Raw genomic sequence first — 144,179 nt, 5'->3', positions numbered from 1 at the left:
TCCTGTAGCATACTAGATGCCAACTTTAATGCATTAAGCTCTCGTACAGAAGAGCTAGAGATGAGGCAAAAAAGGCAAAGAAGTTCTATGAATCTGTTGCAGAAAACCGCAGGGAAATTGGAGACATTAAGTTTGGAGAAAGGGCGCAAGAAGACAGAGTGGAGAGGCTTGAGAACATGCAAAGGTAATAGGATTAACGGGTAAAATAATTATGGTAGGGGATTTTAATACAGTATTGGATTATGAACTAAATCGGTCAGTAAAATCACAAGGGTTGATCAATCGTAGAATGTCTAATAGAGTTAGGTTGTTGATGACCCAGTTCGGGTTGTGTGATATTTGGAGTCTAAAGCACGGTCAACAGCTAGGGTATACGTTTTTTAATCTATACTACTATTATAAAGGAAGAACTTTGAGGCTTTGAGGCGGGTAAACTCGGGAACCACAGCGCCAATCCACACACCCGATACATCGTTGGAATCCTCAGGGTGTGCAGATGGACATAGGCGATATAAATTTAAAAAATACGTTATATTAAAAAAATTTACATTTAAAAAAAAGTAGTCCCCTCGAAGTAGCGCCGGCCGTGACCTGCGTGCTGATGTCGTCCAGGAGCGCGAGGAGGAGCGGCAGACATGGCGCGGGGGAGGAGCACTGATGAGCGGCACACAGGCGGTGAGCAGCAGCAGACCGGCGGAGTGGCGAGGAGCACTGAACTGAGGAGCGGCGGCTGAGCGGCGGACATGGCACGGGGGAGGAGCACTGATGAGCGGCACACAGGCGGTGAGCTGCAGCGGAGCGGCGAGGAGCACTGAACTGAGGAGCGGCAGCTGAGGTAAGGCTCTGGGGGACAATGTTGGGGCAGGCGGGGGTCAGACACGCGGGGGATGGGGAGTTACAACAAAAGGCTCCAGGGGGCAATTTCAGGGCAGGCGGGGGTCAGGACAGGCGGGGGACCCTCTGGCATAATTGTGCTCAAGCTCCCGACTCCCGCCGGCCGCTCCATACTCTGTGAACTCCTACTCTTATCCCTGCGACCTCTGCTCATCATTGCCTCCCTGCAAACAGAGCGCCAGAGCCCCACTTACCCAGAAAGCTCCCCAGTGCCTCAGGCGCTGCTGCTGGCCACCACTGCAACACTGGGCCTCTGGCATAATTGTGTGAGGTAAACCTCCAGAGGACAATGTCAAGGCAGGTGGAGGTCAGGGCAGCCGGGGGACGGGGCGGACGGGGGCCCGGGATGATGGCTAATGTCGGGGCAGGCGGGGGTCGGGGAAGCCTGATTGCTCACGGACAAGGTCGGGACGGGCTGCTATAAACAAAATAAGCATAGATCCCGAATTGACTACTTTTTGTTGGACTCTAGATTAAAGGATTTCGTGTAGGCGCTCATTTTTTAGACAATTCAGCAATTACTCTGAGTATGAAGTTAAAAGCGAGCGGATCGGATTCGATTTGAAGGATAGATCGAACAGTCCTCTTAGATCAAGTAAGCCTAAAAATAGTCAGTGAAGAGTTAGAGGTCTTTCTGGAAAAAAAATATTGGTACGGCAAAGATTGAAACGGTGTGGGAGACCTGCAAGGCATTTCTAAGAGGTAGATTGGGAGCCCTGGGAGCGAAAAAGCGCAGATCTTACTATAGTAAAGTTTCTGAGTTGGAGGGAAAGATTCGCCTGTGTGAGGCTAGGATTATTAATACCGGGGACTCTGGAATTGAGGAGCAAGTCTTACATGACTTGGAAGAGCTGAAATTGGATCTAATGGCAATGTTTACTCATAGAATTAAGGAAAAATGGGAGGCGAGTCAACTGGCTCACTTTAGCTACGGTGAGGGTTGTGGTAAATTACTAGCATGGAAGTCGAAGAAAGATCAGGTTCGTAAATTCATTAAAGAAGTAAAGCCGGCAGAGATGAATACCACTATCACAGATAGTAAAGGGATAACAGATGCCTTTTTTGATTATTTTTCGAAAGTCTATAGGGAAGACTTAAAGTCGAAGCTTCCAGCAATAAGGGGATGGTTACAGCTGGTGGATCCACTTCCGACTGAGTTCAAGCAGGGTTTGAATGGCGAAATATCTATTACTGAAGTGGAAAACACTATTAAGTCGGGAAAGAGAGGCAAAGCTCCGGGGCCAGACGGTCTACCAATTTGAGGTGTATAAAGTTCTTAGTGGGACTATTGCTCCTATAATTTGCCAATTATTTAATAGTATTTTTCACGGAGAGGCGGCACTGCCGGACTCATGGAATGAGGCGACCATCGTCTTAATCCCAAAACCAGGGAAATCACCTAAATATTTAGACTCCTACAGACCTATCTCGCTATTAAATTGCGATTATAAACTCTATGCAAAAATATTGGCAGATAGGTTAAGCTTAGTCATTCCAAAACTGGTACATGAAGACCAAAAAGGGTTTTTTAAAGGTAGATTCCTAAAGGAGCTCACTTTCTCTCTGATATGCGCAATGGATATGGCGACGGCCCACAAACTTCCCTTGGCGGTAATAGCACTTGATGCCGCCAAGGCTTTTGATCGGGTTAATTGGTCCTTTTTAAAAGCTCTTTTGGGGCATCTTGAATTCGGGAACTGTTTCACCAATTCACTGTTAGCTCTATACGACCTTTCCACCTCCAAGGTATTGATTAATGGGATTTTTAATCAGTCCATTAAGGTGATGCTTGGTACTCAACAGGAATGTCCACTGTTCCCTTTATTGTTTAACTTGTATATAGAGTCCCTTGGCTGTAGTATCAGGAATGCTGAAAATATTTCTCCTTTTGTGGTAGAAGGGTGGTCCAAGAAAATAGGAATATATGCGGACGACATAATTATTTATACCGCTAATTTGCAACAATCACTGCAAGGTCGATTAGAATTAACCAAAGAGTTTGGCTGTGTCTCAGGTTATGAGATTAATGAAGACAAGACCGAGATTATGTCGTGGAATATGCATACAGTAGGGGTAAATTGTAAAGCTGAGATGAGATATCTGGGGGTGAGAATTACACATATTGTTGGAAATCTAACAAAAACAAATTTTTTAAAGATAAAAAGAGAAATAGGTGCCATGTTGCGAGGGTGGGGACACTTAACACTTAATTTGTATGGCCGAACAAACTTACGTTAAAATGGTGATCCTGCCCAAACTGACCTTTTTGTTTGAAACAATTCCCCTAGCATTTAAAAAGGTTTCGTTCAAGAACCTGCAAAGTGAGATCTGTTCATTTATATGGGCCTCGAAAGGGTCTCGTTTATCCTGGATGAAGATAAGACGAAGGCTGGTTTAAGGGGGATTGGCCGCCCCTGATCTTCAGTTATATTTTTGGGCTTTTCAGTTAAAAAACTTTAGAATGCTGTTGAACACCCCGACAGTTTCAGCTATTGTATTAATGTTTGCTGCAATGCTAAGGATTTGTAAATACAACGAGTATGACTTTATGTGCTAATTTTCTGATCCAAGGTTTTTCAAGAAAGTAAGGCTCAAAACGCTGCATGATGCGGCGGAACTTTGGTATAGGATAAGGAGAGCACTTGTGATTCCTTATCATGGATGTATGGCCCCAATATGGGATGGCCCAGGGTCACCGCTTTGGTCTAGAGATGCACTGGCAGTTCCTTTGAGAGCGTCGGGTCTAGAGCGATGGGGCGACCTATTTCCAGATGGAAAGTTGATTGAATGGGGTCAATGTCAGGCTAGGTGGGGCCGGGGCGTCTCAAAATTTAAGTATCTGGAAATCCACAGTTGGGCAAGTGAAGCAGAAAATATTGTCGGACTCCAGAATGAGCTAGAAGAAAAACTGTTTTCAACCCAATCCTACAAAAAGGAAGTGGTGCTGTGGTATTGGTCGATACTGGAGATGGAGGACTGCGCTTTCTCACTTCCTGGTGTTCTATGGGCGATTGCTTGCCGGGCTTCGCAACAGAAACACAATGGCAAGTAACTATGGATATGCTATATAAAATAGTCAAACCTGCAAACTTAAAGCGAAACCATTTGTTTACAATTCACAGGGCATACTGGTCTCCTCGTAGACTTTCAAAATTTAAAGCTGGCGGACTGGTGGAATGCCCTAAATGTAGGAGCCCCAATGAGGATGATCTGCATATGTTTGTGGACTGCCCAAACATCAGGGAGTTTTGGGAGGCCGTAAGTAACTGTCTATCACAAGCTGCAGAGCAGAAGATTGAGGTAAGCCCCGAACTAATTATAACAGGAAGACACACATTGCAGAGTAAGGATATGGATGATAAAGTGAAATTGGTCTTCTATTGGATTCTGTTGGCTCGGAGGGAGGTTTGTAAATTATGGGTGTCTCCCCTATCCCCCACAATTTTGGATTGGCTATGAGCTATGAGATATACTGCTAAATTAGACATTTTGGATCAGACAAATAAAAAGCGTAAATTTTGGCTACCATTTTTGACACATTTTGGGTGAGGGAGGGTAATTGTGGTTTGGAGTAGGCAACTTAAATAATGACAATCCGATGATTAAGGTCTTGGCCTATCTCGCTAGCGGCTTCTTTTTCCTCACTGTTAGGAAACAGAACTTGACAAGGTAGCAGTGTTTTAAGAGATGGATACTTAAAACTTGGGCCGGTTAGCAAAAGAGCTTCCATACTCGAAGTAGCATTGCAGGAACCCTTGTCTGTAAAGCTGGTATATGAGATAAAAAGCCCATGGATGGTAACGTTTTTGGGTAGCGAAAAGGCTAATGAGGATTACAAAAAAAAAAAAATACTACTTTACGCATATCTGTCAGAGTAACTCTAGGTGGTGATGTACAGAGACAGCTCTGCCACAGTCTAGTTTGGTGATATAGTTAGCCGGATGATAGAGGGAAATCCCTGTGAAACCCCAGGTAATCAACAACAAACCAAAATGTTGGCGTGCCATAGAAGATTAAACAATTCTTCGAAGCAGAGTTTGTCAGCGATTAACTACTACAGTGGACTTTTTCACCCTGTAATTGGTGCTGCAATAATTCTTCAGTTGCTGCAAGTCAATCAAATGTCTAATATATCTTCCAATCAGTTTGGTAATTTTTTTAAATGTATCGTTCTCAGAGAATTTGTGGATCCACATCTGTCAAGAATCGATGAGTTTATTGTCTAAATCTACCTATGTATCGACAAGATTGAGTGAGAAGAAGGCTGGCTACAGCTAGCCCTGCAGCCAAGCCCAATAGGCATGACTAAAAGTTAAGGTTGGGCTTATGAAAAGTTCTGTGGAGGGACTTGCCATTAACTAGGCCCTGTGGGCAACCTGTGCTACACACAGCCAAATGCCGTCTGCTGTGGAGTCAGCCTTATATGAGGGTGGGCACTGGACTTGGCTCTGGTTTATTCTGCTAAAAGCCCATTAACATATGTTAACCCCACTCTGATATGAAACTATATTTGTTGAATGGAATATTGGATGCATGCATTTTAAAGTGAAACATAGGGCTAAATTTGTTGAAGGCTTTCAGTTGCCCTGCACCAGGCAAGCGGGCACAGGGTAATGCAAAACCTAAAATTAAATTTACTAAGGCACGTAAGGCCACCTTTTGTGGCCGTGCAAGTCTTGGTAAATCTATAGTAACACAAGGCAGCACAAATCACTACTTAGCATTGCTCTGCATCGTGGGGGCATTAGATGGGTGGAGCATGGGTGTTCCCATGCATCCACACATGGATTCTGACACATTTCCAGATTTACCAACACTGGCAGACCTGGCAATGTGTCAGAATTGTATGCCCCTCCATCAGAGGTGAAACGAGGAGAAACAGCTTTATTTCTTCTTGTTGTTTACTCTTTCTACATGCTCTGCATCGAGCAGCGCATGTAGAAAGAGGAGCATTCTTCTGAAGAAAGGTGTCACTTGCTGTACAAAAACAATCCTGACTACAATGCAGTCACCTTTGCATTATAGTGCATTATATTTGCATTATAGTGCAATATAATATAAGGGTGCCTGTGTTGGTGCTAGACAGCACTTTATGGGCCAGCATAGTCAGAGACCAGGAATGCAGCATATAATATAAATAGGGTGCACTCCTGCCATTTCCCTTTCATGCAGCACAGCAAGGTGGCTTGCTGTGCTGCGTGAATGTTAGATAAATCTGCCCCTAAGTGTGGCTGAATGGGTGCCCTTGGTGTTATAGTGTGTGTGTGCGTGTGTGTGTGTGTGTGCGTGTGTGTGTGATGAAAGTGAGTGTGTGGGATTTTATTGCGTTTCAATGAAACGTACAAATTAGGTACGGTATTCAACCCAATGCTGTGTGAAGAGTACCTATATTCCTGTGGGGAAAGGATAGTGCTTGGTAGAGTTGAGTGCATGAGAAATTAAGTGAAATCGTACTGTGTGTTAAGAAACTGAATTTGCTTTTATGTACTAAACAGTTATAGTTTCAAGAGGGCATGGGATCAGTGGAGCTTTGAGCAGTCTTTTTACAGGAAATATTCTAAGACTCACCTCTACGGCCCTGTCATTTAAAAGGATTTGCTGGCCAATAGTTTGCAACCAGGTCTGAATTTGACCATGAAGAGAGGGATTCTATGGTTACACATTTTAGTTGTACTTAAAACTCACTTGTTCGTCATTGACATTTTTCAGAACCCTAGTTCTGCATCCTGCCACCCACTAGTGCTCCCTCTGTTACAATCTTACCATAGCAGAGATGTTAGAGTGTTAGTGAAAGGACTTGGAAAGGTCTGGGCTTTAACTCCTATCAGAACACGTCACCACAAAAATGTCTCCTATATTGACATGAGGGTCCTGACTGTAAAGAAAATGTAAAACACCATCAGCAACGAAAAACTTAAAGAACAAAGGGGCATATTACCAAGCAATAGCGATAATTATCGCTATTGCTTGGTTAGAGACACAAATTTACTGCAGAGCTGCGGCAATTTGTACCGCAAATAAACCTTGGTATTACCAAGGTTTATCGCGAATGCGATAAAAATCGCCGCAATGCATGAATATCGCTGAAAAGTCAGCGATATTCATGCAATAGCGAGCTAATGCTCTTAGCCATGTTATCCACCTACCATTGGATAACATGGCTAAGAACTGCTCAGGGCAGGTGTTAGCTTTTGGAGATATTCGCGCTTAGCGCGAATATCTCCAAAAGTTGGTAATAGGAGATAGCGATGTTAGGGACTGTTTTCAGTCGCTAACATCTTGGCACGTCCACTTTGCATGTCATTAGTGATAAATATCACTGACATGCAAAGTGGGGCCTAAGATGGTCGCTATCTCCTACTAGCTGTCGCTAACTGGTGTTAGCGACAGCTAGGTAATAGGGAGATAATTTTATCTCCGCTTTCTTGGCTTTTAAAGCCAAAAAAGCGGAGATAAACCCCCTTGATAATATGCCCCAAAGTTTTAGATTATTGTAAATAAGGTTGAAGTGCAGATTTTAAGATAGACACTTTTGTTTACAATTTTTGGCCACATAAAATGGAACTATAGAATCAACTTCTAAAGGTCTCTGCTTTCTCAGCAGTGGAACAAAAGCTCCATCCTAGGGAATACGCATTCCAGGTCCAAATGTCTTGCACTCCTTCATGTTCTTTGGAAGCCACGTTTATCACCAGCTGAGCCTGTGGATGGGCAACACCCTTTTGTTTAACCTTAAAAGTGGTTCTTGTCAGTTCTTCCCCCTTAACTGAGATTGGCTTCAACCTGGCGATCATTAGAGAGGATTTTAAATTACAATTCAAATGAGTGGACGTATTTCTCAGCACCTACCAATCCGAATGTTTCATTTAATAAGATCTATTGAGTAGGGGTGAATGTTTGATCTGCTCTGCATTCCATCCATCATTTGTGTGTCTTTTTCCAATATGTGGTAGAGCATGTAGGTCTAGAGACCCAGTAGGTTTAATGCACTTAAGTGTGCACTGCTGTGTCGCCTGCTGTCATTTGAAAGGCAGCTACGGTTTGCAGGCTGCTTTAAAAATAAAATTGTATAGCAAATTAAAGAATGGAACTAAAGGTAAATCCAAAGTTTTATATGACCTTATTTTTACATATATCCCTCCTAAGGTCTTCCCTAGGTGCCCTAGGGGTAGAGTACCTTGTAATTATATGCAGAAACATATAAAATATGTTTATATTCTCTCATCAGGGAAAAACTGCCAATATAGTTTTTTTGCATTGTGCTATGTTTGCTCCATAGTCTAACATGGGATGGCTTTACTATACTTTAATAGAGTCTAACTATTGACAGGAGTGAGTTAAAATGATACTTCAAACTGTCTAAATAATAGTTAGAATAAATCCAACAACTTACCAGAGTTAGATTTATCATAACTATGACTGAAAAGCAGTTATACAACGTGCTCTTCTGATGTGCCTAAATCCACCTCTAGAGTAGTCTTTCCTGATTGGTCAGCATTTGACAGGCTGAGACAAGCTGCTCCGAAGAAGTGTGAACTGGTCTGAAAGAAAAAAAGAGACATCTGGGGGAAGTAGATCTGCCAACTACAGAACAAAAGGCAGGTCAGCGGTTCCTACCGCACAATTTGGATGTGACCCCCCCATGGTCAGTCAGAAACATCAATTTTTCAATGGCAGCTTGTGCGGCGGGCAGAAAAGACCCGTAGCAAAAGCTGCCCTTGAAAAACTGATGTTTTTGTCTTATGTTTAGGGGCGGGCAAGCCCCATAGCAGACGGTGTAGCTGAGGCAGGCTACGCCATCAATATGGGATTATGATTCGTTCCGATGCTCTGACAGTCTCAAGAAGCCCAGCGGAACAGCAGCAGATGGTCCCTCCACCTGATGCCTCCTCCCACTGGATCATAATGCAGTGGACGACAGAATGCAACCGATTATTGGTTGGTTGTGGTATGCCCGACATCCTAATCGGGCACTTAATTCTTAATCACAAAATCCACTTGATAACAATCCAAAAAACATCACTATTTATAAAGAACAAGAAAGTGAAAAAACACGATTGGGCAGTGAAGCAAAAGATAACTTAAATAAAATAGAGGTGGATTAATGTCCAATACCAAAATATAGTTAGTGAAAAAGCTGATTCCCTATGGAAAACAGTTTTCTTATAGTTATCATATTGAACAAGATAATTGTTTCAATCTCACTTCCACAGTTTAGTGGTAGGGCATACGCCCAGAACGCATAAATCAAATAAATACACTAGTCTCTAAATAAGGAAAAAACATTTGAGACAAATAAGAGCAAAGGGCACAGTGTCAAGAGTGTTAAGAATATCACACATAAACAACAACAATGTGAATGCTCAATAAATGACTTACCATATGACAATTTTTATAGGTCTGGATTTTCTGCCATAAAGTTTCCAAAAGTAGGGAAAACCATAGCAAGCAGTCCAATCACAAGTCCCTGAGAAATTGAAAACAACAGAGCAAAATGGAATAACCACTCTGTATATATCCATAATAAATAAATCATCATTGTGTAACTTAATTTCAGTTATGTGATTGGGCTAATACATCCATACTTTGCACTGTATTCAACCAGCATCAGGGCTCTGCGTTAAGTTCAATAATGCTAACGTGATAATTGTGCCTTCACTCTTAAAGGACTTATCAGACTGACAAGTATGGCTCGATGCGTGTGTTTCCTTAAATGCGCCACATGGTCAGTCATATGTCAGGACAGGCATAGAGAATTTGTGGGCTCAAGCAGTTCCTCACTAACAAATTTGGTTATTTGCAGTCAGTCAGTAATTGGATGTGGCTGGGACCCATATTCAACAGTGCACTTTTGGCTTATACAGCAGTGATTGATTTACTATGGATGCATAGAGAGTGCCTGACAATTTGACTTTGTTCCGGTCTAGAGGGAGCAGATGTCCCAATTTCGCACTAATGGATTTCAAGCACTAGAAAGTGTTTATTCATAAAACAAAATCATATCTCTGGTTAGCTACAATGGAGTTTTGTTAGTCTGGTGTCATTTTAATCATAAAATTGTTACTATTTTTAAAATGGGTGTTGGATTTTTATTGTGGGTTGTGTCTTATTTATTTTTTATATTGCATTTTTAAAATGTTTTACACATCTTTCCCCTAAATTAAGCCTTCTCTGCTCACAGCCAGCTAACAAGGGTTGAGCAAGGGAATCATTTATTGATACCTTGACTGGACCTAATATTGTGATTGTGGCCTTATTTTTAGTGGTAGGTATCTTCTACACCTTCTAATGAACCAGCTTCCAACACAGACTCATGTTCAGCAAGACTCAGCGGGATGAGGGGGAATTAGGGGAGCTGTCTTTGCTATGCCTTCAAATGATCACTCATCCAGCAGTAAGATCAGCCACTGAGGAAAAATAAATATTAAAATGAAAACTTTCAAGCAACTCTGCCTCCAAACATGCCTTCAGTCAGAAACAGGAGTCATTGTTGGGGGGTATTCGTAGGCTTTTGGCCTTCCTATGTGGAGCTAAATAAATTGCATTATTCTTAAAGGTAAGTGTTTTTAAACTGTCTATAAAATTTGATATGTATGTTATTAGGTGGGCACATTTTATTAAAATGTTACTAATGTCAACGTAAATTCTAAACTTGCAAAAGCGTGCAAATTTGGGTCAAAAATTTGTTTTTAGCCTGTAAATGTACACATATACTAAAATATCTTTTTCCATGAACTGGATTAAAAGTAATCTCCACTACATCATTTGAGGCAGTTACACTAGAGACAATGTCAAGGTCATGACTAGCTGATTACGATCTCAGACTTGGTCTTGGGACTTTGAAATATTACTGCTTTAATTGGATCTTCACAGCATATATTTCAGCAACTAACTATAAAGAATGCCTTCAGAAAGAAGTGCTGGAGTTATGGAACCTTCTGTACAAGGTTTTGTGTAATGACTCCAATGCTTTATTCTTTAAGTCAGTCAAATACATAGTTGCACCTGATAACAATTCTTGGCACTGCCTGAAACATTAGGGTTTTTGAAAATTGTCTTTGTGACAATCTACTAAGAAATGGCACTATCCTGCTCTCTCCCTAGTGCTGGCACACAGTCAGGCTGCCTAGTGCCAAGCACATACCTTTCCATCTTAGTGCAAAGGTTTCTGCGCAAGTGTAGTATAGGTTTGAGTACATTTCAGTACAAAAAAAGAGAAATAAAAGCATTTTTCTCTTTTCATATGTGCTTCAAAGTGGAATTATGTTCTGCTGTAAAACCCAGTTTACTATAAATAGGGATCATTGCATGGGAACGCTCATGTCTCACCCATGCAACTCCCGCTTGGCTGAGAGTAACAAAAAAAGGTGCTTCACATAATGTTCAGGAAATGCACTTTAATAAAGCAAACCCAGCACAAAATGTTTTGGCGAAAGGCCTTATTTATGGTATTTTGGCATAGGGCAGCACAGCGAGTCACCTTGCTAAGCTACCCTACGTCAAAGTTTATGTAATATGGTTCATACTTGTCCCTTACCCCAGTACTGGAACAGCTTCGGCAGCCTAAAGCAAATGCAAGCACCATTGCACACTGGGGTTAGCTTCTGTTTTAGGCAGGATTGTTTTCGTACTGGAATTTACACTTTCTTGCACAAAAACTGTCCTGTGAGGCATTTTTCTCCTTATATGTGTGCTGTTGAATGCAGCACACATAGAAAGAGAAAAATATGATAAGCTAGTGGTTCAATGTATGGACACAGCTCAATGTTGGATATGTCAACATTTTAGAGACAGTCCTTTAGTTACTTTAGCTGGTTGCTCCTCTCTGTTGCTAAAGGAGACCTCTTTTGCTTAGAACTGGGTGGCAGGCAATATTTGAAGATGTCCCCATAAAACATTTATCTGTGTAATAGATTATTATGGTTTTTAACTTGAGTAATGAAGGCAATGCTCTTAGCAGGGTCATTGAAGCAGAATGGGACAGGTTGTAATTAGTATGTACAATTTTGGATATGGCAGAGCAGATGATGAGAAAGTTAGACAAAATTGACCTGTCACGACCTGAACGCAAAGTGGTCATCAGAACACTTCCTATGATTTTTACATGATGTCATCCATATTTTTCCATTAGACCCCACCACCAAATAAGGTACTCGCCAGTATTGTCTTAGCACAATATGCCTAGTGTTTTCTTGGGAGTCCCTGAGTGCTTTTGACACTAGGGGGCTTATTAGGATAGCAGATTTTCCGCATCCTCTGGGCCAGCGGAAGCCACCGCCGGCCCGGAGGATGCACCAAAGACCCACCGGAACATTAGGATGGCTGGTGGGTCCTGGTTTCAGTCCGCTGCTTTTCCGCCGCGGTTGGCTTACAACCGTGGCGGAAAAGCTCTAATATGGTGGCCATATTAGGATGGATTTCAAAACATGGTTTTCCGCGGCGGTCACATCCTAATTGCACAGGAGCGAACTCCGCAGGCCATGTGGAGGATCCCTCCTACTCTTGGGTCGCGGACGGACGAAAGTCCGTCCGCGATACTAATGGGCCCCAAAGTCTTGAGGAAATGGCTTTCTTCTCACCGAAACTCAGCTAGTCTGTAGGCTGCTGTGCCTGTCTTCCTTCTCATATTGAGAAGGTAGGGCACCACGCCTACCAAGCAGTAATTATTGGAACTTATCCCCACTTTGCTTTCAACCACAGTGATGTGCACCCTGAAAACATGGATGAATGATGGATTGTATACAGTTACGTATGGAGTGTCTCAGCGTTAATATCAACTGCAGAAACAAATATGGAAAATAAAATATCAACAGATAAGTATGTCTAGATTTTATATACCTAACTGCACATATATGTACCTTGGTGTTATATATCTTCAAGATACGTAGATGCCTATATGAAATTACCTTTAAATGCTTTGTCTATCCCTATTTTGTCCTTTGTTCTACAACCAACATCAGCAGCCTGATTCATTATTGGGAAGTTTTGCGGGTCTGAAATAGCGATTCATAAGGAATCGCTATTCCAGACTCGCAAAACAAGATTCATGTAGGAATAGCAATATTTTTTGCGATTCCTACAGATTCCTTATTTGTGATTAGCTAATTGCTAATCGCAAATAAGGAATAACTCCCCATAAGGAATAACTCCCCATAGGAATGAATGGGGAGTAATCCTTATTTGCGATTAGCAATTAGCTAATCGCAAATAAGATAGCGATTTAAAGGGTGCCAGGGGTGTCCAAAGGACACCCTGTAGCACCCCTTAAATGCAAATTGAAACAGGTGTTGCGCACACACATGTCCAAAGGACATGTGTGTGTGCAACATGCAACTTAGAAAAATGCTTTTAAAAGCATTTTTCTAAGTTTCCGCTATTTACCACGAGGTTTGACCTCGCGGTCAATAGCGGGCCGAAATTGCGAATTCGCAATTTTTAAATGGATGATGAATTGCATTTAAGGAATCTCAAATAGAGATTCCTTAAATGTAATTCCTCGCAAAATAGCGAAATCGCTATTACCAATTTTTGCATTTGGGATGATGAATACCAAATGCAAAATTAGCGCTCGCAAAGGGCCAGATTCTCAGAATCTGGCCCTTTGCGAGCCGATTTCGGCTTGATGAATCAGGTTCCAGGTCTCTTCCATTATGTGACAATGAGGCAAACTAGCCCCACTATAGTTGGTGATTTGTCAGGGAACTAAAAGAAGTCTCATGAAAGAAAACATCAACCCGCACTTCAGGGTTTATTTAAGCCTTCTCAGAATATTCCGTGGGGAAATTTACTAAAAATTCACGTTACGTGGCACAGCAACCAAAATTGCTGTATTGCTTTGTGACAAAGGGAGAGAGGAGAACAGAGGCCTATTTACTAAGATATGACACTGTTGCTCACTCCCTTAGTGCTGGTGGACTTTTTGCTGTATTGCGCCAATGAACAAAGCCTTGCACCATAGTGCAATGGTCTGTGCATGACGTCCAGCATAGGTTTTGTACTGGAAGGGTACCCTATAGGTGCAAAACAAAATGCATAAACATAGTTGAAAAGTTTTTTAACTTTGTATATATGCTATGCATTACAGCACACATGCAAAGGTACAAAAGCGTTGCGAAAATAAAACTTTTCTGACATTACACCTGCCTTGAGGAGTTGTAATGTTTTTTATATAAATCCTTGCCTTTTCTGTACATGGGGATTTGTGACAAATCCCATGGGTAGTAGCACAGGAACATCCATTCACCACCTATGGAAACCCCTTTTAAAAGTAGAATTGAGCATAGAGCGACTTTGTATTACTTTACACTATTTTCCATTGCAAATGTGGATTTGTGCTTTTAAGCAAATCCAAAAATGAATACATTTGTGAGACAAACCATGTGCAAGGTGATAGTAAATCTCCCCTTTATGACTGGTAAAAGCTCCAGAATCTCAATCAATATAAGCTAGGGAGTCAATGACTTTCTTGTACTGTGCGTAAATGTTAATATCCAGATTTAAACGTGTACTTTCTATTTGAAATGCATATTTAAAACTCATTTGCCTATTACTGAGTGAGGAGGAGGCTGTCTATGTTTTCCAGCAGAATAATGGCATGGGGAATGATGGGTCTCGAGCCTTGGATTCGGAGCAGCAGGCTTGTGGGTACACCCTTGTGCCTTACAGCCTTGATTGAGCCTTACAGCCTTGCTCTGCCTTCACTGTTAAACCATTTGACTAGTGACTAGGGCCATGGGCGCTTTTTCTGACTTAACTGGAAGGATACATTAAAATATTGTAAAGCTAACGTTTGAATAGGCTCTACCCCAACAAGGTGTCACGGAAAGGGATGAAAGACAAGAACAAGAGTACCAGTTTATCCAGGGAGCTGGAAAACAACTTAGAGATATTGACTACAAGACAATTGCGGATTTCTATTTTAAAAATGTGAACACGCTTCTTCCTTTTCCTTTAGGCGATGATTTTTAACTTTAAAAAAATCCGTGGTTGTTAGTCCTGTTCTTGCTGTTTTTGCAGCCACCACCACCTAATAATGCAGTGGAGATTACATTTGACATCAGCAGTTTGAATGATTCAAATCGCTTAATGATCACAGAGGTTCAGAATAATAATAAGCTAAAAAATCACAATCTAATGTAACATATAATGTTGATATTAATTATCATGGGCAAGAGCCACCAGCATCTGATCCTGCCAACCTCACCGACTAGATTGAGCAGTGACTTGCAGAGCTCACAGGCTGTATTTTAACCCTTCTTGCCTCAGCAGCTGAAACAATGTACTTGTTGGAGAACACATTCCACAAAATTCATCACGTAGGTGACCTTTTTAGAAAAAATAGCCTGCCACAAAGCAATGCTGGAAGGCTTTTGACACAGAAATATTATGTTAAAAAATATACAGCAAATATATTGAATTTGCACGTATATCATTATAGGTAATTTATTTAATATATGAACACTGCAAATAATATTATAATTTGAAATAAATAAGACTGCATGATATATTCAAAAATAAAAATAACAACAAAATATGTAACAAAATTAAAAAAATATATATTACATTTTATAAGATTTGCAAAATGAATGCAAAACAACATAATTCATATCTTAATAAAAAAGTACAATATTTTTTGTTAAAAAACTAATTAAAAAAGATATAAAGTCAATATTCAGAATCCAAGCAATACAATAGCAGGAAAAGAATTAGAATTTGAAGGAGTTAGATTTATAAATCTAACTCTAACATAAGCAACAGCAGGGAAAATGTGGGACATTGGAGGGGTCACATTTCCTTTTCCCACTCTATCGTTAAAAAAAAGTAGAGAAACTGTTAAAATTTTGAGGCGTCAGATGTAATATCCCTGAACCAATATAAATGAAAGCGCAGAAAGTATTGGACTTTTGAGTGGTAGTTTTCCCAATCCAAAACATTATATCCCGTTCATGTTAGGCTACCACACACATACATATTCTGTTGAGGTCTTTACTATTCGTCCTTGCCATATGAATCCCATCAATCTAATCTAGATTTTCTTTTGTTTTGCAAACTGTACATTGATGAAAGAAAAATAATAATTGCCCCGCTTATGAGCTGGATGAAGTCTACACAGTGCCGCCCAGCTCTCTATTTTTTGCAGATGTTACCTGATCATTTTACTTGTTATACCCTAGCATAATTTGTATGGTCTGTCATAAAAAGAAGGAGGCAGCATCTTTAGCATTGATTGCCAGAAAGTTAAACACCTCGGGGTTAAAAATGTTTTCTATCTCAAATAGAATTTAATCTATTTATTTATATACAACCATAAACATTGTTTACTTAGAATAATTTGTAAGCAAGGCTATTATTTTTTAACATATGTTCTATGAAGTGTAAATAGCCATGGATTTTATTAACTGAGTATTTTAGCTTCTTTTTATATTGTGCTCCTGGCTGTGTGTTATACTTTTAATGCCATATATGAAATAACAAAATTAAGACTATTGATAGATTGATTTATTGATTGAGTAACAGTAGGTAAAATGTTATACTTCGGTTGGTTTAGATTTACTATTCCCATTCTGATCTGAGCAACAGTAGTTGGACTTTAGGAGGGTTAGATTTACCATTCTCACTCTATCGTAAGCAAATGCAGGTAAAATGTTGGACTTTGAAGGGTTTGATTTGGTATTTCCACTGTAATCTTAGAAGCAGTTGAGAAAATGTTGGACTTTGAAGTGGTAAGATTCACAGTTCCCACTCCAACATAGACAAAAACACATAACTTGTTGACTTTTAAAGGGGTCACATCTAAAATCCCTACTCCAATATAAGCAAAAAACAGGGATATTGTTGGACGTTGAGGGAGTTAGATTTATTATTGCCACTCCAATATGAGTATTAATAGGAAAAGTGTTGGACTTTCGAGGATTTAGATTTACTATTCCTATGCGAATATAAGCAAAAGTACGGGCAAAGTTGGGCTTTAAAGGATTGGATTTACTATTCCCACTCCAACATTAAAAAGATGGGAAATGTTGTACTTTGGAGTGGTTAAATTTAAAATTCGAACTCCTAAAGTAGAAATAAAATGCAAATATGAAAAAACAGAAAACTGTTTAAACATATTTAAAAAATATATATATATTCACCAATAATAAATTAATTTAACAAATGCAACATTTATGTTATAAAACTAAAATAAATACACTTCTTCCTTCAGAAATATCAACTGTTGAAATATATTCTAAGAAACTACAAATTAAGCGGTGATATATTATATTATTTATTAAATAAACAATTACAATTGAACCAAATAATACATATAAAATGAATTTTCAAAATGTTATAGTTGAATAAAAAATCCAGCCTAATAATAATTAATTTAAAAAACAATAATCACATTACTGGTCCTTCAGTGAACTAATTTAGATAATTAACAATCAATAATTGTAGTAAAATGAAAGATTAGTTTTCATTTTTTTAAAGTTATATTTTGAACAGCTTCCCAATATAAACCCCTCCAAACCTACCAACCCACTATTAAATAAAACACTGAAATTAAATTAAAAAGAAAACAATGTCACACTAAAATTGCAAACCATATTAAAACTAAAAAAAATATCAAATGTTATTGTAACGGTAGTGCCTTGCAAGAATACAGTACACAATATTATTAAACTATTTAAAATATGATATTTCCAGCAGCTACATTAAAGAAAGCAATTTATCTACAGTACTGAAAAAAATATATTTCCCTAAATATATTTTTATTACCTTCAATATTCTGTCCCATGATATTTTGATACGATATATATGTATCAAAATATCAATTTTAATATATTTGAGCAGAATATCCACAACACCTTGCAGGTTGGGTGCATACATTATGGCAGCTCCTGCGGAACTCTTCGGAAAGCACCGAGATCCCCCATCTGCCTGGCTGGATCACCAAAGATAGGGAGCAGTCCTACTGCTAGGAGATCATAGCCTCTGCTTTCCAGGTTTATGGGCTGCACTCCATTCTCAATCGTGAAGTCCTATGTCTCTGTGCAGCTCTCATTTGCAAAATGACCTCGGACTAATTACCTTTAAAGAAAAGTTTCAACTACTTGTGAAATTGAGGGGCAGCATTCAGCAATAGAATAATTTCCCTTTATTTATTTATTTATAAATGGAATGGGGAGCAAAACAACAATGGATTTAGGCCCAGGTCTCTGTGCTGGGGTAAAACGTTGACAATGTTCAGCATTCTGTCCATCAATTGTTCTTTTTGGATTTGTCACCCTCAGTGGTGTGGGCATGGTATGACGTGGGGACTGTGCTCTCCATGCCACTGGAGTTAATCTAGCCTGGCTGATGAAGGGTGATACCCCAAAAGCGGTACTAGGATTCTTGTTTCCATTCCAGGTAGGACTTGGCCTGGCAGTTCGGGCTGGACTGTACCCATGGGGAAATTGATTACGATTGATTTGCATATGACTAGGTTTGAACAGGAATGGCATGAGGAGCAAAAAAATGGTTTTATTTAGGCCCAGATATCTGTACTGGGTGAATGTTTGACAATGTTCAACATTCTGTTTATTAATTGTTCTTTTTTCACTCTTTCGAAGGAATGTAATATGTGTAAGGTTGGTGCACCTGTGCAATAATCCTTTTTGTTTGCCACAAATAAAACCTGTATTACCCTAGTAACATTTTCTGGAAATTCAATGGAAAATAAAGTGCAGCTGAAAAAATTCCCATTTCCAAAAATATGTTGTTTATAGGTAGATAATTATTATTTTAAGAACAGCAAAATGGACTATCACCTTACCGATATTTGATGATGTTCTTGGCTCAGATAGTGATTGATGAGTTTTATATTTTGCACAAAACGCTCCCTACTTGGAACCTTCTTTCACATTTTCATGTGTTAAGTCCCTATAAAACGATCCTTATTATAAGGTTAGTGGCGCTGGAGCTAATAATTTGCAACTGTTATTATACATTCTGTTCATGATTTAATATTAATTTGTATGTAATTTTGTAAAAAAAGCTTTAATTTTATAATGGTTGGATATCTTATCATTTAAATTGAGATATTCACAAAAGAATAAAAATAGTTGTATTACTAGTATACCTTGGATGTTATATTAATATGTCAGAGTCGATTGTTTCTGTTTGAGATCCACCTAATTACCTCTGTCACTCCCTGTGCTTAGATTGAGGCTCCTACTGTTCCCACTGGGTGCTCTGCATTGAGTGTAGCTCTTGGAATTAAAAAAACCCTAAACCAAACGAATTCCTCCTGGAATCTCTCGTTCAAGTATTGTCTTCCATTTTTTTGTGGTAGAAATGAGTTAGGCCTTATGTACAAAAAATTGTGATTCCTAAAACAGTTAGGGGCAGATTTACCAGCCCCTTACGACACTTAATGTCGCTGTTGCATCACTTTTGTGACGCAGCGGCGGAGTAAACCATGCACCATGTTGCGCCTTATTTACAAGGTGACACATCTAAGGAGATGCGTCACGTTGTAAAGCCCTGAGCCACATGAAACCTGCGTCAGGTTTCATGTGGGCCTTCCGGCACAGGGTGGGTGTTCCGTCGTCGGAACGCCACGTAAAAGTGACGCCGTGAAATCTACAAGATTTCACTGAGTCACTTTTACGGCCATGTTGTGTCAAACCCCTGCGCCTGCTTGAAGCATGCATAAGGAGTGAAGCACCATGTTGTGGATGGGCCAGGTATGAACAGTGCTGGAGTAGCGTCAAGCCTGCGACACAACTCCAGCACTGCGCCAAACTTATGCCGGTAGATAAGATATGCATCTGTTTATCAATGGGTCATGATGCGCCGCATTGTAAATGAGGCGCATCTGTGGTGGCGCAAGGGTGAACCTGCATCACGCATCTTTCCTGCTGCATCCCTGCTTATTTGCAGGGATGCGGTACAAAAGGGGGTGGTGATGGACGGAGCATCTGAATCAATCAGACACTCACACCCAGTCAAAAGATCTGGGTTTAATCCATCACCGTTCTTTAGCCCACTCTGCCACCCCAGTTCAGACATGGCTATATGCAAATCAGTCTGACCCTGTGCCTCATGGGAACAGTCCAGCCCGAACTGCCAAGCCATGTCTTCCCTGGACCGGAAACAAGCTTCCGACGACCGGTGTCTGGCATTCCAGCCGTCTTCAGCCCGGCTTGCTTGAATCCAGTGGCAAAGTGAGCAAGGGACTCACGTCTGAGCATACCCTGCCACACTTATGGCGGCCAAAAGCTGTACAAAAGGGGGTGATGATGGACGGAGCATCTGAATCAGTCAAACACTCACACCCAGTCAAAAGATCTAGGTTTAATCCATCACCGTTCTTTAGCCCACTCGGCAACCCCAGTTCAGACATGGCTATATGCAAATCAGTCTGACCTTGTGCCTCATGGGAACAGTACAGCCCGAACTGCCAAGCTATATCTTCCCTGGACCGGAGACAAGCTTTCGAGGACCGGTTACTGGCATTCCAGCCGTCTTCAGCCCGGCTTGCTTAAATCCAGTGGCTAAGTGAGCAAGGGACTCAAGTTTGAGCATACCCTGCCACACTTATGGCGGCCAAAAGCGGTACAAAAGGGGGTAGTGATGGACGGAGCATCTGAATCAATCAAACACTCACACCCAGTCAAAAGATCTGGGTTTAATCCATCACCGTTCTTTAGCCCACTCTGCCACCCCAGTACAGACATGGCTATATGCAAATCAGTCTGACCCTGTGCCTCATGGGAACAGTCCAGCCCGAACTGCCAAGCCATATCTTCCTTGGACCGGAAACAAGCTTCAGAGGACCGGTTTCTGGCATTCCAGCCATCTTCAGCCTGGCTTGCTTGAATCCAGTGGCAAGTGAGCAAGGGACTCACGTTTGAGCATACCCTGCCACACTTATGGCGGCCAAAAGCGGTACAAAAGGGGGTGGTGATGGACGGAGCATCTGAATCATTCAAACACTCACACCCAGTCAAAAGATCTGGGTTTAATTCATCAGCGTTCTTTAGCCCACTCTGCCACCCCAGTTCAGGTAAGGCTATATGCAAATCAATCTGACCCTGTGCCTCATGGGAACAGTCCAGCCCGAACTGCCAAGCCATGTCTTCCCTGGACTGGAAACAAGCTTCAGAGGATCGGTTTCTGGCATTCCAGCCGTCTTCAGCCCGGTTTGCTTGAATCCTGTGGCAAAGTGAGCAAGGGACTCACGTCTGAGCAAACCCTGCCACATTTATGGTGGCCAAAAGTGGTACAAAAGGGTGTGGTGATGGACGGAGCATCTGAATCAATTAAAAACACTCAGGGATGCGTCGGGAAATGTAATTCTGCCCCTTAGAGACCACGAAAAAGAAGTCTTACTATGTGTAAAGGCACACATTTTAAGGATTCAGAAAAATAATATAATTAATACAATATTCGCCATTTGGTATTTAGTGACAATAACTAATTGTGAATCACAAAATAGGATTCACAAATTGCTATTAGTTATTCACTAATCTTTTGTGCAACACTTTGGCTAATATCAAGTGATCATAGATTTTTGCTTTAAGCCCACACAAATTACCATCAAGTCGCTTCAAGTGGTAACCAGGTGCAACCTGTAAAAAGGAGACCACAATGCTTCACTTTCATGCAAAATGTCTATGTTCTATGCAATAGTGAGGAAAAGGTGTGTTTGGCTGCACCACAGAGCAGAAGAAACAGACAGGAGAACAGGTTTAGGATCACTCCTAGACCAGACAGAGATTTATAGCAAATACAGTCTCAGCAGTCCTGCCATTTTAGACCTCATACATGGACTACACTCTTTATTAATAGACACACATAGATGCCAAGTCACTCCAACTCATATTCAGGTCTTGTGCTCAGTAAATTTTTTGCTGTCAGGGAGCCATCAGGATACTGGTAGAGGATGAGGCAGGAAAGCATTTCAGCGCTCACTCTCCAAGATATGTAATAGTTTTCTTTAAACTACGTTAATTATGATCATTTCTAAAATAGAGTATGTTCTAATACACTAGGGGAGTTTTCAGCAAGGTGATATTTCTTCGTACTGCACAATTCCCATGAGTAAATATTTCCATTGACAAAACCCACAACGTATTACATCCTCCATCTTCAAATGAATGATCACTGTTAGACCTGTCAGCCTTATGGTGGGCTTCCCCCAAACGTTTTGCCTTACTCCTCCATATTTTTCTGAGGTTTTGTTGGCATTAGCAATCTGTGCACTTTACCTTCTAATCTGTGCTGAAGTGCATATACTCACTCCTTAGAACAGGGTAAAATTAATTTCTCAATTGAAATATTTAATTTAATGTGCCCAGAGCCTGTAAATTGCTACTAGTGGGCATGCAGCTCTGATTGTGCACATACTTATGTAGCCATTTAACCAGTTGACCCCAGCATGAATTTTGCCATATGGTTGGCCCTCAATAACCGACAGGGTAGGGTGAAATGTATGGGAAAAGTAGGACCTGTATTTTAAAGTTTTACAAATCCTGGTAGTGACAAACTCTCAAATTCATTTTCCCTTATTGCAAGGCCTTACATTTAATAAGGATGGCTTCCTAATGAGAGCAGGTAGGCAATGTATGTTTGGTGTTTTTGGAACTGAAATGAGAAATCCTACTGAATGGTAAAGTCGGATTTCCAATTACAATTTTGAAAATGGCACTCTTAAAAAGTTGGCATTTTCCTATCTAAGCCATTTAATGCCTGAAGCCTGTCTTTGGGTCACATGACTAGGTGTAGTTGGCAGTGGGTCTTTTGTATTCCTCCCAGACAGCAGTAGAGAGCATAGGTGCACCTGGATATACCATCAAAGGCAGGAAGGGGGCAGAGCTGGGCACAACCATTCTTATAAATGAATATGCTCTGCCATGCCTTTCATTGGGCTGCAAACCCCCAGTAGTTATCTTGGAGCCAAGGCAAGCTAGGCAGGAGAAATGTGCATTTCGAATAGAATCCTCTAGAAGCTTCTCCAATGTCAAATAAGGCACTTTGTATACATTTTGGACCTTAGAAACCAACTCATCAGTATACTTCTGGATCTGTGGTAGATACTGTCACAAAGAAGGACTGCTGGGCTGCTAAAAGGACTGCTACTCTTCTGGACTGCTGACTTGAAGTACTACTTCCCTGCTGTGCTGACTTGCTGCCTTCCTGTCTGGTCGAGAAAGACTGGACCTGCAACCTGTACCAAGGACTCCAAGGCCTAGTGTCTTGTACACAGCACCTTGACTCTGCAACTGTAAGTCCTAACCTGCCACGTGATGCCACCCCAGTGGACATTTGAAACAGGGGCATAGCTTCAGGGGGGTGTTACACCCCTCTTATAAATGTATTTTGTGCTACATAGTTAGGTACAGGTGTTTTCAGTCAGGTACAGTGAAGCGTCAATTGGATTTCACCAGGAAATTTTACTCACACAAGTTAAAAACGCACACACTCTGTTTTGAAAGAGAAATAAAGACATTTTGGTTATTTCACATAATAATTTGTTTTCTCACTTGGGACCCCAACCAATATGCATTTCTCTTCTTTTCCACTGCCCCTTAAGCCCCTCTTGTTCTCCCTGAATGTCATATTATGTATTTCAACATTATAGGTTTAATTTACTAAGATTTTGTACCTTCTTTGCCTCACAGAAGTGATGCAAATTAATATAAAATCTTTTTTCTGAGTTTACCATAGCACTGAAAATGTACTTGAAGATAATGTAAAAAAGCGTTGCTTTGCATTACTCAGGGGTCCATCATGATGTTGGGCGGATCGCCACCGCCCGACCGGTGGTGGCGATCCACCCGACATTTATCCCGGCACGCCCTCCAATTACCCCACCATATTACAATCGTAGGGGTCGCAGCAGCTGATGGAAAGACCGTCCACCGCATCTCTGCCAGCAGGTAATCCCTCCGATTGCCTACCGGGCGGATCTCGGGCCTAATATGCATCCATATCAGGATAACTGGCGGAGAGGGCCTTTCCAAGGCTGCGATGCCACCATGGAAAGGCATGCAGTTTTTTTATTTGGGGCCTGTTGCGGTCCCCCGGTATGTTGGGGTGGTGGAGGGTGCACTTGGAGGGTATCCATGGTACCCCCTACATTTGCATGCACAAGGTGGCAGGCACCATACAGTGCCTGTCACGATGTGCATGCAAATGCACAACATGCATTTTTTACATTGCTTCGGGGGCTGCTTACAGCACCAGCTGCCACAATCTAAAAAATGCGGGATGCGACCGCCATGGTGGTGGAAGCATCTTGATTGGCATGGCGGGACCGCTGCACCTATGGTGGGCAGTCTCTTTTGTCGCTGCGGTCAGACAAAGTAATGATGGCGTCAGTGCCAAGCAGGTGGTGCCTGAGTGTTCCCATGTAACCACTCATGGTTTTAAATGCTAGACCCGATTTGCTTAAAAAAGTAGACAGACTTTTGCATCAAAAAATAACGCCCTTTTTCAGTAGGTGCTATCAATGAGAAATGCTCCTATTTTTCCTTTCTATTCCGACTTTGCATGTGTGCTGCACTGTACAGCACACATAAAAAGTGGGAAACGTTTTAAAGTTAATCTCACCATAGTATTTTGTAGTGAAAGGGTGCCTTCCATTACAAATCCTATGATAGACTCATGCAGACACCCTTGCAATGTGGTGCAAAGGTGTGTGCGTGGTGCACGGTACCTCATTGTGCACCGGCTCAAGGGAGAGGGGAAGAGAGTGCCATATATCTGCAAAAGGGAGCTCTCTGCTCTCTTCTCACGTAGTGCAGAAAAGCATTTTTGGGTGCTGCACTTTGTAATAATTTGGTAGCTAGACCCCTATGTGCTAGCATGATTGTTGGGAAATCTGTTCATCCCCCCAATCTTACTGACCACGCTATGCCCCTGCTTTGGAAGAAGGCCTGTGGACCAAGCATAGTGCTGCTTGAGTTGGCAATTACCCTCCCCAAGCAGTAACTCAGTTTCTTACAAGTATTCTATAACTATACACCTGGTATGTGATATTGAATGATGTTATTGCAGTGTGTGTTGCATGGTATCCAAGCAGCACCAATGATTCTTCTATGTTCCAGGGCTGGGATTTTTTCACCGGAAAGCACCAGGATACCTTGGAGATTGGTATCTATAACATATGTTGATTTTCTTCTGCTTTCTCCTCTGGCATGCCCCCTGCGATGTTAATTTCTTAATTTGCATATATGTACTGGAAAATAATGACACACATTTATTTTCAAATTATGAAGTGTCCTGCAACATGGTGCATAATAGGGCGACCATTTGTGTGATTAGGCCCTCAACAATAAGTCACCAGAGCTCCGGGTTCAACAGGAGCTCCCCTACGCCAGGGAATCCACCCGAGCCACGCTCCCGCCCGGTAGATTTAGCCAGTTGCTTCCTTGAACCTAGGGGCTTATTTACAAACTAAAATCTCTTGATTGACATAAAAAATGTGTTGATCAAAAAAAGAAGAAATAATGATAACCAAGCATCAGCCAAGTAAGTACTTACCAGTTATTGACAAGTAGCTTAGTATCACAAGTATTCTTCTCCATACTGTATTGAATACACAATTTCTTGATCCACCTAAGGTGGCAAGGAATAGGGGGAATTCACATGACATTTAAATTCAGTGCCCACTGGTAAGTACTCAGCCGGCAAACGCTTGGTAGTTATCATTAAGTCTTCTGTTTTGATCAACGAATAACATTTTTTGTCAATCAAGTGATTTTAGTTTGGACCAATATTTATGTTTATTGTTTACTTACTCTCTTCTAGATACGGTGAATAAAATTGGTGATCAAATGTCCCCCTAGCCCTGAATATTTTGTTTTCTTTAAAATGGCAAGGAAACACGTTTGCTTCCCATGATTACTGGTTTGAGCATGTGACTCTGATTTAACCGTGCACCCGGGTCTGGATCATAAAACAAAACAATTGAGAACAGTTTCCTGTACACATTTTTACTCTAGAGTGTAGTTGAGGTACTTATTTTGAGGGCCTGACACAAAGGTAAAGGTGTTTTCATGTTCTACTCACGGTCATTTCCCCTGCTATATTAAGAGCTTCACTGATGATGATGATGATGATGATGATGATGATGATGATGATGATGATGATGATGATGATGATGATGATGATGATGATAAGCAGTAGCCAGTTGGGATTGACACACCTTGGACTCAAGGTGGTAGCATTAGTGAGGCAGCTCCAAGTTTTATGCCATTATGGTTAAGCACCTAGTAGATACATATATATGTGCATCTCCTCTTTTTTATTCAGAATATTTCATTGGTAGTTCCCTTATACAGAGTGTTCTGAAAGTAGATTGATTATACATTAATTTTTTCATGGGGTGCAGGAAATAGAAGTTTTGTTGTTGTTTTCACATATTATAGAAGTAGGTTCTGCTATTTCCTTTATGCCCTTGTTTTTGTGATGAAAGACTGATCTTGGGCCAGACAGCTCTGGGGGAAACTTGATTGCTAGATAGCACTATGGTGATAGAATGCTTTTGACTTCAATATGAAGTCAGTTTGGGACTCCTGATACTCAGAATGCTAGTGCTAGTGGAGCTGAACCTGAATGTCCCCTATAGTGAATGGGGAATAGTCACTAATTCTAGCTTGGGGGGACTGGACTCAGGGACCTACCTATGAATTACTAGTGCTCTGACATCTGAGGACTGTAATTTTTTTGTGTATGTCGTATTTTACTTTGTGGTCATATAAAAATACTCCTTTTTTCATAAAAGCAAGTATTTGACTGGACATTCATTTATTGCTGCTGCACCTGTTTTGAGTTGTGAGCCTGTGTTCTCCCCCATGTGTCTACCTATCCTGAGAAGTCTTTCAATACTCGACCCACGCTACCACTAAGAGTCAAGAGCTGAAGATAGTAGATCGAAACTTTGGACATCAGGAGTACAATACATCAGCCTCCATTACTGTACCTAATTACGCCCATGTGCCCAGTGTCCGCTGAACGAGGTACTGATGGTTCACTGACAAAATATTGATGTATAAAATATAGATGTTAAAAATATTAAAATAAAATATAGAATGCAAAAATATGGATTCCCTCATCCTATACTTAAACAGGTAAGTACAAATATTGAATCAAAAGCATCGAAATTAAAAATGTAGATGTAAAAAATATTGATTTAAATATATAAATACAATAAAATAAAATAAACTATTAATATTATCTTTGACACAATAAATACAATTTAATATACATTTCAACTAAATATAAAAATAAACTTAATTAAAAAATATAAACACACAAACATAATCATTTAAAAATATTCATATATTTTCTTCAAATAATTTATTAACTTTATCTTTATTTAATTTTCAAGCTTTTTAAATTGCATGCAACTAAAATATATACATATATCAATAATTTAAAATGAAAAAAACCATTCTATAAATAATTAAAACTATTAAACAAAATAAAAACATACTTTTCGCATCAAAATAAATACAACAGTAGGGGAAATATTGGATATTCCAACTCCAGCGAATACAACAGTAGGTAACGTGATGGATAGCTGAGGGGTAGAAATTACTATTCCCGTTCCAAAGAGTGCAACAGTAGTGAAGATGTTGGATAGCGGAGAGGTAAAATTTGCTATACCCACTCTAGAGAGTGCAGAAGTAGGGTAAATGTTTGATAGAGGAAGAAATAAATCTACTATTCCATCTTAGGGGAAGAGTTGGCTAGAGGATGGGTAAAAATTACTATACACCGTTCAGTGATTGCAACAGTAGGGAAAGTGCTGGATAGCAAAGGAGTAAAAATTACTATTCCCAATCCTGTGAGTGCAACAGTAGGGAAGGTGCTGGATAGCGGAAGGATAAAAATTACTATTCCCACTCCAAAGTGTGCAACAGTAGGGAAAGTGTTTTATACCGGAGGTGTAAAAATGACTATTCCCACTCAAATGACTGCAATAGTAGGCATAGTGTTGGATAGGGAATGGGTAAATATTACTATTCCCACTTCAGTGACTGCAACAGTATGAAAAGTGCTGGATAGCGGAGGGGTAAAAATTAATCAATTAAAAAATATTAATACAAATAGAAACATTAATTGAATACACACGCTTTAACACTCTAATATCCACAACACTCACCTAAAATGTATTACACAATTACCATGAATAATTGCCAAATAATTAATTAAAATTAATTAACAACACATGATTAAATATTGCAGAATAAATTTCTTTACACATTTAACACTTGAACATCTCAATTAAACAAATATTAATAAATACAAAATATTCAATAAATGTAATATAATTAAATTACTTCATCTATAAACCCAAAACCGGCTAAGAAACTAAAAACGCAAAATTCCTATAAAAACATTCAATAACCACTAAAAATAATCAATACATTTTATATAACTAAATTGCTTCCTACCTTGTTCCCTTATAAACCCACAACCCGCTACGCAGCTAAAAACACAAAATTCAAATAAAAAATATTAATAACTACTAACATTTTAACACATATAATTAAAATACAACAAATTCTTATACAAAAAACCATACATCACATACATATAAAATATATACTCATATTTATAACATTAATAAAAAATGAAATTTTTAAAAACCTAATTTTTGCAAATGATATTAAACACTTTAATATTTTAATATTCTATATTAATTACCTAAAATCAATATTCTTGACCACGACATTTTCTCTGTCTATATTTCTGAACCACAATATTTTTACCTCGAAATTTGTGCAAGTTGACATTTTTGCATCGATATCCTGTCTCTGCACCTTACTGACAACTACCATTAGTGAATCAGGTCCAATGACACTGGGGAATGGCATGAAGGACCACTGCACTTCAATTATAACTGTGTTCTTAGTAGAAAGTGGAGAGGGGAACAATTTTTTAATGCTGACATTAGGACCCAGGGCACCCTTGCTGGGCGGGGATCAGGTTCTGAGTAACAGGAGAGTGAGATGTTGAACATTTTTCCATTTTTTTCATATAGAGCCAGACAGTCTACTTTGTGCCTCAGATCTAGGATTAATGGCCCAGTAGAGTGAGCAGAGGAGTAGGTATGCTTTGTGCTGCAGATGCTGTGGCACTAAGTCCCAGGACTTGGAAGGGCCAAATACTACCCAGTGTTGCTTTGGTTTCTGACCAATTGGCCACGAGGGTGGAAAATTGAAGCAGAAGAGACACCTTAACTTAGGCTTCGGAGAGATGGCAGAGCGGGAGATTGGGCAAGATGAAGGCTTGTGTTTTTAACAAGGGGCAGAGGAGACTATCCGCTTTTAAAGGTAGTCACTCTTTAGTGAAGCAGGTGCACAGACACAGGGTTTCAGGAGTGTAAGAGACATACTGTATCAAACTTATGACTGTTTACTCTCAAAAGAGGCATGGAGGCTCATTTTCTTTACTAGCATTAGGTATGAGGGCACCCTTGCTTCAAAGAAGCAGGCAACATATTTTAGCAACTTTTATCTGCAAGGGACAGAGAGTCTGTTTCAAATTTGAAGTGAATGCCAGGCATGGCGGGGAAATAGATAAAGGGATTGAGTATAGGGTAACAGGCTTCTACTCAGGGTCGCAGCTATCATTAGTGAAGCAGGTGCAGTTGCCCTGAGTTTCAGGAGAATGATAGGCTCCTTAATTATGGAAAGTAGTGTTTTTGATCAATTTGTGTTTTTTTTATTATATTTACTTTTATATATGTCTCACACTGCGAACTATGAGTTACAGAAAAGGTACCTCTGAATGATCTCATAAACCCTGCCCCTTGAACTCATTAAGTTTTGGAGGGGGCCAGACTTCAAAGGTTTTTGCTTAAGGGCCTTAGTGCAAAAAAGTACAAAGTTCTGTGCTCTACAGATTGCACTTTTCAGATTGGTGAATAATAAGACCGGGCCTTCCTAACAGCAACCTGTGAGGGCCTGAATCCACCCCAGACAGCCCACTTTTGTCACCCGAACAAACTCCTCATGGTCGGTGCAAAGCTCAAGATGTCCACCTGTTGACATTTCCTTCTGCTGGTAGCCGTAATAGCATACCCAGTTGGAAAGACCAAGCGAGGAAGGTAAGGAATGAAACAGCTGGGACGGAGATCTGGAAGAGAAAGAAACTACTTTAGAATGTCTCACAGGGTACCTATAATGTCACAATCATGTGATGGCACCCCACCATATCTGAAAGGGAATAAATGACTTCTTATTCTGTAAACTGCAATAATACATGCACTGTGCTAAAACCTTAAAAGGTGAACACATAGTTCATTAAACAGACTGTTACAAAAGCAGAAATATGAGTCTCAAATCTTCTGCTGTAATGGCAAATGCCTAGCACATGACTCTTCCACTTCTCATCACAGAGGTATTCTCTATGCATGCTGCTTTACTCCTGCGAAGCAGTAAACAAAGTACTTTAACTAAATAGGCTAATGGCAGATTGCACCCAATAAGCTCTCAAACATCAATGTCAAGAACTACAGTCAATAGAGAGCAGAAGTTCAGGGTATTGATACACTTTTTTCTTTAACAAGAATTGAAATATCACAAAGTTGACTTGACTCCGATGTATGGAATTATGTTTCCTTTTGGAAATATGTTGTAAATAAATGTTTCCTGGGTCTGAGAGGCAAAGACAGCACAAGCATCTGCGAAGGAGCAGGTCCTCCCTCAGCTCGCCCGAAGAGGCAATAACTGTTCTCCTGAAAGGTACTTAAAGGCCTTTCTCTACTCTGGAATAATTATTCTATGAATCAGACCTGACCCTCAAGGTCAATACACTTTTTTCTTTTTCTCTCTATTCTTCAAATAGAGACATTAGGTCTTGAAGAAAGCAAACTTGACTCCTCTGGGCAACCTGTGGCTGAAACATGTCGACCTTTTTATGGACATAACTCATTGCGGAAGCCCCATGCACGCCAAAACTTTAAACCAGGCTTTCTTTTCCAAATACCGATTAAACTTACCGAAATGGTTAAGAAGACTGGAAGCCTCTTTCCCTACTAAAGGCCTGACAATCCCCTAACTCAGAAGCATGGTGAAATTGAATCCTTGGAAAATCCTGGGTAAGGAAACTCCACAGAACATGCTCCCTGACTATTTTCTATACTCCACTCCAGGCTGTACTTCCAGTGACTCAGCACCTTGAATATAGTACACACCAAAAGCATTCTTGAGAAAGCATGCCCCTCATCAAACTCACTCTTCAGTCTTGAGATGTTAAAGAAAAGAATACTGAAAAAAGCACACCCACAGCAGCTTCCAGTGGGCCTCCCACTTAATGATAGCACTCCTAAGACTTAGTAGCCTGAAAAGAATGCCTCTCAAAGACTGCATATTCCTGAGATCCCAAACATATACAAAAGGAGTTTACCATACACAGAAACACATTCACACAGAACCCCTAGACCCTAATCCCCCAGACTGGCAACTCTCTTTTCAACTCTATCCCACATGTGCACAGAAAGCTAATCGAGAACACCTCTTATTAGAGAGTTTGTGATCTTTTACGGATAATCTCACAACAGATACAATATCCTTACATCACAAAGTACTCCTTCCCACAAATGAGCCCCCATCCTCTTGATTCAGTTAAAGGATTACTGTGAGGTCCTTGCCCAATATCTGGGTGAGATAAATGTATGCACTCCAACAAAATTATTAAGGCACTGCCTTCTTAGATAAAGACAGTTTCAATGCAAAAATATTGAATTATCACAGGTGACAATGGCAAAAGCAACAGGTCTTTGGTCAGAGAAATACCAGCACCGCATCAACATAAAACAAAGAAGTAAATCAAAAAAATTGCTACACCAATTTAGTAAAAAGAAAACATTAATGAACATAACAAATCTAAACCTTACATAAATTGAATCAGAGGAGGCAACTAAGTGTAAAAAAAAGTATTAATAAATATAAAAATGTCAGGGCTGTACGTGCCTTTTCAGGCTTATCACTACAACAGACAGATTAACGCAGTTCAATAATTCACTGGGGAATGGCCTGATTCTGTCTTTGGCTAGAGCTCTATGAGACTGGAAACAGCAAAGTTGAAGTATGACAGAAGTTCTAGGTTTTAATACTAAAAGGTACAATCTGGTACACTTGATAACAGTAGTCATTGATGTTACTTCGCCACAGGGATCACTTTGCCACCTTTTCCTACTCTCCTAATTTACCCTCAAAGATGGTATGGAGCTCAAACTTCTCTAGTAGAATGTAGTTGAGAGTTATAGGTAGAAGGGTTTCCACAAGACTTCATACTACCTGCTTTTTGCAACAAGTCTCCCTGAGCAAGGTCTCCCTTGTCTTCATCAATGCTTGATGCAGCTTCCCTACCAATGTGATTGTTGCTTGGCTGGCTAATAGAACAACAGAGAGGGCAGGTCCAGGTGTGAGCTAGATCTGCCTGTGAAAGGACATACACATTCTAACATGATTACGCTCCTGGGCAGCTCCAGGAACTTAATTATCAGAGGAACAATCAGCCTCTGCCAGAGGAACAATAAGCCTTACCACATCAACACCTTTTATTTCACCACTGAGGGGCACTTCATCCCAAATAAGGAGTTACTCACCTCCTGGGTGATAGTAGGAAGCTCAGGAAAATGGGCTTCTAGATGTTTTAGGCAGGCCAAAGGTAACATTTTGAAAATCCCTTTTGTAAATATTTCTCACAAATCCTGCTTTTCTAATGAACTGGATTTATAATAAATATTTTTAAAAGTCCACAAAGTAACTTATTATCTGGTTTCTAGGTGGGGACGATGCTATATAATTTTAACATTAAATCACAGTGCTTTCCTATTGAACAGTGAACACCCTGCTATATTTCAAATAGCTTTTTAGACCTTCTCACTGTACGGACATGTTTTACTTTTAACTTTTAAATGCCCTGTACTTAACTATAATCCACCCTGCCATACGGGCACTTAGGTCTACATGAGGGGTGATCGATATGTATTTAAAAGGAGTTTAAACATCTATTGCCAGGCTACTGGTGCCAGATCAGCATTTATGTTTTGCATTATTGTCAATTTAATGCTGCTACAATCTGTGCTGAAGTCCACTAGTGATTTTTAACTTACACTTCCTGGGAAAACGTTGTATCTATTTTAGGAACTTATGGGAAAGTTAAATATGGCAGTTACGAATGTAGCCAAATTCAACATGTTTAGGGGTCAGAGCACATGCATTGGGGCCTGGTTAACAGAGTCTCTGAGCACAAAGTCAAAAGGCCAACAGTATCAGTCCAAGCAAAATGATGGTAATTATGCAAAAAAAGAGGGATTTTCTTACATTTCCACAAATATTTCTCCAACAAGCACAAGTGCATGCAGTCTCTCATACCTAAAAAACATCATCACAGCAAGTTGGAAACTGGCCTGATTTCGAAATGTGTCCTACTCTTGTTTTGGAACCCAGCCTTCTTCAGTCATAGTCCGACGCTGTTAATAACATCATTTGCTATGCATTCCCCCATTCCTGGATACCACATTTTGTTTCTAGAAAAATAGATTTCACAGGGCAGATATTATACTTTTAATCAAAATCATTGATTCGCCCACTTAAAGTTCTTGTATAGGATCCACGTGTAGCCCCTCGAAAGTTGGTATAAAATAATTCTATGGATCAAAACCCTTTATAATTCAAGGGATGAGCACTGCATTTTGCAGTCTTACTATTTGCATGCTTAACACATGCTGAAACTGTCATCATTGCTGATATGCAATTATTTATATATTCAGCAACGTCTTGCTGCCTCTGATATGGGTTGAGAGCTATTTACAGTTTCAAATAAATAATGTGTCCCGTATCTCGTTTACAGTTAGGTGCCTACATAACATTAAACCATGGAACAGAAATTTGCAATTTTATGTGAATGATTCATGCAGTTAATCAAATGTTAACGCATCAAATACCTGAATGTAATTATGTGTCATCTGCAGGTGGAGGCTTTCTGAAGGGAAACACTATTCTTGTAACTTGCACATATTATCTAAACTTTTGCTTCTTTTCAGCCCTCAAAAACTGATGGAAACTGGAAGTAATGCATTATTTTAAATAAGTATCATTGACAGTGGCAGCTGGTAGGGGCGGTGGCAGGAGGGCAGGTTAGGAAATTTAAAAAAATAAAAGTAAACATACGTGCTCATCACCTTTGCCATCACCAGCTGCCACCTCTCCTTCCATGAACAGAAGTACCCAGGCTCCAGACTCCCCTGGCCAATCACAACACCGTTGAATGTTGATGCAGCATTGTGATTGGTTTGAGGGCCGTGGTTCAGCACACAGAAAGGGAAAAGGAGCCTGGACATGTTCTCCACCCAGTCAGTAATGCAGCTTGGGTGGAGGACATGCAAAGTGAGCATTACTGTTTGGCCGGCCCGAGACAGATGGCCAAACGGTCATGTGCACTTTAGGTGCAGCAGCAAGCAGCTCTCTGACGTCAAGGGACCCCAGCACTGCCCCACCCTAACCTGGTGACAGCTGAAATACAAAAAATAAAATGATAATAACTCTCATTATTATCATTTTATTTTTTCCATTAAACTGCTTTAAAGCAGTAGGGCAACGCTCCTCCGCCTTAGCCGAAGAGCCGCCAACCTGAGATTAGCATCCCCTGCAGACTTATGCAAGAGGTTTAAGCGTACAACAAACTCGGAGAAAAGGGAAAAAGGCTTAACCTAGTATTTGTAAAATGGTATCAAGGCCAAGGCTCAGGAGACCATAACAACTACAACTTAATAATGTGTTCCTCATTGTTAAATATTACCACCGAGAAAATCTATAGTCTACAAATGACACTGGCCACACGCTGATGAGCAAAGTTAAAAGTCACAAGAACCACTATCCATTTTCAACTTCCTTTGGGAAGGTGTTCTGACTACCTAGAACCTCAAACACTGCTTGCACTCACCCAGGATCTTAGAATGTCAGCTATTCATCAAGAAAAGTAGGCAACACCCAGGGCTACATTATGATAGCTCCACACAGAGCCAAAGGCCCTTTTTGTGCTTGAGTGCTTAACGTTCTAGAATATAACTCTAAACAAAAAGAGGCAATCTCTGCTCATTGTTTCTGATTTGTTTCTTTTAACAATCAAGGATTAACTTTGAGAAATTATGAGTTATATGCCTCCATTTTAGCTACTCATCTGGAGAAAACATTCACTCACCCCTGCAGATAACCATCAGAGTGAGGCACTAGTCCAAACATTGCTCAACAACACGAACATGTACAGATTTGAATGCCGATTTCCACCAAAAGCCAAGTTACATGACTTCCCCATAGAGAGAGGTTTGACCCTCTTGATACACACCACAAAGAAAACCAAAACGACCTAGTACCAACTAGATCTAGTAAATAAAAAGAAACAAATCCTCCTAGAAAATGACTTCAGACAGCAGTTCAGACCCTTACACTGTTATATCTGGATGTTGTCAAAGTCCTGCTCCATGACCTCCCATTCTCCACATTGGTACCCCAACAAATACATCCTACATGCTGCAGCTCATATGATGAATGACCTGTATAAATATCACCATATGTCTTCCACACCATCCTCAATATCATATGCATTATCTGTAAAGCAATCATGCCTGGAACCTCTGCCTATCTGGCAAGATCACTATGTGTGGCGGCCTTCTGCACACCCGCAGCCAGAAAAGAAGGCAAAGAAATTCAAAACAGAGAAAAAGCAACAGTTTTTTTGCATGTGACCAGTGCTTTAAATGGGCCGACACTCACTGGTACCAAGTGCCAGCACTTCTACATTTTCTGCCCTTGAGTAACGGAACTTCTCCGTGTCCAAAGAGAGTACCGGTACTCATGGGGTAGCTTGCCAAGCTCAGTGAAATGTGGCATACACAAAAAGAGGCGCGACAGACCTGACTATTCAGTCTGTTTTCGTGAAGCACTCTGTTAATCGAGGGCTAATCTGCCCTCTTTGTGCCAACTGCGGGCGGCCCGTATGCATTTATTTAAAGCAGGCAGGACGTTTGGGAGGTTACCGAGTCACTCTGTGATATTTGACACGCAGGCTCTGTGGCGTCAATAGCACTGTAGGTGTGCAAGCAGGGCCTGCTGATAGACAGACATATTGTCACTAAGGGAAATCTAAGAAAGGATTCCTGCTGGCATAGCAGAGTACGGCTGCACTTGTTTGAAGTCAAGATTGAAGAGGAAGGTGATGATAGAGAAATTGTAGCACAGTCACTGGGAATCAAGGTTAGCAATGGGGGCAGCATCCCGGGAGGGATTGACAAAGAACATGGGCCCTTCCTGAGTGTCACCTGTGGGCAGGTTTCATGGAGGACAACCAACCACAATATCCTACTGGCCTCCCAGCCCCCAGTATGGCCACCTGACTAGGCCTCTATGGAATGTGTAGGTGGGTCGCATCGCAATATGCTGTGCTTAGAGGTGGGGACTCGAGACGAGCAAAAGGCCAGTTTTGTGGCTGTAGTTCTGGGCCATCTTCACCATAGCCCGGACCCCACAAGCACAGATGTGGTTGGGGTGGGGCAGGTGTTCTTCTGGTCATTAGGCCATTCACAGCTCGGTCCCTGCGGGACACTGGACTCAGTAGGTGGAACGGCTAAACACAAAAGCAGTGTCTTTGTGGTACTCCTCTGCCAAGCACTCGCACTAAGGCCGTGGTAGGCAGGGGAGAAGAAAGTGTGAGGAAGCTGGGAAGCCACACAGGGAGGGCAGGCCGGTTGTTGCGGCCCTAGGGCCACTTAGCAGGTTAAAGGTTGTGTTTTTCCAATGCTCCCTCCTTGGCAGGAGCTTCACAGTCATCCTGTGGCAGGTGGGGAGTGCAGGCACTATTATTCCTGAGAGGCCAGGTTTGGCTCTACCTTTAGGGCCATTCCAACGTCAGCCCGAAGGGGCCAGGCCAGTGCAGAAGCAATTTCGTTAAGCTGACCTCTCTGCCAGGCCATAGCATTCGGGCTATGGTAGGTGCGGGAGTGTGCAAATGCTCAGAGGCCTCATTGGTAGGCTAGGTGAGGTGTTGGTGTCATTGGGACATTTTAATCTCAATCCCAGTTTCAATAATTAGGTTACCTGCACATGTTCCGTTTTTCAAACACCAACAAAAGTACTTGCCAAAAGGATTTGTGCTTTTTCTGATAACAGTTTTGACTCATCATAAGTTAGCACAGAGGGTTCATGTGCTTGCAGCAAAACACAACATGCTGATCCCAGATTTGTATTTTATGTACATAGGCATGTGGGTTACTAGTTTTGCACACCAATTAAATCTCAATCAAATTAAATTGGTGCCCCTTGGCTGGGTACCTTGGCACTCACTGTAGCCCCGTCCCCAAAGCCTCACTCCGCCCAAGCCCCATCCCCTAATCCACATCTCAATATGATCAGTACCTGCACTTATTTTTTTCCATTTAAAGCATTGTCTGTAACAGTTCATTTTGGTTCTCAGAAACCAACCACCCCTCCAATATCAGGATCACTGGATACTTGCCTTTAACCATGTCCCGAACTACACTTCCTTTTGGCTAATTCTCACTGGTCAAATACCACATACATGGATACATTAAATTAGAATTTCCACTTAAAGGCACAAAACCGCGCTGAAGGATGAATGGAAATGGGTACTTTACTACATAATAAAGTAAATCATCCACCAATTGTGCATTTCAGATATATTTCTTTGTGAAGAGTCCACACCATATTACTACCTTTCTTCGAAGATGAATCAGTGGCGTTGCAGGTAAGGTTCTATTAGAAGCATAGAGCTGCATACACTGACAATCTCAAGGTATGCAGCAAAAGCAAGCGTTTATGAGATCAGAGAAAAGCTGCCTCGCTGGCGAAAAAAGTGATACATTGGTCCGAACAATTAAATGTAGCCAGAAAAGTAAACGTAAAAGAGTCTCTTCTTATATGGTCTTGAGTGGTTGACTTAAAAGTCGTATATGTAATCCAATAATGCCAAATTAACGGCTAAATATTTGTTGCCGGAAAACTAATGGTCAGATTATAGGTAGTGGATGGTAAATTAATAAGTCAATTCATGTAATATACTTAGGATGGCAGAGACAAGAGGGTCATACCAAGACAGCGTGCCCACTAAAAACAAAACGTTGGTACTTATTTCGAGATCATAACAAATGCAGTAATACCACAAATTAATAACTGCCTTAGCTGACATAATAATGCTAATTTAGCCACTAATGTATAGCAAATGTGCAAAATTGCGGGGAAATGTGGTCCATCTTTTTTCTGCAATTAAAATAGCAAATTGGAAATACACTTCGGTAATAATACGACCTTTGTAATGTGGTAATACCTCACTCCTTTAAATAGCAAACACATGTAATAACTGTATACTCCACATTTAATATAATATTTTTAATCTTTCCAGTCACCTCTAGATTACAACATTAGCGGAAGATTTACAAGCCACTTGCGCCTCCTGCCGCCATTGCATCACGTTTTTTGACGCAACAGCGGCACAAACAATGCGGCCAATTTACAACGGGGCGCATCTAGAGAGATGAGTCACGTTGTAAAGACCTGTGTCACATTTTACCTGTGCCAGGTATAATGTGTGCAGGCTAGTCGTTCCCGTGCAAAAAGTCATGTAAAACTGACAAAGTAAAATTTACAACATTTCACTTCTTCACTTTTATGCCTTCACTGCGTCAAAATCCCTACACCTGCTCAGACCAGGAGTAAGGAATGGCGCAGGGCTTTTTGTATGGGACTCACCTATCTGTTGCGGCACATTGCTGGAGTTCTGTCACTTTCATGAGCAACTCCAGCAATGCGTCAGTTTTGTGACAACAGATGCGTCAGTATTTCTGATGCATCTGTTAATCCTTGCTCCATGGAGCACTGTATTGTAAATACAGTGTACCCATGGTGGCACAAGGACATTTGGCACTGGCGCAAGGAAGCTGACGCATTTATGCAAATGTGTCAGTTCCTTGGACATCTGCTGCTTAGTTTTACCATGTTGATGGTATTGAGGGTCTATTAAAAATGGGAACAAAGTTACTAAAGTCATTCGAAATTTGCGTGTATGTGTAATATGTAAGAACTGATGTACTAAGTTCTTTCGCAGTTGAAAAGTTTGTGATTCGCAACATCACAGGATTTTGGGCGGCAAAAGCAGAATATACAATATATTAAAAAGAACATTGGGCATCAGAAAAGTCCTTCAAACTCGCAGAGTACCTTTTATGACTGATTACAAATTGCTAGGAGGACGGGGCCGGAATGGACTATCCGCATATTAACTGTGATTTCAAATGTGATATATCAAAGCTTGGACAGCAATTGTGGACCCAAACTATTAAAGAGATATTAGCACCCAACATATTAGTCCCAGATGCATCAAGGTAAAATCTGCTCACAAAAATCTGCCCCTTTGCGACTGGTATTTTTGCATTTGGGATGCATCCACAGCCTCGCATTGCGCTTTCTCACCCCCGCATTGCCGTCACTGCCTGCTTTGTGCCATTTAAATATTCAGTGCTGCTCATTGATAGTCGCGCATAATCCTACTACCATTATTATACTTTAAAAGCATTTCTGCTCGATTGTGCCTTTAATTGTGCCCCAGTCTCGCCCAGTTTCGCTTTTGAACTGGTGCAGCCATTTTGTTGTTGTTGTGCTTCGCAACCCGTAGCTCCACCCCGCTCCCGCCTCCCAGCTGACCCCCCCTCCCACAGATACTCGTGGAATAGCACCTCCATCCCCGTGCTGTGACACTCCAGAATCTATCAGAGGAGGTCGCTCCCCCACGCTCACAAGGACTGGTGACCAGCTGAGTGCCTCGAAGCTGACTAGCGGTATCGTAGCGCCTGCCAGCCGCCTCTCACTACCGCGTCTGCGCTCCGCTCGCTCCACAGCCTCGCATTGCGCTTTCTCACCCCCGCATTGCCGTCACTGCCTGCTTTGTGCCATTTAAATATTCAGTGCTGCTCATTGATAGTCGCGCATAATCCTACTACCATTATTATACTTTAAAAGCATTTCTGCTCGATTGTGCCTTTAATTGTGCCCCAGTCTCGCCCAGTTTCACTTTTGAACTGGTGCAGTCATTTTGTTGTTGTTGTGCGTCGCAACCCATAGCTCCACCCCGCTCCCGCCTCCCAGCTGACCCCCCCTCGCCCCTCCCCCCTCCACTTTCCACTTATGACAGATGCTTTTGCGCGCAGCGTTCACGCGCAGCGGTTGCGCCCCATGCTCGCCGAAGGTGCGCCAAAGGTACGCCCTCCGCACCTGGACCGCGCCCAGCACCAGACACCCTGGCCCCCTCAAAAGCCATTCCAGCCGCATTACTTATGCCGCCGCTACTCTCCATGCCTTCAACCCCGGCCGCAAGCCACAATGTTGCGTCGCTACCCCAGGATACACCCACGGTCCTTTCTCCTGCCACTCATGCAAGTCCGCCAGCATCAGGACCCATGCCGAACCCTCCCCCCCAACACAGCTCCGATTCTAACCACCTGAAATGCATCCTGCTGAACACCCGCTCTGTCCACAGACATGCCACCGAACTCTGGGACCTACTCGACACTGCTTCTCCGGACGTCGCCTTCCTTACAGAAACCTGGATGAAAGCCTCATCAGCACCCGACATCGCCATAGCCATCCCAGACACCTTCAAGATCATCCGAAAGGACCGCATCAACCAAACAGGAGGAGGCATCGCCATTGTTCATAAGAACACCATCCGAATCACTACCAGTTCCGACGACAACCTCGCTACCGCCGAACACCTTCACTTCCAGATCCACACCGACCCCAAGACCACACTTAGAGGCACCCTCATCTACATACCACCAGGATCCCGCACCCAATTCAACGAAGACATCACCGACTTCATCAGCCCACATGCCCTCACCTCCGAGAATTACATTCTACCTGGAAATCAAAAACGACAACAATACCACCACCCTTCTGGACAACCTGGCCAACCTCGGACTCAATCAACTTGTTGACACCCCCACCCACTTAGCCGGACACACGCTCAATCCTATTTTCACCTCGAGAAAACACATCTCTTTCGATCGCACCACAACTCTCCATTGGACGGACCACAGCTGCGTCCATTTCAGCTTCCAAAAGACAACGACCCGCATCCCGCCTCATCCTATTCCTCGAACAAAATCACCACTGACAAACTCTTTACATCACTTAACCAAAACCCCCCCGCCATACCATTGGACCCAAACCAAGCTGCCACTAATCTCACACAATGGATCACCCATAGCGCTGACGAATTAGCACCCTTTAAACACCGTCTGATTAAACAAGGAAACAAAAAGGCCCCTTGGTTCAGCGATGACCTTAAGAAATCCAAGAAGTTATGCCGTACCCTCGAGAAAACTTGGAGAAAAAACCCAACCACTGACAACCTGATCACCTTCAAGGACTCGATCCGCATACACCACCAATTGATCCGCTCCTCCAAGAAATCAGCATTTAAGGATCGACTCGACAACAATGCCCACAACAGCAAGGAACTATTCAAAATCGTCAAAGAATTTACCAACCCCACCGCCGGCAACAACGACATCACGCCTTCCCAGAACCTCTGCGACTCCCTATCATCTTTCTTCCACAACAAAATAGCCGACATTCATAACAGCTTTGTAAACCTGTCCGAAGAACAACCCACCCCACCCAACTGCGAACTGAACAACGCTCTCCCAACCTTTGCGACTGGAACCCAATCACGACTGAAGACACCATCCGCCTGATGAACTCCATCCACTCGGGATCGCCAACTGACCCTTGCCCCCACCACATTTTCAACAAAGCAGACTCCATCATCGCACCCCATCTCCGCGATGTCATCAACTGTTCCTTCAATTCCGCCACCTTCCCGGAAAGCTGGAAACACGCCGAACTCAGCGCCCTTCTGAAGAAACCCACAGCGGACCCTTCCGAACTTAAGAACTACCGCCCCATCTCACTCCTCCCCTTCCCGGCCAAAGTCATCGAGAAAGCCGTCAACATTCAACTTGCTACCTTCCTTGAATTCAACAACTCCCTCGACCCTTCACAGTCCGGATTCCAAGCCAAACACAGCACCGAAACCGCCCTCATCGCAGCTACAGACGACATCAGAAAACTACTGGACAACAGAGAAACAGTTGCCCTCATCTTACTTGACCTCTCCGCCACCTTCGACACAGTATGCCATAGCACACTCATACAACGCCTTAACTAAATCGGAATAAAAGGAAAAGCTTTGGATTAGATCATCTCATGCCTCGCTGGAAGAACTCAAAGAGTCCGCCTACCCCCTTTCAAATCAGAGGCCACCAAAGTCATCTGTGGTGTACCGCAAGGATCTTCACTCAGCCCCCCCCTCTTCAATGTATACATGAGTCCCCTCGCATCCATCGCGCGACAACACAACCTCAACATCATTTCCTACGCTGACGACACCCAGCTAATCCTTTCCCTCACCAAAGACCCAAATACCACTAAAACCAGTCTACACGAAGGAATGAAAGAAGTTGCCGAATGGATGAAAAACAGCTGTCTTAAACTCAACTCGGACAAAATGGAAGTCCTCATCTTAAGATCTTCCCCCTCTGCCTGGGACGACTCGTGGTGGCCACCTGCCCTAGGTACAGCACCCATACCTACCGATCACGCATGTAACCTAGGCTTCATCCTAGACTCCTCCCTCTCAATGACCAGACAAGTCAACGCCGTTACATCATTATGCTTCAACATCCTACGCATGCTCAAAAAAATCTTCCGCTGGATCCCGACTGACAGTCACCCACGCACTGGTCACCAGCCGACTGGACTATGGAAATACCCTGTACGCCGGGACCACAGCCAAACTACAGAGAAAACTACAAGGCATCCAAAACGCCTCAGCCAGACTCATACTGGACATTACCCGTCATGCTCACATTTCCGCCCACTTGAAGGATCTCCACTGGCTCCCTGTCAACAAGAGAATAACGTTCCGCCTCCGCACCCACGCACACAAGGTCATCTACGACCTAGGACCCGAATGCCTCAACACAAGACTATCCCTCTACACGCCCACCCGCCAACTGAGATCATCCAATCAAGCCCTCGCCACAATTCCCCGCATCCATAGATCCACTATGGGAGGAAGATCCTTCTCATACTTAGCGGCCAAAACCTGGAATTCTCTCCCCACTCACCTCCGACTTACACAGAACCACCTCTCCTTCAGAAATCAATCAATCCAAGCATTTATATAGCGCACTACTCACCCGGAGGGTCTCAAGGCGCTGGGGGAGGGGGAGCAACTCAAAACCTGGTTATTCGATAAGTAAAGCAACCCCCTCCCTCAAGCGCCTTGAGACCCTCTGGGTGAGTAGTGCGCTATACAAATTACTGAACTTGAACTTGAACTTAATCATCCCAAATGCAAAAATCGCAAATTAAGAATTCGCTAAATTGCGATTACTTGAATATAAGGAATCTCAAATTGAGATGCCTTAAATGCAATGCATTAAAGTTTAAAAAATAGCGATTTCGCTAATAGGGGTCGCAAATTACCATGAAGTTGAACTTCATGGTAATTTGCAAAACCTTTGAAAAATGCACTTCATGTTGCGCACACACATGCCCTAACGGCATGTGTGTGCACAACATATGTACACAGATCGATTGCAGGGGTGCAACAGGGTGTCCTTTGGACACCCATGCACCCTTGAAATCGCATTCTCAATTTGCGATTCGCAAATTGAGCATGTCTTCCCAGGTATTCCTTAATTGCGAGTCGCAATTTGCGAGTCGCAATTAAGGAATTTTAAGAAATCGCTATTTTTTTTGTGATTTCTTCATGCATTGCATTTTGCTATTCCTTAATAGCGAATCGTTATTTTTCGCTATTAAGGAATAGCAAAATGGGTTCTTGATGCTTCTGGGGGATAGGGTGGTATCCAATTTGCTAAGTGAAATCTATTCCAAAGGCGACAGTTTTTTACCTGTGCGTGGTGATTGGCAGACTCAGTGAATGAAACATGGAAAGCAGCTAACAATGAAAAGCCATCAGCATGATTTTGGCCCCAGCTCCAAACTTTTGAAGAGAAGATTGCTCCTGTTTTGAAGTCTATTTATAGACTTACAAAGCAAGCCTACCATTTCTTGTTATCAATAATGAGACAGCTAACATAGAAATGCGTTGAATGATACCAGATGGAGTTTAAAAAACTAACAAAACCTGATCTGGTTTCCAAGAGGACAATTCTTTTCAGTAAATCAGGAGCTCTGGCTCCTGGCGTTAACTGATTAAGTGGGCGGGACTCATATTTTGTTGCTGGGCCACTGCAGAACCCTCTAACATCCCGGGGTTCAGGGGACCACTATATGCTCCCTGATGTCATTTCAAGCATGCTGACTTCTAATTTTGGAGGTAGCAGTCCCTTTAAGGCACATTTTTGTTGACAAACGGGGATTGCAATCGATGCAAACTGCCTTCTGTCTCGTACATATTGAGGCAGATATGTCTGCGATTTCCGACAAACAGTAAGTTTGCTATACTATTGAGTAGTATATTAGCGGTATTGCAAAATGAAAATCAGGAGGTTCACTGATACAACGTGTAAAATATATTGATGTTAAATATATCGAGTAAAAAATATAAACAAAAATAGTGATTCCTATCATTAAACTGGTGAGTACAAAATATCTACTAAAAAAATATGTAAAAAATATAGATGTATAAAATATTGAGTTTTGTATAAATATAAAATAAAATAATATACATTAAATATATTAAATATAATTTTAACTTAATACAAATAATGTTAATATGCATTGTAATAAAATATAACAAATAAATGTAATTAAAGAAAATACACACTCAAACATAATAATGTATACATATATATATTCACTTTAAAACGATTAATAAACTATCATCTTTAATTTATAGTAAACACTTACAATAATATAACAATTAAAATATTTATTAATGATCTATAATAAATAAAACCATTAAACTAATAAAATATATTGAAACCTAAATTTCACAATGCAATCAGCGCAACAGTCGGGATAGTGTTGGATAGCAAAGGGATACAAATAAATTCCCACTCCAGTGGCTGTAACAGTAGGGTAAGTGTTGGATAGCGGAGGGGCAAAAATTACTATTCCCACTACATAGAGTACAACAGTAGGGAGAGTGTTGGATTGCGGAGGGGGAAGAATTATTATTCTCACTCCACTGAGTGCAACAGTAGGATAAATATTGGAGAGCGGAGGTGTAAAATGGACTATTTCCATTCTACTGACTGAAAAAGTAGGGAAAGTGCTGGATAGATAACGGGTAAAAATGACTATTCCCACTCCAGTGAGTTCAACAGTGGGGAAAGTGTTGGATAGCGGAGGGGTAAAAATTACTATTCTAACTACAGTGAATGCAACAGTAGGGAAAGTGATAGATAGCAGGGGGGTAAAATATAATATTCCCACTCCAGTGAGAGCAACAGTAGGGAAAGTGTTGGATAGCGGAGAGGTAAACATTACTATTCCCACTCCAGTGAGTGCAACATTAGGGAAAGTGTTGGATAGCGGAAATATATATTGAACATTTAAAAAATAATAAAAATAAAAAAACGATATTTTAAAAATGGACAATTAAACATGTTAAATATATAAAAAGAAAACATATTATACTATTAATTACATGTAATATAAAACTACAAATATTATATAAAATAAAATAATGAATACATTTAAAAAGATAGTTTTTTTCAACTAGAAAATATTGACAAACAAAACATTTATTATTACATACATGTATTTATCTTATTTCCTACCCTATAACACCACATAAAAAAAACACTTCAACATTTTTAACTAAATGTACTTCCATAACATGATTAATAATCAATTACAAATATTATTAATACAAAACGAATAAACATTAATTGACTACACACACTTTAACACTGTAATATCCACAAAACACACCTAAATTTAACAATAAAAAATTAAAACACAATTAAAACGTTTCTTTAAATTAAAAACTATTACCTTTATCAACTAAGGGGCCTAATATTATGGCAGGAGGTGGCACCACTGCGTAGCATGCAGTGGTGGAAAATGCTTTTTACTGCATGCAAGCAGCAGTCCTCACTTCCGCCATATTAGTATGGCCAAACATAGCCCAATTCCCTTCTGCCGTTGTGCGATGCAAACCGCCATCAAAGTGCACCCGCCACCGCGGCAGTGTGAGTCAATGGAGACTTACTGCCGTGCGCAATGACGTCCGCTCCGCAAATCAGAATGCCGCAAACAACTAGTTGCACCGCAGTGGAGAAACCTCCCAACCAGAGACGGCAGAAGCTCGAGAGCGGAACGCAAAACCGGAGTCCCGGTCCCGTCCACCCGGTCACGACTGCAATGGATCCAACCCTAAATATCTTTTCAGTGATGTACCTGATACATCTACAGCAACTCATGGACCGTCGCGGTCGGCCCCTCAGGTAGGCAACAACACAATTCCGCACACAACCACAACACACAACTCCTGGGCTGATACAGGGTCCCTATCCTCATCCGACACCCTGGTGGGGAAAGGAATACATCCACAAGTGTACCCACACATGTTTTACCTACCACCAAGTCACCCCTCTGCATCCAGGTCACACATTTTCCGCAATCATGCAATTATGTCCTGGTCACGTCACAGCAGCGGTGAAGACAAGGGAATACATGCGCACAATGCAGAAGGCAAGGCCAGCCCCAGGCATGGGCAGGGCACAAAGACCACAGGGCCACACCTCCACCCTCCACACACTAGCCCACCCATGAAGGAACATGCCATGTTCCCCTCCTGTGCACACCCATGCACAACAACAAGCCAGGTGAATCTACGCCCTGCACCACACACTAAACAACTAGGGAGACAGCCACAGCAGGAGTGGCTGCAGAGGAACACACAGCACAGAAGGAAAGGGCCAGGGCAACCAACACACCACAATAACACCACACTCATGGCAAGGAAACTGAGTACAAGCACAACATTAACACACACACATACAAGGAAAAAACATCCGACTGGACATACAGGCTACCAAGTCACACAGACATACCCCACACTGACACACAAACACATACACAGACCACATGCCACCAGCAATGGAGCACAACAAATAGGAAAACCAAAGTGAGGTGCACAGAAAATGGAAGGCCAAGGAGAAAACCAGCAAGCATGTGTACCTCACATGCAAGTTAAGGAACATAGAACAACACTCTCAGCCCATCAAAGCACAAATGGCTGGCACAGTGAGTGAAGTCAAACCCCAGTCCTCTCAGTGCAACAACCCAGGGAGACAGCAAAGCAACCCATATATAGGCACAGTGATCAAAGGAAGGCCCTGAAGTTCACTGTGAACAGCCACACATATGTATACAACTATTTCACAGGAGTATGCCAGCAGCACAACACACAGGGTCCATTGACACACTCCATGACTGTCAAACACAAGTAGGAATCTACACACATACCCCCTCACACCTGCAGCATACAACACCAGTGTCAAACACACAGAAGGGTGTCAATAATGTCCAGTCAATACACAGACAAACAATCACACTCCATGGGCGCAGTCACAAACATTACACACACACAGGGATGCCAGAACCAATATCTGCACAAAAACAACAGGCAACCACATAACTCAACAGAAACACACACAGAACCACAACAAGAACAGACATGCCCTGTGCAGCAAAACTGTGGTAAGGCAATGCGAGCAAAGACACAATAGGAGTGCACAACCTCATCAGTCAGGAACAATGCACAGACAACATATTCACAACACAAAGAAGAAATGCACCATCACAGAAAAACACAGCCACAACAGATGCACAGGCAAATACATCATATAGCAAACACAGCAGGACATCAGGGGATGCACACCAGGCAATGATAAGGCAACATACACTCACAGCACCGCATGCACAACAAGCAGTGTGTGCACACCAAACGTACCAGTCCCACACAGATATGAGTGACACAACATGAACCCACAGAACAATAATCATCAGAGCACAAAGACACCATCGCACTCAGGGAGTGAAGCAGTAGCACAGCAAAAACACATACACCCAACACAAAATCCACAGATACACCAATCTGGAACGGAAAAGTGGAAAGAACTTGACCAGAGGACTGGGCAGCACAAACAGTTGAAGTGCATATGAGCAACCATGACTGCTAAACAGCACAAGAACATCACTTAGGGAAATCTCCTGAGTGGCAAATTGCTGCTGGGCAAAGAACTGCACCACAAAGCACAGTGCCACAAATGAAGTAATGGGAAGGCACACACACATGCAAACCAAGGGGACAGCTGACATCAAAGTGAAGTGTTGTGCATGTCAGTAGTGGACATGGCAGGAGTGTACCATACACAAATAGAGGGAGTGCTGACTCACAATGGGTAGGCATCTGAAGCACAGGTAGGGGATGGTATGACGCCACCCACAACACGCCATACTGAAGGCAATAAAGCACCATGTGACAGCAATACATGAGAAAACACAACCACAATGGCAGCGTGGATCAGCAGATATGCACAGTCTCCACAAAAAGTATCAAGACACATGGATGATCAACATAAACACAACACTGACTTGCCAGACACACACTCTGCATACTCACAATTGACAAAAACAACACGTGGGAGTCAGCCAGAACTGCAAGGACACACCAACATACTGCACAGTTCACAACATACAACTCACACATGTGCATATAACCACATTCATAGGGATGAATAAACCAAACAACAGGCACTCAACTGGGTGAAACATGTGTGTAGTTGGCAATGCAGGGGCACACACACATCACCTCTCCTGACAGACCGGGTAGGTTGACAGATGCAACTGAAGGCGATCTTAGGCCATTTACCTTATACGACGGGAGGAGACTGTTGAAGCAACACATCCCTTACACTAGGATTGCACTATGACCAGCCCACCCCATGTGGAGTAGGTAAAGTTGCGCCATCCACAGTGTGTAGATAGTGTACTTTTTTACGTCCTGATGAATTGCACTGTATCCCTTGGAACGATTGCAAGAAACATGTTGACCACACACCAATTAATCACATGGTAGAGTACACTACCCTGGATCTTAGCACCAGAAGTCTACCTCAGTTTTTACTGAGGTAGTTAACCACGCCAATAAAAATCCCTGTGGATTACCTAACTTTTTTAACTTTGCACCACCTTCACTTACACACATCTACACCTTTTCACACCAGGCCCCCATACCCGCATGCACCAACTGGCAGGGGCAAAAGATCTCCGATAAAGAGCCCCATTTGGGTGCCCGTCAGACATTGCAACACCAGCCTGACGAGGAGCAAAAACCCATATGATGAAGCATGACACCTAGCTTGCTGGGTGTGTGAGAGTTTTAGGTCCTGAAAGGGAGGATCCCCCTCCCCCTTCACTCTTAGTTAGCTTTCTGGGTACCCTCTATCCAGCTTGATCTCCCAGGACATACCTCTTCCTCCCCCTGGGAACTGCGTACCCTCCTTTGTTCTCAAAGTCACACCCTTCACACTGCACACTTCTTAACCACGAAAGTGCACACTTTAAAAGTAACCCAATTGACTAGGATGACTGATCACCACAAGATGACCACACACCTACACTGCTGGGGACACATAAAGTAAGAGCACACATACATGATGATCTTGGCCAGCCTGACTGCAATCCTGTGGATAGATTCCCACTCTCTGCTGGCAGTTCCCCCAACCTGACATGTGTACAATATAGCAAACATGAACACAATATGAAAATGATAACTGCATTCCATATAAAAATGACATAATTGCACCCACAAGTATCAGCGTCAGGAAGAACTGAAGTCCCAGTCACCCCTGTAAAAAACAGAATAAGTGAAACAAGACATTGGCAATGTTGAAGTGGCACACAGTGCATGTGGTACAGTAAACCATATACACACAGAAACAAGCATTTGCAATGCAATAGGTCTCGCAGCATTAAAGTTTGAGTTACTGGCATTGTAAATGACAATGCTTTGCATACATTTTTTTGGTGTCCGTGTGTGCATGGCAGTGGTGGTGTCTATGTGTGCATGCCACTGGTGGTGTCTATGTGTGCATGGCAGTGGTGGTGTCTGTGTGTGAATGGCAGTGGTGGTGTCTGTTTGTGCATGGAAGTGGTGGTGTCCGTGTGTGCATGGCAGTGGTGGTGTCCGTGTGTGCATGGCAGTGGTGGTGTCTGTGTGTGTGTATGTCAGTGGTGGTGTCCGTGTGTGAATGACAGTGGTGGTATCCCTGTGTGTATGGCAGTGGTATGTCCGTGTGTGCATGGCAGTGGTGGTTTCCGTGTGTGCATGGCAGTGGTGGTTTCCGTGTGTGCATGGCAGTGGTGGTGTCCGTGTGTGCATGGCAGTGGTGGTGTCCGTGTGTGCATGGCAGTGGTGGTGTCCGTGTGTGCATGGCAGTGGTGGTGTCCGTGTGTGCATCGCAGTGGTGGTGTCCGTGTGTGCATGGCAGTGGTGGTGTCTGTGTGTGCATGCCAGTGGTGGTGTCCGTGTCTGCATGGCAGTGGTGGTGTCTGTGTGTGCATGGCAGTGGTGGTGTCCATGTGTGCATGCCAGTGGTGGTGTCCGTGTGTGCATGCCAGTGGTGGTGTCTGTGTGTGCATGCCAGTGGTGGTGTCTGTGTGTGCATGCCAGTGGTGGTGTCTGTGTGTGCATGCCAGTGGTGGTGTCTGTGTTTGCATGCCAGTGGTGGTGTCTGTGTGTGCATGCCAGTGGTGGTGTCTGTGTCTGCATGGCAGTGGTGTCACCAATAACGCTGCCAATTCCACACCACCCCCGCCGTCCATTTATTATAGTCGAATGGAGGGTATTCTTTTTATCACTTTCCCATTTTGTGACATATTTTTTATTTAAAACGGTGAAATGTATGAGATGTCTGTATGTATGTATTTATTTAATTGTTTTATGGCTCAAGAATCCGAAATAAACAGATTTGGATATTACCACATCACAAGGGACAGCAACATCCAAAGAAAAGTCCATTGTTGAACAATCCTTAAGAAGTCTATTTACCAAAATAACACAAGGATCATGATGAATAATTAGACCACGCATTCATAAAAGAATAATTTGACACCCTGGAAAATAAGACGGGTAATTGAAGCTCGACAACATTTTTTTTTTAAATCTTTCATTGGAGGCCACTAATGAACCTTTGAGGCTGGTAGTATTTATACGCAAAGAGCATCTCGCTGCACGCGCCAGGACTCTTACCTCTGCAGCTGACGCCGTCAGGATGCATGCCTTGGCCGTATGACAGTACATTTTTTATTTTAAACTAAAAAATGACAATTCTTCCTATATCAACAATAAAAAAACACTGCCCAGCCAAAGACATTCGTCAACAAAGAAAAACAACTCGGCGCTTGTTCACTAAGTATACACAGAAAAATCACAATGCATATATAAAAGCGCAAACATGTTTACAGAGGCTCATGTTAAATTGGAGTAGCTTACGGAGTTCTGTTTTTTCTTTCTTATTTAAGTGTGCAGAGAGCAGCACAGTATTCGATGCTTTTAAGATTCAATAAACAAGTTCCCGCCGGGCCGCCGCGCTGCCTGCGACGACCCGGAAGCGGTTGGGCAGCCGGCCAATCGCAGCGCGGCCCCAACCGGAAGTCCCGCCCCCATCGCGGCGCGAGAGAAAAGCCACTGTCCGAGGAGCCCCGAGGTCTCCTGATCGAGTCCCGGTCCCAGGATGGGGGACCGGGTGAAGAGCGGCCGGGCGCATGGGGAAGGCGGGGCTCTCATGTGGTGAGAGAGCCCTGCAAAGCGCTACCGCCGCCCGAGAGTCAGAACCGCCGCCGAGCACTGCCAGAACAGGTGAGTGTGTTGAGGGAGAGGAGGGGTGAGTGGGGGTGGGGTGTGCGCGTGTGTCTGTTGTAGTGTGTCTATGCGTGCGTGTGTCTGTCTGCGCTTGTGTCTGTTTAAGTGGGGAGTGCGTGTGTGTGTGTATGCAGTGTGTGTATGTGCGCTTGCGTGCGCGGGCCTTTCTTTAAGGGGGGTGCATGTGTGTGTATGCAGTGTGTGTATGTGCGCATGCGTGCGGGAGACTTTCTGTGCATGGGAATATCAGGCAGGCCGACGCGACGTGCGCGCTCACGAGCTACAATCTCCAGGAGGACAAGCTCGTCACAGTCTGCAGTCCACATTCCCCGGAAAGTGACAACATTAGTTGTCTCCCTAGACAGCAAAGCTTCGCTTTGCTTTCATCTAGCGAGACCTAAAAACGTTTGTTCAGTAAGTTCACTGACAAAACAGACAACAGGAGCAACTGTCTATATTCACATATTGAACATATAAGCACCAAGAGTAGAGAGGAAAAAAGGCACAAAATGCAGAGCATCTCCATGAGAAGCTGCACAGGCAAGGGGAAAACAGCAAGGCCAGTGGCCAGTCCAAGGTACAGAGTATGTCCATGAGAAGCTGCACAGGCAAGAGGAAAACAGCAAGGCCCGTGGCCAGTCCAAGGTGCAGAGTATGTACATGAGAAGCTGCACAGGGAATAGTTGAACACAGCAATGAGCAACAAGGCCAGTGGTAAAAATGAAGTGCAGAGTATGTCCATGAGAAGCTTCCCAGGCAAGAGGAAAACAGCAAGACCAGTGGGCAGTCCAATGTGCAGTGTATATACACAAGAAGCTGCACAGGGAATATTATGTTATGGTAGATTTGCTTGTATAGCATATGGCTGCCCCAACATCGGGGCATCCCAGCGCTCGCGTACGGATGACCAGGGAAAGTGATGCAAGCAAGAAGAAGAGACAGTCAGGTATAGTCAGTTTCTAGGAGCCATGGAACAGGAGTGCGGCATGTGCATACACATAAACTAGATGGATGAAAACAGCCAGGTTTTAATTGGTTTTCGGAATGCCCAGTGATCATGTGTGCTGCGCGTCATGAGTTGAATTGAGTTGCATTGGGCAGGGGCCAAAGACCTAAAGGAGCGACCTTCCGCTCTGCTCCTATGCACCCTAGGGGTGCAGGCCAGATACAGGTCTGTGAAGCCCAGTGCTTGCATTGGGCCATAAAATGTACAGAGCCCCTGCAGTATCTGGGGCCTTGACTATGTAAGATCTTATGGGTGACACAGGCAGTTTTAAACTGAAATCTCTGTTCAATAGGCAGCCAATGTAGACAGTGCAGAAGATGGGAGTTGTGACAGTGCTTAGGGAGGGCAAAAAGAATGCAGTCAGATGCATTCTGTGCCCTTTGGAGACTCTTTGTGACAGTTTTAATAACACCCAGTAGCAGCCCTTTGCAGTAGTCGATACGTAACAGAACCACTGATTGAATAATCACTTGTCGGGTGGAAGCGTCGGAAAAAACAAGAATGGGTATAAGACCACGTAGGTGGCCAAAGCAAGTGCCTGACACTTTTTTGGCATGGAACTCAAAAGAGAGGGAATTGTCCATCAGGACCCCCAGATTCTTAACTGCCCTTTTCGGTTGGGGAGGAGGGCCCAGTGCCGCAGGCCACCACTTATGGTCCCGACCTCCACTGGCTACCCGTCAATAAGAGGATTACTTTCCGACTGCTTACCCACGCACACAAATCACTCTACGACAGCGGACCAGAGTGCCTCAACTCTCGACTGTCCTTTTATACCCCCTCCCGCCAACTTCGCTCTTCCAGCCAAGCCTTCGCCACTGTACCTCGCATCAACAAGACCACCATGGGAGGCAGATCCTTCTCATACCTGGCTGCCAAAACATGGAACTCTCTCCCCGCTTACCTTCGCCTCACCCAGAATCACCTAGCGTTCAGAAAGCAGCTTAAAACGTGGATATTTGACAAATAATCCTCCTCCCCTTCCTAAGCGCCTTGAAACCCTCTGGGTATGTAGTGCGCTATATAAATGTTATGACTTGACTTGACTTGAATTTATGGGAATCCTGGCCTACCCGAAGCACCTCCATTTTTGAGGAATTAAGTTGAAGATAATTATCTGCCATCCAATCTGAGATGGCCAGGGCATCTTCACAGAATTTTAGTTGGTCTTGGGCTGGGTTATTAGTGAAAGTGAATATCAATTGGGTGTCGTCCGCATATGATATCAGGTTAATCTTCCAAGCATTAGCCAAAAGGGTTGGAGGGTGGACGTACACGTTAAACAACATGGGGCTAAGAGCAGAGGCCTGGGAGACACCACAATTGAGGGGGTGAGTAATGGACAGATATGGAGGGGCGTGGATCTGAAAGGAGTGATCGGATAGAAAAGACGCAAACCAGGCCCCGGCCCCACCACTGACACCGATCTCCCCGAGTCAATGGAGCAAGATCTCATGGGAGACTGTGTCAAAGGCCGCAGTCAGATAGAGTAAGATCAATGCTGAGGTGTTGCCCATGTCCAGCGATGCCATCAGTTGCTCTGTCACTGCCAACAGGGCCGATTCTGTACCATGCTTAGGCAGGAATCCATTTTGGGACCTGTCCAAAATCTCATTAACTTCCAAATACTTGGTCAAGATGATATTAACATGGGATTCCATTACTGTGGCCAAGTAAGGAAGAGAAATTGTCCGGAAATTCTCCGTCAGAGATGCGTCCAGTGCTGGCTTTTTCAGTAAGAGAACAACCTCGGCATGTTTCCCAGATTTGGTAATTACTGATAACTGAAGCGATCTATTGATCAATTCCCATCCCTCAGACAAAAAACAGTCCTGGAATTTCCTGAGATGTCCGGTTTTACTGGATCATAAGAAGAGCCTGATTTCACCTTTGCATCCAAATTTTCCAGGTCTTTAAAGGACATAGATGGTAGGTCTTGTAAAGTGTAGGGAAGATCAAGTGAACAGTTAGGCGGCCATGATTTAGAGGCAGCCCTTCAGGCGTCGAGTGTGTTGTAGATACAGTCAACTTTGTTGATGAAGTAGTTGAACACAGCAATGAGCAACAAGGCCCATGGTGAAAAAGACGTGCAGAGTATATACATGAGAAGCTGCACAGGCAAGGGGAAAACAGCAAAGCCAGGGGCCAGTCCAAGGTGCAGAGTATGTACATGAGAAGCTGCACAGGCAAGGGGAAAACAGCAAGGCCCGTGGCCAGTCAAAGGTGCAGAGTATGTACATGAGAAGGTATGGAGTTTGTACATGAGAAGCTGCACAGGGAATAGTTGATCACAGCAATGAGCAACAATGCCAGTGGCCAAAACAAAGTGCAGAGTATGTCCATGAGAAGCTGCACAAGCAAGGCATAAACAGCAAGGCCAATGGCCAGTCCAAGGTGCAAAGTATGTACATGAGAAGGTATAGAGTTTGTACATGAGAAGCTGCACATGGAATAGTTGATCACAGCAATGAGCAACAATGCCAGTGGCCAAAACAAAGTCCAGAGTATGTTCATGAGAAGCTGCACAAGCAGGGGGAAAACAGCAGTGAACGACAAGGCCAGTGGGCAGGAGAAAAAAGTGCAGAGTTTGCCCATGAGAAGCTGCACAGGCAAGGGGAAAACAGCAGTGAATGACTAGGCCAGTGGGCAGGATAAAGTGCAGAGTACGTACATGAGAAGCTGCAAAGGCAAGGGGAAAACAGCAAGGCCTGTGGCCAGTCCAAGGTGCAGAGTATGTACATGAAAATCTGCACAGGCAAGGGGAAAACAGCAGTGAATGACAAGGCCAGTGGGCAGGACAAAGTTCAGAGTATGTTCATGAGAATCTGCACAAGCAATGGGAAAACAGCAGTGAACGACAAGGCCAGTGGGCAGGATAAAGAGCAGAGTATGTACATGAGAAGCTGCACAGGCAAGGGGGAAACAGTAAAGCCAGTGGCAAGATCAAGATGCAGAATATGTACATGAGAAGCTGCACAGTGAATACTTGAACACAACAATGAGCAACAAGGCCTGTGGCTAAAACGTAGTGCAGAATATGTCCATGAGAAGCTGCACAGGCAAGGGGAAAACAGCAGTGAACGACAAGGCCAGTGGGCAGGACAAAGTGCAGAGTGAGTGCATGAGAGGCTGCCCAGGGAATTTGTGTGACTGTACCCTTCCATGGTCAGCAGCACAGTCAGGGGGGTAGCAATGGGCAGTACAGGCCCTACTGTGTGAGAGACAGGTGTGTGAGGGTGATTACCACTCAGAGTTGGCTGTCAGTCAGACTGAGAGCTGGATGTGTGTCGGGGACAGTTGGAGCACTTGACCGGACAAAGTGCAGAGTGAGTGCATGAGAAGCTGCCCAGGGAATGTGTGTAACCGTGCCCTTCCATGGTCAGAAGCAAAGTCAGGGGGGTAGCAACGGACAGTACAGGCCCCACTGTGTGAGAGACAGGTGTGTTAGGGTGATTACCACTCGGAATTGGCTGTCAGTCAGACTGGGATCTGGCTGTGTGTCAGGGACAGTTGGAGCACTTGACCGGGGAGAGAGAGGCCCAGCTGAGGTAGAGCGATCAGTGGCTTTGTGAGCCAGGGGGCTGCTTGGACCAGGTGGTGTAGCGGCACGTGGAGGTGGTGTCATGCTGACTTGAGGCACAGTGTGGCTGGGAGATTGTGGAGGGGGGGTCTTCCCACTTCTTGGGGATGCCAAATGGCATCCCTGACTTGGGATCAAAGTGTAGTGGTGTGGACTCAACAGGCACACTCACCACCAAAGCTGCATCAGGAGGAGACGTTGGCACTCCCTCTTGGGATGTGCTGGATCCAGTGGTACGCTTTGCCTGGCCTTGCCTTAGCCCCTCCATCCCCTGTTTACCAGGTGTTAACCCTACAGTGTCCGCCTTTCGCTGCTTCACTGGGCTTGGAATGGGAGTCCTTCTTATATGTACCCTTGGCAAGCCTCACCTTCTCAGTGAACACAGAAACTGTCTGCTTGTCTTTGTGAGACGCTTTAGGGACAGGAGAGTCCTTGGCTGGGGATGCCTCTGAGGCATGTGAGCCTGAGGTCTGCTTCTTTGCTTTTTGGCTCCTGATGTCGCCTGAAGGGCTTATGATTTGCACTCTGGGGTGGCTTTAATCTTCTGTGGGGATGGTGTCTACACCCCGGACCGCTTGAGCTGCTGCTGCTGCTGTGTGCTTTGTGTGCTGTACCGTGACCTTGAGGTCTGCGGAGCGTAGTCACTATCATCAGACGTGGCCACTGTCAGGGGGTTGGACAAAGGGACTGGAGCTGGACTCTGAGCTTGTGCTAGTTGAAGGGCTGCCGTCACTGCAGAGGACAAAGACTGGACAGTCCGGTGCAGCCCACCCATGTCTGAATGTATGCCATCCATGAAAACAACCACTGGTGCCAATTTTTTGTTGTGGTCTAAGAATGCATTGAGGAGAGCTGTCTGACCCAAACACAGCTGGCACAAAAGGTCCACAGACAGGGAGGACGGGGGCATGGGGCAGCAGTGCCTGGGGTGAAGGACACTCTTCCCCTCTTACTGGTGCGAACACGGGCAGCTCCAGAGGAAGTGGCTGGGAGGGTGGGCACTGTTCACTGTGTGGTGGAAGATAAGGCGGAAGATAAGGCAGAGTCCCCGTTCCCTGTGCCCGCCAACATGGATGCGTCACCGCTGGCATCAGATGACATTGAGCTTTGCGTCTCTGGCTGTGATTCCTCCAGCAGACTCCTGTGCCACTCCGAGGTGCTGCTCACTTCTGTGTCACTGTGCTCCTGTTGTGCTTGATTACCCACCACTGGTTTCCAAACCCTGTCCCTCCATGACCACAGGAGATGCTGCATGAGAGAGAGAAGTAAGGTCAGTTCAGTGGCAGCAACAGAACAAACATATGCAATCCAAGCATCACTGATGACTGAATCTACATGCTACACACCACCCTGTGCAACAACATTGTGCAAAAATACTTCTTTTGACTCAAACAATGCGTCTAAACAGAAATAACAGGCATAGGTGAGCCGGGTGATGACCACAGAGCACTACATCCTGCTGGTTGCTCCGTTCAACTAGACACACAAATAGTTTAGAGTACACCTAGCGCCATGATGGGGGCACACACCATGTTGCCACTGACAGATCTGGATGGGGCAGGAGGGGACAACACAGGCACAGACTACAACATGACATTCCACAATAACCATGAGCCCATGCCATCCACCATGTTGTACTTTGGGGCACAACTACTGTTGCACATTGGTGTCAGATGTCTAAGCCTCCCAGATCTGAGGTAAGGCAATGCACGCATTAGTGAAAGCACACTGAGATTGGACACACTGCTGTTCCCTTCCATGGGATTTCCCAGACTATCCCAATGCAGACAATACCTGAAAACCATGACTCAGAATGCCATGGAAATGCACAGTACTCAAATTACCTTAGTAAGTGCAGGTAGGGCAAATGCATGACAGCTGCCACTTACAAGTCACTGCATCACACTACCAACATCACATAGGCCAGCGCTGGCACAGGCTGTGTACACATGCAGCCACTCACAGCCAAAGTCACCCTTCCCAGAATACTCACCCCTAGCTTGCTGCTGATGCTCCTTCAATCATGCATCCAGCTCAGGCTGTGTCACGGCCAAGATGCTGCGTATTAGTTGTGTCATGCTGTGCCCTGCCAACCTTCCAGTGCGAGGGAGCAGCCCCAAGGTCATCTCCGCCATGTTCTTTGCCAGCCAGCTGATGTCGTCCCACCGCTTGTGGCAGTGGGTGCGCCGTCGGTTTGAGACACCAGGAGCCCGCACCTAGAACTTAATGGCCCTCCACACTGCCTTACGCAAGTGTACCTTGAGCTACAGGCATGGGAGACAAGAGGGGGAAAACATCAGTGACACAATGTTATGTACCTACAACTCTCAGTACAGTGCATGATACTAACTCATCCAAAATCCAGAGATATGTCTAACAGAGACATAAATGCACCTCACATGGAACATCTGCATGGGAAAAGCATATGGAAATGCATGCAGGTGTGAGAGGGACTCAGTACTCACTTTCCGACTGCTAACCCACGCACACAAATCACTCTACGACATCGGACCAGAATGCCTCAATTCAAGACTGACCTTCTACACCCCCTCCCGCCAACTACGCTCCTCCAGCCAAGCCCTCGCCACTATACCTCGCATCAACAAGTCCACTATGGGAGGCAGATCCTTCTCCTACCTGGCTGCTAAAACATGGAACTCACTCCCCACTCACCTTCGCCTTACCCAGAACCACCTAGCCTTCAGAAAGCAACTTAAAACGTGGATATTTGACAAGTAATCCGCCCCCCCCCCTCCTCAGCGCCTTGAGACCCTCTGGGTATGTAGTGCGCTATATAAATTCTCTGACTTGACTTGACTTGACTACCTGCACATCTCACACACACGCATAATTCAGCACTGAAAGCCATGTGTAGTCTGCCCACATCTCCTGTCCATTTTTAGATTGAGCAAGACATACATCACATATCACCAAGTGTTTGGGGGTAGACTCACTGGGGCATATTATCAAGGGGGTTTATCTCCGCTTTTTTGGCTTTAAAAGCCAAGAAAGCGGAGATAAAATTATCTCCCTATTACCTAGCTGTTGCTAACACCACTTAGCGTCAGCTTGTAGGAGATAGCGACCATCTTGGGCCCCACTTTGCATGTCAGTGATATTTATCACTAATGACATGCAAAGTGGGCGTGCCAAGATGTTAGCGACTGAAAACAGTCTCTTACATCGCTATCTCCTACTACCAACTTTTGGAGATATTTGCGCTAAGCCCGAATATCTCCAAAAGCTAACACCTGCCCAGGAGCAGTTCTTAGCCATGTTATCCAATGGGAGGTGGATAACATGGCTAAGAGCATTAGCTCGGTAATGCATGAATATCGCTGACTTTTCAGCGATATTCATGCATTGCGGCGATTTTTATCGCATTTGCGATAAACCTTGGTAATACCAAGGTTTATTTGCGGTAAAAATCGCCGCAGCTCAGCGGTACATTTTTGTCTCTACCAAGCAATAGCGATAATTATCGCTCTTGCTTGGTAATATGCCCCACTGTGTTCAACACTGTGCAGCCCTCAATGTCCTTGCCCTGTGAATAGCTCACTGTGTCATGGATGTCACATCAAGAGACATGATCTTACAAATCCAAAATCCTTCTCACAAGGCCGATCCTGTGCAATCTATAGAGCTGAGATGGCTCATAGCTGGAGTGCAATGAGAAAAAAGACACATGTAAAAATTATGTTTTCTTGTCCTTTTGGGCAGTGACTGTGCAGGCCAGGTGTGCTCACACTGAAATGGACAACAGGGGCACATACAGCCATTCAGCCAAGCAATCACTGTCCTGACTCCTGCATTAATAACTTGCTGCGTCACTGTATGACTGACAAGACAACATGTCACTCAAATATTGATGTGCAGGCAGGGAAACATGTGGAATAGGGCACACCCACCTTCCCCCTAGAGACAGCATGTTAGGCAGTGCATGACACAACCCCACACTCTCAGGCACATACTACATCAGACCAACTACATGGGTGCCCACCTGCACTCCCCCCCACTGTTGCAGACTTACCACAACATTTGGGGCACTATATAGCCTTGGGTACTGTGTGAGCACCTCATCCACCAGGACCTCAAGCTCCTCACTGGTGAAGGGACTAGCATGGATCTTCCCAGTCCTTGACATCACTGTGGTCATGAGACAGCAGCAGCAGAAGTGGTTGGTAAGGGGTCCCAGGCAGCAGTCCCTGGAGGCAGCAGCAGTTGAGGGGTCTCTGGCAGCACTCCCTGGAGGCAGCAGCAGATGTGGGGTCTCAGACAGTAGACCCTGGAGGCAGCAGCAGATTGGGGGGGTCTCAGGCAGCAGCCCCTGGAGGCAGCAGCAGATGAGGGGTCCCATGCCCACAGGCTCTGGGAGCAGTGGAAATGTGAGGCTCCCTCCCCTACATATATAGCCCCCTGGGGTTGTTTCAGTGGTGCTAAGCTGCTGCAATTGGTGTTCCAGGTCTGCCTTTTTCAAATGTATCCAATGACAGGCTCCACAGTAGAGGAGCACGCATACCGCAATTTTCAAAATTGCTTCATGCTACCATGATTAAGGTTTCCATTGGCTTTAAGGGCATGCACCATTGCAGTGACACACTGCAGGGGCCAGGCGGGCGTTAACGGAGTGGTGCATCTTTCAATTGTATCCAAGGACTGGCTCCGCGGTGGCAGAGCACGCCTACTGTGATTTTCAAAATTGCATCATGCTACCGTGATTAAGGTTCCCATTGGCTGTAAGGGCATGCTCCATGGTGGTGACACACCGCAGGGGCCAGTCGGGCGCTACCGCAGTGGTGCATCTTTCAATTGTTTCCAATGACCGGCTCCGCGGTGGCGGAGCACACCTACTGCGATTTTCAAAATTGCATCATGCTACCGCTATTAAGGTTCCCATTGACTGTAAGGCATGCTCCATGGCAATGACACACCGCTGGGGCCAGGTGGCAGCAACCGCGATTTGGGTGCCATACAGTGATATGAGTCACCGGGATTTTGGTGGCGAAGCATGCAAACTTCCATTTGGGCATGTCTCTATGGCTATCACTACCGCACATGTGTATTGGGAATTGTTGGTGACACACCGTCGGTGCCAGGTGGTAGCTACAGCAATTGGGGTGGCAGAGCATGCCAACCACCATTTGAGCATGTCTCTATGGCTATTACTACTGCACTAGTGTATTGGGGATTGTTGGTGACACACCATTGGTGCCAGGCAGTACCTACCGCGATTTGGGTGGCGGAGCATGCCAACAGCCATTTGGGCATGTCTCTATGGCAATCACTACTGCACTTGTGTATTGGGGATTGTTGGTGACACACCGCTGGTGCCAGGTGGTAACTACTGCGATTTGGGTGGCGGAGCATGCCAACCGCCATTTGGGCATGTCTCTATGTCTATCACTACCGCACTTGTGTATTGGGGATTGTTGTGACACACGCTGGTGCCAGGTGGTAGCTACCGCAATTTGGGTGATGGAGAATGCCAACCACTATTTGGGCATGTCTCTATGGCTATCACTACTGCATTTGTGTATTGGGGATCATTGGTGACACATCGCTGGTGCCAGGCGGTAGCTACCGCGATTTTGGTGGCGGAGCATGCCAACCGCCATTTGGGCATGCTTCTATGGCTATCACTACCGCACTTGTGTATTGGGGATTGTTGGGGAAACTCGCTGGTGCCAGGCGGTAGCTACCACAATTTGGATGCTATACAGTGACATGGGTCAAAGCGATTTGGGTGGCGGAGCATGCCAACCACCATTTGGGCATGTCTCAATGGCTATCTCTACTGCACTTGTGTATTGGGGATTGTTGGTGACACACTGCTAGTGCCAGGCAGTAGCTACTGCGATTTGGGTGGCGGAGCATGCCAATCACCATTTGGCAATACATAGATATCTATTACCACGGCGATTGTGAATTGGCCATTGACGGTGTCACACCGCTGAGGCCAGGTGGTAGCTACCACGATTTGGGTGAAATACAGTGACATGGCTAGAAGAGATTGAGGTGGCGGATTACTTTGACAGCACCAATGGACACATCATGCTGTGTCAATGGCCATCTGGCAATCATCAACAGAGCACAGTGGCCACATGGTTAGTAGCACATTGTTGTGCACACAATGCCAATGTTCTATTTACACCACTGGTGACTACACAAGCCATGTTTGTGTATGTGATTTTGTAGATTGGCATGTACTCCCTCACATGCCACTTGTGATATTGATGGGCCTGTACACCGGACCGTGTTGTTATGGACTCTACAATGTGTACACATGTCAATGTGTTAAAGTGCAGCGAAAATCACAGCATTGTTTGTCTCAAAGAATGATGTTCTGATTAGCCTGTCCTCTTTTGCTTGATCATGCACACACTCGTCATTTATGCTCAGCCTTAGATCATTGTGTGGTTGATGTGTGCCAGTGTAGTGTAGTTTCTATATTCCCAATGGGCTCTGCGCATTGGAATAATAAATCCTATAGATTTGATGTAGGACTTATGTCAATTGGTCTCTGTCGACTATACTAAACTTAATTGTGTGAGTGCCAGCTAAATCAGAGGTGACTAGAAACTTTCTGGAAAACACAAGAAGGGATTAGTTTCTGACAACCGCATAAACATGACAACTTTGTTTCCCAAGAATAGGAAAATATCTCTCAGAGTCGTGGAAACAATAGATAACTAGTTCACTCAGTCAATCGTGCATGCTTCGTTTCTGCAGAGTTGCAAAGAAATAGTGAAACAGGTGTTTTCAATAAAAAGGGTTTATTGAACAGTTTTCTTTCTCGTGTTAGAGAAGTGAACTGCTACAATTGTTAGGCAGACTGCAAAGTATAATGCGTACAGCATAAACAGTACTATGAAATAATACTGTAAGAGCATTGTATGATTTCTAAGCCATATAAAAAAACATACATAAATAACATAGACTAAAATACTCAACTGGTGCTTCTAAAATACGCCTACCCCAATGTACCTAACCTTTGTCGAGTATAAGGGAAGAAGTAAGTATGGTCTTTTGCATAGGTTTAGTTTTGCCAAGAATCTACTAAAGGTTTCTCTAGGTTCTAATCAGCTCCATACCTTAGAATGAAGGAGATCTGGGACCTCTGTCTCGGGACTCAATGTCCCAACACCCCGCAAGGGGAGCCGGAAACACTGGAGCTGGATTCTTGGTAGGAGAAAGGAAGCTTCCTGATCAGTGTGTCAGCTGGAGAGTCGGCTTCCTTCGGCACTTGCTGTAGTGAGCTGCGTCGGGCAAGTAGGTCTTCGAACTGCTCTGAACCACTGTATCTTGCTATACGAAGTGAAGGTATATTTAGTTGGTGTTTAGGAATGCCATAGTTTGATGTAAAGTCAGGCATGCGAACATCATAAATTAACCCCTGGGGAAGAGTTGTTACAACCAATTAAAATGTTTTTTTGGTTTTGAATTTCTGTGTGATGAAGTTTCATTGGTTTTCTACTAATGAAATGGTTCTCTAATGAGAGGGAAACACAGCCTTTTTGTGACAGTCCTCCTTGAGGTACATTTGAGAGGAATTTCTGGTGTAAAAATGTACACAGAATTATCTCTTCTACTGCTTTCTAAAAGGTGAGTTAATTTGTAAGGGGAATTTAATACTTTAGTTTTATATTATCTATTACTAAAAACGATAAATTAAAGTGTTTTTTTCTACTATTTACAGCAAGAAATTTAAAAAGAATATGAATGTCAATGAGGACACCATTAACATTCATTTTGAAATTTCTGCAACCTTTGTTGAGAATACTTTGATTGAGGATTCAAATGATCCTATTCATAATACTATTCAAGAAGAAGACCTTGTTTGGAGGGAAGATGGAATGGAGGATTTTAATGATGAGACTTTGGATGTTGAATTAATGGAATGTTTGGACTATGTTGAGATACAGGAGTCATTTATGAAGAGTTCTGATGAGGAGATTCCTGATCAATTAATGCTAGAAGTACTTCTAAGTTATGGAAATTCTGAAGAATAAATGTATATTTATAAATTATAAATTGTTTGAGACATTTTTCTGTCATTTTATTTGAAATTTGAGATAGTAGTGAAATAATTGTAGTATAAAGTGAGACTTGTGGTATAGAGTGCAACATTTCTGTATTACATAGTTAGTTTACTCACAGTTAATTCCCTTCTCACACTATATTTTCTCCAATGTGCATTTCACATCTCTTTTACATCTCATGCCTTCTCTTTCTCACTATTTTTCTCTGTGCATCAGGTGTAATGTATGCAAAGAGGGCGTATTGACGCAAAGAAGGGTTGTACAAATGACGCAGTCAAATCTATGAGATTTCACTGTGCCACTTTTAGGACACTGTTGTGTCTTTATTTTCCACCTGCCTCATAGTAGGTGTAAGACTGACGCAGGCCCTTTCAGTTAGGGCTTGCTCCATGTGAAAGGATGCATTGCTGGAAAATATTTTTTAAAATGGCATAACTTGAGATTGAATATACAAAAAAGAGAGACATACTTACAAGCTGTGTGCGCAATCTGTAATATAGTTGTGTGTTAAGAAGGTAGACTTTTTTATAAATTGTTTTTTATGCTTGGATTCAATGCTGGTTTAGACATTGTGTAACGGTTTCATTGGGGTTGTAAATATGCTCATTTTTATGAAGCACATTGTGCAACCTGTAGCATGGGTAGAAGGAGTGAATGTCTAGAGACGGATAGGAATAGCAAATACAAAACCATATGAAATGGTGAGGAGATGCATAAACACACAGCTAAAATTGTGCACGCATCTTGTAAATATGCAGGCAGACAAAGCAATCTTTGACATAGCTGTGTGTTTATAAGGTAGACTCTCACAATGTTAACATCTATCACATTACATAAGGTAAGGTCATGAGCTTTCCCCATGTGAAAAGATCAATTGCAAGAAAATATATTTTTTATTCCAATTTTATACACTGTTTTCCCTGTGGTGTGCTTGAGAGCCTTATTTATGAGACCATGCGTTACTTTATCAACGCCGGTGCGTCACTTTTTGTGACACAGCAGTGGTGTAAAAATTGTACCTTGTTGAGTTACATTTACAAAGTGACCCATCTAGGTAGATGCGTCACTTTGTAAACCCCTGCGTCACATTATACGCGCGTCAACTGTAATGTATAAAAAAGGGGTGTATTGACACAAGAAAGGGTTGTAGAGGTGACGCAGTGAAATCTATGAGATTTGTGATAAGTGAGGCAAGCGCTATAAGGAAACAGAGATGTGGGAATATCAAAGAAGAGTAGTGAGGTTATGGAAATAGTATAGGGAAAAAAACTTACCTTATAAGTAATATCAACTTAGTTTTATATTTCCCTTTACATTTAGATCTGTGAAAGATAAAACAAAATAAGTTACAATATTTACAACATATATTTTACAGTACAAGAGATAAAGTAGTAGATTAACAAGGGAAAGTGAGGATGAGTGAAGGGCAGGGAGGTTGATGAAAAAGGGAAAATAAAGAGAAGATAAAAGCAAGTAAGCTTGAGACAAATGAAGTGAAGGAGTGAGAATATAGTGGTAGTAAAGAAAAAAGTGACACAAAGGAACTGAGGAAGAGAGCAATGAAAGGTAAGGAAGAGAATGTGGGTTATTTTTAGGGAGTAAGCATGACGGAAGAGGAGTGAGAGAGTGAGAGGATCCAGAAACTGAAGGTAAGACACAGGCTGTGAGGGAAAGGGAATGAAGATGTGAGAGGATAGAAGAAGTGAGAATAGAAGTGAGTGAAGTGTTATAAGGTGAATGAGAGTAGGTGAATTATTGAGGCAACAAAGAAAGGAAACAAAGGGAAGGGGAGTGAAGTAGAGTGACTGACAGCTGGAAATTGGTGGATGGGAGAGAGGTAATAAGCAGTGAAGGAGTGGTTAATGAGAATAAGTGTGGAAAATGGAATAAGGGAAGGGAGGTGTGGGAGAGTCAAAAAAGGCCAGTGAGTTTCAGTTAAAAAGAGTGATAGAGGGTGGAAATATGTAACTGAGCATAAGAGAATTCAAAAATAATATATATTTAATAATAGAAAATACAAAATAATTTCAACAACATGTAAAATAGTTTATTTTTGCTGTTCTCAGAATATATTGAATTTCACTTAAAACAGTGACTTCAAAAGTACTCATCATATAACAGCGGGGAAAAAAACGCAATCAAAATAATTGTGTTTAAAAAACCCATTGAATAAAAACTTCAATAATGTAAATTTTTAAAAACCATATCTAAACTCACTTTTGATCCATCCACTTTTCCATGAGGCCAAATAGTGTATAGAAAGTCCTTTTCTATATAAATTAATCCACTGTTTTTCAAATGTCTCATTTACCCGACTTTCTGAAAGAAAACCTCCAACAACTTTCACGTTATGAAACAAGAGTTTTACTTCCATCTCTAGCTTACATTTAATAAATAATTCCTATAATACTCACAGCACAGTTTATATAATAAACATATACTATCTCTATGAGAACTACATGTTTTTTATTACCTTCATCACTCTCATTCAGAAAGTAATTTTGAAGAGTAAACTAAGTTATATTAACTGCTACATTCTTCATAGCCAATTACCTTCTCTAAAATTTCGGTTGTAAGAACACTAGGTAAGAATTTAGTAAGTCAGAAGGCAAACGTTGTTTGAAAGCCAATTGAGTATCATTACAGTCCTTCCACCCTTTTTCACATTTTAAATAGGCTGTGTAATGTCCTGATGTTGTTGAAGGACCATCATGGTAAATAATTGCTGCAGTCGTAAAGGTTCTTCCTGAAATTGATAATTGAGAAGCCACAACATTTTTAATTAATGTTGTCAATTTAGTCCCATCAGGTCTACATCGTTGGAACATTAAAATAACATACTGTCCAAATATTATTAAAAATAAAGTTGATAGCATTTCAGATTTACATTGACTACAAACCATGTTTTGATTTGCTGCTCTAACTATATTATTAAAATACACTGATTTGCAGTCTGGTAAAGTCAAATATATAAATCTTTCAGTGTGTACTGTAGTACTACTTGAAAAGGAGCAATTGTCACAGTCATGTTGCCATTTATAAGAAAGGCCAAAAAGATTGTCGACATCTACACCTTCATCTTGCAATACAACAAGCATATACATTAGAAATTCCTGACAATCTTATTGAATATTCTGTGAAAATTGTGTTTGACCATAACATGTGTCTAAAACATTTCGAATTTCAGAAACACTTTGTATTTTTGTTCTATCACTGCTACATTTTTCAAACAGCGAATTTAATAAACAACAAAGTGTTTGATCACGATTTTCAGCAATCTGTTCTTTTACAGTTTGGAGAATGAAAACGACATTAACCACTACATTAGCATAACAGTTGACACCAGAACTATTTTCAAACTGAAATCCAACAACATCATTAACTGAATCCATTTCCTTTCTCCTTACAATTACTGTTTCATCTACTTTTTTTCTTTTTGCTACAACTTCACTTCAATTTTTCTCATTTCTTCTTTTTCGGCCTACCACAAGCTTTTCAAACAGAGGATATTGAGGTAAATTTGGAGCATACTCTCTTCTTAACCTATTATATTCTTTTACACAATTTAGATCTGCATTAATCTTTGTCTCATCAAAATCAATCAAGTACCATCCAGATAAACTTCTAACTCGAGATAAAGCAACATATGCCATCCCCTCCTTGAACACAGAATTTCCAATATTCACCAAGCAGTATCAACACTTAAACCTTGAGATTTATGAATAGTTACTGCATATGCTAAAGCAAAAGGAAACTGTTTTCGCAAACATATAAATCTTTCACTAGCAAAAACCGAGCAGAACAACAACTGATTTTGTTGTACATCTTCAATATCATCAAATTAAATTTTTATAATTTCAATTCCATCTCTATTTCGGTAATTCACAAAATCCACAACATGACCCATTTCTCCATTTACTAAACCTCTTTCCACATGTAAATTACTTTGTAAAATTATGCGACAATTTAAAGATGCATACAGAGTCTTTTCCATACCAGCAGTTTTAGATATTGTCTTCTCTAAATATTTCAATTTTGTTTTCAACTTTTCTGACAAAAAAATAGTGGCTCCTTCATGTTCTATTTTATCAAAAGCTTACAGTTTCACAGTCTCTTGATTTTCCAACTTTAACATTTTGGTGTTGAAGATTGGACATTCTTGCAGAGTTGGCATCAAGCATATGACAAATTTGTTTTCAGGAATTTTCTTAAAAATATTCTCTGGGAGAATATTTTCTTTTGGAAACAAATTTGAAATTAATCGTCCATTGAACGCTTCTTTGCCATGCTCAATTAGTTTTCCAATTCTTACATCTTGTAGAATATTTTTATAATTTTCATCCTTTGCCTGTCGCATATTTTGAAGTAGTTCTGCATATTTGAAATTTAGCCATATGTTAACATTTCCAATGCTTCCTAAGCACTTCCTGGTATCTTCATGCGTAAGCATTTTAAACACTGGCTGTCCTTTCACTGGAGTTACTTGCAGTAAATATCCAAAAACAATGATGTGTTTGCCTCCAAATAACACATCATAGTCTGTTTTAAGAGTTTCTTGCATTCTTAAATGCACAAAAGCAAGCATTACATTTGATACCATGCTTACTTCATCAATGATAAGAAGTTTCATTTCCTTACTACTCTTGAAACTTCACAACAAGCTTCTCCAGATAGCTTGTGGTATTGTAATTTGTTATCATGCTCCACTGGCAGCATCAATAAGCGGTGTGAAGTAATTCCTTTAATGTTGTGTGCTGCCAACCCAGTTGGAGCAGTAACAACACAAGAGAGTGATGACTCTGTATTTTTCTGGAAATATGTTGCAATCACTTTAATCAAGAAACTTTTCCCAGTTCCTGCTTCTCCACTCACATACAGTCAGATAGGTACAAATGATGCACATGAGCACTCTTTTTTCTCATGAGATAAACCATGCTCAATTTGTTGTTTCACTTGATCATGTATTTGTCTCTGCTCAACGTTTAGTTCTTTTTCCAAATCTTCTAAGTCAACTCCATCCTCCTGAGCTTGTTCCATGGTTCTTTCAACTTCATCCATGGCAATGGCAGCTTAATTTTTTATAATTAGTCCTCCTAGTGGATCCTGACTCAATGAAGTAGAACTCTGACTGTCTTGAGAACTGTCTCTAGCAATCTCTGTGCAATTGTAGCTTCTTGCTGTATTTCCTCGTTCAACATTTGTAGATAACTTGAAAAAACAGGACATTGTATGGTATATTTGGTTGCATTGAACGAATCTTCATAAGTAAGAAAATCTCCAAGTAGTTCCTCTTCTCTACGCCAAGGTTTAAAGAATTGTAAAAGTGCTAAGTAATAAAATTCTCTTTTATCTGGAGAATCACAACTCAACTTTTGATGATTAATCAAATGACCTTTTCTTTGTTTTACTAAACAGCCTTCACATCCAATTACAGCATATACACCTTTATTGATGTCTTCTGTGACGTTCCTTTTAAAAGTGTAGGTTTGCAGAACTTCATAGAGACAAGCGTTCTCAAGGTGAGTACTTCTATTTGGATAGTATGTGTCCAACATGTTTGTCTTCAAAATATCTGTACTGTCCGGTTCTTTCTACGCCAAATACTCAATTTCTTGTACAGATTTCAAAACTCGGTTTCGTGTTGCAGCAAGACCTAGACTCACCCAAATGATGGTGGTAGATTTTGCATATAGACTTGCTGATGACAACCGATCAGAACATTCATATGCTCCAATTTCTCGATGCGACAACATCTTTAGACTGTAACTGTATAATTTCTTGCTTAGACTCTTTTCATATGAAATTTCCTCCCACAATTCCTTCAGTTCCATTTTTTCTGATTTTGTGATGTAAGACGTCGCATATCGAGCCACAGCAATAGAGTTGTCAGCCACATATTGAATATCCATGTTAGCATTCCACATGGACAAAATGACTGGGTTGTAGTAATTTTTAATATTTGGATTCCTCATTTCTTCATAGGTTGTATGCATTTTTGGGTGATTTCCTTGTCACAGTATGTAGCAGAGAAGACATAAAATTGTTGACTCTTCCTTTCAATGTTACTGGACGTGGAAATGCAAAACGACATTTCGTGTAGAACTTATCCTTGGATTTGTCTTGTCGACAACAGTATTTCCCACAATGATGGGTTTGAAAGCGTAAAACTTGCTGTCTTAAATTGTTTTCGTCTGTACTTTTCGGAACAGTACATGTAGAATACTGCTCAATGAAACTCATCACTTTCTCATCTGAATCTAATCTAAATTTTGGTGCATCTTTAATCCATAGCAGCATATGTATATGAGGAGCACCTCTTGCTTGATACTCCTTCCTCCAAAAGAAATCCAACACCTCTCCAAGCAGAGGATTTTTTTTGTTTGTAATAAAATACATCATAGCTTGAAACCTATGATTGAAATACCTGCATATATTAACTGGATCCAAAGAGCACAGTTCTCCAGGTGTCTTGTATTCAATATTTTCAATGTTTTTATTTGCCTGTCATAGAAATTCAAGTAAGTCTTCCCAAGCATACTCAGCACAGCAAAGAGTGAGAAACCATGTAGGAGTTCCTAGGTTTCTTAGCATACATTTCAATTCCCCATGACGATGGTACCAATACTCGTTAGTACCACGCTGACATGCCATGAGATTAATTAGCTGAGATTCCAAATACACTGTCTTGCAGTTTGACTTTATCCATAAAATCCCTTGCCGAAACATTATGTAGATGTGCTCCATTTTTTAGTATATGGTTTACTGCATAGGAAAGTCCAGACAAGTCACTCTCAAACAGTAGATGGAACAAATATGGAATGCATTGACGAAACCTTGGATCTTCTGCATATAATCTTGAAGTCCGGTATTCAAATGCAGGAATTTCAACAGGTCGGTCGTCATATCGTCCACCTTCACCTGTTGGAAATAACTGTGGAAAACAACGAGCCTCCAAAATTTCTTCCCATACACTAATGGGACTTCCTTCGGCTTTTTTCAACTGAAACAAGTCAATAGCATTCCCCATTACTTCTTTGGAATGCAATGGATGAACACTATAATGTTCATAAATTTCTTCATTTCTAGAGACATCAACTTTTTCTATTTGCCCAGCAGAGACATCAGTGTCCTCCTCTACAGTTGTTTCTTCTTCTCCCAAATACACATTTCTATAGTACGGATTATTTTTTACCAAATACAACGCTGCCTTCTTGACTTTCCTAACATCCACTAATTCTTGCCAGATTTTCTTACTTTTTGTCGGAACACCATTAACTAGAATAACCAGAGGTTCCTCTTCTATTTTTTCCACACCAATCATATCAATATTTTTCTTAAAATCAGGAGGCAAATAAACAACTCTTCCCTTTAATCCTCTCTGTAAATCTGAAGGAGGCAATTGCCCAGTCTTAGGCTCCAAGCGAACAATAGCCTGAAAAGGATGCACACATTGAATCAGAATAGACTGATAGGTATTTAAATCCATCAATTCAGAAGGAATATCTACCAACTCCATATTATTATGAACAGCTCTAGCAGGCATTTTATTTTCATTTAATTCATTATAGCAATATGTAAAAATACGTTGATCAGAGCCCAAATCAAAACAATTTTCAACCAACAAAAAAGTAGCAAAATCCTTCCACTCTTTATTATTTCTCTTTTCGCTTTTTACATATAAATCAACTAATCTAGTCTAATGTTTATAATGAGTTCGTCGACAACAAACGCAAGAAAAATTAGGCCTTTCACTTGAATTGATTTTAAACTTTATAATTTAATTTACAAAATTTTCTGTACTTAAAATCACTTCATTCTCTTTTAAATTACCTTCTATTAGTGTATCAATTTCTGTACTGACCTCTTTTTCACCAAAGTAACAAGACTCAATTTCATCACAAATGTTTTTGACATCTAACTCAGTTCCATGCAAAAAAGCACTGTTTAACTGTTTTAGTTTAAGTGCTGGACTTTTTGCATAGTACAACCTTCTCACTAATTTCCTTACTTTATTATGATGCACTGCTAACATCCTAAAATGATGAAAAACACTCTGGCATACTTTCCTTGAAATACAAGCCAATGAATGCCCTTGCAAACCCGTTTTTTCTCTCAGTCTACAAGGATCTAAGTCTTGTACATTTTTCATTTTTTGTTTCACACTTTTCTTAGTATATGTCCGTAAGAAATTGCAAAGCAACTCAATTGATTCCTGTCAAACACTACAAATTTTACTACAATTCCATATATAAACTGGAGCCTTAGGACATCTCCCTAAAACTTCATTTGCTAACACCTCTTCTGTATTTCGAAACACAATCTCTTCTTTTTCAACCGGACAACCATCCTTCACCTCATATGCTCGCCCACTGGTGTCAACTGCATGCACCAAATCATTATCTTGAAAGTAACTTTCTTCATTAAAATATGGCTCAGAACTTGAACTATGCTTCCATTTTCCAGAAAAAACATCACAGAAATTAGTTTGATTAATTACTCTCCTCCACTTACATTTTGATTTGAACACATTGATTATCTTATCAAGTGTACGAATTCTATTCATTACTAAACTAAACAATTTATTTTTCACTTTCAATGCTTTATCCACAATCTTAACTATGTTTTTTTTCTTGTAAAAAGATGTCTTTTTTTTATACGTTTTGATATTTTTAAATAAATTTAAAACAATTCTATGGTAAAATATTTGTCTACGAATGTCAGAAAATTGTTTATTTCTTGTATTTCTTTGCAAGATATTGTCTCCTTGTACACGTCTAACATTTTTAGAAGGATATCCTGTCTTTTTTGAAATTACAACTGTTTCATTTTTCTTAGGTAAACAACTTTTTTTTGCTTGACATTTGCATAACTTCCTCAGAAAATTTTTACTTTGCTTACCAGAAGCATTTTTTTTTCTCTGAAGATTTTGTTTTGGTTGCTTCTTGATTTTCTTTTTCCTTAGACCTTAATTTCCGTTTATAAATTTTAGCAGCTCTGCTTTTTGTAGGCATGTTCTTGTTTGTTTGTATAGATGATTATAATCTGTGGAAAACAAAAAAATTAACGTATTATACACCACTACAAAGTACAAACATATTACATAGCAATTACAATAGGTAAACAATATAAACACTAGTATACAACAAAAGGCTCCTTTACATTACATGCCCTTTGCTTTGTGTCAAAAACGATTTACTAATTAATATTATATCTTATTTATAAATAGGTGGCCTGTTTTTGGCCTGTAGATACAGAGAAATATTAGTACAGAGACACACATAGTGCTTCAACAGACAGAGATGGTAGATTACATGCAATATTGTGCACATGTGCCTCAGATCACACCAAATCTATTGCATTTTCAATACTAGTTTACCTTGCTTTCATCAAAAAAGCAGTCAGATGTGTCACACATTTACCAAAAATTTAGAATGTTAGCATTCTAGTTGCTCATTATTTGAAGCTTCACTCACAGTGTAATCTTAGACGGATTAATTGGATATTTAGATATAATGTACCATGTATGTCACTGCCAACAGTATATGTGACTCTGCCTAACATCACAATAATGGGTAAACCAAGCTTCAGTCACAGTGTGATCTTAGGAACATAATCAGAATGTTAGATATAATGTACCATGTCTGTTTCTGCCAACAGTATGTGTGACTCTGCTTAAGATCACAGTGGTGGGTGAATCAAGCTTCATTCACATTTTGATCTTAGGCACATGATTAGAATGTTGGATATAATATACTGTGTCTGTCTCTGCAAACAGTAAATGTGTCTCTGCCTAAGATCACAGTGATGGGTGAATCAAGCTCCACTTACAGTGTGATCTTAGGCAGATTAATAGGATTTTAGATATAATCAACCATGTCTGTCCCTGACAACAGTATGTGTGACTCTGCCTAAGATTTGAGTGATGGGTGAATCAAGCTTTAGACACAGTGTGATCATAGGCACATGATCAGAATGTTACATATAATGTACCATGTGTGTCTCTGCCAACAGTATGTATGACTCTGCATAAGATCACAGTGATGGGTGAATGAAGCTTCAGTCACATTGTCATCTTAGGTAAGCATGGGCGGAAAATCCGTTCCGCTCGTGGATTTTGGGGATTTTCGGTAAATTCGCAATCCGCGAACGCTCGCGAATTTACCGAAAATCCGCAAATTCGCACGCAGCGGATTTTTTTTTCTTGGTGATACAATTTTGCGGCGCGCGGCGTTCACTTACCGTCATTCAGCGTTTGCCGAGTTGTTTTTCTCGATATTTTGCGAGTGCTGCGCCATTTTGGATCTTGCTGCGGGATCCCACGGCAGTTTGGCGAGCGCGAATACATCATCGCGGCTTGCCACCTTGCACAGCGAGAGTTTGTCAACGCGAGTACGCCGTGATCACGTATTGCGGGAGTTCGCAATTGCGAACTTGTAGATGCGGCGGGCAGCAACAATCTCGCACTCACGAAAATAAAAAATTTGCAATTCTGCACAAGAAATCCACCAGCAAGCAGCATAAACCTTCTGGAAATGATGATTTTTATCAGAATAACTTCTCAGGTTGACATTTGCCTGCACTTTTTTTTGCAAGGAGTCCATTTTTTTTTGGGGGGGGGCAGTGCCCCACAGCCTCCAACTTCCTGTTCCTGTTCAGCAGGCTCCTCCCAGTGCTTTCTTCATGTGCTGGTCACTTTCATTCGGATTCTTCACCTGGAAGGATTACTTTTTGTGGATGCTGCTGGATATTTGGATTTGAGGCCTTTTTGACTTTCTTTGGATCACTTTTGGATTAGAAATTTCACAAGTAAGTTTGTTTGGGGCATTACAGTTGCTGCAACTACAATTTTGGAATTTTCGATTTTTGGGCTTTTTTGGGGCCTTTTGCCCAGGGGTACTCAGTGGTGGGTGGACTGAGTCTTTCTGTGGGGTGTCTTGAATTTAAACATCATGGAGGGCCTGGATGGCTTGGGATTGTGCTGATTTTTCTGTGATTTTCATTTTTTTTGGCTGTTGTGCGCTTTTCACCAGGGGTAGTGAGTGGTGCATGAGCCTAGTCTTTCTGTGGGGTGTCTTGAATTTATACATCATGGAGGGCATGGATGGCATGGGATTGTGCTGATTTTTCTGCGTTTTTAGATTTTTGAGGGTGTTCATGGGGACAGGCCATGTGGGTGGGGGGCATTTTGAGTGCTGCTACAGGCAGGCCCTGGCCATGTGCTGGGAGGCAGGGGGCCATTTTGAATGCAGGCAGTGTTCTTAGGTCTGCAACCATTTTGCCTAGCTTTCAACCTTTATGCCCAGGGGTAGTGAGTGATGCATGGGCCTAGTCTTTCTGTAAGGGGGCGTCTTGAATTTAAACATCATGGAGGGCCTGGGTGGCTTGGGATTGTGCTGATTTTTCTGTGATTTTCCTTTTTTTGGGCTGTTGTTTTGGCCTTTTCCCCAGGGGTAGTGAGTGGTGCATGGGCCTAGTCTTTCTGTGGGGTGTCTTGAATTTAAACATCATGGAGGGCATGGATGGCATGGGATTGTGCTGATTTTTCTGTGTTTTTCGATTTTTGGGGTGTTCATGGGGACAGGCCATGTGGGTGGGGGGCATTTTGAGTGCTGCTACAGGCAGGCCCGGGCCATGTGCTGGGAGGCAGGGGGCCATTTTGAATGCAGGCAGTGTTCTTAGGTCTGCAACCATTTTGCCTAGCTTTCAACCTTTATGCCCAGGGGTAGTAAGTGTTGCATTGGCCTAGTTTTTCTGTGGGGTGTCTTGAATTTAAACATCATGGAGGGCCTGGATGGCTTGGGATTTTTCTGATTTTTCTGTGATTTTCGTTTTTTGGGCTGTTGTTGTGGCCTTTTCACCAGGGGTAGTGAGTGGTGCATGAGCCTAGTCTTTCTGTGGGGTGTCTTGAATTTATACATCATGGATGGCATGGATGGTATGGGATTGTGCTGATTTTTCTGTGTTTTTCGATTTTTTGGGGTGTTCATGGGGACAGGCCATGTGGGTGGGGGCCATTTTGAGTGCTGCTACAGGCAGGCCCTGGCCATGTGCTGGGAGGCAGGGGGCCATTTTGAATGCTGGCAGTGTTCTTAGGTCAGCAACCATTTTGCCATAGCTTTCAACCTTTATGCCCAGGGGTAGTGAGTGATGCATGGGCCTAGTCTTTCTGTGGGGTGTCTTGAATTTAAACATCATGGAGGGCCTGGATGGCTTGGGATTGTGCTGATTTTTCTGTGATATTTGTTTTTCTGGGCTGTTGTTGTGGCCTTTTCACCAGGGGTAGTGAGTCGTGCATGGGCCTAGTCTTTCCGTGGGGTGTCTTGAATTTAAACATCATGGAGGGCATGGATGGCATGGGATTGTGCTGGTTTTTCTGTGTTTTTCGATTTTTTGGGCTGCTCATGGGGACAGGCCATGTGGGTGGGGGCCACTTTGAGTGCTGCTACAGACAGGCCCTGGCCATGTGCTGGGAGTCAGGGGGCCATTTTGAATGCAGGCAGTGTTCTTAGGTCTGCAACCATTTTGCCTAGCTTTCAACCTTTATGCCCAGGGGTAGTGAGTGATGCATGGGCCTAGTCTTTCTGTGGGGTGTCTTGAATTTAAACATCATGGAGGGCCTGGATGGCTTGGGATTGTGCTGATTTTTCTGTGATTTTTGTTTTTTTGGGCTGTTGTTGTGGCCTTTTCACCAGGGGTAGTGAGTGGTGCATGGGCCTAGTCTTTATGTGGGGTGTCTTGAATTTAAACATCATGGAGGGCATGGATGGCATGGGATTGTGCTGATTTTTCTGTGTTTTTCGATTTTTTGGGGAGTTCATGGGGACAGGCCATGTGGGTGGGGGCCATTTTGAGTGCTGCTACAGGCAGGCCCTGGCCATTTGCTTGGAGGCAGGGGGCCATTTTGAATGCAGGCAGTGTTCTTAGGTCTGCAACCATTTTGCCTAGCTTTCAACCTTCATGCCCAGGGGTAGTGAGTGATGCATGGGCCTAGTCTTTCTGTGGGGTGTCTTAAATTTAAACATCATGGAGGGCCTGGATGGCTTGGGATTGTGCTGATTTTTCTGTGATTTTAGTTTTTTTTGGGCTGTTGTTGTGACCTTTTCAACAGGGGTAGTGAGTGGTGATTGGGCCTAGTCTTTCTGTGGGGTGTCTTGAATTTATACATCATGGAGGGCATGGATGGCATGGGATTGTGCTGATTTTTCGGTGTTTTTTGATTTTTTGGGGTGTTCATGGGGACAGGCCATGTGGGTGGGGGCCATTTTGAGTGCTGCTACAGGCAGGCCCTGCCCATGTGCTGGGAGGCAGGGGGCCATTTTGAATGCAGGCAGTGTTCTTAGGTCTGCAACCATTTTGCCTAGCTTTCAACCTTTATGCCCAGGGGTAGTGAGTGTTGCATGGGCCTAGTCTTTCTGTGGAGTGTCTTGAATTTAAACATCAAGGAGGGGCTGGATGGCTTGGGATTGTGCTGATTTTTCTGTGATTTTCGTTTTTTTGGGGTGTATAACTGAACAGATGTTCCTCTGTCTTCCATTGCTTTTAGGTGCACAAGACTCAGGAGAACCACCAGTGCCAGGAAGAAGTCCTGCAGCGGTGTGTGTGTGCAGCATAACGTCACGCGACTTCACGTCTGGCCACAGACAACTCTGCAACTCATGCAACTGCGGCCTGCTGTTCTAACCTGCTCTGAAGAAGATGGCCCCAAAAAAAGTTCCCCGTTGCTCCTCTAGCAAGAAAGTTGCCAGTAAGGAGCAGAAGAAGCAAGTTACCAAGGAGACTGGTGTGCCGCCCGCCACATTTTTTGGGAGTAAAAAAAAAAGTACGCCTGCAGCAGCAGTGGGATCTGCTGGGGACCAATCTGGGAGCAGCACCCCCGCTCCATTGGGCTCAGTGCCACCACCACCACCACGCCAAGTTCGCCAACTTAAGTCCAAGCCATTGAGTGCTGCAGAAGCAGCCAGTGTACTTGTTCAATCACCATCGACCAGTGATGTTGGCTCATCGCAAGAAAGTAGCAGCAATGTCCCTCAATCAACACAGGTTGTTGTAACTCATCTGACGAGTGTTGAACAACCACAGCCGCAACAACAACCACATGTGCAAGTACAAGCCCAAGTACAAGTGGAAGGAGAGGCAGCGCAAGGAGATGCGCAAGCAGAGGTGCATGGAGGGTCACAAGTGCCCACAATATTTGTTCCTCCCGAAGTAGGGGCACATCAGGAAATCGACAATCAAGGCGAGGTATCATTTGAGGAAGCCACTCCTCCTGATGATCATTCATTGTCTTCGACACCCCTAGCAAGGAAGAGATCAAGGGTGGTGTCTACATCTTCTTCAAGCCCACCTCCTTCTGATGATACCGATCACAATTGGGAACCAGCACCACTGCCTTCTGAGATTGAGGCACACCATGATCTGACAAAGGTACTTAAGCGTAAAAGGAAGGTCGTCCAAAGTCTCATAGTTATGGAGTGTGATGAGGCTCAACAAGAAATGGCGGATACTGCTGCTGATGAAGGCTCTCACGACGACAACCCAGTCATCATAAAGGTCACTGCAGCCCCAGCGGGCATGCAGCAAACAGACATTTTGACCCTAGCCCGAGAAGCTGCTGAGCGTGATGATGATGTCGACGAGGAGGCAATGTAAACACAACAATCATTGGAGTTAACTAGTACACCAACACGTACCGCTTTCATATTTCTTCCTCGCCAGAAGGGACCTCCATCCACCTCGACCTCAATTAGTGGTGACGAAAGTGCACAACGTACTAAAGTTTGGCAATCCACATCCTCCACTTCATCTGGCATTAGCAGCATGACCACCACCACCAGTATCGCCGCCTTCTCCGGCCCCCACAGACAATTCAAGTCCCCAGCTTGGGACTTCTTTAGTGTTTGCCCAAAAAGGGAAAACTTCGCCATTTGTAGCATTTGTAAGCTTGCAGTTAGTCGTGGTAAGTTTGGTACCAACTATGGTACCGGAGGCCAGAGAGGTCATCTTAAGAGACAGCACTCTGTCCAATGGTTTGTGCACCTAAAGGCGATCAAGGAATCCCGAAAAGCACGTCAAGAAAATGTTGATGTTTCATCTGATGATGGCGAGGAGGAAGAATACTTGTCAAACACTTCACTTACACCCAGTACCCCTGTCAGCAGCACACCCCATGTGAGCCACACTAAGAGTGTGGAAGAGAGTGAGACACCAATGCGAAAAAGTTCATCAGCGAGCGTAACTGGGTCGAAGAAGTCATCATCATCATCCCGTAAATGCTTGGTCCAGGTTAACATTAGAAACATGTTGTTTTCAGAAGCGCCATATGAACGCAACCACCCACTGACACGTCTGTATAACACTAAGCTGGCTAAAATGCTAGCTATGGACCTTCTCCCTTTTTCTTTTATAGAAGGGGTTGGTTTTCTAGAATAAGTGGCAACGCTCTGCCCTAAATGGAAGGTACCTAGCCGGTTCTATTTTGCCATAGTTGCGGTTCCAGCACTACAAGAAGATGTGCTGGAGGTGATTGCGGCAGCTTTGCAGAAGAGTGCTGTTCACACTATACATCTGACAACAGACATGTGGACCAGTGGCGCAGGCGCTGATTACATGTGCATCACTGCACACTGTGTCTCTTTTTCAGGGGTTAAAGCAAAGATAAACGCAGGTGTTGACCCGGGCCAAGTTTTTAAAGCTGCTCGGAAACATGCAACACTAGCCTTGTTTGGCTTGGAGAAACATCACACAGCACAAAACATTTTGGATGAGATTAAGACAAATGTCTTTCACTGGCTGTCCCCAAAAAAACGCCAGATTGGTTATGTTTCCACGGATAATGGCACCAATGTAGTTAAGGCCATGGAGCTGGGTGACTATTTCAGAGTGCCGTGTTTGGCGCACTGTATAAACCTGGTTGTTAAAAAATCCTTGAGTGATGAAGACAGTCCAGCGTGTGAGGTAGTGGCCACCTGCCGAAAAATGTGCAACCATTTCAGCCATTCTTTTAAGGCCCGGAAGCATCTGAGGAGCCTGCTACATGAACGTCGAATGCCAGTGAAAGCACTCATCCAGGAGGAGCCAACACGTTGGAACTCAACCTTCTACATGCTTGAGCGTCTGTATGAGCAGTATACGGTACTCGATCACTATTTCTTAAAACAGGGTACAGCTCAGAAGGACCTGAGGATGGATGCGGTGCAATGGGACCTAGTTAAAAGCCTGACAGACATGCTTCGTCTTTTTGAGGTCTTCACGCGTGCAGTCAGCAAGGAGGACTGTAATTTGGGAAAAGCTATCCCATTGTTGTGCATGCTGGAGCACCAACTGAAGGAGGTGTCTTCTGTGTTTCAAAAAGATGAAAAAAACCAAGACCCTTTTGTTTTGGTGGAGAAATTATTAGAGCGCCTACGTGGTGATGAAAGTCTTAAAATGATCCACTCAGAACAGCATTACATTTGTGCTACTATTCTGGATCCACGCTACAAAAAGGCGCTGGCAGGCCGAGCATTCTTTCCTTTTGCTGATGAAGATGTTACAAAGTACAAATGTTGGCTAGCCTTGTGAGCGAAGAGGTTTGAAAGAGAATGGCAGCTCATTAAAGGAAAAGGCAGTACATCAGCATCAGCATCGGCAGGCCATCCCCAGTCAAAACAATCCACTTCTGCACCTGTGGCTCAGCCGTTAAAGACACCGGCAACCAAATCATCTGCACCAGACACAACAGTAACATTGGATGCTTAAGAGGATTGGCTAACTTAGCTTGGGTTTGGTTCTCAAAAGGTTGTAGCAAAAAGTAAGCAAAGTGGAGGAACCTTGGAGGACCTTGAGTCGATGGTGCAGGACTATCTGAATGACTCAACAGAGGTCTATGTTAATGCTGACCCATTGGCGTATTGGCATGGGAAAAAAGAATTGTGGCCACAGCTCTCCAACCTGGCTATAAACTACTTGTCTTGCCCACTCGCAAGTGTGTCTTCTGAACGTGTTTTCAGTGCTGCTGGTGGCATTGTAACTCCCAAACGGAGCCGCCTTTCACCCAAAAATGTGGAGAGGTTAACAATGATCAAGATGAATCAGCACCTCATACCACCAGGTTACAAAGTACGAGAAAGCACACCGCATGAAGACGAGGAGGACAGCAACGTAGATGAGGGAATTTTTTCTCTGTTCAGTGACACTAACCTCACCCTGCCTGAATTCGCAGAGTATGATGACGAACTCTTATTCTTATTCCCTGACACCTAGCCCTGAAAATGAGACAATGAATCAATAACGTTCTTTTTCGTCCTTATTCTCTTTTATTTCTGTGTGTCTGTCTTTCATTGTTTTGCACAGTTAATTTAATTCAAACTTTAATCACCTAATCACAAAAACAAGCCCATCAGCAGAACTGTTTTCACTTGTTTGCTTATTGATTTGAAGGTGCCGCAGTCTGCATTCCTCAGGTTCCTAAGTTCAGAAGAACATGCTCCTCTATCCTCCTCCTCCAGACTCCTATTTCCCTCAAAGCAGAGGGCTGGAATACGCCCAATGAAGAAAGACTCAGCACTTGTGGGGGTGTTCTACTTCTTTGCGGGTGAGTTGACCGCTCTGGGGCCATTGCTGGGAAGCTCTAATACCGGATAAAAGTGGTTTGGACCAAATCTGAGGCAGAATTTTTTTTGCGTTTTTGCTGACTTGCTTGCCTTTGAGGTGCTCTTTGGGGGGGTTCCGGGTGTTTCTGGGTGAGTTTTGGGTTCTGGGAGCACTGCTGGGACATTTGCTTTTCAGGAAATCCGTGGTGGAAAACAGGAGTTATGACCTAACTGCACAGCGCGTTTGGACCGAAGGCCGAGAAATATTGTAAGTATGAGTTTTCCTTTTTGGCTGTTTGGGGGTGTTGTGCTTTTTTGCGGGTGGGTTGGCGGGTCTTGGGGCATTCCTGGGAAGGTCTAATACCGGATAGAAGTGGTTTGGACAAAATCCATGCAGAATTTTGTTTTGCTATTTCTGACATTTTGCTCAATGTAGCGTTTTCGGGGGCCTGTTTGGGGGGCTTCGTGGTGTTTGTGGGTGAGTTTCGGGGTCTGGGAGCACTGCTGGCTATGGATACTTTAGTTTGCAAGAGGTTTGAAGCAAATCCATTGTGGCAGAGGGGAGTTAGGGCCTAGCTGCAGAGCGCGCGCAGAGTAATTTTGGAAATTGGCCAGAAAATGACTAAGTTCCCATTTTTGTACTTTTGCTTTTTGGCTGTTTGGGGGTCTTCTACTAGTTTTCTCCTGGGTTGACGGCTCTGGGGCCATTGCTGGGAAGCTCTAATACCGGATAAAAGTGGTTTGGACCAAATTGGAGGCGGAATTTTTTTGCGTTTTTGCTGACTTGCTTGCCTTTGAGGTGCTCTTTGTGGGGGTTCCAGGTGTTTGTGGGTGAGTTTTGGGGTCTGGGAGCACTGCTGGGACAGTCTAATCTTGAGTGCATTTGCTTTTCAGGAAATCCGTGGTGGAAAACGGGAGTTATGACCTAGCTGCACAGCGCGTTTGGACCGAAGGCCGCGAAATATTGTAAGTATGAGATTTTCCTTTTTGGCTGTTTGGGGGTGTTGTTCTTTTTTGCGGGTGGGTTGGCGGGTCTTGGGGCATTCCTGGGACGGTCTAATACCGGATAGAAGTGGTTTGGACAAAATCCATAAGGAAAAGCCTTTTGGCACTTTTTGTAACCTAGGGTTCGTTAGGCAGCAGGATTGCATGTGTTTCGGGGTGTTCTAGATTTTTGCAACTGAGTTCTGGGGTCTTAGAGCACTCGTGAGAATGTGTAATTTTGGTTGCAAGTCATTTGAAGAAAATCCATGGTGGGAAAGGGGGAATTTGGCATAGTTAAACAAAGCCTTTGCCACTATTCTTAACTTAGGGCTCGTTAGGGTTAGCAGTATTTCTATTGCATGTGTTTGGGTGGGGGGGTTTTCGAGTCTTGGAGCGATGCTGACTATAGATACTTTTGCTTGCTTGCAAGTGGTTTGAATACAATCCACGGTGGGTAAGGGGGTTTTTGGGCCTACTTTTACTTTCAAAGTACTTTTTGTCACCAGTTTTCTGCTAGGCCTCGTTTTTTGAGATCTGATTGGGGGTCTTCTACATTTTTGCGACTGGCTTTAGTAAGGGTCTGGGTGGGAGCACAGCTGGGAAGGTCTAATTTTGTTCTAAAACACAGTTTACAGTACACCTAGCTTGAGGGGAAAGATCCGCTAAATTAATTTGCCCATACTTATTTATCCTTCAAAAGGTGACTCAGACAGATTACGCACTTTCAAAAATATTGTACTGTCTATTAGGAAAATCAAAGTGTGACTTTTTGCACTACACAGCGTACATACCTTATATTTATTTATCAGTGGTGTTGTAATATCACTTCCTGTTTTTCGTTCAATAATTATAGGCCGGGTTTCAGTCTGTGCAATGGGGAAAAAAATGGATGGAGTCAGGCTTCATATTAGCGAGCCGCAATTCAGCATCCGCCTGGCAGGCAGTGGACAGGGTGTCTTCTGGTCACCAACATAGATGGACGAAGCATCAGCTGGAATGGAGGAGTGCCGCTAATAAGAGGAATTGTTTGCTGCATGCAACTTACTTACCAAATTCAACAGGACAACTACAACAACATACCGATACAGTATCCATTGTTTTTTTCTATGAGTGTGACTGCATTTCTTGGATCTCTCTCTGCTTCTAAATTGATCCCTACAGCCATTCTATAGGTTTTACTTCGGCTATTTTTTAAACCTAATTTAATGTAAGAAGTGTTTCTCTGAGTGCAGAGATAGGCATGTGAAAACGCTGCAGCCCTGTACTGTTGCATTCTAGTACTACTTACTTTTCAGTAACAATGCATGCAGTAGTGCATTTGACCAGTCATATGCAAAGAGTCTTGAACCTGCTCCCCATGGAAACAATCCAGCCTGAACTACCAGGCCAGGTCCTCTCCGGACCGGAAACAACCATCCTGGTACCGGTGTCAGGGTATCAACCCTCATAAGCCAGGTTAGCTTGAATCCAGTGGCACAGCGAGCAAGGGACCCTCGTTTGGGCATACCCTTGGCCACTTAAGGTGACATAGCAAATAAGGCTATAAGGAAGACTCTAATATAATTGTTTATTGAATGTTTTATTATGTCATTTATTTAGTATCCAAAAAACGCATGACATAGATTGTGGGTTCTTCTCCTCACAACATGCGTGTAAAATGGCAAAAGTAATGCACCCAAATTCTTAAACATGAAATGTATATGTAAGCTGATTCTGTTAACATTTCAATAGATAACATATGTTCTATGCATGGGTTTTCAAGTCGATTACTTTAATCCTTACCACACAGGGCAGACATGGCTTGTTGCTTGTATCATGTATAGGAACTATGATTGCTTGTATGTACACAGCATATTTACAATAAAGCAACAGTGTTTATTTTCATTTTTTTTATGTCTTGATGAAGTTTTAGGGATATTTCCCCCAAACTATGAAACATGTGTTGGCTAAAGCTTTACAGAGGTTACACAAGCATGCAATAAACCCATGAAGCTAAGATACTATGTCTTCTATGTTATTCATACCATATATTGTACTGAATTTGTCTAATATTGTTTGCCTGTCCCTTTTGATTCTTATCATTGTTGCTCAATCTTTGAATTGCGATTTTGAGGTGTTGGGTGTATTTCTCCATCATTTGGGAGTATGGCGGGAGAGAACTATTGGAGTAAAACATGAATGTGATAGTTATATGAGTGCCCCAAGCACATTCAACACCCACTGAACAAATCAACAAGCAAACACAACAAGATGTTGGGCGGAGTGCTGACGATTTTCAACCACTCACCCCTAGTCTCGAGTTCTACGTTAAATACATCATTCTTTCGCTCACCATGCCACCCCAGTTTGGGACCAGTCATATACATATCAGTCTTGAACCTGCTCCACTTGGGAAGAGTCCAGCCCGAACTGCCAGGCCAGGTCCTCCCAGGACCGCAAACAAGCATTCTGAGACTGGTTACAGACACCTAGACACCTAAGGGTAGTAGCGTGCTATAGAAATTGTGATAACATAACATAACATAACAGGGCATCAGCCCTCATCACCCAGGCTAGTTTGAATCCAGGGGCACAGTAAACAAGGGACCCACATCAGGGCATACCATGACCATTTAGGGCAAACTTAACGAAGAGAACAAGATGAAGGACTAAGGGCTAGATGCATCAAGCATGTTTTAGCTTCGTAAATTGCAACCTACCTCATTAATATCCATGAGGTAGGTCATTTGCGATCCCCTCGGAAACGCAGAAAGCGTTAAACACACTTTCATGCATTCCATTTTGCGATTTTTTATTTGCAAATCACAAGGATTTGTAATTAGGAAATCGCAAAATTGTTTGATGATGCATCTGGCCCTGACGAAAATGTCAACCACTCACCCCAAGTCAAGAGATCTGGGTTAAATCCATTGATCTTTTGCTCACTATGCCACTTGGAACCAGCCATATGCACATCATTCTTGACCCTGCTCCCCATGGGAACAGTCCAGCTGAACTATCAGGCCTCGTCTCCCTGGACCGGAAACAGGCATCCTTGGACCAGTTTCGGGTATCACTGCCAGGCTAGCTTGAATCCGGTGGCATAGCAATCAACAGACCCACTTCTGGGCATACCATTACCATTTAGGACAAACGTAACAAAGAGAACAAGATGATGGACTAAGGGCCAGATGCATCAAGCATTTTTTGCCTTCGCAAACAGCTGATTAGCAGAATTTGCATTTGCGAATGCAAAAAAATGCTCTCCTGATGAAGCAAACCCTATTTTGCAATTCAGTAACCTGTTACCGAATCGCAAAATGGATTTGTGATTCGCTATTAGGAAGGGGCGTGTTTAGGGCTACCCTTCCTAATAACAAATCGCATCAAAATACATGAATGTTATGGGACCAAAATGCGGTCGCAAAACATTTGCATTTTACCACCTACTTCAAGTAGGTGGCAACCAATTTTCAAATGGGAAGGGGTCTCCAAGGAACCCCTTCCCCTTTGTGAATGTCTGTAAATGCATTTTCTAAGACCACTGCCTGCTCTTAGAAAATGAACGGAAAGGTTTTCATTTTCTCTTTTGTAAAGCATCCCATTTTCCTTTAAAGGAAAATGGACTGCTTTACAAAAAAAGATTGCCTTATTTATAAGCAATCACGGACATGGTGGTCTACTCACCCCAGCAGGCCACCATCCCCGTGATTTTTGCGATTCCAATGGGGTTGCAAATTGCAACCTACCTCAATAATATTCATGAGGTAAGTAATTTGTGATCCCCAAGGAATCGCAGAAAGTGTTATACACACTTTCATGCATTTCGTTTTGCGATTTTCTAATTGTGAATCACAAGGATTCGCAATTTCGAAATTGTAAAATGTTTTGTTGATGCATCTGCCCCTAAGTGCTGAAAATTTCAACCACTCACCCCCAGTCAAGAGATCTGGGATAAATCCATAATTCTTTTGCTCACCACTGCAATTTGGAACCAGCTATATGCATATCATTCTTGACCCTGCTCCCCAAGGGAACAGTCAAGTTGAACTTCTAGTTTAGGTCTCCCTGGACCAGAAATAGGCATCCTGGGACCAGTATCTGGATATCACTGCCAGGCCAGCTTGAATCCAGTGGCACAGCGATTAAGAGACCCACGTCTGGCCACACCTTTGACCATTTAGGGAAAATTTAACAAAGAGAACAAGATGTTGAGCCAGGTGCTAAAACATTTCAACCACTCACCCCCAGTCAAGAGATCTGGGTTAAATCTGTTGTTCTTTTGCTCACAGTGACGGCCCCGTTTGGACCTAGCCATAAGCAAATAGGTTTTGACCCTACTCCCAATTGGAACAGTCCAGCCCGAACTGCCAGGCCATGTCCTCCCTAGACAGCAAACCAGCATCCTAGAACAGGCTTTGGGGTATCACCCCTCATCAGTCAGGCTTACCTGAATCCAGTGAACAACGAACTAGGGACCCACTTCTGGGTAAACACTTGCAGGTACATGCATCAAAGGATTTTGCGATCGCAAACGGTGTGAATCGCATAAATCGGCCGTTTGCGATCGCAAAATCCTCTTTTGGAATGCATGAAGGTTCAAGGCCCTCGCAATTTAAGAATTCACAAATATTTGCGAATTTTCAAATTGCGATTGCATTTAAGGAATCGCATTTTGCGATTCCTTAAATGCAATGCAAGAAACATTTAAAAATTGCGATTTCGCAATTAAGGAGAGCAAATTACCATGAGGTTGGACCTCATGGTAATTTGCGAAAAATCTTAAAAATGCAATTTTGGGCATTTTTCTAACTGTCATGTTGTGCACACACATGCCCTTAGGGCATGTGTGTGCACAACATATGTGCATAGATTGATTTCAGGGGTGCAACAGGGTGTCCTTTGGACACCCCTGCACCCTTGAAATCGCAATCTCAATTTGCGATTAGCAAATTGCGATTCGCAAATTGAGATTATCTTCCCATTCATTCCAATGGGCCTTTTGGCCCATAGAAATCAATGGGAAGGGATTCCTTACTTGCGATTCGCAAAGTGTGAATCGCAATTAAGGAATTATAAGGAATCGCTAAATAAATTGCGATTTTTTAATGCATTGCCGTTTGCGATTTCTTAATTGCGATTCCTTCATTTTCTCATTTAAGGAATCGCAAACGGCCGCAATGATGCATGTACCTGTTGGCCACTTAAGGTGAACATAGCAAACCAACAAGATGACTGATGGAGTGCTGAAAATGTCAACCCCTAACCCCAAGTAAAGAGATCTTATTTAAATCCATTGTTCTTTTGCTCACCATGCCATCCCCAATTTGGGCCCAGCCATTTGCAAATCATTCTTGAACCTGCTCCCCATGGGAACAGTCCAGCCAAACTGCCAGGCCATGTGCCCCTGGCCCATAAACAGGCATCCTGGGACCAATTTTGGGGTATCACCACTCATATGGCTGAGATACCCGCCACCCCCTCTCAACACAATCCCCCAAGAATGGGATACCGGAAACGGTTCTGAACTTTTGGAAGACGGGAGGGAGTGACCCTCCCGGCCGTATTTATTAAAATATGAAACAAAATAAAACATTAAAATAACAGTTTCATATTAATGTACAATTTCATTTCCACATTGCGAAGTTTGGCTAACCTTAACATATTCTCTAATACAAAGGTTCTCCTAGCCGAACTAACATCCTACAAAACATTTAACTTGAAATTGTACATCCTAACGTTTAAGGGCCAACGGCAAGGTCGTAACCGGTGTCAAGATCCCTAAACCAGACATATCCCCCCCACTTGTGAGGGGCGACCGCACAGAGGTGTACCTCAAGTGCATTTACCAATTTCCCTTGACTTGACGGGGGCCCCAATAAACTCGACGCCATTTAAAGGTCGTCCGAGGACTCGTGTGAGGTATCTAGAAGGTAGCGTAGACCCCCTCCCAAACCCCACACAACTTACCACATCTGCCGTCGCAGATGTCCAGGCCCTGGGAAATTCCCCAGGAGGGGGCTGTAGCCCCTCCTACCCAGGAAGGGGCCTTGACCGCCTTTCCTTTCCTTTCGGCGGCCCATCCTTAGAAGGGTCCGCCTCCCCGTTGAGGGGCCAATGGCCACCTCCCTCGAGCGCTCCCATCCGTAATGGGTGACGCCCACCCATAGGGATCTTCCAATTACTGCTCACCGATCATGACCTTACCGCCCGACCAAAATAAATACGACAATTCTAACTAAATTACTAAATCACTAAACTACTAAAAGACAGTAATAATTACAACTTATCAAAAGGCATGATTACTGATCAACACTAGTGCATAATTACTTTATTTGCAAAACATAATACGATTTGACCATTCTTTATTGCATATTCAAAGTTATCACGATAGTCATCACAACCTGCAAAAAATAGTGTTACCACATCAAACTTTATTCAAAACCACTTGCTGTCCTCAGGGGCTGGTGGGTGGGTCAAAATTGGCTCTTCGTTCCGTCTCGAGCTCACGTGTAGCGAGGAGGTGCAGCTTCAGAGCACAGGAACAAGAGGATGCTTTCTTGGCTTGTTGCTCCTTTTATCCGTCTTCAGGGCGGGCGTAAACCCGCCCCTGCCTGCCCCAAAGGGCGTGGCCGGCCGCGTCAGTGTCTAGGCCAGCCCACTCCAGGGCGGGAAAAAGCGCGCCCCGGCTACGCCGCTTCGGGCATACCAGCCGAGACTCGCCTCCCGCCCAAGATGGCTTCCCGGGGGGATCGTGGCACTCCGCCATACGTTCGGGGGGACCGAATGGTCGCCCCTTTCCATATGGCTGAGATACCCGCCACCCCCTCTCAACACAATCCCCCAAGAATGGGATACCGGAAACGGTTCTGAACTTTTGGAAGACGGGAGGGAGTGACCCTCCCGGCCGTATTTATTAAAATATGAAACAAAATAAAACATTAAAATAACAGTTTCATATTAATGTACAATTTCATTTCCACATTGCGAAGTTTGGCTAACCTTAACATATTCTCTAATACAAAGGTTCTCCTAGCCGAACTAACATCCTACAAAACATTTAACTTGAAATTGTACATCCTAACGTTTAAGGGCCAACGGCAAGGTCGTAACCGGTGTCAAGATCCCTAAACCAGACATATCCCCCCCACTTGTGAGGGGCGACCGCACAGAGGTGTACCTCAAGTGCATTTACCAATTTCCCTTGACTTGACGGGGGCCCCAATAAACTCGACGCCATTTAAAGGTCGTCCGAGGACTCGTGTGAGGTATCTAGAAGGTAGCGTAGACCCCCTCCCAAACCCCACACAACTTACCACATCTGCCGTCGCAGATGTCCAGGCCCCGGGAAATTCCCCAGGAGGGGGCTGTAGCCCCTCCTACCCAGGAAGGGGCCTTGACCGCCTTTCCTTTCCTTTCGGCGGCCCATCCTTAGAAGGGTCCGCCTCCCCGTTGAGGGGCCAATGGCCACCTCCCTCGAGCGCTCCCATCCGTAATGGGTGACGCCCACCCATAGGGATCTTCCAATTACTGCTCACCGATCATGACCTTACCGCCACAGGCCGGATAGTTGACCGGCTATCCGGACCCCCCCACAACACTCCTGCCTAAAGGTCATGTCATAAAGTCTTTAGCCAAGCTATCAGGTCTCCTATGAGTAATTCGTTCCCCATCCGGGATAAATGAACTCCATCCCCCAAATACATACTGTCCCCTTTAATACAACCATGCGAAATAGAATGCAGTGTACCTGAACAGAACAATCTACTCACTTTATTATTAATTTTCCTTACTGAATGGTTCAGAGCAGGAACCGAAATAGCCCCCCGCCACACTTTTCGTGGGATCATATGGGACCATGCAATTGTGCACCCTGGAACTCTTCTTGCCAACCAACTTACCGTGGAAAGCATTGCCTCAAGAAGAAGTCGTCTACCAGTGGTCACCAAATCATTGCCCCCAAGATGTACTATGACTACAGACGGCGGTGACCTCGTCCGCCCTAACAGACCCTCAAAAAATGATCGAAACTGGTCAATACAGAGCCCGCCCTTTCCGTAGAAGGACACACTGTACCCGTATTCCCCAGCCACGTGAATCATGTCACCTGCTTTGAATACGTCCCCGGCACGCCTCACGTATGAGTGGCCCACGACCCACACCTCCTTTTTCACAGCCGGTGATGTCTGACCGCTGGCCCCCCGGTGTCGGGTCGACTGCACAGTCCGCCCCGCCTCGTAGGCTTGCGCAACTGAAAACCAAACAAAAACAAGAAGCGTGAGTACATCATTACAGCTTCACAACATGTGCAACCGCACATACCTCTTATAACAGTTTGAGGACCAACGTCCCACACGTTTTACTTGTTCAACATTCAGACCCCTGGCTGTAGCCTCCGTAGCAGCCCCTATCCGAAAGGAATGGGTCCCAAACTCGCCGGGGTTCAAGCCCGCGGCCGAAATCGACATCGCAAGCACCCGCTGAAACTGAAACCTCGTCAGTGGGGTGGCGTCAGCGTGTCTCAACAAGGTCCCCCCTCATGATGACACCCTTTGCGTTAAATATTCCTCTACGCACATCACAGGGCACATGGAAGACCCGGGAATCCTTTGTATGATTATTCCGTCCCCAATCGCACCCTGATCGGTCTTGGACCTGATAAACGAGACAGTCATTGTCTCCCCCTTGACCTGAACGTGCTCTCGGCACAGTCCCCCCATGGTATCCTGCTTGTTCTTTGCCACTAGTTCGCTTACCCGCATAGCCCCATGGAATGCTAGCATAAAAGCGGCTCGGAATAACACTGATTCGTACTGGGATGAACACATCGCAGGAAGTACAGATAACAACAAAGCCAACCTATCCAGACCTATCGAGCGCCTTTCATCTACTCTGCGACCCTCAAGGCGTTGCCACCCACGTAGCGCTTTTTGCACAACAAAAGACGCAGTCGGGTCCTGGATCCCATGAGCCCTTGCCATAAAGGAAATGGCGGCCCGATGCCTCTGGGCCTAGCCACTGATTTGCCTGCCTGATGTAAAGAGAGCAGAAATTTTATTACTAGCTCTTCCTGGCCCCAAAGCTCTCCCCTAGCAGTCCCCAAAAAGGCCCAATAGGATCGGAACGCCCCTTCATATGCCTTCCTTGTCCTGGGTGCTAGACTCTCTCCCACGAGGTTCTGTAGTTCGGGGCACCGAGAGACCAGAGAGCTTCGGGAAAGGGTGCCGCCACCGGGTCCGCTGTGGGCAGAAAACCCCAGAAGGCCTGCATACGAAAACGAGAAAGTGCATCAGCCGCTTGATTCATTACCCCCGGTACATGTCTTGCCCTAAATAGCACGTTCAATTGCATACACAATAACACAATTTCCTTGAGCAATCTCAGAATCCATTTGCATCGTGCTGCCTGGCTATTGATACACTCATAACCACAAAAGGTATCCAGGAGTCAGTGTTTTGCTCGAGACTTACTACTATGTGACTTGAGCTGTGCAAGTTCAAGTGTAAACCGACATTCAGTATGCAACTAAGGGCAGGAGATATTCCCATCAGTAGCCGCTCTGTACCACCATTTTTTCATCATTTGGGGACTCCATACCCTGGAGTTAGTACACAGAACCGGTCACACTGTGAGTGGTGGGAGGACCGTGTGAGTATGAAGACCGATGTGAGTGGTGTCTTAGGAATGATGTCGGCAAAGTTTACACTTGAGGGAAGCAGTGCAGTGAGGGATGAGTGAAAGTGAGTAAAATTAGGTGGACTCGAGTAGAAAAATAATTTATTGGTTTCTCTCGGACCCCTAAGACTAAAAAATAGGTGCAAAAAGGTAGATTTAACAATATATCTACATGCAAGTGGTCAACATGTTTCTGCATTTATCAGGGGTGTTCCCTATGCATTCTTCAGGACCATGGTTTCGCTACTGCTTGCTAACATAAGTGAGAAATAAAAATTAAAATGGAAAATTTTCACCTGAAAAGCAGGTGTAGAATCTCCGCCACAGTCTAAAAACAAGTCACATAAGGAGAGACGAAAAGAGAAAAACAACATGGAATTATGGAATGCACTAACAACATTATGCTATTCTTGTGCTCACGTATATGCAAATATGCACGATCATAGTAACACTCACCCAATACTTGTGGGGAAGGCGCCTCACCTCACCTGGCAGGAGCTCAGGTAGAAAAGGAGCACTGCTCTGTTAGCAAAAGAACAATAACAGGGACATTCAACCGTGTCAGTAGGACTAAGCAAGAAAAAACTAGGTATGTAACAATATATTCGGTGTCAGACCGAGATAGCTACGAGTAACAGTAGGGGCCGTAGTAAGGTGTTCGATGCCCGTATTGTTGCTCGAAGAGGACTACATTAGGCACTCACCTCTCCGTCAGTGTCTCCAAACGTCCCTCTGGGCTCTTCTGGGGAGGCACCGAGCAAGGGAAATGGGCGGGTATATCTGTGGAGATTACTGCGCGAGTGTGATGCATGATGGGAGTTGTAGTTCCTCACTAGACGGTAAACAGTGGTTTGGTACTTTTTGGGAAGACTGTGTGTTGTTATAGTGACATCCATGGAATGGGTTCATTGAGACCATCTTTGTCACTATTAAGTTTGTACACCCATTTTTGTTCAATTTTGAATAGGAATTTACCGACATCTGGACAGTGATCGGGTATTATCGGTTGTTCCAAAATCGTCCATTGAAATTCGCTCGGCCCATGTCCTTTCTCTAAAAAGTGTGCTGTTAGGCGAGTAGCTTGTTTTCGACAGCGGACTGTGCTTTTGTGTTCTCCAATTCTGATTTTTGTTTTGCGAGTTGTCATGCCGACGTACCTCTTTGAGCAAGGGCACGTGATCATGTAGATCGTGTTTTCGCTATTACAGTTGGTGAACCTGCGCTGCTGCCAGGGGCGCGATGTTCCAATGTCAACACTGGTGGTTCTCGTGGTTTGAGGGCATGCTGAGCAGTTGCCACAGGGGTGATGTCCTTGCACAGGTGGCATATCCCATAATGTTCCGATTTGTCGGGGTGTTCTATTTTTCGGTCTGGTATGGACCAGATGGTCTCTTATGTTTGGTCCTCTCTTGAATGCAAAAAGGGGTGGTGGTAGAGTGTCTCCACTGGTGTTCAGAATGGACCAGTGTTTCGTAATGATCTTCCGAACTTCATTGGACCTTGTATGAAACGTGTTCACGAAAGTCATCCTCTGGGTCTTCTCTTTCTGAGTGGGAACCTCCAAAAGGGCCTCTCTGTTATTATTGGAGGCTCTCTTTTTTTGGACTGGCGGATAATCCTCGCCGGATACTTCTTCTCTCGCAGGAAAGTGGAGAGTGTCCCAGAATGTTTCTCGAATGATTCTTTAGTTGAGCAGTTCCTTTTCAATCTGAGAAATTGTCCAAATGGTAAATTTTCTCTTAAGGACCTCGGGTGGCAACTTTCAAAATTGAGCAACGAATTGCGTGCCATCGGTTTCCTGTACAGTTCTGTATTGAGCCCTTCTTCTGTGACTACAATTAGGAGGTCAAGGAATGGCAATTCCCTCTTACTGCATTCCACAGTGAATTTCAGAAACTGATTACAGTTGTTTAACCAACCGTGGAATTCCTGAAGGCTGGTCTCAGTTCCTCTCCATATCACAAGGATATCGTCTATGTATCGCTTCCAAAGTCGGAGCGATACATAGTAAGGATTGTCCTGATGCAGGATTTTGGTTTGTTCTAAAGTATGGACGTACAGATTCGCCAAGCTTGGCGCAAAAACACTGCCCATGCTGGTGCCAGACGTCTGGAGGTAGATGGTGTCCTCAAATTTGAAGTAGTTTTCCTTCATTGCTAGTTCTGCCAACTCCATAATGAATGAGACCGGAGTGATTGTTTGCAGGTCTCTTTGTTGAAGGATGTTGCCCACTACTTCCAAGGTTTCGGTTTGGGGGATGGATGTATATAGGGACTCTACATCAAAGGATACTAGTAGGTCCAAGCTTGGGTCAAATTCTATAGTTGGTAGGAGTCGAAGTACATCTTTTGTATCCTTCAGATAGGTTGGCATTTCCTTCACAATGGGATTAAGGAAAAAATCAACAAAGGTTGATAGAGGCTCCAGTATGGACCCAATTCCAGAGATGATGGGTCTACCCGGTGGTGGTCTTTGGGGTTTGTGCACCTTTGGCAGGCAATAAAAATAAGGGATTGTGGGATGAGAGGTGCACAGAAATTGTCCTTCTTGTGGGGTAATCCATCCTTGTGATGTGGCCTCCTCGACCAGGTGGTTGATTTTATTTTTCAATCTCTCGGTTGGATCTTCTTTTAGAAGTCGATAGGATCTGTGGTCCTGTAACTGTCTCAAACATTCCTCTCTGTAGGTGTCTCTGTCTAAGATGACAATACCTCCGCCTTTGTCTGCAGGCTTAATTATGATGGAATCGTTGGTCGTAAGTGCTTGCAGAGCTAGTTTCTCTTTATTTGGTAAGTTGACATAAGATCTTGGTTTCTTGGTTTTGAACAGTAGGTCAATGTCGGTTTCTACTGCCTCCTCGAAGGTTTGGACCCTTGTTGGTAATCCAATGGTAGTGGGATTGAAGGTGGAGGGTCTCTTCAAACCAGTGTTGGCAACAGATCCAATGTTATCACCTGGATTTTGTTTTGCAAAAAAGTAGTGCAGTCTCACCTTTCTAAAAAGTTTTGAGATCTCGATTTGAGTATTGAACTGGTCCCCTTCGTGAGTGGCCACAAAACCAAGCCCACGATTAAGGAGATTCTCTTCATCAATGGAGAGGACATGGGAGCTCAAATTGATCACGAGGCTGGGTGGTCGGTTGTCCCGCTCGTTCCGGCTCCCTCTTGTGGTATCCTCTTGCCACTCCTCATGGCCATGGACCTGAGGAGTGGCAAGAGGATACCACAAGAGGGAGCCGGAACGAGCGGGACAACCGACCACCCAGCCTCGTGATCAATTTGAGCTCCCATGTCCTCTCCATTGATGAAGAGAATCTCCTTAATCGTGGGCTTGGTTTTGTGGCCACTCACGAAGGGGACCAGTTCAATACTCAAATCGAGATCTCAAAACTTTTTAGAAAGGTGAGACTGCACTACTTTTTTGCAAAACAAAATCCAGGTGATAACATTGGATCTGTTGCCAACACTGGTTTGAAGAGACCCTCCACCTTCAATCCCACTACCATTGGATTACCAACAAGGGTCCAAACCTTCGAGGAGGCAGTAGAAACCGACATTGACCTACTGTTCAAAACCAAGAAACCAAGATCTTATGTCAACTTACCAAATAAAGAGAAACTAGCTCTGCAAGCACTTACGACCAACGATTCCATCATAATTAAGCCTGCAGACAAAGGCGGAGGTATTGTCATCTTAGACAGAGACACCTACAGAGAGGAATGTTTGAGACAGTTACAGGACCACAGATCCTATCGACTTCTAAAAGAAGATCCAACCGAGAGATTGAAAAATAAAATCAACCACCTGGTCGAGGAGGCCACATCACAAGGATGGATTACCCCACAAAAAGGACAATTTCTGTGCACCTCTCATCCCACAATCCCTTATTTTTATTGCCTGCCAAAGGTGCACAAACCCCAAAGACCACCACCGGGTAGACCCATCATCTCTGGAATTGGGTCCATACTGGAGCCTCTATCAACCTTTGTTGATTTTTTCCTTAATCCCATTGTGAAGGAAATGCCAACCTATCTGAAGGATACAAAAGATGTACTTCGACTCCTACCAACTATAGAATTTGACCCAAGCTTGGACCTACTAGTATCCTTTGATGTAGAGTCCCTATATACATCCATCCCCCAAACCGAAACCTTGGAAGTAGTGGGCAACATCCTTCAACAAAGAGACCTGCAAACAATCACTCCGGTCTCATTCATTATGGAGTTGGCAGAACTAGCAATGAAGGAAAACTACTTCAAATTTGAGGACACCATCTACCTCCAGACGTCTGGCACCAGCATGGGCAGTGTTTTTGCGCCAAGCTTGGCGAATCTGTACGTCCATACTTTAGAACAAACCAAAATCCTGCATCAGGACAATCCTTACTATGTATCGCTCCGACTTTGGAAGCGATACATAGACGATATCCTTGTGATATGGAGAGGAACTGAGACCAGCCTTCAGGAATTCCACGGTTGGTTAAACAACTGTAATCAGTTTCTGAAATTCACTGTGGAATGCAGTAAGAGGGAATTGCCATTCCTTGACCTCCTAATTGTAGTCACAGAAGAAGGGCTCAATACAGAACTGTACAGGAAACCGATGGCACGCAATTCGTTGCTCAATTTTGAAAGTTGCCACCCGAGGTCCTTAAGAGAAAATTTACCATTTGGACAATTTCTCAGATTGAAAAGGAACTGCTCAACTAAAGAATCATTCGAGAAACATTCTGGGACACTCTCCACTTTCCTGCGAGAGAAGAAGTATCCGGCGAGGATTATCCGCCAGTCCAAAAAAAGAGCCTCCAATAATAACAGAGAGGCCCTTTTGGAGGTTCCCACTCAGAAAGAGAAGACCCAGAGGATGACTTTCGTGAACACGTTTCATACAAGGTCCAATGAAGTTCGGAAGATCATTACGAAACACTGGTCCATTCTGAACACCAGTGGAGACACTCTACCACCACCCCTTTTTGCATTCAAGAGAGGACCAAACATAAGAGACCATCTGGTCCATACCAGACCAAAAAATAGAACACCCCGACAAATCGGAACATTATGGGATATGCCACCTGTGCAAGGACATCACCCCTGTGGCAACTGCTCAGCATGCCCTCAAACCACGAGAACCACCAGTGTTGACATTGGAACATCGCGCCCCTGGCAGCAGCGCAGGTTCACCAACTGTAATAGCGAAAACACGATCTACATGATCACGTGCCCTTGCTCAAAGAGGTACGTCGGCATGACAACTCGCAAAACAAAAATCAGAATTGGAGAACACAAAAGCACAGTCCGCTGTCGAAAACAAGCTACTCGCCTAACAGCACACTTTTTAGAGAAAGGACATGGGCCGAGCGAATTTCAATGGACGATTTTGGAACAACCGATAATACCCGATCACTGTCCAGATGTCGGTAAATTCCTATTCAAAATTGAACAAAAATGGGTGTACAAACTTAATAGTGACAAAGATGGTCTCAATGAACCCATTCCATGGATGTCACTATAACAACACACAGTCTTCCCAAAAAGTACCAAACCACTGTTTACCGTCTAGTGAGGAACTACAACTCCCATCATGCATCACACTGGCGCAGTAATCTCCACAGATATACCCGCCCATTTCCCTTGCTCGGTGCCTCCCCAGAAGAGCCCAGAGGGACGTTTGGAGACACTGACGGAGAGGTGAGTGCCTAATGTAGTCCTCTTCGAGCAACAATACGGGCATCGAACACCTTACTACGGCCCCTACTGTTACTCGTAGCTATCTCGGTCTGACACCGAATATATTGTTACATACCTAGTTTTTTCTTGCTTAGTCCTACTGACACGGTTGAATGTCCCTGTTATTGTTCTTTTGCTAACAGAGCAGTGCTCCTTTTCTACCTGAGCTCCTGCCAGGTGAGGTGAGGCGCCTTCCCCACAAGTATTGGGTGAGTGTTACTATGATCGTGCATATTTGCATATACGTGAGCACAAGAATAGCATAATGTTGTTAGTGCATTCCATAATTCCATGTTGTTTTTCTCTTTTCGTCTCTCCTTATGTGACTTGTTTTTAGACTGTGGCGGAGATTCTACACCTGCTTTTCAGGTGAAAATTTTCCATTTTAATTTTTATTTCTCACTTATGTTAGCAAGCAGTAGCGAAACCATGGTCCTGAAGAATGCATAGGGAACACCCCTGATAAATGCAGAAACATGTTGACCACTTGCATGTAGATATATTGTTAAATCTACCTTTTTGCACCTATTTTTTAGTCTTAGGGGTCCGAGAGAAACCAATAAATTATTTTTCTACTCGAGTCCACCTAATTTTACTCACTTTCACTCATCCCTCACTGCACTGCTTCCCTCAAGTGTAAACTTTGCCGACATCATTCCTAAGACACCACTCACATCGGTCTTCATACTCACACGGTCCTCCCACCACTCACAGTGTGACCGGTTCTGTGTACTAACTCCAGGGTATGGAGTCCCCAAATGATGAAAAAATGGTGGTACAGAGCGGCTACTGATGGGAATATCTCCTGCCCTTAGTTGCATACTGAATGTCGGTTTACACTTGAACTTGCACAGCTCAAGTCACATAGTAGTAAGTCTCGAGCAAAACACTGACTCCTGGATACCTTTTGTGGTTATAGGTGTATGATTGGGGCATGTATCCAGTATAGAGTCGTAAAACAGCCCTCAGACCCTCCTCTAAGTAGTTTTGTTTCGTTATTGATACACTCAACCACGGTCATGTTATCAGACCAAAACACCACAGAGTGATCTCTGAATCCCTCAGGCCAAGTTTTCAGGGCCACCAGAATGGGAAAAAGTTCAAGAAAGGCAATGTTACTTGTCAGCCCACACTCATGCCACCATAACGGCCATTTTTGAGCCGACCATTGTGTGCCGAATATGGCACCAAAACCAATGCTCCCAGCCGAATCTGTCCACAGCCCCAGCTCTTCGGAGGACACCGGCGGTTTATTCCAGACAATTCGACCATTGAACTCCGCCAGAAATGCCAACCAAATGCGCATGTCCTAGCGAACCTCTGCCGATAGCCTCGTGCGATGATGACCCTCCTTCAGCCCGACCATGGCTTGAGCGATCGAGCGGGAAAAGGGGCGGGCCATCGGCATTACTCTCAGGGCAAAATTCAGCTGGCCCACCACTTGTTGTAATTGATGCAATCTGACTTTAGACTCACTAATACACGTCTCCAGGGAAGCCCTGAATCTTAACACCTTTTCTCTTGGTAATCGAAAACAACCTTCCTCTGAATCGAGCTCGATCCCCAGGAACTCGAGGCACGTCGAGGGACCCACAGTCTTACCTGGCGCCAGTGGCACACCAAAATGCTTCATTAAGACACAAAATTCATTCAAAGCCTGTCCACATTCTGGATCCCCGGCCGCCCCCAGAAACAAAAAATCATCGAGGTAATGCATAACATGTTGAAAACCCGTCCTCTTTGTGAAGACCCATTGCAGAAAACAACTGAACTTTTCAAAATAGGCACAAGATATAGAACATCCCATCGGCATACATCTATCCATGTAATAGTGACCCTGAAACATGAAACCAAGGAGACGCTGATCGTCTGGGTGTACCGGGAGCAACCGGAACGCTGACTCAATATCTGATTTTGCCAACAGCGCACCGGGCCCTAGGCGATTCAACATGGCGACGGCCTCATCGAAAGATGCGTACCGCACCGAACACACTTCCGGGTCTATCGCATCATTCACGGAAAGACCACGTGGGGCTGATAGATTATGTATCAGTCGGAACTCACCCGGGTCCTTCTTAGGGACCACCCCCAAAGGGGAACAAACAAAGTTAGCACATGGTGGCTCATCAAATGGACCGGCGACTCGACCTCGAGTAACCTCCTTCCCAATCTTCTCCTGTACCACGGTCGTATGTTGCAAGACCGACAGTTGGTTTTTGCATTTTGCTACACCCTGAAAATCCCCCACTGGGATGCGGAAACCATATGAAAACCCGTTCCGCAACACCCCAGCGGAAACATGATCCGGGTATTCGCTGAGCCAAGGAATCATTGCCATGGTATCAATCGGAGTAGGTAAAGGCGCCCCTCGGACTATTTCAGACCTGTTTGGCGCCTCCCCTACCGCCGTTATCACCCGTTTTGGCTCTGCACATGGACTCAGGATGGGATGGCTGCCCACACCCTCCACATTCATGTCTAAACTTGCATGAGCCCTGGGGCCTCGTACATTTACCCCTGTTAAAGTTCCAACAAATCCCCCTTTTACCTGTGTTGCCGTTCGGCTTCGAGTGGTAGTCATTACCTGTACTTGATCGAAAAGATGTCCCAGCATACTGGCGGGAGGATTCACCCCTGCTACTCCCTACCAATGGTAACTTCAACATACCAGTACTCTCCATTTTTGACCATGAAACAGAGTCGTAACAATCCCAAGTCAAGTTTTTGTCATGTTCTTTTGCTTTTCTAAAAATATTATCGTAACAGAACCACTGATTGCCCCCATATGATCCATAATATTCCATGATCCGCGACTGATAAATAGGCAATTCGGTCAGCAACTCAGGCCTACGTTCGCCCATGATGGAGGTAAAGATTCCCCATGCCCTGCCCCAAGTGCCAATGTTTTCGTCAACCTTAAAGGCGGCCATCTTTGCGCGCCAAACACTCGGATGCATGAGCTCCTTTTGGCTCTTAACATGCTCCATCTCATAATGATCGGTAAGCAACGAAAATATGTTCACATACTCATCCGCCCACATCTTTTCCTTAATTGCCAGAGGGACATGCTGACCCAACTTTTCCCTTCGTGAAGGTGCAGACTCTTCCCTCGCAATCGGCAATGGCCGCTTACCTGAACCAGAAGCTGCATTCGCCGCTGGACCTGCTCCTGTTGCTTTATCCACCGCCGGAGACGGCGGGGTAACTGGCGATGGCGCCCTCGCCGCCTCCCTAGTTTCCCGCAGCTGCTTCATCAGCACCCGTGCGTCGTCAGCCGTGGCGCCCTTGCAATCTTTCCCCAACCACGCTGCCAATTGTGCTGCTAACTCAGGCGGCATGTCCTCACCGGACACGGGAGTAACCACCACGGGAATCGGATTCCCCTCCTTCGGCACCGAAGTTGGCTCCTCGAGTGGGGTATCGGGAACCGGGATGTCCCCCCCAGATGCCCCCCTTCTGGGCCTCTTGCCTTTTCCTCCGGGAGCTGCTCCCGCCAAAGGTCGTTTCGGTCCCCCTTCCCCGTCTTTAGCCGCCATCTGCTTCTTCAGATCAGTTACTTCTTTCATGAGCATACGGAGCATCTGATCGGTAGTAACTCGCTTTCCGACTTTCTTAGGCATTCTCCGACAGCGTATCTGTAAGATAAAAAAGAAAGATTACCACGCTCAAAATTGGCTCTTCGTTCCGTCTCGAGCTCACGTGTAGCGAGGAGGTGCAGCTTCAGAGCACAGGAACAAGAGGATGCTTTCCTGGCTTGTTGCTCCTTTTATCCGTCTTCAGGGCGGGCGTAAACCCGCCCCTGCCTGCCCCAAAGGGCGTGGCCGGCCGCGTCAGTGTCTAGGCCAGCCCACTCCAGGGCGGGAAAAAGCGCGCCCCGGCTACGCCGCTTCGGGCATACCAGCCGAGACTCGCCTCCCGCCCAAGATGGCTTCCCGGGGGGATCGTGGCACTCCGCCATACGTTCGGGGGGACCGAATGGTCGCCCCTTTCCATCAGTCAAACTAGCTTGAACCCAGCGATTAAGAGGCCCAATAGACTTACTGCACTTAATCGTGCACTACTGAGCTACCTACTGTCATTCTAAAGGCCGACCTGCCTTTCAGGCTGCCTTTACATTAAAATTATGTGCAAATTTGACTTTGGAATTAAAGGTACTTCCAAAGTCTCAAACAATCTTATTTTTATGTATATGTCATCTCTAATATCTCTCCTAAGTCTTCAAGGGGTAGAGTACCGTGTAACTATAAGCAAGGGCATTATAAGAGATGTTTTATATGCCCCGGCGAGGGAAAACCTTTTTGCCTGCCAGGCTGAGCCCAGCTGTCTTTAATTAGATGTGAAGTGACCTGACTTAAGAAACGGATTTCCTGTGGGTTGGGAATTGCAAGCAGCAGAGCAAAAGGAAGGATGGCAGTGTAGTAGCCAACTTGGAGGATGACAGGTTAGGGCAGCTCAGGCTTACCCCAAATACTGCACCCCCAGCCAGAAGGAACCTCAGTAATATGATTAGTGAAGAGCTAGTAGGGGAGCTTTAGGGAAACTTAGCCGCACCAGTGGGATGGCTTAGCCAGATCTAACCCTCCAGGAAAGACTTTCTCCATTTTGGACTTTAGAAGAATAGTGCTTTCTAGGTCAAGAATATGACCCTTTGGAATCCCACAAGGACCTTCTGATGGGAGATCTAGAAGTTTGGAGAAGAATGGAGTATTTTGTTAAGAAGCTCCATAAGATAACCAACTCGTCGATAAGAGTCAGTCTTCCATCATCGAACAGCAACCTTTTCTGGATTTCAGGTTCATCCACTGAAATCTCCGGAGCTTAAGACTTCTAGGATTTCAGTGAGGCCTTACTCTGAACCAAACCACCATCATCAACTCGAAACCGGACCTGATGAGGATTCTCCAGGAAAAGGCCTAAGTAGAGAGGTAAAAAGTTGACACGGCCTCCCGCTAGGTGTATCCGACCAGGGTGCCATTGAGGTTGGCCTCAAACTTTGACTTTATCCCGGTGAAGCCCAATCAGATGTCCCAAGGTGGCGCTTTAGGCTTTTAAGCACTAGAACATGCCTATTTGTTGAAAAATAATATCTCTGTTTCTCTACATTGCATTTTTGTTGATTTAATGTCTATGTGTTCATACAAATATCTCCCATTTTTACAAATTTGTGTTAGATTTTAATTGTGTATTGTGTCTTACCTATTTAGTGTATTGGTGTTTTTAAATGCTTTACACGCCTGTCTCCTGAGTTAAGCCTGCCCGCTTGCTACCAGCTACTAAGCATTGAGCAAGGAAAAAATATTTTTGAGACCTTCCCTGAACCTTTTATTGTGTTTGTGGCCTTATTACTAGTGATGAGTCCCTACTTATTACTACTAAATAAAAACTTGTAACAAAGTATCTGTAGAGCGCACACTAATCACCCCTAATAGTCTGAAGGCACTGGTGGACGTCGGGAAGATTAAGCGGGCTATTGTCCAGAGTCACATGGTGCTGGGCTGAGCTGCCACTGTGGATTGAACCGTGAGCCCAGCATTCTGAAGTCAGCTGCCCTGGCTGCTGCGCCACCCATCTCCGTTTCCCCCTTTCCACTTTCCAACAATATATTTGATTACAAAAGAGCTACAGATAGGTAAAGATGAGATAAGGACCAGAGGAACAGTGGATCAAATAAAAAAATTACATGTACATACATTGCACTGAAATTAATGGATTTAATGGTGTGAAGGGCTTATAGAATGTTACAAATAGAAGTGAACGGCTTTCTTTTCAAATATATGCATTGACGGAAATAAATGTAGCAAAAGTATTATGAGGCGTTATGATATTGTTTGATTACGAATCAATCTTCTTAAGCAGAAGTCATTAACAGTAGTGGATGAAAGGTGATACAGTAAGATTAGTATGTTCTCATGAATAATTGTATTTTTAATGAATTTATTAAATATGTTCTGGGATTAAGGAAAAATCATTTCGAGTAGCACGGCTATAGCTGTCTAGCGACATTTCAGACGTTTTTGACAAACAATTGTGTGTTTGGTTCCAGCCTGTGACAGATATCATGATTGGGACCTATAGTTATAATGCTAGACATGGAAAATTCAGGGCAGTTCACTGCTTGTGATTGCTTTAGTGAGAAAACACTTTTCATTTTAAGAAATACATGTTAACAATGTTAACATTTTTAGCAAAAGTAGTTGGAAATGCACGTGGATTTTCCCTCGAAACTGGACGTAAAAAAATATGCGTTTTTCCGGCTACTATTAACACTCATGTCGTACTTGCTTGTAGAAGTTAATTGTGAATATGTCCAAAAAAGAGTGACTCCTGGAGTGTACAAGCAGCGTGAGGCTGATTAGGTTACATTGTTCAGTCGACAAATCAAACCTCTTGTTCAAAAGTCAGGTGTCCGCTCGCTAATATCGTAGACTAATGGTCACAGGCAGATCAACCAGCGACATACAAGAATCTGGAGGCAACCACGTGATGTGCAGCAAAGACATTGACCTTTATCGGATGCCTTACTTGTGGCAGGCATCTTATCACATCATATGTATTTTATGGTTATTCTACAACATACACAGTATAAGGAAAACAACACGTGCTTAAATAATTGTGCTGTGTTTTTTCAGCTATTTCCGTTAATCTGTCTTTGGTTTCCTGCGTATTTTTCCGTTTTTTTTTACCTCTGTTCTATTCCGTAGATGTCGAAGCTGCAAGCTTTTACACTTTTAAAGCCTCCCGGTTTTATGCATCCGTCAGTGCACAGTAAATAATAGGCCATTGTCCTTGCTTAGTGGCACTCGGAAAGCATGTATCAACATACAAATATGTCTTAGAGCTCTCTCTAAAACACAGCACACTGCAGATTCAGTCATTGGACACGTTTTATTTAAGCAACGTTTCTTCCTCTAGTTTTTTACTTTTCATTTTACTCAGCCAATATCTAGCACCAATCGGGCTAGCTTTAGCTGCGTGCATCTTCTGGTCCTCCTCAATTAGCAGAAATTACTTCGCTTCAACGTATTTCCTCGGTTATCACTGGCAGTTTTCTTACTCGTCTCTGTTGGATGCAGTGCTTCAATAAACTAGGGGGCTTAATTAAAGCCCCTTGCGCTGCTGGTGCATCACCTTTTTAGACGCTACGACGGCGCAATGCTGGCCCATATCTACGAGGCCACGCAAAGCCTTTATGTGTGGCTTTTCATGGCCTCATAGGCATGATGTAAGACAAAGCAACAGAAGTTGGTGCGTCGCCTCACGCTGCATCATGGAGGCGATCCATGGGCACTGTGGTGTTCCCACACAACACCCATGGATTTTGACGCATTTCCAGAGTTACAAGGATCTGTAAACCTGTGAATGCATCAAGACTGTGGGGCATATTATCAAGGGCATTATCGCCGCATTAGCGGGACTTTTTCCCGCTAATGCGGCGATAATTTTATCGCCCTATTACCAAGCGACAGCTTGTAGGTGATAGCGGGCATTTAGGGGCCCACTTTGCATGTCAGCGATAATTATCGCTAATGACATGCAAAGTGGGCGTGCCAAGATGTTAGCGACTGAAAACAGTTGCTAACATCTCTAACTCCTATTAACAACTTTTGGAAATATTCGCGCTAAGCGCGAACTTCTCCAAAAGCTAACGCCTGCTAAAAGCAGTTCTTAGCCATGTTATCCAATGGAAGGTGGATAACATGGCTAAGAGCATTGTCACGATAATGCATGAATATCGCTGATTTTTCAGCGATATTCATGCATTTCGCAGGATTTTTACCGCTTTTGAGATAAACCTTGATAATATCAAGGAATCTCAGCGGTAAAAATCCTCGGTGCTCGGCGATATGTTTTTCCCGCTAAACAATCAATAGCGATAATTATCGCTATTGCACTGGTAATATGCCCCTATACGTTTCCCCAAGTCAGGTACGTTGGAGTTAGGCAGCATATTGGAAAGGGGGAAAAGACAGGGATGCAATGTATTTTATAAATACTGTGCATTCCTGCCCTTTCACATTGGCTTAAGGCAGCGCAGCAGGAGGACTTGCAGCGCTGGTCTACGCCAATTTATCGTAAAGTATGCCCTAGGTGTATAACTATTCATAGGCTCCTCTGTTTGTGGTATCAGATTACTTTATTTTCACTTGATACCTTTTTATGTATTCTAAAACCCAACAGGGACAGCTGTGTGTCTTTCTCCCTTTGTACCACATCATACAAACCTTTTTGGAAAAATCTTTTGCACAAACGAATTTCATGAGATCCACACATAAGGAATTTCAAATGCTTTAAAGGTTCAGGAACATTCTTGGGTTGAGAATTAATTCAATAATGCAAAGAAGAAAATAATACATTTAGGGCCAGATGTAGGTAGCCCTTTACCGATCGGAATCGGCCGAAAATACCGATTTTCGGCCGTTTCCGATCGGTAAAGGGCTATTGAGATGTAGGGGCACATTTTCGGTAATTTTACCGAATCGGTATCATTACCGAATCGGTAAATTTACCGATTCGGTAATATGTACCGAATCGGTAAAATAATTACCGATTCGGTAAAATTACCGAAAATGCAATGTAGGTAGGCAATGTACCTTGTGCACATGGCTTACAGAATCGGTATTTTACCATGGAATACAAATCCATGGTAAAATACCGATTCCGGTGTGCATGCACATGTGTGCATGCACACCTATGTCATGTGACAGGCAGACCTGCCCTTAGGGCAGGTATGCCTGCCACATGGCACCTGTGCCTGTTTAGGGGGTGCCAGGGGGTGTCAAAGTGACACCCCCTGCACCCTTGTGAAATTCGGTATTTACCGATTCGGTAAATACCGAATCGGTAAAGCCTATTGATTTCTATGGGCTTTGAAGCCCATAGGAATCAATAGGCTTTACCGATTCGGTATTTACCGAATCGGTAAATACCGAATTTTACCGATTCGGTAAAAGGGAACATCTGGATTCCCTACATACCAACCCCTCACATTTACCGAATCTTAATTACCGAATCGGTAAAATTCGGTAATTTTCGGTAATTAAGATTCGGTAAATGTTACTTACCTACATCTGGCCCTTAATTTCCTCCAATAAAAGTAAATGCAAATATTAAACAATTCTTTGGAATCTCAACAATTACACATGTATTATTTTTTCAATTGGAGTGAATTTGACACCTTGGACAGGGATGAAAGGGGTGGGGAAGAGGAACACTTGTTGCTGGTCAGAGGGCACCTGTCGGGGTCGCTCTCAGTGGTCTGTAAAGTTCTCTGCAAACGGGTGTGTTTTTACCTCATTTCCAATCTGTACAGATGTTGATGCAAGCCCGATATGTGGTGAGGATTGTGAAGTGATTTCTACAATTAATCCACACCATATCGTTGATGACAAGGGTTCGATACTCTCCTGTCCATAAAAATAGCTCTACTTAGGTCCTATGTATAGGGCAGAGATCCATTAACAGCTTTTGCACAACCTGCTCTTTCGGCTGCCTCTTCCCACCCTCGCCCTAGAGAACAGCATTCGTCGGAGCCCTTCTGCGGAGTCTGCTTCTAAAGAAGGTGACATTTGGATGCAGATCTTTTTTCATCCTCGCTTCAATCTCCTGGAACTCAACACCACTGCAGCTGGGAACGATCTCCTATTGTCTCAGCTTGTTAAATGACTGAACTCTTTACAGCTTCATTAATTCCTCTTCTGTCAGACTATTATTTATTTTTATGTCAAGCTATTTCCTAGCTCCAAGCAGCGCTTAATTGTGCTGTTGCTTGTCTGTGATTAACGCCACTTCTTATATGAGGCGACTGGGAGACTTGAGAGCTGCCCTGCAGGCGGCGCTCTCCACAATGAAGTAATATCGCCATCGCCAGCCCCTGGCTGTATGTTTTGTAGCATCAGGGTCTTGCAGGCCGAGCAACCCATCACGAGCCAGTGGATGCAAATCGGGGAACATCCTTTTCAACACAACTTTTACGATGCATGCCTTTACATCGCAAGTTTTACAACACATGCTATAACAACGCATTGCGCTGGGGGGCTCTCAAAGATAGGGAATAGATTTAATTTACTATCCAACACCTTCCCTACTATCCACGGGGACTGGAGTTGCAATAGTAAATTAAACTATTCATTATCCAGCACCCCTCAACAATATGCGTTGTAACAGCATGCGTTGTAAAACTTGCGATGTAAAGGCATGCGTAGTAAAAGCATGCGTTGTAATGTCATACAACCATGCAAATCATATGTCGACACAACACGAGTAATACCGAAGACAACACAAGGTAGTGCCGTCCACATTGTGATGATTCCTTATCAAATTTTGTCACAAAATGCTGTCTAAGCACAGGGAACAATGAATGTTGCCAAATGTTCAACTTTATTTATAATGTGAAATTAATGAGATGTGACAAATCCTAATATAATGAATATTTCTATTCGCTCACTCTCAGAGAATAAGCACCAAACAAAGTGAACCCGATAAATTAATTTATAGATGTACCCATTGTAAAATGAATTGCGTCTGTAATGAGGGCACTGCACAAACGCTCTAATTATTTGAAATTGTAGAAATGGTATTGGATACATGTGAAAAGTGATGTGTCCTAGTGATGATCAAACCACATTTGTTGCATTCACGAATTGAAACGTTGACTAGTCTTTAGACTCTGGTTTGTAGAACATCTTTATTTAATTGGTGTTTTTCTAAGTCCTTGACTGTTTGGATATGTTTCCAACAATGCACAATAACATTGACTCCTTTGTGTATGTATCCATTTCACATCCCTGTCTGTAACTAAACTGACTACAATGGTCATTGTGAGTACCTCATGAGAAGGTAAATTTATAGATCCTTGTAAGAAATGAACAACGTGAGTTTTAAAGAACTCAATAACATTAGAAGTGAATACAATGTGAGAATGTTGTTCTGTTAATATGTGCCATACATCGGTGCAGTTGGCCTGTCACTGTCCCTTGAATTGTGCCAAATTACTTCTTACAGCGGAGCTGGCCTGGCTGCATGTCTCAGTGGGGAGTGCTACCCTGGGTTTTACTGGGAGGGCACCTGTAGAGAAAATGTCAGCATTTCTCCTTTTCTGTGTGTCTGAGTTGGCAAGGTGTGCTCTGCCCATGCCACTTGCCCACCAGTGACATCACACTGTCTGGCAGCAAATGGTGACTGATGGGCAGGTAAGGGAACATATTAATGCCAGAGATGGAAAGGATAGTATACCCATAGAGATAAACTGGCAGCTCATGACCCAGCCTCAACTGAGGTAAGCAGGCAGGGCAGATAGGTGCACTTTGAGATTTCCTATAAGACAATTGGTCTACTTGATTGAAATCTGGTTATGGGGTGAAACATTTCACAGAAGGTATTTAGTGGAATTACACTCCATGACAACTGCAGTGGTGCAGAGGTGCACACTTGCATGCTATGGTTAGGTTTCTTGTTGGACAAAAACGTCTCTCGATTCCACAGAAATGTAGGCACAACCTGGACAAATACTGTCCTTATTGTTGAGAATACCTTCTCAGTATAAATGCAACATGCTCTCCTAGGCAAAAGAAGTTTAGAGTGGGGTGGTGGATGTGCAAGGAATATCCAATGCCTAGAACCATCGCTCATATTGATCTGGATATGAAAAAGAGAACATTATCTGTGACACAAAAGAAAGAGTAAGTTGGTATGAACAGTTCTGATGCAAATCATGCCAAATGGTTGCCTATCAGGGAGTAGAGCATCTTAAACTCAAATTTGCTTCCAGTCTGAGGAAGCAGGACCTTGCGGCCAACAACCCTTTGTACCGTTCAGCAAAGAAAATGGCTGGTGGTCATTGAAGAATGAGAGCAGTGACTGGATTGATGCTGGGTACAGACTAGGAATGTGCTGTGCAGTTGAGCACTGGCAACAAACTATTTTTTTCAAGGGGCCAAAGATTCGCTGATGGCTAGAAAGACTGGGGCCATCTTGGTTCTTCAAGCCTAACTTTCCTCATGGTGGTCAGCACCCTTTCTGGGCAATTGAGCTACAATATTGCTTCAGTTAGACTTCTCTACATGGTTCCTGGTTTTCAACCATCAATACGTCTATTTCCTAGATAATGCCATTATGAACATTAGGATATAGGGAGACTTTTCCTGAAGTCGTGTGTAATTTGAAAAATAAATTGAAGCAATGTTTTGTGCAATTCTTTGAACTTTTAGTACTGTGGTTTTATATTCTGCTTAGATTAATTGTGATGAAACAGGATGGAGTTCTAAGAGGATATTTCACCAGTGGCTGCTGGCATGCATCGATCAATAAAAAAATAAAAGTAAACATATTTATCTTCCTCCACAATGCGATATCCTACTCCTTTGGTCTTCTGGCAGACTTTGACATGGGGGACAGCAAATTCCCCTAACCAATCCTGGTGCTGCTCTCCCTCGCGTAAGAGCAGCATCAGGATTGGAGGAAGCAGCCTCACTCAGCTCTCTCAAGAGCAATGGAGCCCTGCGCTTTCTCTAACCCAGCTGTCAAAGACAGCTAGATTAGAGAATGTAAAACCGCGCATGTCTGGCTGACACTCGGTTCGGGACAGGTTGGTTGCTGAAAAATATAATAGTACTAAATAAACTTTATTCCCATTTCATTTTTCAGCTCTGGCCTGGGGCTTTTCTTAGTGGGGCAACGCTCCTCCACTCAATCTGAGGAGACACCCTGCCACATGTATATAATTGTAAATGAACATAGTGTACAAAGTATCAGATTTCCATTCTATCAAATGTAGCTAAGTATAAGAAATCACAGGATATTGAACATGTTTCTTATTTTCCAGGCGAGTAAAGTGACAAAGCTGAGGGTAGGTATTCTAATTATAAGGAGGTGCGTAGATAAATATGTATTTAGCAATATATTTATGTTTGTTTATTTTAGCATTCAGGAAATTCTAGCTACATGCCAAAGAATAGACGGCTGGTTATATAGAGTAATTGCTAAGCTACATCGCTTCTCAATCACTAGTTATGTTCAGTATTCCAATGACAATTTATGTACACAACCTTGTTCTCTTGTAGAGATCCACCACAACCTGCAGACCTCCTGGACAACAGAAGTAGCCAGGCAGAGTGTGGAGTCATGGTTTTCTATTTTCTCTCTGCCCTCTCCTGCCTCTAACACTGGCCTATATGCCTTAGTGTAGGTGGTTATTGGTAGAAATAGTCAGAGATGAAAAACATCGCTTCTGTTAAATCCTGAACACAAGGCTAAAGCAAACCTGACATTGGTTCATGCATAAATGCTTCCTGGTAGTCGGGGACATCTCAGAGGAAAGGACGAAACTTAAAATAAGTTCAAAAGCATTATTTGTTAATTCTTGTTTGGATACTAAGGAGAGGGATCATTTAGAAAAGGCCACTGTGTTGAAATTTTCATCTGGCAATGATTGATTGAACATTTTTTCTCCTGTTAACTGAACTAGGAAAGCACTGTATTCCAAGGATGCGCTTCAGGACCCCTGTGATTGAGAAGCATTCCCATCCAATAATCTGATAACTATTTCTTTAGTATGGTAAGGTAGGGAATTCATGGAAGTGGAAAATCCTCTGATATTGACACGAGGGGTTTTTGGTCCGCTTCATATGAGTGCTTTTTCACTACAAACTGCCTATCCATTCAAAAGAAAGACCTATAGTATATAGCAGTAGATCAGTTTAAATACTACCAGTATTGGAAACACGATGGATAGAGTCATATAGAGCAGAGCCTGACAGGAGTCTGTATTTAAAACATATTACAGTGTTAAGGCACATACTGCAGAGATCGTTTCTTATCAAGCAATTTCAAGGGTATGATAGCCTTGGTTAATGCACCTGTTGTAGAGATATTTGAGTGATGTAGTCACAGGTGATCCAGCGCAAAACCAATACCTGATCACGGATCAATACTCAATAATCATCACAGAACAATGGCCCATTCACCCAAATCCCTGATGTGCTGAGAGTAAATTTCTATAGATATTAAATTTTTTTCCCTTTGAAATCAATGTGTGACATCACAAAATACATATTAACCTTATACATCAACTTTTCTTCGATTTGGTCGATGAACCAATTAGTTGAATAGTTGATGGTAATGATGATACTATCTAACTAACTATTCAGTCAAATAAATATTCACAGATTCTCAGTAAAGTTAATAAAGCTTAATCTCAAATTAAATGCTCATTGCATACGGTCACCAATGCAAACAATGAAATTCACAAAAGAAAGTGTAAACATCAGCAATTTCAAAACAGTGTCAAACTCAATCTCAATATACGTAATGCATCGAAGGAGTAGATAGATTTGGAAACATCAGTTTTAGCAAAATTAAATGTGAAAAAAAATACATCTAACGGAAGGGATAGATGATATGTGACAATATACCAGTGACGGATTGGATAGGTGAAGAGACATACATTTCAGAGACAAAATACGTTTGCGAGTATATTTGCAAGAACGAGTCAGAATAATACAAACCCAAAGGATCTGTCAAAAACCCCCCACCTGGCCAAGGTGATGGTGGGGGTGCCTTGAAATAGAATCAGGGAACAAAGATTTCAGGACCAAGGAGCAGGGCAGGGACAGGAACAGCTAGGCCTCTCTGCAAACTGGCGATCTGCGACATATTCACCCTTCTTCTCTTTCTCCCAGCTAGTCCAAACAACACCCCTAAAGGCACCCCAGTTATACTTTATAACCAGCATGTCCATCCCACATCAGTTGAAACATTTCACATAAGTTGATTGGTGGACTTAGGAGGGGGTCTGTCACACCACTGTGACTCCACTCACATTTTTGTCATGTTATTGTTCTACAGCCTTTCCCATTGCCTAATTCTTAACTCGTTGCTCACGATTTTAACACATGATACATTTAAACATTTATACATAATTTTCAGCAATGTCTGTGGAAGTAGTCTTTAGTCCCACGGTCTGTCACAGTCAGGCACTAAATATTCTCCTTCAGCGTATTGGCCTTGAACCTCTGTTCTTTCTTTGCAGCATTCAGCACTTCTGGCTGCTCTGCCATGACATTTTCATTCGCATTCCAGCCCCTCCTTTATCTGTCCAACTTAAGTATAATGGAGTCTTATCCACCCCACTATATTAAATGGAACATAAACATTCATTAATTATATGATAATGCATTTTTCACAGTTTACCACCCACCTTTGCTCTATTTCCTTTTAGTGTTTTCCCTAGCATAGCTTTGAGCAAAAGTGGCATTATTTATTATTTCACAGCAAGAGGCAACATGCAAACTACAAAATTCACATGCAGCCTAGTTATGAATTTTTTCTCGTTTCTTTCAAAGCACAATGTAAATACGTTTGTAGGGGCAGATTTATGAGTCCCTTGCGCCACGTTTACGCCGCTGTTGCGTCACGCAAGGCGGCGTAAACGTGGCGCATCCCTACGATCGATTTACAACGTGACGCATCTAGGCAGATGCGTCACGTTGTAAAGCCCTGCGCCGCTTGTGGGCGTTCCGGCGCAGGGTGGGCGTTCCGGGGCAGGTGCGCCTCGCAAAAGTGGCTGAGTGAAATCTATGAGATTTCACTCAGTCACTTTCTACGTCAATTCCTTACGCCTGCTTGAAGCAGGCGTAAGGGTGACGCACCATGCATTGTAGGGGTGGCTCCTGTGCATTGCAGGAGTCATGTCGCACTTGCGACATGACTCCTGCAATGCGCCGCCCGTGCGCCGAGAGATGCGTCACGCATCTTCACTGCCTTGCACCATGGTGCGCCGCATCATAAATGCGACGCACCATGGGTGGCGGAGCAGTGGCGCACTGTGGCGCACGTTAACTGGCGCATCCCTGGGGATGCGCCAGTTAACATAAATCTGCCCCGTAGTTCTTTCATGCATTATCTCACGTTAGTGCATGCATGCACAAAGCATTTTCCCTCATGTGTATGTAAGGTGCACATTAGTTTTCCATTACTACTTACTGTTAGTACGTTTTATTGGGTTTCATCTGAGCAAGTTTCTTATCGCAAAATCCTGCTCCTTCACAGGTTTGACTCATAAAAGAGCACAGAGGGTTAATGTGCCTGCTGCAAAGCCCAATGTGTAACATGTAGATCAATGTTTATTGTATGTGAATAGCTCAGGGGATTACTACTTTAGTCGCAGAGATTGCCTAGGGAGCATACATTACAAACCTTGTAATGTAGCACAGTGAGGTAGGAACCATAATCAAGGAACTGCATGCAAACCTCAAGGCATACATTTAGAAAACTCTTAATTTTCTCAATCTTTCTTTATTCTAAGGTTCCTAAGAAGAGTTCTTTTTGATAGCAAGTAAATAATACAGTAAACCTCCATTGTGGTCTGTGGACCTCACACGTTTTACATTTTGACATCATGCATCTCCAGCTCAAACACTCCTACCACTTTTGGATTGTATGTGTCTTTTACACCTTGCAAGCGTCCTTGCCTTATGTAACATTTCTTTGTACATTAATTTACACATTTGTATGATGCATTGCCTCTGTGTAATATCTATTTGATGTAAAGCGCTCCAAGGTCTCATATTGGAATAAGAAATGCTATAGAAGAACTATATAAATGGTTATTAGTGTAATTATTCATGTACCCAGACACAGCTGACATTCGTAGCTCAGGTCAGTCTGCTGCAGCGGCAGATATCAACTGAGTTAATGAGTCATGTTTTGACAAGCGTGCAAGGTGTGCAAAAAGGCTTGTCAATATGAAATTGTAATCTACAAAGGGATACCACAGTCAATACTGGAGCCGCTACAGACAGCGTTTCTGCTATATTTATCATCCATTATCAGCCAGCAGAATTAGTTACCACAGACCCAGCATAGTCCTTAGCCGTATAGCCACTGCAACAGAGATACACCACACAACCAAATTATCTTCTTTGCAGTACCCATGCGTAAATGTTAACCTATTAGACATTCCAAAGCACAGATAGAAACGAGCCACCGATGTATGTTGGTTGATAGAAATCATGCATTCACATACTCTTAAAACGTCCGTCTTTCCTTTTCAAACCGACAAGCATGACAGAGAGTCACAACTTTCACAATGTATGTTCTGTCTCCCATGAACATCACATGCAACAGTTATTTCTTTGTTGCTTTTCATTTTCTAAACATTTGATAGGTCGCCTGTTCCACCACTTACTTTATAAAATAAACAAAATGGCAGCGTGTACTGTTGCTAGAACATGTCATCAGCAATATGCATATCGTATGTTCTTATATTGTTATATTTAGTTAAAGTTGTTTTTTAAATATTATAACTGTTATCCAAGCAAGAAATTAAAACAATTTTATAAATACAGATTCATATTGAAAGACCTTCATTTTGAATGTTTACAAACAAGTAAAATATCTGTAATACTATTCAACAGCTAACAGGAAAAAGTACGGGGACACAATCAAAATTGGTACAGTTAGAAGAAAACATTGCTAGAAAATGTACGGGCAAGGAAAGGGTGGTCTTTTGAAGATACAAAATTTAACAAGCATTTACAATGCAACAGGTCTCGCATTTACGAGTGTTTGAGCCATTGGCATTGTAAATGACAATGCCTTTTATTTGTGTTTCGAAAACCTGCAAGCGGTGCATAAACACGCATTTTGTACTTATAGTACTTGCTTACAAGAAGCAAGGCTGGCAGTAAAAGAGGTGCAGTTACTGCCTCATTGCTTCTGGTAAGCAACAACTATAAGTACAAAGTGTGTGTTTATGCATAGCTTGCAGGTTTTCAAAACACAAATAATTGTCATTGTCATTTAAAATGCCAATATCTCAACCTCCCGCAAATGTGAGACCTTTTACATGGCACAGGCTTGTTGAGCTCTGAGACAGAGGCTGCAGGAGCCATAGAAAGGCAGGGACAGTGACACTAGGCTGTGTGTTTCAAAAGGAGGAGAGTGGAGGAGTCAGCTGCAGCCAAAAGAGGCCTCGGTCTTTGAATGCACAGCAAATGTGGCAAGATCAGAGCAAGATTTACAGCTCTGTTTACAACATAGTTCTGTAAAACATGAGCACTGGGCTCAAGTGCTCCATCTTAAAAAAAGAAATAGTGCTGACAAGCTTTGAGTAACAACACATGTAAATAGATGGAACTTTTAAAGCCCATTTCCTGAAAACAGCATGTCTTGCTGACACAGCGCAAGTACTGCATAGGCAACACCTAAACACTGGATAGAAACTGACAGCATGTCTTGCAGACACAGCGCAAGCGCTTCCTAGGCAACACCTAAACACTGGATGGAAACTGGAGGCGTCTTGATTGTAGGTGGTCTTTATGGCCCCTGTGACTTCACAGGGCATCTCTTCCAGTGCTGATCTAAGACCAGCACCCCATTCCGTCAAAGGAGAGCTGTGGAAAATATATCCACCAAAAATATTACCAGAGAGATGCTACTTATTCTTACAGTATAACATTTAGTAAACAGACAATACAGATTCTGTATTGGAGGAACTTGGACTAATGATTACTGCAGGGTCAGGAGGAAAGGTCTTATGTACAAAGATCCTTTGCAGGTGAAAGTCAAGTGATTCTCAAAATCAAGGAGGTTTAATTCGCAGAAGGGTAGTTAACAATGTACAAAGCCCTTTTGCAGGTTGGAAAAGTGTTTTTACCTCATTAAGGGGCTTTTGTGCACACTATGAATTGCAAAACATAGGGGTATGAAAGAGCTGTTCCTTCTTATTTATCAGTCACAAAGGTTGCTTTATGACCATTTTGGAAGTGACTATTTTTTGCATAGTCTTCCCCTGTTTTTCGCCTTGGCTATTTTTGTGTGCTCTAAATCTCTGTACACCTTACCCTTGCTATCCAGTGGCAATGTGCTTGTTCTCCCCCTTTAAACATGATGAACTTGGTCCACACCTAATTGGCACATGTAAATTTCCTACAGGTTCCTAAAATATGGTACCAAGTGTACCCTGGGCCTGTAAGTTAAATGTCACCCCCACCTAATGTGCCACCCACTGCAGAGACACCACCAAATCAAACGCAGGCCTCCCATTGTAGCCTAGCAGAGTAGTTTAAAATTGGTAATTTGAATGATCATAATAGAACTTTTTGCAAGGCCTAAACCTTGATTTTAATTACTAATAAGATGGACCTTGGTGCCCATGCAGGCGGGGTAGGACATGTAAAAGGTTTATGTACCACATGCCTTTATAGTAAAACAAAGTCTAAAAGCTAATTTCTCTGTGGCAAGGCTTGCTACCGTCATAGAGAAACACTGGATTACAAAATTACACCCTATAATGCTAATTTCCGTGTTGCCTGTAGCTAGAAAAATATTTTTATGACTCTATTTAATAGTTAGACAAAATCCAAATTAAGGGTAAAGAAACATTTACTGCACCTACTCTGTACTCCCCCCCAGAAATACCACCCGGTCCTTAAACCCCATGAGAAACTGGAAGCGACTAGACGTCAATAAACTGAATCAAACGCTAACCACTAGCATACCTCACCAGGACCAAAATGTGGAAAATTTTGCTGTAGCCACTAATCAGTGGCTGGCATCGGCTGTCAATCAGTGCCTTCCCCTACAAACGTCAAATAAAAACTTTCATCACCCCCCGGCCCCATGGTTCAATGAATTTCTCAAAGAAGAAAAATCCAATTGCAAAGCACTTGAAAGAAAATAGAGCAAAGACTACGACCCGGCAAAAAAGACCGCTTACAATAAGGCGAGAAATGCCTACCACTCCTCTTGCACACAAGCATGTGCCTTATATGTGGCAAACTCCATCAAAAATGCTTCAAACAAAGCCAGGACTTTGTTTAACACTGTAAAGGACCTAGCTGGGGCCCAAACAGCCGCCGCTGCCCACCCCCTAACTAAAAAACAATGTCAGGACCTTGCGACATTTTTCAATGACAAAATTGAAAACATAATTACAAATATTGCGTCCAGACCCCTTTGCATCTGCCCTCGCCAGGACCTGCCCTTGGCCCCTGACAAAATAAACACCTTGGACAATTGGCCTCCAATAACCAGCAACTCCTTACAATCTGCTCTAAAATCCATTACATCAGGCTCCCCTTGTGACCCCCCTCCCTGTGAGTGTCTTAAAACAGCTCGAACCTACACCCCTGAATGCCATAACAGCTATCCTAAATGCTTCCCTTCATACCTCCACTGTCCCTTCCTGCTGGAAGCACGCAGTGGTGACCCCACTACTGAAGAAACCGTCATCCGACCCCACAGTTCTCTCCAATTATCGACCTATCTCTCTGCTCCCTGCCTTTTCCAAGCTCATGGAAAGGCACATTCACTCCGCCCTCACCTCTTTTTCTGAAGACAACAATCTTCTTCACCCCTCCCAGTCAGGCTTCAGAGCAGGCTACTCCACGGAGACCGCTCTACTAGGTGTGACAGAAAAAATTCGCCAACTCCTGGATGGAGGTGAAACAGTCGCACTCATTCTTCTAGATTTGAGTGCGGCGTTTGACACCATATCACACAAAACCCTTTTGTCTACCCTAGAGAAAAATGGCATTCGTAACGATGCCCTAAAATGGATCAAGTCCTTTCTATCCGGAAGAACTTTCCAGATCAAATCCAACATCGCTAGTTCAGACATCTTCCCCCTGCCACATGGAGTTCCACAAGGCTCCATCCTAAGCCCACTGTTTTTTAATCTTTACCTCAGACCACTGGCAGACCTGGCCGACCACGTAGGCCTGACCTTGATGACCTACGCTGACGACTCGCAAATTATCTTTTCTCTATCCGAAGCAAACACGTTAGCCTCCTCCCTACTGAAATATGGCCTCCAAGAGATTTTCAACTGGATGACCACCAACCAGTTGAAACTTAATGGAGACAAAACGGAGGTTCTTCTACTGGGAAGAAAAAAGGAGCGCTGGACCCCTTTCCACTGGCCGCCTGAGCTGGGCAACATTCCCCCGCCAGCCTCCCAGGTAAGAAACCTAGGGGTCATCCTGGACAATACCCTGTCTATGAAACAGCAGGCAAACAAAGTCGCGGGACTCTGTTTCACCATAATCAAGTGGCTAAAAAAAATCATCTGGATGCTGCCCCTAGATACGCAAAAAACCGTGGTCAACGCTTTAATAACTTCACGTATTGACTACGGAAATGTCCTCTACCTTGGTTCCAATTTAGCAGTAATTAAGCGACTCCAACTAATTCAAAACGCTGCTGCAAGACTCCTGTGTAGGATTAAAAAGTCCGAAAGCGTTTCAAAACACCTGAACGAACTGCACTGGCTCAGGGTTGAACATCGGATAAACTTCAAAACATTGAGCTACATGTTTAAAATCAAAAACAAAACGGCACCCTCCTACCTACAATCCTTAGCCTCTCCCTACCTGCCAAAAAGAAGTCTTCGCTCTCAAACGGCCTCGAATTTTGTCGTCCCCCGATTCAAACTACAAAGATCTGGTGGGAAATCCTTTTCTGTTAGAGGACCGATACTATGGAACTCACTCCCCCTTCATATCCGGAAAGAGGACAGCTACATAAAATTCCGGAAACACGTAAAAACCTGGTTGTTTCAGAAACAACTGTGTTAAACTATTAATCCAGTATTTTCCTTGATCATCCATATGTCATAGGCGCTGGGAAACCCTTGTTGGGTAGCTGAGCGCCATACAAATACATAAAATAAAAATAAAATATAATAAATAAAAAGGTATTTGAAAATAAATACTCAGAGGCCTTAAGTATTCTATGCATCATCTGTTAGCTGACCTGTGTAAGTTCAAATTCCTCTCATGACAGGGATAAAGTGCTATGGTGAAGGGAGGTGTTGTTCTTCACTTGACAGAATGCCCTGGGGGTTGTGCCCAGGCACATTGTCAACTTGGAAGGAGGATTACCTTGCCACAGGGAGATGTAACTCACACCTAGGCCTGTTCCCTCTGTTTTTCCTCCTAGACAGGCTGTCACCAGTCCTGTGGGAGCTGCCCCAAAACTGATTTACAGTGTCCACAGAAGATTTGTTGCCCATTTCCTTAGTCAAACATCTGGGTGAACACAGTGAGCTCTAATAAGGGGTAGAACGTTTCTGCCATGATGTATTTAGGGAAAAAATGGAACTGTGAGACAGCTTAGAGTAAACTTACAGTAAGCGCTGCAGATGTATGTAGGGGCAAACCTGGGAACCTTTACCCCATTGATTAGGGAGTGCCCAGGACCTGCCTTCACTCATAGGTTTGCACTGGTCATAAATGTGTCATTCCCAGTACCCTCCTCAGAATACTTTTGGATGTAAGGAAGATTCATAAGACGACTGTCCTGCTTTCTGAGATCCTGAGTAGACTTGACCTAATTTCCATGTACCAGGACCCCAGAAGTGACTCCAAAGTTCTTAAGGCTGACCTCCTGTTTGAGATTCAGGGACGAATTAAGCTTCAGGAGGCCTTTTCCTTCCTTTCTAAGTTTACCAGATCAAACTAGAATAGCTCTAGACCCTGCAGCTGGCCTTTGCTGTAGTGAGTCTTCATTCCAAAGGGCACATGGCTGTAGTCAAAGTGTACTCCTCCCTGCTGCCTAACCCTAAAACCTGGGGCCTCATTTATGAGGCTGTGCGTCACTTTTAGGCCGCTGGTGCGTCACTTTTTGTGACGCACCAGTGGCGTACAAAATGCGCCTTGGTGCGCCATATTTACAAAGTGACGCATCTAGGTAGATGCGTCACTTTGTAAACCCCTGCGCCACATTATACCTGCGCCAGGTATAATGTATGTAAGAGGTGCGTATTGATGCAAGGAAGGGTCGTAGAAGTGACGCAGTGAAATCTATGAGATTTCACTGCGCCACTTTTAGGACACCATTGCGTCAAAATCTTGCGCCTGCTTCACAGCAGGCGTAAGACTGACGCAGGCCCTTTAACATGGGGCTTGCCCCATGTGAAAGGACGCATTGCTGGAGTTGCGTCACTTTTGTGACACACTCCAGCAATGCGTCACTTTTGCGCTTACAGATACGCCAGAAATACTGACGTATCTGTAACTCCTTGCGACATAATGCGTCATACATTAAATATGACGCATCAAGAATGTCGTAAGGAGTGCGCACTGAGAAGTGACGCATCGCTGCTTTCAAGCAGCGATGCGTCATTTCTCATAAATGAGGCCCCCGGTATTTAGAAGCTCATTGCCAACTTTAATTAACTGGATAGCCATTGGGAGACCAGGACCAACCTGCCCTTCCTATCTGTCAAGGGTGCATCACAGCTAGGCCTGACTTCTGCGCAGCTCCCACTCTGCTCATCCTTTGACACCAGAATCAGTCATCAACAAGTACCCTTCGGCTCCAGCCTTACCCCGCTGAAGAAGCCCTTGCTCAATTTTTAACTCTGATGTGGAATGTTTCACTGGTGCCGTCATCAAAGGGGATCAGATCGATGGCAATTACATTTTGATGTAATTTTATTCATTAAAATATTCTCTTTAAAAAAAACGTTGTGACTTTTCTTGTATTGTGATTGGCATTCTTACTGTTTAAATATTGTATACATACTTTACACATTACCTCTAAAGATAAGCATTTCTGCTCTGTGCCACTGCTACCAGAGCTTTGTGCTTAGGTATATTCTGTGTTTTTTGTTGTGCGGACTGAGGAAGATTGCAATTGTTACTCGAGTTAATTCTGAAGAGGAATCTATCTCTGTGGCACAGCTTCCCCTTTAAGAAGAGTGTGGGTGTTGTTTTCTGGGGCATACAGTGACCATAGGTCACATCACAAATTTCACAACTGTTCATAAACCAGTCAGTTTACCAAATTGCACATTCTGGTTTGTTAATCCCTACCAAGGATAGGAAAGTAAAGGCAATTTCTCCAAAACTGGTGGGGTTCAGGGAAAGCCATTTCTCCTTTGGGACAACATTTCTACCAGGGGAAAATACATGTATGCAAGATATGCACTTCCCTTAAGATTTTTACACAAGTGTTTGCCAGAAGTGTGCCTCGATTGACATTACCATTATGTTTACTTAATGGCAACCGCAGTTCACTCAAGAAGTTTGTAATTTTTCAGAGGTATAGTAGTTACCCATTGAATAGCTAACCCTTCTGTCTATATATTATGTCTAATTGTTTGCCCGGTTACAAAAGTGTCACAAATCCCACTAAAGTCAACACCCCACAGTTTTGGCTTTTGCCATTTTTCAGTACTCTGTGATATCCAACATGTGGTCCATTTTGACTGATGCATTTTGATCTTATTCTGTTTCCTATTTGCAGTCCCAATCCCACAACAGAGCAATTAAACTCTGCTACCAACGGCAGGTAGACGATGCTCAGGAACATGCACATTTATTTACCACATGTTGTTCCCTAGCTTTCAGTTTAAAAAAATAACCCAATACACAAATATATTTAGTGCAATTATATTAATGCTTGCATAGAGTAATTTTCGGCATGTAGAATGAAACATTAAGCTTCATAGGATTCATTTTAGATGATGTTGTGAGTGTCATGCTGCTTTGTTTTTGGACGTCTATGTAAAAATGCTTCAATTTACTTCAGTCTGGGCATTTTTCTTCTGTCATCCATGCCGATGGTCATCCTTTTGGTGACATAAAGCGTTCCTTCTAAATCACTATGGCCCTGAGTGTGTGCTCTAACACTATGTCCATCACAAGGTTCAGAAGAGAAATGTAGGGGCTAAAACTAGATCACCAGAGGACTTGCCCATGTTGAAGCTCTCATATACGGCACGTCTTTAAGAAGGTGTCTGCAGGCAGGAGAAACTAACATGAACAAAAGCACATATATTTTTCATAAATTGCACCTAGGTGAAAAACAGAATTGTGAGCAGAAGCCATGCATAGTGTAAGGCTGTATGTGTTAACAAGGAACGAAACAAAAACAAAGACGCTGGTCGTTGCAATAGAAAATAGGTTCACTTTGAATACCGCCTGGAGACAGTCAGCACTGTAGGAAATAAGACTATGACAATTTGCTACACGCAGGCAGCTTCTTATATATTCACAAATTATGTTGACTTCATAGATAGCATCTTAAAAGCAATAACGAGACGCTGAATAATATGAGTTCATGATATATTGCCACATAATAACCACACCACCTGCATTCTTCCAGTTCCCCTTATCTTAATCGTAACTGAGATTTGATGAAATATTGTCCTTTAAGCTCTCCTCTCGAAGTGTGTGTTTGTTCTACTCGTCACAGGTGTTCTTAACTTGCTTTCGATACTATTGACTAAAACTACCTTTGACCACATATTTTCTGACCCACGTCTCTGCTGATAATAGAATCGGAGCACGTGCTTGGGTGCTGAGATGGTGAATTCTTCAAGGCTTTGTTAATCATGCTTTCATATTTAACTAAACTTGCTGATCTTGTGTTGTGCTCTCCTCTGATCCAACATCTTTACTCTGTGTCCCTGTGTAAACTGGGTTTGTATTTGTTCTTTAATTACATCGAATTTTACAGTGCTTTCCGCTGACAGCAGTGCTGTTTTTTTGTATGTCTATGTTTTCCTTGCATTTTATATTTCCTTTAACATTGCACCCTCTAGTTGTTATTTTATCCACTTTTATTAACTCTTGTTTCTCAGCTAATATGTGTTTCTCATGGCATCTGTAACGTGTGCTGGTGATTTCACTATAAACATCCCTCCTACCTTAGGGCCAATCATAATCAATGAATGTCATCTGCGTCTGAGGTATGCTAGTGTTAAAATAATTCTGTGACTGTTGTACGGCTAACTGGTAAAAATTCTGTCTCTGTTCATCCGCTCTATTTGGGCGTCATCTATTTACACTTCTCCCTCATTGTCTAAATTATTTCAGGACTATTGCCTCTTCAGTGGTTAGTACCCCCATAATTATAACAACATTGTGTAGGTTAGAAGCAACATTGTAGTTAGTACTCTGTCCAGGGGAAAGAACTGACTAAGGCTTTGGTTGTCCACTTATCAATCAATCAATCAATCAATCAGAGTACTTGTAAAGCGCACTACTTACCCGTAAGGGTCTCAAGGCACTCTGGGGAGGGGGGGGGTGCTGCTACTGTTTGAAGAACCAGGTCTTGAGGAGTCTTCTGAAGGCAAGTAGGTCTTGGGTCTGCCGTATGTGGGTAGGGAGGGTGTTCCAGGTCTTGGCGGCGAGGTAGGAGAAGGATCTGCCGCCGAAGGTCGTTCGTTGGATGCGGGGGACAGCGGCGAGGGCGAAGCTGGCGGAGCGGAGCTGGCGGGTGGGGGTGTAGAAGCTGAGTCTGCTGTTCAGGTAGGCTGGTCTGGGGTGTGGAGTGCGTTGTGTGCATTGGTGAGGAGCTTGAAGGTGATCCTCTTCTCGACGGGGAGCCAATGTAGGTCTCTCAGGTGGGGGGTGATGTGGCTGCGGTGGGGGATGTTGACGATCACTCGGGCAGGCCTAACCCCTGACAGGTGGTTAGGCCTATTGCATTGGTCCCCTTGTTTTAGCTCTATCGATTCCTAAATTCTCTCAATATGATTACACCTTTCTATTTTTGGGTAATTTCCTGGGGGATCCACCTGTCTCGTACTTCTGGCATACTTTTCCCATGAATGCAATGAATCCATATCAACAACCTATTCTTCTTCCTTTTCTACTTACTTGCTCTCATACATTCATCTAAATTATTCCGTTTTTTTCCGCTCTACTCTCCCACCAATGGGGAATTGTCATGTTAGGTTTTAGGCTTTGAGACTGACCTAGTCCTGCAAGTACAGACCTGTATCACAAACCCTTTTTCCCTCCTAACATACTATACTGGTGAGCCTATAAGTGGTGTAGCATTCTATACTCTCTAGAAAATGTAGATATATTAAAACATATCTTATTATACTTTTATATTTATGTTGAAATGTGATTACGATCTTAAAATACTTTTATTCTACAGTATTAATCTACTGAGTCCCACTATTATGCCTCCTTAGGCCAAGGACATGCATCAATGCATCCTTGTACCATTCCTTGCAATATTTTTATTTTCCCTTTATCCCAAATGGATATATCTTTCTCATGCATTCAAGAGGGGTTCCATTGCTAAATCTAATTCTATACTGCTGCCCAGTCTCTGCCAAGTCTGTGAAGTTTATACCTCTAATAATAAAACTGGGTAATACTTCAACCTAGGTCTTCTAGTGTCCAGCAATATACACTACATCTCTAATAATCCGGTCTAAGCCAGGTAATGCCTCCTCTCATATTTTTGTTAATATATAAGGATTCCACAAAATACAAAAACATTTAGGGGTCAGATGTGCGAATACTAGAATCAGCAAATCGCAATTTGTGCAAAATTTCTACTCTCAAATTGCAAGTCACTAAAACTAATATACAAAGAAAACGGGTCATCAAATTTTGTGTCTCAAACGACTTGCATCGCTATTAGCGATGAAGAAATTTGCGAGTCAGTAACCGGTCTATGATAGTGACCACGGCCGCAATTTGTAATTTACAGTAGCAAATAGAAACTGTGGTATAAAAAAAATAACTCAGAGCACATGGTAAGGACCAGCATGCAGGGTGAGCAGGAAGCAAGGGAGCGCTGCTGCAAGTTGAAGTTTTCAGAGAGGGATTTGAAACATCCTTATTAAAGAATGCTGCAATAATCAAGAGCAGCTTTTTGGGTGTGCATCTCAGACTGTTCCAGAGTCTAAGAAGTGAAAAATGTGAAGGAAGATGCAGCTACGCATTAATGCACTGGGTGCGGCAGACAGGTCCATTGATGAAATCAAAGAAATGTGGTATGACCTGTGCTCTTGGGCCAAGAACAGGATGTCAGAACAGCTGCATGATGGCCCAGGAACAGGAGAAAGTACATGCAATGTCACCCCACTCTCAACTGCAAGAGCAATGGTGGAGAGTACACTGGAGACAGAGGCAGTCTGTGGCTTTGGGTCCCTCAACACATTTCAACCCCAACCACCCCTTGTTGTGTGCAACATGTCTACTATTTCATAATTTCTGCCAATACCCTTCTCTCCTCGTGCATGCTACACACCCTCACCCAGATACACCTAAATGCTGCATTTACATGATCAAAAGGTCAAAAATGGTTCATTATTGGAAACGTAGTCAGTGAGATAAATAGTGCAGTTATGGTCCGACATAAGCTGAATAATATAGCACCACCACTGAGATATTGTCTCACCCATTCTTTTTATTTGACTCCCCTTTTGGCTCATAGATACCCCTCTACAAGGAGAGGAAAGGCCTTATGATGTGGGCGAAGATGAGGAGCAGGGCCAGATTGAGGAAGGGCAGGATAGGGCTACAGGGAGTCAGCCAAGTTCTTCCCATGTCCAGGGTAGTGCTGCACCTAGCTTACCACCGGCTGCAGTAATTCAGGCTTCAGAATCCCACCAGCCAGCCACAATCAGATGCAGTCCTGTCACCAGGGTCTGGCAACTTTGTCCAACACAGCAAGCAAGAACGCGGCTGCAATTTAGACTTGATGCTCACTTCCATGCAGGATCAGACAATCAATTGATGTTTGGTGGTCTTAAACAGGCCATGCTGATGGTTCAGCGCCTGGAGCAAAAACAAATAAGGTTGATAAACAACAAGCTGAGCCAGGAATTTAACAACATGAGCCAACAGTTGGCTCACAACTAGGCACGGCTTGATGGGAAATTTGATGCCCTATCAATTGGAAAACTGCACAGAGCTGTCACAGGCGACAGGGGAGCAAAGGCGCATGGAGCATGGCTGGGCAAATAGTATGGAGGCAATGACCAGGGCAATTGGAAGTCTGGCACTGGCAACCACCCAGCACAAAAAGCACACTCTGGGCCTGAAGGTTGAGATGGGTCACTACAGTGGGGATGTTGCGCGAGGGTTGCAACAAATAACAGTAGCAGTTGAGGCGATACAAACCACCACCATTACCATTGGAGGAACAGGAGAGGCAGCAGACAGAGAGGTATCTAGCCACAGTAGTGTCTCTGCTGCAGACACAATAAATGCAGCATAGGAGCGTCAGCTGCCAGCCTGCCATTGCACCTGTCTAATCCTCCCTGCTGGACATAGGCTGAAGAAATAACTGTAAAGTGACATTGAGCCATACAGTTTCCCAAATTATTCTTTATTTTAGTGGTGGAGTAACCACACAACATGTAAAAAAATGTATGTTATGCTGATAATGATGGATGGGCTGTCCAGCTAGATTTTTATGTGTCCTGAAAATAAAGGGAAACATATATTCTGAGATGCACATTTTGTTTTGTCATTTGTAGAGGGTAGTGTGTCAATAGAGGAGTGGTGTGGCTCACTGGTTAGAGGCGGCAGACCCGAAAGCAGAGAACGGCCCAGGACCAGGGTTCAATTCCCGACACGGCAGGGTCGTGGACCAAGTTCAGCGGACTCGATAATTCTCGCCTCGGTGCCTACTCTAACCAGGGACCACACTCGGCAACTCTGGGCATTAGCTTGCCTCATCTCTACAACGGCCCCCCACATTCGCAGGGGATGCCTGGTTTCACCTTGGAGATACCCAGTAGGGACCATCTCACAGGGATAGCCAGGACGGGTTCCCCAGCGGTCTACAGCGCCACGACGCCTCAGGGCAGCAGTGCGCTTTGCAAGACACACACATTTACATTTACATTTACCTTGCAAAGTAATGTCTGGCTATGTGGTCCGTGCACCTTCTCCCCTCTGCTGCTATGCTTCCCTCAGTTTGCTGTTGGGAAGGTTGGCCAAGCTCATTATCCTCTGAGTCTGATCCAGACAATGCAATGGCTTAGCCTCTCCTGCAGGCGATGTTGTGGAGTATGGCACAGGATGCCACAATTTTGCACAGTCTCAGGCACATACTGCAAGGCTCTGTCACTCTTATGAAGGAATTGGAATCGTGATTTGAGGAGGCCAAACGTGCACTCAATCACAGACCTGGTGCCTTATGTGCCACATTGTAACACATTTCATATAGATTGTTGAAATACAGGTAGGGTGTGAGGATCCAGGGCCACAGGCTGCACGCACTGCCACCTGGTAAGACACATATAAGGGTGAGACAACATACAGAGAGTATTGAATGTGCTAACGCATTTTACTGTGGACATAACATTCCAGTATCTAGTAGGTATCCTTCATCAAAATCCCCTCTTTCTAGCCGCTGATTTATGCCACTGTGCCTAAAGTTGTAGGAGTCACTGGTGCTCCCTGGATACTGTATGGATTGAATATTGAGGGAATGTGTGTTTTGGCAGTTCCGGAATATGTATTCTAGACGAGATGGGGCCATATGGATCCCATCCATGCACCCGATGACCTTTTGCAAATCTTTCTATCCGGCAGAAAAGCATTTTTGTATTTTGCAGTTCCAAGTCATCCCTGGGCAGATAGATGTGTTGGTGTATGTGGTGGATCATGGCATCTAAGAAATTGCGAGAAAAAAAAATTGAAAGTGCACTCAACTGCACCTCTTCGGCCACTGCAATGACATCTTAGTAACTAACAGTGGTAAATAGTTGGAGGGAGTATAACACCTAGACATCAGTGGGGATAGAATTGCTGTACTGGGTTTAACTTAATAGTTGTGGTTTTAAGGTAGCTATTAGCTCTAGAATCACATTGCTACTCAGCCGGTTTACACTGGTATCTCCCTGAGCTCCACAACAATAAACAGCACTGCAATCTTTTGCACAAAAGTATAAAGAACAGTTCCACTCAAGTGACAGTTGTCACCCGAGAAGCCAAATCAATGCAATTCCATATGGGGAGATGCTTAGAGCCCGCAGGAATTGCTCACAGGATTTAGATTTTGAACACAATTTGACAGATATGGCTAATAGATTTGCAAACAGAGGTTATGACAAGAAAATTGTTACACAAGCTATGTGTAAAGCGAAGCGAATTAGGAGAAGAGACACATTGAAACCAAAACAAGTTAACACTAGAGATTGTAAATCACAGAAGATTAGATTGGTTACGAATTTTGGCACAGGTAGCCATAAACTATATTCTATAATTGACAAATACTGGCATCTCTTAAAACATGACAAAGATATTTCTCCTTTCCTTACTGATAGACCATCGTTAACATTCAGGAAAGGTATTACATTGGCGAATATTGTCAGCCCGAGTTATCCGAGACCAATATCTAGAAATAATTGGTTAACTGATAGACCGACAGGATTTTATTACTGTGGTAAATGCAGCTCTTGTAGATGGGCATTCAAAAAGATTCAACATTTTGAATACAATAACACATGCAAACACATTACCAAGTCATTTATCACATGTGATGCAATGTTTGTTGTTTATGTTATAGTATGCACCTGCAATAAGATTTATGTAGGGAGTACCGTGAGAAGACTGAGAGACAGAATGATTGAGCACTTTCGTGCACTAAAAAATGGAGACACGAGGTATCCAATTGCTGCTCATATAGTCCAAAACTGTCATGAACAAGATAATCACAGATTTATGTATCATGGGATAGAGCATGTAACGATGGACTGTAGGGGCGGCAATAAAGTACTTAAATTGAGATGTGTTGAGGCAAGATGGATTATGAAACTTAGAGCAGTTGAGGATGGTCTCAATTTGGATTCGGAGCTACAGTATTTTTTAGGTGAATGAATGGATCACCTGGCATAATGTAGCTCTACATGAAACCTATATCTCAGATTTATGGGAAATGTTATTTCTGTACTATATGAATATATTTTGGTTCTTGTTCTAACCAATGGATGTAGATCATATAATGTAAGTAGATGACTATGAAATTTTATTTTTTGAATGTGAGTAATGATGTTTACTAATACCACCAATGCATACAGACGTATATGTTATTGATGTGCAAAGTTATAATGATACCAATAGAATAATTTTTGCAAATTCTCTATCTTTTTCTACTAGACTTTACTTCTATTTTTCCTCGCATAACCCCTCTCCGTGGTGTATAGTACCAATCTATTTTATATACACAATGTTAATATTGGGGCAAGGATGGAGAAGTCTGGATATAGGTGTACTAGTCTCTGTGTTTACTCAGGATATTATTCTTAGCCATGAGGTTTGGAGCTAGACAGTGAGCTTTGAGACCGCCGGTTCGTAGGAGCTATGAACATGATTTATGTCAGCTCCATTATACGTTTTATTATACAACTTTAGACCAATCTCCAAGATTCCTCTCTTGGCCAAAGTGCTGGAAAAGTGTGTCCAAACACAGCTAAGTCACCATTTCAAAAGCTTCCATCTACTCGATGACTGCCAATTTGGATCCAGTCCCGGTCACAGTACTGAAACCACCATGCTCCACATTGTCGATGATGCTCTTTTAGCCCTTGACCAAGATAAAACATGCCTACTGATCCTCCTCGATCTATTCTCCGCCTTCGACACGGTCAACCACGAGATGCTACTCAAACGCCTTAAACTGAGAATGGGATTAGATGGTACAGTTCTGGACTGATTCACTTCCTATCTTCACAACCAATCTCAGAGATTCTTAATTAACGGCGAACTGTCCGCCCCCTCTATGGTCACAGTGGGAGTCCCGCAAGGATCAACGTTGTCCCCCACCCTCTTCAATCTCTATCTTGAACCCCTTACTGAAGTCCTCCGCACAGCAAACATATCCTTCCATATGTACGCTGATGACACTCAGATATACATAAAAATCTCTTCTCTTGCGGAGATCCTCACCTTGAATGAGGCCCTAAAGCTGACCGTCAGATGGCTCTCCTCTAACCAACTTAAACTCAATGCTAAAAAAACTGAGTTCCTTTTAATCTCCCCTCCCACGAACAACCCTGAGATCCAGACATGGAATAAAGCCATCACTGTCTTAAACTGCTCTCCAACCATTGTGGACTCAGCCAAATCGTTGGGAATCACCTTGGACCAAAACTTGAACATGCAAGGCCATGTCAATGCAATGGCCAAATCCGCCAGATTTCACTTGAGCTATCTTTGGAAATTGAAACCTTTTCTTGACGCACCGGACCTAAAACTTGCAGTCCAATCATTGGTTATCTCCAGACTTGAATAGAATTGCTCCACCCTGTCCGGCCTACCTAAGATCTCCCTGGCTCCCTTAAAATCCTGCCTCAATGCAGCCGCCAGACTACTTACAGGCTCGAGAAAATTCGATCACATCACCCCTCACCTGAAAGCTTTGAACTGGCTTCCCATCGAGGCTAGGATCCACCTCAAACTGGCATGCATCACGCACAAGGCCTTACACTCTAACTCCCCTGCGTATCTCGCACAGAAGCTTGTGATATCTGGGGGAAGCAGAAACACTCGATCGGCTAAAACCCTCCTCCTCCGGCCTGCTCGCTTTAGGAAAACAAAAACATACAATCGAGCCTTCACCGGCGCTGCACCAAGAATTTGGAACTCCTTCCCTCCGGACATCAGGACAATCCCCTCCCTGGCACGCTTCAAAAAAGAGGCTAAATCCTTCCTCATGTATAAATTCCTTGGCTAAACCTGTCTCCTCAGCTACCTAGAGACCATTGCCTAAGAGACTTTTCTTCTGGTGTGATTTACTACCTATTGTATGACTCGTTCTCGGTAAAATATCCTGTTGTATAGTTTATCCTTTCCCAATTGTACATGACCTGTTTGATGCTCCTGCCTACCATTTGCTCCATGTATGACTTGTGTCTCGGTAAAATTCCCCGATGTATAGTTTATCCCTCCCAAATGTACAGTACCTGTTTGATTCTCCTGCCTACCTTATGACCCCGTAATTTCTATAAGTTATATGTTGTACAGGTCCTGTGAATTACTGCATTCTTCTCTAACTTCTGAATATGTAAAGCGCTCTGATACCCTCACGGGTCAAGTTCGCCCTCTATAAAACCTTAAAATAAATAAATAAATAAATAAATAAAATAATCCCTAGCATTTTACACGGAATTAGCAGAACAGAAGTTAAAACAATTTTGAAGATTCATAATACAAATTATTGTTGCGCGACTGTAGAAACATTTGAACTTGAGTAAATTGTAATTGAGACGAGGAGAGTCGCCGAACACATATTCTTAATGGAAATAGAGAGAGGACTATTCCAACTCCCTAATAATGTCGGACTCGTGGTGGAGTTAAAAAGATATATACAATCTGATTACGAATAACTTATAATATCTGGTGATTCGATGGCCATTTGGGGAATATTAAAAACCCATATTGGCGAATATATATCGATATCCGGTTATTCCACGAAACCAGATTATCCACAGACCGCGTATCTAACACGATAATTATATCTTATATATTTATAAATAAAATAGTAGGAGTTATATGCACTAGATTGGAATATTGGAAGTACAACATGGCGCCTGTAATTTTGACCTACGATAACCATTCAAAAATGGCGCTAGGGTAGAACGCGAACGCGAGAGCCAGGAATTGTACGAGGGAGCACGGAAGTGAGTAGACAGGTGAGGGCCGACATCGAGGGGAGCAGGGTCGTTTATTAGTGGAATCGATTCTTAAACGTATTTTCGTCACCTTTACATGTACATGTACTTGTATATCCTGTATTTTGGATTTATTACCATCGAAGCAGAAGTTTTGACGATCATATAATGAGTGGAGTCTAAGATGTGTATGAAATGAGGTGAGGTTATGCACCTTTACAAACCATCTATAGATATATATGTGGCATATAATAATATATATAAAGATGTCCAAGGTATAGTTGAAATTTGATAGACATGCAGCTAGATTGTCTGTTGTGAGAGTGCAGTTCTATTTGTAATCACACATGGTGGTCATAGACAGATGAATTTTATTAATATACGACTTTAAGTATAGGTGTCATGGCTTAGGATTCAGTATTTTGAGAATTGGATTTGATATATATTGATTAAGATTGATCAGGACAGTATACCTTTATTCCAGGTAATTTCACACTTGTCTCAGATTTGGAATACTATGATTTATAGTCCAGTGAAGGAGTAGATAACGTTTAAGGTAAAATATTTTCTTTTTACACTGAGTTGTTTTACATGGTACGTTGGGACTACTTTTCACTTTGCAATTGTAAGCACGCCTTTTTCAAATTAAGGTATATATGTATTTTCACTTTAGTGATTCTATTGATTTACACCAGTTGCTTGGTAGTCTCTCTAATTGGCTTTACTATCCCTCACATACCCTTGGATTTCAGTGATGGGTGCTAAAGTAACCAGTGTTTGACTGGCGTATTCATATAATGTTCTATTTTCTGGGTTGCAGCCCTGATGAAGTCAATGTATGCAATAGTCAGCATCTGACGAAACACGTGTTGGCTGTGGCTGTGTGGCTGTTAAATGATTTATTTGAATAAACTACCATTAAAAGACATTGGATTACCATAATATTGGATTTGTGGATCACTTTTCTTCAACGGATACATCTTCTTTCGAGAAAGACATTACTCCTGCACTTGAGTGGAACTGTTCTTTATACTTTTGTGCAAAAGATTGCAGTGCTGTTTATTATTGTGGAGCTCAGGGAGATACCAGTGTAAATTTGTGACAAATTCTGGATTGTTATTCAGGGTTTTCTGGGGATTGTATGGTAACCTGTCCCTTTCTCTCTTGGAGTTCACTAATAATACAATCCATGTGCTACAGTTTTACCCACAGCTGTGCGCCTGACCTTTGGCCTGGTTGCCAACTCCATAAGGCTACTCAGCCGGTACTGCTCCTATATTTCTTCCTATGTCTTCTCAAACATGGTTAACTTGACTCTGAAAGTCCTCTCCTGTCTCCTTCTCTGCTGAGCAGCCAGAATCTGCATTTTCCTCACTATCACGGACAGGGCAGCCATTGTAGAAAGGTTTCTGATGCATTCCTTACCTGTTTTTATAGGTAAATTGCATGAGCAAACAGGCCGTTTTGAGCTTACTCTCACAATCTGCGACTCTTCTGTAAATGATGGTTAGTGACTCATTCATTCATAAACTTTGTTCGACAATTAAGTCATAAAAGTATACATAAAATACACAATTATTAGCGACTTGCTATTTGAGAAATGCAAATTCCGCCCGCTAATTTTTGTAAGTCAATATTGGGTCGCAGCGCAATTTCAGATTTAACAATGACTGCCCTGCAGCATACAGGCCATTTTGCATTCTCAAATTGTTCTACAACCCTTTTTTTCAAGTCCAAGAACGTTCCTGCATCAGGCCCCTTGGGTCCTGTTATGAGCTAATTGTTCTCCCAGTCAGCCCACCACAATACCGCCAACAGGAGAATCGCAAAGCCCATCGAGCACCCACCCTCTGGATTGCAACTATAATTCATGATGGGTGGGAGGTGCTGCAGCAGTCTTATGGCAGCGGCTGCGTGAGCCTTATTTGCAAACACTGCCGTGACAGTGCCTACAGCATGTCCCTGCATGGTGTAGCATGCAGGCCACACTGTTTAGGAACTGGGGTGCAATTCCGGAGGTGGGCACAACATGTGCCCTCGTCATGCCCCCCCAGGTCCAGGAGTGGCAGCTGCTTTTTAGCCACCCTTTTCATGGCAGGGACTGTCTTTTAAAAAAAAAAGGTTTTATATTACGCATTTAACTTTTTAAACTTGTTTAACTCTTTTATTGCACATCTGGCATTTTAAGGGGATGTTTTAGGAGATGTAAACATTCATTTGAATGAGTCGGCTGGTGCCCAGGCCTTCTTGAAGACATCGTGGGCATACAACTCTCTCAAAAGGTGACTGGTCATACCCTTGAGAAAGGGTACTTCTTAGATCATATTTTTTCAGATAAAAATCTACATAAAAACTGCAATCCTAATCCAGTATTTGGTCTGATCAGTTTATAATTCCTTTTAAATTGGAAACAATATATTTGTCCCAAAGCCCTGAATCAACCCCTTATAAAGACTGTCCCTGGTCCGAACTACTCTTGAAAGTTGGAAACAGGTTCTGGATGATATTAGATCCACCCTGGGTTCAGACCCATCAACATTTAATAAAAAGTTCTCCCAGTGGATTATAATATCTCTTAATCAGGACATCCCCAGCAAAATGTGCACATAAAAGGGATAAAGACAAGTCTGCACCTTGGTATAACCCCAATCTTTGCAATCTAAAAAGAGAATGTAGAAAAGCAGAAAAGTGCTGGAGAAAAGAGTATGGTGAGATTAGTAAACAGAAATATTGGGAAATTATTAGGTTCTACCAATCTGAAATTTAAAAAGCAGTAAAATATGAGGTGAAAATGTAGCTTGCCTCTAACTCTTCTCAGGATGTGAAAACATTATTGGAGCTTCCATCTAAAGGTGTTGGCCACCAAATCCACCTCTACCTCTACCTGCTGCAATGACCTCGTCAGCTTCTTTCATAAGAAAAATCAGAACATGTTTATAGTGCTCCATCCTCCCATAAAAGGTTTGAACATGAAGGATCAACCAAAGTTCAGCCCTTTATCCCCTCACTGCATTCCCCACCTTAAGGTAAATGTAAATGTAGTATACTTGTAAAGCGCACAGCTGCCCCAGCAACGGGGCGTCCCGGCGCTGTATAACGCTGTGGAACCCTTCCTGGCTCTCCCTGTGAGATGGCTCTCCTGGGCACCCCCAAGGACAAGCCACGCTTCCCAGCGTTGTAGGGGCCGTTGCGGAGATTAAGAAAGCTATTGCCCAGAGTTGCAGCATGGGACCCATGATTAGAGTAGGCGCCGAGGCGAGAGAATTATCTAGTCCGCGGACATTAAGCCCAAGACCCTGCCACGTCGGGAATTGAACCCTGGTCCCGGGAATGATCTCTGCTTTAGGGTCTGCCGCTTTCAACCAGTGAGCCACACTTCTCCGGTTAGATAATCTCCTGAATGTCTTAACCAAAGTCAAATTGTACTCCACTGCTGATCCGGCCCCTCTCCATATTTTAGCAAAGGCTACAGATCAGATCCCCCCATAAAAGGTTTGACCATGGAGGATCAACCAAAGTTCAGCCCTTCATCCCCTCGCTGAATTCCCCACCTTAAGGTTGGATAATCTCTTGGATGTCTGAACCAAAAGTCAATTTGTACTCCACTGCTGATCTGGCCCCTCTCTGTATTTTAGCAAAGGCTACAGATCAGATCCTCCCTACCTTGCTAGAATTATTAAACCTCTTTTTGAGCACAGGAACTATCCCATCAATATGGAAACATGACATGGTGAAAGCATTGTTAAAAAAATTAATTTGGTTCTTCATGATTTAGGAAATTACAGACTTATTTCTCTTCTCCCAGGTATAAGCAAGCTCTTGGAGATGCATATTAACTCCACTCTAGCTGATTTCTTAGAAAGTCATGATGTTTTACATCATGCCCAAACTGGATTCTGCCCACACCATGGCATGGAGACCACCCTTTTAACTGTGGTAGAAGAAGGTAAAGAGCTGCCTGATCAATGAAGCATAGTAGCTATTATTGTCCTTTCGCTTAGTGCATCATTTGATATTGTTAATCACAACATTCATAATAAAATAATGTACAGCCTGGGAATCTCAGGTCTTGCACTTGCATAGCTGAAGTCCATTTTTTGAGGATAGATCATTCCAGATCTTCGATCGTGGCTGCACTTCAGACAATTTTCAGCTTAAATGCACTGTACCACGGAGCTTGATTCTGGTCCCTTCCTTGTTTAGTCTATATATGAGGTTGCTTGCTGACATCGTCCATTCATTTGGGATCTTAATTGTTTCTTATGTGGATGATACGCAATTGGTCTTCTCTCTTTCTTAGAATCACAATCTTGTCTCCACTTCCCAATTCTCCTGCTGAGAGAAAGTTGGAACCTGGATGAATAATTCTTGTCTCAAATTATACGGCAATAAAACAAAACTCCTAATCCTTGGCAATAATCCCAACCCTTTATTGGATTGGTTGGTTGAATTGCCATGGCCCTTCTCCTGTTATGAAAATGGCCGTAAAGAGCTTGGGAGTATGGTTGAAAGAGTCCTTTAATTTGGAAACCAAGCAACAGAACCAGTGGCAAAATGTTATGGCATTCCCAGGATGCTTGGAAAATTCATCCATTTACTTTCCAAGAGGCTAGTGGCCCAGGCTCTTTTACTCTCTTATCTGGACTACGGAAAGTCTTTCTACTTGAGTGCTTCCAAAATGACACAAACAAATAGCAAGTGGTGCAGAATACAGCTGCCCGAATACTTCACACGGTTCCTAGAAAATACTCCACCTGCCAAAACCTCAGATCCTTTCACTGGCTCCCTCTGGCAGAGCAGATGAAATTTAAATCACTCTGTATTGCCTATTGGGCCTTCCTGAACACAGAGCCTCTGATCACTTGTCCCTGATTTTCCAATATCTCCCAGGGCGGACCTTGCATTCCTCCAATACTTCCCTGTCCAAAATCCTATCAATTAGAAGATCAAGTTGGGGAGGGTGGGCCTTTTATTACAATGTGACTAAATTGTGGAACACCTTCCCCCACTTCCCTGAGATCATCTATGAAGGAAATTCCAATCTGCAAGTAACTCAAAACTTGGCAGTTTAAGAATAGCCTCCTCTGATCTGTCAAGGCAGCCGCTTTAGCTCTAGCAATCATGGAATGCCTATGGGTAGCTATGCGCTATACAAGTGGAGAAGAGAAGAGAAGAGAGAAGAGAAGAGAAGAGAGAAGAGAAGAGAAGAGAAGAGAAGAGAAGAGAAGAGAAGAGAAGAGACGAGAAGAGAAGAGAAGAGAAGAGAAGAGAAGAGAAGAGAAGAGAAGAGAATGGAATAGATTATTCATGAAGAGAAGGTAGCTGGTTTGGTGGTTGGTAATGGATAGATATGACATTTTGCAGTTTTATATATTACACATATTATAGTACTGTGAATTGAATGGAGGTGACATCAAATGAAAGGCCAGCAGAAAGATCCCATGAAGTAAGAGATATTGAATTATTAAAAGTTACAACATTAATGGTTCAGGTAGAAATTAAAATAGGCAGCAGTTGGTTTATTCATAGATACTCTCAGGTTTATGTTTATTGTATGTACATAGCAGCATGTCTGTATATGGGAAAATGGGAACATTAAAATGTGAGAAGACTGCTATAATGTTGAGGGGAACTGTAGTGTTCTGATTCCACAACACCTTATACGTTGGAAAATGTTCTTTACTTCATAATAATGCAGGCTCACAAGTCATCAAAGAAGATAATTACACTTAGATGGCTGCTCTTTGCACTCACTCCAACATTCTAAAGCGCAGCGCTTTATACTCGCTAAGTATTCTTACCTAACCACATTCTGAAGTAAACATTCCACATAACCTAGTATATACAACAGGAGCATCTGGAAAAAAAGGTAATATAATGGGTAAAACCCCATACAAGTTGGGACTGTGAGCAATAACATGAACATCAACCAAACTTCTAATGCAAAAAGGAGTTGGAAATGACAATGGTGGCAGAATGTTAAAGAACTACATGGACAACTCAAACACAATCATACATCTTCTTTGCTGCCTGCTTGCCTCCTTAAACTTTATTTCTGATGGTGCTTCATCCATCAGTTATTGATATCTGAAGAAAAGTAATTACCACAGCATTTCATGTTATTATTCTTTTTTGCTTAGGATACCTTCTCAATGAAATGCTTCACCATTCCAGTATTTGTGTGCATTCATGCAAAAATTCTAAAAGAAGTACAAAATTCATTACAACCAAACAAATATTGTTCACCTCTGTGCATTCTGTAAGAAAACACGTTGTTAGAATGATTTTCTGAGAGTATGTATAATTAGTAAACAGTATGCAATTAAAAGGCCATAAAAGACCATACGTCCACATATTATCAAATTATTCCAAACAAAATCAGGTAGCAGAAGGTATCATTGAGATGGGTTGGTCTGTTGTCATAAAACTGTTCCGAAATGATATACAAATGCAGAATGTTATCAGGTACAGTTACTGACGCAGGATATAGAAAACCTAAGGTGGCTATCATGGTTGGCCAGTTGGAAGTTGGGAAACAAAGTGCTCTCCATTAAACTCTGGAAACTACAAAATTCATATAGAATACAGCATTGCACCTCAAAAAGAAGAAGCCTCAGCAGCACAGAAAAGTAGCAGCAATATATATATATCTATAAATATATATATTAGACCTGACATCATTGGCTTGAGTCTCTCCTCCATTTTTTCTGTTTGCCTCCACTGTTTTACGATGTTTTTGCTGGATAATGCTTTGGGCACTGTGCCACTGCTGATCACTTCCCCAGTGCAAGTGCTCCCTATGTAAAATTGCTGTATCGATTGAATTCCATGTTTGGCTTATTTGGTTTACTGTCAGACCCTAGTCGAGTGCACCAGGAGTGCCAGGGCTTGTAAATACAAATGCTGCTTGTGGGCTTGCAGCACATGTTGTGCCACCCACAAGAGCGGCCCCGTAAAAGTATGTCTAAAGGTCTGCCATTGCTAGACCTACGTGCAGTCTGGTACTGTCACGCTGACTGCGCAAGTACACCTACTTGCCAGTCCCTAAACCTTCCCTTAACTTCATGTTAGTCACCCCTATGGTAGGCCCACGGGCAGGGTGCATTGTAAGTATAAGGTAGGACATGCCTGACCAAGTTGGCATGTCCTAATAGTGAATTACAGCCATATTCGTTTTTCACTATTGCGAGGGAACCTGCTCTCCGTTAGTTAGAATGGGCCGCCAGGATTATTAATGCTATGATCCTAGCTGGCTCGGGGAGCATGGTGCAATGTCGAGTTTGGTATCCCTGAACTCGGGGTTTAATTACGCATCCATTTGTGTGGGTGGTTTTTGGACTCTGGGTTTGAAAATAGCACTTTTAGAAAGTGTCTATTTTCTTGTCTAACTATTTCTGGTTTCTGCTGGTTTGGTGTGTGTGTGATAGGAGCTGGGTGGCTCCAGAGGTCTGAATGAGTCAGTGTGGGATGAGTGGGACATTTGCGTTGAGAGTAGGGGGACAGTAGTTGCTGATAGCCTGCCCTGCCTGATACAATGCTGGCTCCACCTCCTGCCAGGCGACTGATGGCTCTGTGCTTGCCATGGACGATCCTAGCCCCACCTCCTACCAGGAGACCGATAGCTCTGCTCCTGCCAGTGACAATGCTGGCTCCACCTCCTGCTGGGCGTCTGAGGACCCAGCCCTGCTCAGTGAATAGGCCAGGTGCCTCTGCCCGGCTCCACCCACAACAGACCCAGGATGTTGGGAAATTCCCCTGCACGGACAAAGGGATCAAAGCCAAAAAGGGGTATAAGAGAAGGACCCCTGAACCAAGACTTTAGATCACTTCTGACAAGGAAACCTGAACCAAGGACAAGAAGCCTGCTGATCCACTGACTTGCCTACCCCTTCTGCCAGTGTGCTGTTTGCTGGGGGGAATCGTGCAGTGCTTCTTTATTTTTGCCAAGGAACCAGGAGAGAGGAACTGTGTGTGTACTCTCAAGCTTTGCTAAGAAAATCTCCAAGGACTGGAAGAGTGCCAGTCTCCTGTTGAAGTCACAGGGCTAAAAGTGCTTGTTGCTGGAACTTGAGAATCCAGCACCTCTGAAAGAAACCAGCAATCTCGACGCCGACGGACGTCGCCGAACCCAGCTCGACATCGTGAGTAACGGCTCCAGTGTCCCGCTTCCTCGACGCCGGCCGCCGGGCCCGATCGACGCCAGCAGCACCGCCAGTGAGTAGTGAGTTCGGCTCCAGCTCCAAGTGACCTCGTATCTGCACCGCTGCTGATCGCATCGACTTCGTGCCCTCTCGACGCCGTGAGCGCTGCTCACTCTTGCAACAGCATCATCGACGACCACTGAGGTCTGATCAACACCGAAGACACGACGCCGGATTGCTCGACGCCGCTGATCATCGTGTGCTTCATTTTCCTAAGGTACTGTGTTGTTGGGGGTCCGTGTGACTCCGGGCTCACCGTAGCGCTCCTCGCGGTCGACGCCGAACCCTTTTTGATTAACTTTGCCTCGACGTCGTGTGACTCCCGTGTGGGTTACATTGTTGCCAAGAACTGTGTTTTAAAGAAGAAGAGTTGCTTTTGATACTAAAGACTTTGTGCTAAGAAGAAACTACACTTGAACTATTATTTTCCCTTCCAAGAGTATTTATTAAGATTGTGGTATATTTTTTTCGTTATTTGGTCTTGTGCTAAGCCTTATATAAAAATCTTTATTTTTATAATACTACTGTGTCGTGTCCATTTGTAGTGTATTCACTTTATTACTGTATGTGGTCATAAATGCTTAACACACAGCCTCTGAGATAAGCCTGTCTGCTCTGCCAAGCTACCAAGGGGGTGAGCAGGGGTTATCAAAGGGTGTGTAGTGTAGTTCCTATTTTCCCAATAGGCCCTGCGCATTATAATAACATAAACAGTAGTATCGGCGTAGAAGTGCGGATCTTCCAGGCCTCCACTGACTATGCTAAACTTAATTGGGTTTGTTACCAACTACCTCAGAGGTCACTGGAAACTTTCTTGACTGAATAAGAAGTGATCAGCTTCCCTGGTACAGACAAGAAGGGATTCAGTTTTCAAACAACCGTGCAACATGACAACATTGCTCCTCAGATAAAGAGTCAATCTCTAGGGTCGTGTGAAACATTAGACAGTTATTTTACTCAGTCAGTGGTTGTGCAGTTTACTTTCACAATATGTAGAGAATAGAGAGACGGGCGTTTTCAATAAAGGGTAACATTTATTGAACAGTCTTTCTTCTCGTACAAGAGAAATGAATTGCCACAATTGCAAGACTTGTTATTATAAAAAGTACGTACAGTAAGATAAGTATTGCGAAATAATACTGTAAAAGCATTGATATGGTTTCTTAGCCATACAATGGTTTAAAAGGAATAAAACATATATACATTCATATGTACATTAGGCTAAAATACTCAACTGGTGCTTCTAACTACGTCTACCCCAGTGTACCTGACCCAAGCCTAATACTTGGGAGGGGAGTAAGTAAGTAGCTTTAAGTTAAGTTGGTTTTGCCAAGGTTTGCTTCAAGAATTCTCTCTAAGGGTTTAGTCAACACCATACCTCTGGAATAGAATGATGGAGGTCTGGTATCTCCCTCAGGGCTCGATATCCCAGTCACCCGCAAGGGTAGACTAGAAACGCCGGAGCTGGATTTCTCTGCAGGAGAAAGACAGCGTCTCTTCTCAGCGCGTCGAGGAGGAGGAGGAGGGGCAGCGTCCGCGGGCAGCTTGCATCTGCTGGGCTCTTTGCAGGGGACGGCTGTTCAGCTCCTAAGTTCACCACACCATTGTTCGCTTGTTAGCAGCGATAGCAGTAGCGATAGCAGCTATGGTATTATCAGCATGACAGCTTCTTCAGCACCAGCGAGATAGCTGGCAGCATCAGCTTCAGCGAAACAACGGCAGACAGCAACACAGCAGCAACAACAGCGCTTGCTTAAGGCAACGTTGGTCATATTTATACCTGAAAGGTGCCTTGTTTGACGTACGTTTTTAGACATAAGACGTCAATAAAGATGTCAATAGGAAGTGATCGTCTATCAGTGCTCATTAGAGATCTATTACTAATCAAAACACAGCAAGAGGGGATTTCCAGGTTGCTGAGTTTTTATCTTGTTGAAGAACTCGGAGTGTTAATCTAGGAATCTCAGATAGTAACTTCTGCTATGTCATTGCACTAATTGGTTGCAAAGGAAGTGGCAGAGAAAGCTATTCTGAAATCTGGCTCTGTTCGTGTGAGGCCAGAGACGAGTTTCTGAATTTTGCACTTGAACGGTTATGCCAATATAGGGAATAAATGAATTTATAGCCGAATAGGGGCATAAGGTCACAGTATCGATCAGGGTCCTAGATTAGAATGCAACACCCACTCCACGAATTCATGTCCATCAAATTACTAAAACTAGAGCAATAAGATGCATGTGTAACATTGCCCACCCCAAAATACATATACGCATTTAAAATAGGCGTATTTGTAATACGTGAAAATTTAGGTACTGTACGTTTTTGAAGCATAGAAATCATTCAAAAATTATAGCATATGAAATCAATGAACGATTATGCAAAAAGAATTACACATGAAATATCTCTGAAACAGAAGAAGGGCGAGATAATTTCATCACATATAAATGCATTGCAATAAAATGTGCTAGAGGCTGGTGCAAAGTTATTATGTCTCTAGGGGCCAGATGTAGGTCGGTCGGTAACGGCCGAAAATCGGTATTTTCGGCCGTTACCGACCGAGATTCACAAAATGGTATGTAGGGCCACATATTTTACAGATTCGGTAAATTTACCGATCGGTAAATTTACCGAATCTGTAAAATACCGAATCGGTATTTTTACCGATTCGGTAACAATGAGATGTAGGTGGGACTCTTCTGAGTCCCACAAGCCTTACAGAATCGGTATTTTACCATGAAATCCAACTTCATGGTAAAATACCGATTCCGGTGTGCATGCACATGTGTGCATGCACACCTGTGCCATATGACAGGCAGACCTGCCCTTAGGGCAGGTATGCCTGCCACATGGCCCCCGAATCTTTTTTGGGGGTGCTAGAGGGTGTCAAAGTGACACCCCCTGCACCCTTGTCAAAATCTGTATTTACCGAATCGGTAAATACCGACCGGTAATGCCCCATTCATTCCTATGGGCTTCAAAGCCTATAGGAATGAATGGGGCATTACCGGTCGGTATTTACCGATTCGGTAAATACAGATATTTACCGATTCGGTAAAAGGAACATCTGGATGTTCCTACATATCCACCCCTAAGATTTACCAATTTTTAATTACCGAATCGGTAGAATTCGGTAATTAAAATTCGGTAAATCTATTTTACCTACATCTGGGCCTAGATGTATTTAAAAATAAAAGTAGAAGCTTCTGTTCTCTATGAATAGTTTTTACTTTAAGCAAAT

The 144,179-nt window shown here is 43.1% G+C and overlaps 1 pseudogene; it reads left to right on the top strand.

Annotated features, from left to right (window-relative positions):
* Window positions 1-78,127: 78,127 nt before the first annotated feature.
* Window positions 78,128-126,978, top strand: LOC147751299 (uncharacterized; annotated as a pseudogene).
* The last annotated feature ends 17,201 nt before the right edge of the window (window positions 126,979-144,179 follow it).

Source organism: Lissotriton vulgaris, chromosome 1_1 (genome assembly GCF_964263255.1).
Source record: "Lissotriton vulgaris chromosome 1_1, aLisVul1.2, whole genome shotgun sequence".
Taxonomy (NCBI): domain Eukaryota; kingdom Metazoa; phylum Chordata; class Amphibia; order Caudata; family Salamandridae; genus Lissotriton; species Lissotriton vulgaris.
The sequence above is the reverse complement of the archived record's forward strand: the minus strand, read 5'-3'. Positions and strand labels throughout refer to the sequence as shown.